The following is a 118,490-nucleotide window of genomic DNA, read 5'->3' as shown; positions in this document are numbered from 1 at the left end:
TATTGTCTTACGTTCTCCAACAGGATCAAAATGGCATCACCATGTTAGAGTCAAGATACAGTGCTGGGAAGGTTCTTCTACACAGGTTATGTGAACATTTGGGGTGGATGCTCCCCAGCATCTTCAATGATGAGGACACTCCATGCTGGGCAATCTTGTGCTTCTTGGGGAAGAAAGTCATTTCAATCAACCCCTTAACAAGGGATTGTCTAGCAGGGCAAGAGGAGAATCCTTCTGAGTCATCCTGTCTCCCCATCTTCCTCTTAAATAGATTTCCTTGTAAACCTCTGGGGTTTAGAGGTTTGGCACTTCTTGCTATCCCAGTAGCATTATTGGAACGGCTGTGACTGGGGTCTTCCCTGAGATCTGAGGATAAATTCAGCACAAGAAAGGCAGCTCCAAGGCTGCGAGGACTTCAGCACAAAGTTGCACCATACTTGAGGCAAACATTCAGGATTCTTACATGTGGTGAGTTGTTATCCTCTCTGGCATGTTTTCCTAATTCTAATTTCCCTTGGATACCGAATATATTCATGCATCCCCATGAGAGAGTGTTCTGGTAGTTTGGAGGAATGTTTTGTACCAACTCTTCTTAGTACTTACCTGTTCCTAAAAGTCAATTGAGTCCATCTGGGTAACCGATATTAACCGATAATCAATGGGGGAAGTCTGTTGGTTTGGGGTTTGTTGAACTATAATCCCAGAAAACCACTCCCCAGCCATTGGAAGCCTCTTAAACTTTGACGAGAGAAGTAGAAACCACTATCTGGGGACTGTCGTGGTGTGTGGGCATTGGGACAGGGAGTCTCAAAACACAAGCTGTTGAAGATATGGGAGCTGATTAGATCCCCAAGGATAGGTGAAAAAATAGAAGAAAAAAGTCATAAAAAGCATAAAACAGGGGACATTGTCAAAAGCTGCAGAGAACACCAAAGAAATAAAGACTAAGAAAGATTTTGAAATCAGGAGATTGTTGGTAATCTTGGAGAGAGCAGTCAACTGAGTTGTGAGTTTGAAAGTCAGATTGTATGGGACTGAGAAATGAATGGAAGGAAAGGACGTGGTAAATATATCTCATGACATTGTTCTTTAGCCAAAATTCATGTCCAAATGGAAATACTGAAAACATTTAGTTTTTTTTAATAAGTCTTTAATATAGTAGTTGCATAGTACTTTACAAAGACATCAAATACCAAAGGGTGACTGATTAAAAAAATAATTTTGTGGAATGAAGACTGAGATTTTTTTTCCTTTGGTTACCCATTTATTGGTTTGCAGGAAAAAATTTCTCAGAGGTGATCTTTTATAGCTCTGGGATCTTTCATGTGGAAAATGTACTTACATTTAGGTTATTTATATAGTGATGATAGATATGATTCATGTCATTTAACTGGAAAAAAAACTTGGAACAAAATATGGAGAATAATGTTTCAAGTCATCTTTGTTTTATTTTGTTTTCCTCTGAGAAATTAAAGTTCATATAGATGGATAAAACCGAAAAAGATTTCTTAAGGGAAGAAAGATTGTCCTTTTTAGTGCCACATTAAACAAAGGAAATTATGTTTTGGCTCCAAGTAATGAAAAAAATTGTGACTGCTGAATGCCCCTTGGAGATAGCTGAAATTTACCTGTAATCTAAATATTTAAAAATAAATAGCGAAATGTTCTCTCTACTATAACCGCAGAGGGGCAAACAATTTAGAAGAAATTATAAGAAAAAATAAATTAGTGTGATTACTTAAAGCAAAAGTGTTCTGTACAATAATAAGAATCTATTTTTATCTAGAATAAAAAAGGAAAGACATGGACCAGGAAAACTATATAATAAACATTTTTATAAGACTCTGATAAACAAAATCTAAAAGGAATTGATACAAATTTATTCCACAATAAATAATTGGTCAAAAAATATAAATAGGTCTCAAAAGAAATATAAATGATCAATATCCACTCGGATAAAATATTTGAACTCTCTTAAAAATCAGAAAAATGTATTTAAAACATAGCTTTTCCACTGACTGAAACACAGCATCAAAAGATAGGAGATTTTGTTGCTGCAAAAATATGGTACAGATTGAATAAAAACAAAGAATAGAGAGAACAATGCAGTTATTCCTTTGCTTTCTTTTTCTTCTGGCCCAAATTAATTTACAAGACAAATCAGGGAGATTTGGGGGGAATTTCTAATCCTAAATCATTTAGCTGTCTGATATTCAGGACTATGATGTCAGCTCCAAATACAATATATGATGAAAGAGAAAAGTCTTAATTTAGACCGCGGGCACTCTATCCTTGCTTTTGTTGTGTAAGTGGTCTGGCTATGATTAGAATTGTCTTTGTGACCCTGTCAAGGAAATGCTTCTAGTCATTACACTCTGTAGATTGGAGCTGCCCCAAGAGGCACCTAAATCACAAGAACTGCAATCTAATCCAAATACCAGAGATTGAACTGTCTTCGGTCTTGCCATGAAAACACCTCGAGCTTTGAGGCTTTATTGTGTTGTTGTACAAGGCAACCTGTGTACTAATTTATTATGGTTATAAAACAATTATCAAAACACACACCAAAAAAAAAAAAAAAAAGGAAGGAAAGAAGGAAGGAAGGAAAGAAGGAAGGAAGGAAAGAAGGAAGGAAGGAAAGAAGGAAGGAAGGAAAGAAAGAAGGAAGGAAAGAAGGAAAGAAGGAAGGAAAGAAGGAAAGAAGGAAGGAAAGAAGGAAAGAAGGAAAAGAAAATTGGTCAGCTAAGCGGTATAACGGTTAGAGCCCCAATCCAGAATCAGGAGAAGCGAGTTCAAATTTGGCCTCAGACACTTGATACTGTGTGACACTAGGTAAAGTTACTTAATCCCAATTATTTTGTCTAAAATACACACACACACACACACAGAGAGACAGAGAGAGAGAGAGAGAGAGAGAGAGAGAGAGAGAGAGAAACACTTCAAAATTATGTGGTTGCCTGATATTAAGGACTAAGATCTCAACTTCAAATACAGTAGAGAAAAGACTTAATTCAGATGAAATTATAAGAGAAAATATATTATTGTGATTGCTTGAAATAAAAGTGCTCTGTACAATAACAAGTAAAATGTAGAATAAAATCATTCAAAGTGAGGACACTCTAAACCTTGCTCTTGTTGTGTAAGTCTTCTGGCTATGATTAGAGTTGTCTTTGTGACTCTCTCAGGGAAATGTTTGTAATCATTACACTGCAGATTGGAGCTGAGATAACCCGAGGCGGCCCTGAAGAGATGATGCTAAGAGGCTGGAAGTAGGAAACATGTCTCAGAAGAAATCATGAGAGTCGTTGTGTGATGGGCTCTATAGCTGTGAAAGAGGAAAAGATAGGAAACAGGAGGGTTGTGATGGATGGAAAGCGGCTCCCAGATGGGGAGCCCCAGAGCCATGATACTTAAAGGGAAATGCAGACACACAAAATGATTTTCAAATACAGGCTCATCAGAGAGTTTAGAAAAAGCAGTGCGATGATATCACTAGGAAACACTGATGGTTCTGCAAAATTGAAGGTGTGAATTTTCCCTCCACAAGGGTACCCTCAAGCAGGATGGTTATGTGTATCTACTCTTTCTGCTGATGGGATGTAGATTTGTGGGATAGTGTTCATTGGCTCTATGGGGCTAATGTTCTAATGTTTCTTTCCTTACAATTTCATTATGTCTTTACTTTGAACTAATTAAAAAGGGTCCTTCAATGAACTTACAAACCTATATATCTTTGATTTATATATACTTGATATGCAGTTGTCTTTCTGTATATTTGATCTAATCTAGCTCTTTTTTTTCATGTTTGTTCTTTTTATTACCATATGTACTTCTGTCACTACTCAGAGATCGATGTTAAGTTCCAAAGATGTGACTCCCTTATCTTTGATGGAACAAATAGCTTCTTGTAATAGTTTCTGTGAATCTTTTCCATTGTTTTCTTTGTAGTTCTTTTTCCATCTTCATCCTTGAATGAGCTTTTGATGATTTTGTGTATTTAGATATCTTGTCAAGCTTCCTTAATACTGATTTGGATTTCCATTTGCCTTTCTGTACTTCATTGGATGATACTATTCAAATTATCTTATTTAAGATTTTGCAGACAAATTTACATTCTAAAACAGTAGTTTTGGTAGCTATCTCTCTGGCAAGTAAATCCACTGTATATTGATGAAGGCACTTGATGGGCTCTTTTGGTCTCTGTTGTAGTATTTAATCAACATAGCTGAACTTCTGAAATTATTACAGTGACTATCAATGTCAGTTATATTATTAACCATCTTTTTCCTTTCAATAACATGTTTACATAATTCAGAATTAAATCTATTCAATCTTTTTCTTATTGCTATCCTTTCCTCTTGTTTATTATAAACACTGATCTCAGCCCTGATGAGTCAGTGGTTGGACTGTGCATCTGACTAAGGAATAATTCCCATTTCCATACTAAATATTTTCTTGTCTGCTAATGTAGGAAATTTCATTCTCTGTGGTGGTGTTTGGTGCCTGCTATGGCCATCATGTACCAATCATTTTTTAAAGAGCCATCATGATATAAAGACTTGAAGCTTTGGCATAATCTAGCAGTATTTTGCATTGTTCTTTTTTTCTTCTTCTTCTTCTGCACAATATTTTCCCATTCTCCCCACCCTCACCTTTTTTGATCTTTGCATTGACGTCATCAAGGATCAGAATATGAGTGTTGATTTGATTTGGATTTTTTTTCCAAGCTCTTCATTCAATTTCTCTACCACTTTGTCCCCAGCAACTGATATTGTTGTATAGATTGCAAGTATTTGTTTGGTAGATTTATTGCAAAAACTTACCATTAATATTGTAAAACATGACAACCAAACATCCTATGAAATATTTCTTATAGCTTTTGGGTATGTGATAAAACTCATTTTGCTAGTTTTCCTTTCTTTGCCTCTCAAAGGAGTACCTATGAGCCATCTTTCCATGTAGCTGCAAGTTCCCCTTATGATTTCATTTATAGCAAGAACATCAAGACCGATCTGAATCATTTTGTCTAGAAGTATATTCACTCCTTGGATCAAGATCTCACATTTCAACCATTCTCTGAATTTAAAATTTATAGGAGATGAATGTAATGGCATATTAATGGACCATCATAATTATGGAGAATACAAAAATAAAGGAGGAAAATTATATGAAGCAATGCCATGAGAAGAAAGCTAAAAAAAAATATGCAGATGGTGACATAAACCTGCAAAAATACACAAAAAGCTCAGAAGATGATTTGCCATTACCTTGTTAAAAGTACAGTATCTATTATTTAAAATAGAAAGTTTATGCTTCAGGGGCAATCATTATTCAGATATTCAAATGCTCTTGTAGTGGGGGTCCTGCCTATCCCAAAGGATTTTTTCCTAGCTATTCCAAAAAGTTCAAGAATAGCAATGGAGAAATCAAGCTGTATTCACTAGTTATTTCCTTTCACTTGCCATAGAAACATCCTGTCTTCTTTCACATAGATTTACTTCTTTATTTCATACAAATTGCCTTTTTGCACTTAGCACAGCACCTGGCACATAGTAGGTACTTAATAAATATTGATTTATTAGTTGTAATGTGTTGCAATCACCAACTCTGAAGTTCAGGATAGGGCAGGTGAAGGATCATTTTTAGAAATGAACATGATGCAAAAACAAGAAGTATCAACAAAATTTTTTGTACTGATCTGTGTGACAAAATAGTTCACTGGTTTTAAGCTTAGATGATCGGTTACACAAACATAGCAACTAAATTGGATTTCTATTATTGCAAAAATTGTAATTAATGTTGGTTGCTATAGGCAACCTACTTAAGCCCTTAATCATTCAGGATTTGAGCAGTCAGTTTTAATCTTGCAAAAATAAGTATAGATTCTTTCCCCCCACATTTCTATAATTTTGTTTTCTAAGTTTTATCTAGATCTCTTTTCACAGTAAACTTATGAATTAGGTGATCATTTTCCACATTTAATAATTGAGGAAATGAAAGTCAGAGATGGAAAAATGATTCAATCAATGGTACACAGTTAGTAAAATTTGAGCATGGACGATTTCTAGGTTTTAAATAGATTGACAAAATGTGTGATACTCCAATGGGTATGAAAGTATAGACTTGTGGTCTACACAAATAGAAAGGGATCCCTGCAAGACAGAAATTCACTTAGAAAACCACAAGTGAACATTATCTACATTGTACTGTGTTTTTACATATTTTGTTAAATATTTTCTAATTATAATTTAATTTGGTTCTGGCCATACTCAATTTTGTGGACTTCAGCTTGATATTTCTGGTATGGATCATATTCTCATAAGATCACAGACCTTTCTTCCCTCTTCCTCCCCTCCCTCTCTTTCCTCCCCTCCCTCTCTTTCCTCCCCTTTCTCCTTTTCCCCCTCTGTCTTCCCTCCAACTTTTTAAATAGGCTGTCACACCAGTGGGTTTGCTAGGGGCCTTTCTACCTGCAAGCTTGAATTTCTCCATGTACCATGGGAACCCAGCCCCTTACCCAAACTCAACCTTTTTAAAAGATGGCAAAGGTCAATCTAGTCTAGCAGATGAACCGAAATTAGGAATGTGACATTGCTATTCACAGCTGAGTGGATGCCCCCACCCGTGAGGTGGAGTCCATTCTCTCAGGTCTCTCCTCGGCATGCAAGGTTCTAGTCACTTAGTATGTTGTGCTCTTATGGCTATAAATATTATAAAATGAAATGGAGAAGAAATAGACTCTTCTTGAGACAACTGTACCAGGCGGATCTTTGGTGAGACTTGGGCAATCCTGAATGTGTATTTCAGACAGCTCAAAGAGAAAGGGAGTAGGGGTGGGAGAAAGGCCTTCACTCCCTTGCCTCAGGCAAGAAATGGTGGGGGGAAGAGAAAAAAAATTCCTCTGGTTTTCCAGACTGATGGCAAATAAGTGCTATGGGGACTGTTTGTAAGAGCTCAGTGAATTTGGGCAATCCTGACTGTCCAGGTTGGATCCTCCCCCATTCCCAGCTGCTACCAGATCCCAGAGTTGTGTGTTTGTAATTTATCCCAACGCTGCTTCTGTCTCAGCCCCCAGAACTGCCATCTCAATCCTGAAAGTCCCAATCAGATGAGAGAAGAGAAAGGGGTGGGGGGGAGGGTTGGGGGAAGGAACCAGAACAAGTGTACAGAGAGCATCCTTTTATCCTGCTATGCTGGCTCTGGTCCTGTTACATAAAGAGGATTAGCACCATCCCAGGGAGGGGGGAGGGGGAGTCCTTTCTCCCTGGCCAAATCTCAGACTTTGCTCAGCCAGCCTATCTGTGAATCATTTCCTCTGGCTCAGAGGGGGGAAAAAACAACTCACAGGCAAGACCAGAGGGGAAATTCTCATCTCCATCAAGAGGCCGAGTCTTCCACCTAAGACCATTCCCATTTTTGTCTCTGACTCGGGCCAGGATCTCTGTCCTTTTGCCTTGGCCACATCTGGACTGGACCCTTCCATGGCCATCACTGAGCTGACATGGCCCCTAGTGCCCTCCTGCTCTTACTGCCATGCAAACACCCTTCCCCACCTCTTCCTTCCCTTCTTCAGACTCCGGAAGGATTGAGACTTCCCTCCTCTTCCTGTCCCTGGATGATTCTTTGGCATCCAAATAGTCTCCTAGAATGTATATACATTTTATGGGAAATCAAGCTTTGGGGGGAGATGGAGATCTAATGAATGAAAAAGCATGCCTTAAGAGCTTACTATGTGTCAGACACTGTGCATACAAACTCAGAGGTGAGAAAGTCCCTTTCTAAAGGAACTTAACATTTCAAGAGGGAGAAAGGATATATAGAAGTGGTGGGAAGAGGAGGCAATGTGTAGAGTCATAGGAATGAGGAGGGCAGTAAATTGATACCCTCTTCCCAAGCACAATTGTGTCGGGGTAGGATTGACCTGATTACTTCTCCCTTATGGAGAAGTGGAAAAGGATGGTTGGATGAGTAACAATAAATAACTAGATAGGAACCAAAAGATGACCCATCGATGGAGAGTTTTTAGGGACCTCGGAGTTTATCCAATTCACTATCATCCTCTTATTTTGGCCGATGAGGAAATAAGGTCCAGAGTATTTGACTCCCCAAATGTTGCTCAGAATATTAGTGTTGGAGATAGGAGAAAATTCTCTGTACTGTACCATGATGCCTCTTGACATGAATTCTGGCCTGGGGCTGCCTAGATGCAGTGGGCTAGTTGAGTTTGAACTGATGTCACTCACCAATGAAAACAGCATGGAGAAATACTGCTCTCCAGACTTGTCTTCCCGTTCACTTCATTTACATAGCTTTTTTTTCACTAGGCAAAAATATAGGTATACTTCAAGAATTTGTGCATGCTCATTCTAGGTTTTGTTAACAAAACACAAAAAAAATAAGGTGTCACCATAATTTACCTTTCCACTGACCAAACTGACCCTTTAGACTAAGAGTTGACCATATTTAGGAAGCAATAGGGCATGTTTTTATCTGTTCACTCCTTTGCAAAGGGGAGAGTAGTGGACACCTGCTTTCCCAAGAAGCTTGCCCTTGTAGATTGATGTAGCTTGATCCCCTGTCAAACCTAAAGCTGAAATTCCTGGAGGAGTATACCCTGTTCAGCCTCAGGCTCCAACCATCAAGCAAAGGGCAGTACTTTTAAAAAAAATTTCTTAAAAACAATTTTTTTTAACATTGGTAGCATTTCTTTTGACATTGCTACTTTTAGCGCTATTCTCAGCCTCATCTTCCCTATTATTTTATAACCTCTTTTTTTGTGTGGGAGCAATCTTGATGGGATTTCTGTCTCCTTGTTCTCTGGACTTTTCCAACTCCCTACCCGCAAGCTTTTGGCCCTAGAGATGCTACCATCATGTGGTCCTCTTTTCTGTTTGGTAAGTCTCAGCTTAGATTTCCATTTCATTAGGTGTCTGATCCATGCTCACTTCATTGAGGATCCCCTCATTTGTGGAACTTCCTATGTCTTCTCCAGCAGTCTTGTCCACAAACAAATACTCTTCCCCTCTCCCCTTTCCCATTCCCTTCCGGCTCCCTTTTATGTGATATTGTCTTCCATTAGGATGTAAGCTTCTTGAGGGAAGGGTTGTATTTTTTGTTTGTTTTTTGTTTTTTTGCTTGTCTTCCCAGCACTTAGCACAATGAGCACACTTAGCACTTAGCACTTAGCAAGGAATATGTACTTAGTAAATACTTTATTTGCCTATCTCCATTCATTTGTAATTTGTTTCCAAGTAGTTCAGTCTGAGCATTGTAGGCAATGGGCTGGTAATAAGAGTTTTGAAGGTAGAAAACCATTGCAGGGTTGAGGTGAGAGGTAGCAAGACTTGAATTAAGATGGTGATTTGAGAATAAAAAAGGAGAGATGCAAGAGACATTATAAAAGGACATACTTAGGGCAGCTAGATGGCTCAGTGGATAGAACACCTGCCTTGGAATCAGGAGGACTTGAGTTCAAATTTGACCTCAGATACTTAGCATTTAGCTGTCCGACTTAACATTTAGTTAGTTGTCTGACCCTGGGCAAGTTACTTAACTCCAATTACCTCTCGAAAGGGGAAAAAAAGAGGCATACTCTTTTCCTTTCAGATAAAGAGGAGTGAGAGAATAAGAATTCCTTTTTAAGATTTTCAAAGCAATTTTTCCCCAACAACCCAATGAGGAGAGTTGTATTAATACCTAGTATGTCCATTTTGCAGATGAAGAAACTGAGGCTCAGAGGTTAGATGACTTTCCATGATCCCACAGCTAGTCAATGCCAAAGTGGGGAAGGGGGTTCAAATTCAGATTTCTTCTGACCATAAGACCAGTATTAGTCTCTCCTTCACTGTAATAGGGGTAGTAATGGGATTTGTGATGTCATAGCCACTACTGGCATGAGCCTGGGGGTGGGATGAATGTTGCTGGCTTAGTTGCTCTAAAAAGGGGAGCATATCACTTTCCACTCATCCTATTAAATTTCATCTTATTAGATTCAGTCTATTCAACCTATCACAATCTTCGTTGTATTCTGTTTCGGTTATCTACTGAATTAGCTATCCCTCCCACTTTCCATAATATCATCTGCAAATTTGATAAGCAAGCCATCTGTGCCTCCATCCAAGTCATTAATTAAAACGTGGACTAGAACAGGTCCAGGACAGAACTCTACAGAACAACACTAGTGATATCCTCCTAGGCAGAGTGAATTCTCTTTGGGGTCAATTCCAGCAGATTTTTTGGTTTAGTTTTTATTTATTTATTTTGTTTTTAATACTATTTCATATCCTTCCCTGCTTTTCAATCTAGCAAGCTAAGAGGAAAATGAAAAAGAGGATCTGGGTTCAAATTCTGTTCTTGAAGCTTATTACCTGTTTGATTTTGGACATCATCTCATTTCCCAAAACGTTTGTCCATCTGCAAAACCAGCATGTTAGATTAAATGACCTTTTAAATGCCTTCTATACTATTCTGTATATAAATAATACATTTGTATTACAAATAATACAAATACAAATAATAATATTTCTCTAATTCTTATAGAATGTTCAGTGGCCCACATCCACAATCTCTGACTTCCACAAGGATGAGAGAAGTTCATTTTCTCATCCCTTCTTTTTTATTAAAGCTTTTTATTTTCAGAACATCATATGTATGGATAATTTTTCAACAGTAATTCTTGCAAAACTTTGTGTCCCAAATTCCCCACCTTTGCCTTACCCCCCCCCAGATGGCAAGTAACCTAATATATATAAAACATATTAAAAATATATGTTAAATCCAATATATGCATACATATTTACACAGTTATCTTGCTGCACTCATCCCTTCTTTAGTGCCAAAGTTTGATAGGATGATCTCAATCCTTTCCCCTTTTTTGCTTACTGTTGGTTTTCCCCCCCCACTTATATTATTGTTATAGTTATTGCATAAATTGTTTTCCTGGTTTTGTTCCTATTTACTCTGCATCAATTCATGTAAATCTTCCTGTGATTCTGTGAATTAATCATTTTTACCATTTCTTATGGTGCAGGAATATTCACTCCATAACATTCAGATATTGAAATTTGTTTAGTCATTTCCCAATCAACAGGCATCTACTGGATTTCTACTTCTTTGCCATCATGAAAAGTTTCTATGGCTATTTTGGGGTATTTATTTAGGACCTTTCTTTGTGTCTTCTACTTCCTTATGGATATAAGTGCAAAAGGGAACATTTTTAAACAGTTTTTTTTGTGGCTGGGTCTTGTGCAGCTCTTCACGCCCCCAAAGACTGTACTGACCATGAGGTTTCCTTGGCAAAGATATTGGAGTGCAAACAAAACTAAGGCAAACCAGATTAGAAGGGAAGCAACAAACTGGGAAAACATTTTTACAGTTACAAGTTCTGATAAAGGCCTCATTTCCCAAAATATATAGAGAATTGACTCTAATTTATAGGAAATCGAGCCATTCTCCAATTGATAAATGGTCAAAAGATATGAATAATTTTCAGATGATGAAATTGAAATTATTTCCACTCATATGAAAGAGTGCTCCAAATCACTAATGATCAGAGAAATGCAAATTAAGACAACTCTGAGATCCCACTACACACCTGGCAGATTGGCTAAGATGACAGGAAAAAATAATGATGAATGTTGGAGGGGATGCGGGGAAAACTGGGACACTGGTGCATTGTTGGTGGAGTTGTGAACGAATCCAGCCATTCTGGAGAGCAATCTGGAATTATGTCCAAAAAGGTATCAAACTGTGCATACCCTTTGATCCAGCAGTGTTACTACTGGGCTTATATCCCAAAGAGATCTTAAAGAAGGGAAGGGGACCTGTATAGTGCACGAATGTTTGTGGCAGCCCTCTTTGTAGTGGCTAAAAGCTGGAAAATGAATTGGAGAATGGCTGAATAAATTGTGGTATATGAATGTTATGGCATATTATTGTTCTGTAAGAAATGACCAGCAGGATGATTTCAGAAAGGCCTGGAGAGACTTACACGAACTGATGCTGAGTGAAATGAGCAGGACCAGGAGATCCTTATATACCTCAACAACGATACTGAATGAGGATGGATTCTGATGGAAGTGGATTTCTTCAACAAAGACAAGATCTAACTCAGTTCTAGCTGATCAATGATGGACAGAAGCAGCTACACCCAGAGAAGGAACACTAGGAAATGAATGTAAACTGTTTACATTTTTTTCTTCCCCGGGTTATTTTTACCTTCTGAATCCAATTCATCCTGTGCAACAAAAGAACTGTTCAGTTCTGCACACAGATACTGTATCTAGGATACACTGTAACCTATTTAACATGTATAGGATTGCTTGCCACCTGGGGGAGGGGAAAAGTCGAAACAGAAGTGAGTGCAAGGGATAATGTTGTAAAAAATTACCCAGGCATATGTTCTATCAATAAAAAGTTATAATAATAAGAATAAAAAGATATTGGAGTGATTTGCTATTTTCTTCCCCAGTGGATTAAGGGTCACAAAGCTAATGTGTGATTGAATTTCAACTCGGATTTAGTGCTCTACCCAGTGAGCCACCCAGCTGCCTTTAATCAGTGCGAACTCTAAATGAGAAATTACATCCAGTCTTGTGGCTCTAAAATGTTTTTCCCCCGAGGCTATTGGGGTTAAGTGACTTGCCCAGGGACACACAGCTGGGAAGGATTAAGCATCTGAGGCCAGATATGAATTCTGGTTCTGATTTCAGGATCGGGTCTCTATTCACTAGGGCATCTAGATGGCCCAGCTAATGTCTGAAAGATCTGTGATTTCCTCAGTTTCCTTACAGTTATGAAGATCGTCAGAGACATAGCTAGGATCAACTCAGTGGTGCTGGTGCCCAGGTAGGGGATGAAGGTGTATTGGGGGTGGGGCGAGCAAAGGCACCTGGAGATGGAGCTATGAGAAATAAGATGGAGGAACTAAAGGAGGAAGAGGCTGGGAAGGAGATGATGTGGACTAGTTATGGAGGAGGAGATGAAGTGGATGTCCATAGATCTAGGCAGCATGGGGTAAATGTTAAAGGAGAATTGAGCTGGTGGTGGAAGGGTATGAAAATGGCCTTGGGAACAAAGGATGTTCCAACTCTGCCTCTTCCTGACCCTCTGTTGGGAAGAGGCTGTGAGAAAAGTAATCGGCATTTAAGGGGATGCAAAGAGATTCATCTGAGAGACTTGGATTTTAGTGAGTGCCAAAAGATGTAAGAAATCAGAGCGGGCAACATTGGGATCGGAGTCAAAAAGATGGGGCTTTGAAATCATTTCCAATGGAGCAGTAATGAACTGAACCAGCTACACCCAGTGAAAGAACTCTGGGAGGTGACTAAGAACCACTACATAGAATTCCCAATCCCTCTATTTTGGTCTGCCTGCATTTTTGATTTCCTTCACAGGCTAATTCTACATAATTTCAAAGTCTAATTCTTCTTGTGCAACAAAATAACTGTTTGGACATGTATACATACATTGTAGTTAACATATACTTTAACATATTTAATATGTATTGGTCTACCTGCCATCTGAGGGAATAGGTGGGGGGAAGGAGGGAAAAAATTGAAACAAAAGGTTTGGCAATTGTCAATGCTGAAAAATTACCCATGATATATCTTGTAAATAAAAAGCTATAATAAGAAAAATAAATGAAGGAAAAAAATGGGGCTTTGAATCCTGTTTCAATCCTCGATGGCCCTGTAAGCCTGGGCAAGTCTTTTAATCTCTCTGAGCCTCAGTTTCTCTATTGGTAAAAAAAATATATATATCTGTAAAATAAAAAAAATATAAAATAAATAAGTGACAATATGTCACAAGACTGTTTTGAGGATCAAATAAGCTAACCTAGGTAAAATGCTTTACAAACATTAAGGTGTTATGTAAACACAGACACTTATAATCTAAGTGAGAGATGGACTCATTAGAGATCACCTAATTTAAATCCTTTATTTTAGAAAGGAAACTGAGACCCCAGAGGGAGAGCCAGCAGTATGCAATCAGTTCTCCTGATGTGAACTACGGAACATTTCAGGACCTTCTAAATATGATTAAAGATCACTCCAAAGAACATGGCCTAACTCTTCAGTCTGGGTAACCACTTCACTCAGTTTGCCTCAGTTTCCTCATCAGTTAAATGAGCTGGAGAAAAATGTCAAACCACTCCTATATCTCTGCCAAGAAAAGCCCCAATGGGATCACCAAGAGTAAAAACAGGACCGACTTGGCTGCCATGATTCACAGGGATGCAAGGCACAGGTGGAAGCTCTGTTTAACAAACTCCCCAATCAGCCCTCTGCAATCTGACTCCAATCTGTCTGATTCCACATTTCTCTCCTTCAGGCAGTCTACAATCTAGGCAAATCCGAATACTCTGTTTACTGAATTCAACATTCCAGCCTGGGCCTCCAAGCAAAAGCCTGCTTGGCAGACCTGGAATGCTTTCCCCCTTCAGTTGAGCCTTTCAAAAGCTTTTTATCTGCCTCTAGGGCTCAGCTCAGGTCCTCCCCTTCTAGGAAGCTAGAAGTAATCCCTCTGCATTTAAAGCTTCCGCCCTCTTCAAATTACTTCTATTTACTAACCTGAGTAGTGTTTTATCTCCCCTTCCCTCCCCTCCCCACCCCACAGGGCTTCTAGTAGAAAAGAAGCTACTGGCGAGCAAGGGAGCTTTTATTTTGCCCTTTGTCCCAGGCCGTACCTGGCTGTAGCCTTAACCTGAATTTTGGGGGCAAAGTATTTGTTGAGTTATGGAACATAAATGAAGAGTGGATGACATCAGCATGAGGTCATGTCTCTTGAGTGGAGCTCAGCTAGTTGGGAGACTGGCTGGTGGGGTTAAGGATTAGCAGGAGGGGAAATGCCAGCCAGACCGTAAATCACTGAAGCGTTGGCTCTGAGTCGAGGCAGGGGAAAGTCATAGATGTGCAAAGCAGTGTTCTGAACACTTTGATTGGCTCTTTTTTTTTTTTTCTTTTCCTAGGGGTTATATTTCTAAGTGAGATGTCTCTGGATCAAAAGATAAAGTAGATGAGGTGTTCAGCAGAAAGGCTGGGAGAGATGTGAGAGGTCTGAGGAGAGAAAAGGTTCCAAACACCTTTTATGGGGAATTGGATGTAGAACTTCTCATCAGAATCGGATTTAAAAGAATTATTTTGCATCGGGGGGGGGGGGGGGCTCAGATGAGAACTATTAGTTAAATTATAAAACCAAGGAGAAAACAAGAGCAGCAAAATCACAGAATTTCAATGTGGGATGGGACTTTAAAGATCATGTGGCCTAATTTCGACCTAAAAGGAATTGCAATTCTAACATCCCCAAGCAAATAGTCAGCTTCTGCTCAAAGACCTTCAAAAAAGAGGATTCCAAAATCCTCCCCCCAAAAAAGCATCTCTTTTCATTTTAAGATAGCTCTTGTTTTGCAAACTTAGACTCTGAAAATGTAATGCATCTGCCTTCTGAGCCCTCCTTCTAATCTAATTCTTCTTCGTCCACACGATAGCCCTTTTTATACATGAACAAACCTGCTGTATTGCTCCCCAAGTCTTCCCTTCCCTAGCTAGACATTCCCACTTTTTTTTAATACATCCTCATATGGATGCGGACTCATGGCCTTTCACCACTCTGGTTGCCTTTGCTATCCAGCATATACCTTTTTCTTTTTCAGAGACCAAAGAGGGATTTTTCTTCTTTTCTTCATTGGTATTGGCTAAATTAGAATTAAGTATAATTCATAGATCAACATTTTAGATATCATCAAATACCTTTCTTAAGGTGTGATTCTCAGGATTAAATACAATAGTCCAAATGATGTCTGAAAAAGGAAGAGGTCCATCTCAGAGTTATCTAATCTAGCATCTCCCCCACCCACCCATTTTACAGATAAGTAATCTGAAGTCCAAAGAAACTAAAGAAATACTTATAGTATATTCCACTTTGAACCATTAATAGTTTTTTTTTTTTTTTTAAACTCTGGCTATCCAATGAGCTTTGATTCTATCTAACTGTATGTTCTAATCCACATCTCTCCATTTTCACCACCAGAAGGATATGAGATGCTTTATTAAGCTTAGCTAATATTTAGATAAGCTTTATCTATGGTTGTCATCTCATTTACTATTTTAATAACTCATAAAAATGAACTAAAGTTAATCTGGGATGACCTGGTTTTGATGAATCCCCATTGCCTCTATAGAACTATAGTTTTCATTTCTAAGTGTTCATCAACCATCATTTTAATGATTCCTGAGAAATAAAATCAAGCTCACTGGCCTTTTTTCCTCTTCCCTTTTTTGGAAATCATGATATTTATCAATGCCCATCTTGTGGTACCATCCCTTCTTTCCTGAATCTACCAAATATAAATGGGTACAATTCGGCAGTCACATTGGCCAATTCTCTCAGTATCTAAGGATATAGTTCATCTAGGTCAGGTAACTTTGACTCATCAAGAACAGCCAGATGCTCTCCTTCCATTTCCTTTCTGGAGTAACAACTCAACGTTAGTCTTTTTTATTTCGTCTTTTCCCATGAGAAGTCTTCAATCCAGCCTCTGAAATATCCTGGCTGAGGAAAGTCAGTCAATTTCCCAGTGCCCCAGGCAACCTTCTAAAGACTATATGATGCTGAGAAGATGCCAATCTCTGTGGGTGTTCTCTATTCCAATGAAATCACAGCTCCAATGCCAAAAAAAAAATCTCCAATACAAAGGGCATTCTATTTGGCAGAGGAGACAGAAGTAAAATAAGAATGAAGCTTTCTGTCAGTTATCAAATCATTCACCCCAAGCAAAGGTTTCTGATCCTCTTTTATTTCGGTATAGGGGTAAGAGGGAGGGAAGGAAGAGAGAGAGAAAATGAGAATATGAGAGAGAGGGAGAGAGAAGGAGAGAAAGAGAATGAGGGAGAGAGAGGGAAAGGCAGAGAGAGGAGGAGGAAGGAATATGAGAATGAGGGGGGAGGGTATATGAGAATGAATATGAGAGAAATATGAAAATGAGAATCCTTAGCTTCCTTTGGCCAACTTTAGTTCATTATGGGTTTTAATGTGCTAAACATTATTTTAAAAGAATTATTCATCCTGTTACTTGGCTTTGTGTCTTCCTTTTATACTTTTTCCAGGTTTCTTAACTTCCCAAATAGTCCTCTACCTTTGGGATCAATAAGCTTTACCATATCTCTGTGTAGATTTTTCAGATATGGCCAATACACTCCTTGTTCATCCTCTTGGAGGACGATAGTGAAAGCCCAGAATATGTGCCACCTTTGAAAGTTTATTCATTCTACAATATTGCTAATCTAATTGTAAATCAACCAATGAGCATTTGTTCAGTACTTCTCCATGCCAAGCAGTGCATGATAAACTGAGTAGGACTGGTGGGACATAGGACATAATCTCTGCTCTCAAGCTCATGATAAAGTTGTCAAGTTATAACAAATAAGGTGACACAAATAACTTCTGGATCTCAGTTTCTTTATATGTAAAGAACTCAGTTTTCTGTTCTCTAACCCTCTCAGTGATTTCTTCAGCTCTCGTGGGTTCGATGATTATTTTTATGTAGGCGATTCTCACAGTGGTCAGAATTTGAGAATTGGATGGGACCTTAGTGGCCAACCAGTCCAAATATAAACAAAAGGCACCCTCACTAGAAGATTCAGACAAATGACTGTTAATCTCCTGGAAGACTTCCCAAGAAGGGGTCCATTCCACTCTGGGTCAGCTCTTATTAGGACATTTTCTCCCCTGACATCAAAACTCAATTGACTTCTCTGTAACTTCCATTCAATCCTTGTTCTCTCTTGGATCAAAGAATAATCCATCTTTCTTCTCTATGATAGCCTTTCAAATTCTTGAAGAAGCCCTTAAGTCTCCTCTTCTTCAGGTCAGGTCTTATCTAGGTTTCACCTCTCTTAATTTCTCATGACACAGACTCATCCTTCATCACCCTTCCTGCCCTCCTCTGGACACCATGTGCCTTACCAATGTCTTTATCCCCAAATCCATTCCCTTTCCTAACTTCCCAGTTGCTCTCCAAGGCACTGCCATGCCAGTCATATAGTTTGCCCTCTGAGCCATACCCAACAATGAACTCTCCAATCTCACTTATTCTACATGGAGTAGACTTTCTCCTCTCTCCTTCCACTTAACCTCCACCATCTTACTCTCGGTCCTCATCACTTATCACCAGGACTACTGGAATAGCTTTCTAAATGGTCTCAGTTTGTTTCCCTGATCCATTTTCAAAACTACTGTCAGATTATTCTCTATGAAGTATAAACTGTAGTAAGTCACTCCCCCTGCTCAGAAGGCTCCAGTAACTCTGTTGTCTTTAATAAGACAGAAAGTTACAAATGTTTGGTTGGTATTTAAATGTAACTTCACAATGTAACTCTAGCTTTATTTCACATCATTTCTTCCTCACTATTCTAGCCAAATTGGCTAATTTGCTGTTTCCTGGACATGACATACCAGCTCATCCCAATGAGCTTGAATGGGAGGGGGCAGGGGGGTAAGGAATAGGGAAAGCTCTGCCTTTTCATCTTTACTCCTTAGAATTCCTAGTTTCTTTCAAAGTCTGGGTCCTGTCACTTTCTATAGGAAGTGTTTCCTGATTTACCCCAGTTGTTACTGTTGTCTTGCTTCTCAAATTTTCTTATATTTAATCAATAAGACAAACATAAGCATTAAGGGCTTACTAAGTGCCATCATCGTTTACAGACTTCTTGTTCTTCCTGACCCAGCAGAATATAAGGTCTTTGTGGAAAGGTTTTTTTTTTTGTCTTTGTAAGCCCACTCCTATCACCTAGTACCTTACAGAGACTTGGTGCTGGACAAATGATAATTGAACTGAATTTAAAAGAGTACCTATAAGTCCTTCCTTCTCTGAGTAATGTGAGTCTGGGGGACTAAGAAAAAGAGGCTTCTAAAGGAGAGGGTTATTCCAATTATGGTATTCTCGAGGGGAAAGCCTGGTTTCAATTAAAGAGGCTGAAAGAGCATTCAAGGCAGAGAGTGAGGATGAAAGGAAGTCTGTCAGAATAACTTCTGTGGGGGAGAATCCAAAGGGCACCATGGAATGGGCTGAGAGAAGTGGGCAGGCTAAAGTAGGCCTGGGGAGGAGGTTTGATCTGCAAAGGGGTGAGGGACAGGGCCACAGTAGGGCTAAGCAACTCATTTTAAGACAGCCAGACTTCTGTTCTTCAAGGCCTAGCTCAAATGTTATCTCTGGAAGGATGCCTTCTCTATCCCTCAAACAGAAGTAATCTTTCTTTCCTCAAAACTCCCCTATTCCTTTGTCTCTCGTTCTTAGAGCATTTATTCTGGTGAACTTTGCTTTTTAATTATGCCTTTTGTCTTTTCCACCATACCGTGAGCTTCTGGAGGACAGGAAATGTGTCATAAGTGACCTGTATCCCCTATCACACTTAGCAAAGTGTTTTGTTCATTGAATGAATGTTTTAGAGATAATATTGGTGCTGGATCTACTTCCCAGGAAACTCTCTCCCCTCACCCTCATTAGGGGTTGCTGAGTTTCCCCATCCACTGAGAAAGTAGGTAACTTTTGCAGCGTAGAGTGGCTGTTTTTCAGAGCTAAATAAATCTCTGCAGCTTCTCAAACACCAGACTGGCTCTTGGCCATCTTGTCCTTTGTTTTTTATTCTCATCCTGCTTGTTTCTTGTTGGTCTGTGTCTTCTCCTTTCTTCCAGCCACTTAAAAAGCTGCACTTATCTTTGAGCTTGATTAGGGTTTTTTTTTGCTACAAGGTCTTACAAAAGCAGAGATGGGTGATATCCTTCTTGTCTGTAACTCATTAGCTCAGGGATTTGGAGAATGCGCTCTAAGAAAGCCAGTTTCCTGGACAGTTTAAGTTTCACCTTTTCCAAAGTCATAGACTATACCTCTAAAATTGACTGACCACTTGTCTCTTTTGGCATGGTGAAAGAAAAAAATAGTACAAAAACCAATCTTATTACTGGAACAATTCAAAGAGTTTGTCTTATTGATGTTGGAGCTTTGCCTAGAAAGGATAGCATTTTTATTCCATACTTGATTTGTTTTCTCCATTTCTTAAATCTTCAAATGCTATCCATGTTATTTTTGTTATTCAGTCATTTCAGATGCTCCATAACTCTAATTGGGGCTTCATTGACAAAGATACTAGACTGGTTTGCCATTTCCTTTTTCCAGTTCATTTGACAGATGAGGAAACTGAAGCAGTTACTTAACTTGCCCAAGGTCATCCAGCTAATAAATGTCTAAGGCTAGATTGGAACTCTGGGAAAATTAGTCTATTCACTGACTCTCTCCACAGTACCATCTAGTTGATCAAATCCAATATATTCATCCCAAGTCACAAACTTTTTGATTATTCACCCCTGTAATGATATCTGTGTGCACTTTTATTTGTGCATCTAACTATATTTTGTATTTACTTTTCTGTATATGTGTTGTTTCCCCAGCATAGAATGTGAAAGCCCAATATCCCTCGTGTATAGGGCAATCCCTGGCACATAGGAGGGGGCTCAGTGAATGCTTGCAGAATGAATGATAATCAAATACAGGTGCTTAATATGCCACAATTTGTTTTCCTCACTAGAAAAAAAAAAACATTTTTAGATAAAAGCACATCTATGAATATATATGCAGATCCATTGCAGATTGAAAGTTTAAGAGGAAGCCTAATACATCCAGGAGAGTGAATATTAAATGTTTTATTATTAAGAACTATTTTTTAAATTTTCTTTACAATACCAGCTTAACAGTTGTCTAAGTGTACTCTTCTAAATTTTGTGCAACATTTGCTATCGTTATCAACCTAAAGGCATTCTGTATTCTGTATTTTTAATTTTATCTTTCTGCAAATTGACTTTTCAATTCTAATTATCTGAAGATTTTTGTCTCAGCTACCTCTAGAAATCTGAAAGGTTCCTACTGATCTTTGCAGAAAGACAGCCGCCCTAAAGTTCTGTAAAAGGGTACAATTATCTCTCTGTGACACGACATTAGCACCATTTCGTGTCTAATGCACAGGCCTACCCTTGTTTCATTTTATTACTCTCCAAGAAGCCCTGCTTTCTCCTATCAGCGGCAACAAGCATTTAAACAACAGACAGTATCTTTCTTTGGTCTGAGAGCAGGCATGGAAATTACCTCCAAAGATGTTAAGAACTTTTGAGTAGTGAAAACAGTTTAAGACTGAATGGTCTGTTACCAAAAAAGCAAGCAAACAAAAACAACCACGCTCTGGGAATTAAATCCACGGGGCACCACCTACCCTAGACAAGCCAGACAATCAAGTATTTATGAAGGGTCTGTCTGCTAAGTGCCAGGCACTGTGCTGGGCACAGGGGGGAAAAAAGATAAAAATGAAAGTTTCTATTTTTCGCTGCTCCCATTCTCATCTTCTTGATAGTGTTTATAAGTAAATATGATACTGGCAATATGTGAGCAAGCTTTCCTTTTAGAAATTTACAGTTTAAAATAATGGACGTCGTTTATCTAATACTGAAGAGAATCCTTGATTCATTGTACATTTTGATTAATTACCGTATGAAATTCGTAGCTTTTAAGTATCATTTTAAGACCAGCAGAAACAGTCCAAACAATATCTCGAATTCATATAATTATCAACTCGAGTTTGCAGCCACCTCCTTAAGGTAAAGGGGAGGGGAGGAGAGGCATCACTCGATACATTTTACGGATCGAGAAACTGAGGGAAATTGAGATGTTCATGGTGTAACAAAGTGCGTATTAAGGATGAAGCTCAAGCTTTCTAGGGTTTAAAGCTTTACAAATGTTGCGTCATGGAAGACAGTTACATGGAAGATATTGTTACATCACTTCTGTGTAGATGCAGATGCTCAAGTCTGTGCAACAAAAATACACCTCTTAAAACTTGAAGCTTTTTTGGAGGGCTTGGGGGCGGGGGTCGGCTCCCCTAAGGAGGGGCTGAAGCTCAGCAGGTCTGGGTGGTTATTCGGCCACCAGAACCTGAATCGTTCAGCAGATTTTTGCTGCCCCGCCGGACTGCCCTTCTTTCCGTCCGACCCTTCTTTGAGCCCTGTCTGAGATCGGGCAGAGCGGGGCGCACACACACAAACAACAGAACAAGCCCGGCTCAGGGCTGCCCGGTCCTCCCCGGGATCTGCTTGCAGGGCCCCGGCTCAGGGCCGCCCCGTCCTCCCCGGGATCTGCTTGCAGGGCCCCGGCTCAGGGCCGCCCGGTCCTCCCCGGGATCTGCGAGCCCGGCTCGGGCTGGCTAACAGCATCCAAGCTGCACTTCGTTTCTTTTTTAAACTTCTTTGTGGTCGGACGGGCGTGGGCACCCAGGGCCCGGGAGGCCCCGCAGCTCCGCGGCCGCGGGAGCCGCTCTTTTGTGTCGGCAATCTGGGCTGGGGGTACGTGGGGAGTGGGGCGCCCGTGCAAGGGTCTCAGGCCCGGCCCGAGCCGAGTCTGGGGTTCCCCTCCCCCTTCTCCTCTTTCCCCCCCCCCCCCCCCTCGTGCAGCCGAGCAGGCCCCAGGTGCAGCTGCAGCAGCGGCAGCCGCAGCCATGTTCGTCCTCAGCTCCTCCTGCTCCGCTCCTCCATTGACAGCCCTAGTCCGGGCGGGCCAGCGCCGCTCGCTCTCGCCCCGTCCCCGAGTTCGGGGCTCGCCCTCCCGGTGCACCCTGGGAGTCGTAGTCCAGCCTCGCCGCCCTCGGCCTGGTGGGCAAGGCCCGGAAGACTACGACTCCCGCGGGGCGGCGCGGAGGGCGCGCATGCGCAGCGGGCTCTCTAGGAACAAAAAAAAAAAAAAAAAAACGAGCTGAGGAGGAGGAGGAGAGCGGACAACAGGGGCCACAGACCGCCGCGGGCCCCCACCTCGCGCGCCCCCTCTCCGGCCGCCGCCCGCCCGCCGCGCTCTGCTTCTCCGTCTTTCGGGCGTTCAGGCCAGCCGTGCGCGGAGCGTGGGCCCTGCCGGGGGCGGCCATGCGGCGGTGACAGGAGCGCGGCGGCGACGGCGACAGCGACGGCCCCAGCCCCAGCCCCAGGCGCAGGCAGGACCGGCCAGCCCGCGAGCGAGACCGGACGCCCCCGCCCCCGGCTTGGCCTGATCGGCGCCCCGCACCCACCCCCGCATCTTCCCTCCGCGCCTCGGGGCTCCCCGGCGCCGCCGCCGTCCCCGCCGTCCCCGCTGCCGCTGCCGCTGCCGCTGCCGCTGCTGCTGCTGCTGCCGCGGCCGCTGCTGCATCGGGTGAGTTCGAGGCCCGCTCGGCCCGGCCCGGCCCAGCCTGGCCTATCCCGGGGCTGCCTTCCCCTCCTCCTCCGCTGCTGCGGGGCAGACACGGGGGGAGGACGGTTTAACGGAGGGGATGGTTATTATGGGGGGGTGGCCGCCGGTTCTCTTTCTCTCCCCCCCACTCTCCGCCTCGGGCCCCGGGCCCCGGGGTGGGGGCGGGGGCGGGGGGGTTGCGAGGGGCGACGGTTGGACGCGCGAGCCGCGGCGGCGCGCGCGTGGTAGTGGGGGCGCGCGAGGAGCACGGGGGTTGGGGGCGGGGAAGGCTAAAGAGGGCCCTGCGCGCGCGCGCCGGGCGGAGCGGAGGTAGGGAGAGGGGTGTGGGGCGGGTGTCCTTGCCTCTCACCCTGCCCTGATTGGCTGGGCCGGCAGGGGTCGCGCGCTCTCGGCTCGGGCCGGGGCCGAGCTGGGGTCGCGCGCCGGCTGGGCCCTGTCCTGGGACTCGAGCGCAGGCTCGGCGGCGGCGCGCCCGGATTGGCCGGTGGGGCCGGGGGGAGGGGTTTCTGCCGCCGCCGCCGCCTTCGCCGGGCTAGGTGAAGGTGTCAGCCCCGCCCCACCCCGCCGTGGCTCCGCCTCCGTCCCGCTCGCTTCCCCTCCCCCTGCCAGGTGGGGCCTGCCGAGGCCATTGTCCTCCGCAGTTCCGAGGCCGGTGACAGTGCCGGGCGAGAGAGCGGTCCTCCAAGGGCCTTGAGACGTTTTCTCCCCTGTGTAATGTGGGACCGTCTGGGCGCTGTCGCGGCGGGGAGCCGTGAATGGTGCGAATTCGAACTCAGATCTTGAGTTGGTCCGGCCTTGTCCCGGCCCGGACGGCTCTCCTCGGTCAGGGGCCCGTGTCCCGGATTCCCTTAATGGAGGGGTTCCTCCTCGTCCCCTCGGGAGCCCCGAGGCTGTGCGGGACCCCGGCCCGAGCCTGTGCGAGGAGAGGAGTTGGGAGGGGGGCTCCCGCCTGGGGCCGTCAGAAGCCCCGCCTCTTTTGTAGATTTCTGAGGCTTCCCCTCCCTCTCCCCGGGTTGGCCCCTTTCTACACTGTCTCTCCCTGCGGAGCCGGGGGGCGCGGAGATAAGAGGGGACGGGTCCGGGAACCTTGGAACCTAACCCTCGGAAGGGGGTTCTTAGTGAGTCCGGGGAGGAAGAGGGATTAAGGACAGGGAGTTTCTCGTTTTCTTCCTGTAGGAAAAGTCCTTTAATCTTTTTGATAAGTTTGAAGGGATTTCCATTCACTCCTGGATGCTGTTTTGGTAGTGATTAAGATGGGTGGGGGCGATGGCAGGATGTGATAAACTTTCAATTCTGTGGTTTCACCCAACGGAGGTGTCCTCCGGAGCCTGCTCCACAGCCCGGGGGCTATTGATGAACCCGAGCTGAGGTGATTATCCGACACTTAGCTTTTCCTGCTAATGATTGGTAATTATTGATAGCACAGCCTGTGCTAACTGGTGTAGATAGGCCTTCGGATTAGAGGCTTCCGAGTACTTATTAATTTCCTACCTTCATTTGATTATGCCCTAACATTTTGCTTTTTTATGTGGTGTGCCATAAAAAACCAAATGTCCTTTATTTGATCATGATTATCTGTAAAAACTACAACACGCTCTTGGTCTGTTGCTGCTTTGGAGAATAAAACAAAAAAGAAGGGGTTTTTGGTGGTTTTGTTTGTTTTGCTAGTGTTCTTTATACGTACCTAAATGGGAAGTGAAATGCTCTGGTTGGTGCTGGTTTCCCTCGTTTCTCTCTTACTCCCTCGAGTTCTCTCTTAGCCTTCGGGATTTTCACTCTTGCCTTGGCTTCCCTTCTCTCCTCCTCCTCCACACACTCCCCCCCACCCCCTCCCCCTTTGTCTTTACAATCTGGTCTTTAATTCCTGGCCCGCCCTTGTTTCCTCTCTCTAGCTTTTAATCATTGTTGGTCCTTCTTGCCTATTCTTGCCTACTGACCAGGCATAGCTAAAAGCACGATAGAAGGCCAGGAGTTTGGGACTATTTCTCTGTTACAAAGAGAGCATAAAGGGGTGGATGAAACATGTCAGTAGTTCTTTAAGGAGATAATTAATACAACTGGCTTGGGAACTACTTGAATGGAGGCCCTCTGTCATCCCTCTGTGTATGCTCTCCTGTGGTGCTGGTCCACCCCTTTCTAGCCGCCTCATTCCAAGCCCTTCTTGACTTGGTTTCCCCTAGATCTTGTGCAGAGAATTTTATAGATATTTTAGAAAAACACTTCTTTCTTCAAGCAATCACTGGAAATAACCTGTGTGATGGAAAGGGGAAAGTCTGGGGCTCAGCATCCTTATTTTCCCTATGTGATCTTGGGCAAGTGATTTCATTCAGGGTCATTATTTACTCATCTGTAAAGGAGGGGCAAGGCTATATTACTTTCAGCTCTTCAAATTTGGCTTCCCTTAAGATGCCAAGTGAACTAACATAGTAATGCCTAATTAAAATGAATTCCAACTTTAGGGTTAGTAGAAATATGTCATGATGCCAAGGGGTTCTCCAAACAGTTGCCAGAAAAAGCTGTCTTCAAGCACAATCTGACCTTCCCCTCTTCTGCTCAATAATCTTCACTGGTTGGTTCCCTATTCCTTTTAGGAGTAAATTCCAACTTGTTTGGGATTTAAAGCTTTGCCACCTGCTGTTCTCGACTGAAGTTTTTACCACCCTTGACACATTTCATTTTCCAACCAGATTGACCTACTTGATGTTCTTCTAACCAGGCATTCATTTTCCTTGTCTTGGAAAAGATACCTGCCCCCCAGAAATGCCCCTGCCCCTACTTTGATTCCCAGGTACCGCCACCTCAGGGCTTGCTTTCTTGTTGAACAGTCTCATTGAACAACTGCTTGCTAGTCAGGTGAAACTCCTTGTGGGTAAGTTCAACAATTCTACAAGTACTGGGCTATTGTCCCCTAGGCAGAGTGTTCTAGTGGATGGAGCACTAAACTCGGATTCAAGATTGGCTCAAACCCGAGTAGACACTAGCTATGTGATCCTGGGCAAGATGCTACCTCTCTTTCCTCACCTGTAAAATGGAGCCACAAGAACTAAGTGTCCTCTGAGGTCACTTCCAGGTTTAAGTCTTTGATCCTAAGTGAACACAAAGTAGTTAGGCAAGAAGGATTATGTGTCCTGGGCAAAGATAGAGAGATTGTCAAGACCAGCATGGAGGCCAGTTGGACTAGAATGGATCATCAGCTAGATTGGGAAGGATTTTTTGTGCCCAACGGAGGAGTTTGTATCTGCCCCAGAAAGAGCAGAGAAAGACACTTGGACGGGAGGCGAGGCACTGAGTCAGAGCTGGCATCTTGGGTAGTGACTGGGGACCCAAGGGCAGTAGGTCCGGGTGCTGTACACATAGGAAGGCCCCACTCCATGCTGTGCCTGTGGGGGGAGGTTCTGAGGGCAGAACTGACAGGGCTGTCAACCATTCAGACAGGTGAGAAATAAGGCTTGGCAGCAGCGTAGGGAAGCTGCAGACTGGAGACAGGGCCCATGGTGCACTTACCTGGTGGGTTCTGTGGGCCATAGAGTTGGAAGCATCCCATGGCACAAGGGAGAGGCTAGGCCTGGTGGGGCAGAGGTCTGGGATCACTTGTGCAGGGACCGTAATTGAACCTGTATGTGTATATACACCTACTATGCAGGGCCTGTGTGTAACAGAAGTACCTACTTTTGGTAATTAAATCTACTTAAGAAAAACAAAACAAAAACTAGTTTCCTTCAGAGCCTGGAGATTGAACTGCAAGTTCTGAAGACTTAACTATTGAACTGGTGCCAACAAACAGAGCCCCGTTTTATGCAATTCAAACTGTGAAGCAGAAGATATAAATTTAGACATTTGTCGGTCCTTATGCTGTTGGAGAGCAGCTAGGTGGCCCAGTGGAGAAAATGAAGGGCCTGAAGTCTGGAAGTCTCATCTTCCTGGTTTCAAAAACAGCTTCAGACAGCTTACTAGCTGTGTGACCCTGGGCAAGTCACTTTACCCCATTTGTCCCAGTTTCCTCATCTGAAAAATAAACCAGCCAAGGAAATGCCCAACTGTGCCTGTGTCTTGGCCAAGAAAGCCCCAAATGGAGTTGGAAAGAATCAGACGAGACTGAATGGCGGCTACTCTCCTGAAAGTCACTGGAGTTGGGGGATTGGCAAGAATCTAACTTCTGCTCTTAGTTGATAATTACACAATGAATTAGCAAATAGGAACAACTTCTAAATCCCATAGGGGAAAACACCTGCATTCCCCTTATTTCCTCCTTTGGATTGCTGTAGCTCTGGCTTGGGAATGGGAGGGGATTTGAACACCTTTTGAAAGGACTGTCTGAGGTGGGGGATGGCGGCTTGGGCAAGGTCTGTCTGAATGGGAGAGGCCTGTCTAGGGCAGTTGGCAGCTTCGGAGGTTTGGAGGCTTTGTGTTCTCCTGGCAAGGACCCGGAGCACGTGGGATTTGGGGCCTTGGGGGAATCACTACAGGTCTGACTCGATTTATTCACCTGCCTTGTTAGAAGTGAGACTGGATAAGGAACTTCTCAAATTTTAGGATCCTACAAAATGTGTCTTGCATTTCTATCCGCTTTTGATTCTTTCCATTCCCGTGACAAGGATAGTGCTTTTCTCATGTTTAATAGAAGTAGTTAACTTTGCCAGGCTCGTTCTTTAGGTCAGTTTGTTAAATAAATAGCCTTTGCTAATAGGCCACCCCTCCTTCTGTACTGATCTCTTCCCCCAGTTGGGGCCCAGGCAGGCTCTGGCCTTTGCATTTCCCAGGCCTGCCTTCTGGCCCTAAATGTAGACATATCCTGATTGTCAGACACAATGGGCAAATGAGCTAAGAGAGTAAGAAACATCCCTCTCATTTACACTCCCGTAGACAAGTTAAGGTTTTGTGGTGTGGTGGTGTTATGTCCTAACTAGAAAAACACCCCATAGTAATAGCATAGGATTTAGACATCTTCTTGTCCAAAACTCTCCTTTTACAGAGGAAGAAACTGAGGTGCAAGGAAGTAAAGTGATTTACTTTAGATCATTCAGGACAGTGAGTAGAGCAGAAGCAGAATTTGAATCCGGGTTCCCACCTGACTTCAGATCTGTTTCACTTCCTTCTGTACCATAGCTTGTTCACTGACCGCAGCAAAAGTAAGTTACCCAGTCATAAATGGTAGCAGCTTTGGGGAAGCTGATTTTAGGAATGATTGAATTGTGGCTTGGGGGGGCGGGGCTGGGCACAGGATAATTTGCACCACGAGCTTATGACTTGCAAGTCTTAGAACAGTGGCATATTCTTGACTATGAAGATAGGGAAGATGCTGAAATAAATGAAGATCCCAATTTGGGAGGTCTATTGGTTAGTATCTTTTTGAATTATTGGTGGTACTAGTTCAAAACCACAGGTATAGATAAATTATTTTAATCATTGCTAAGGAATGGAAACAGCAGACCCCTTTATGTCAGCTTAGAAACAATCTTAAAAAAATTATTCATATAAACAAATACAAAAAGACACTTCTGTGTATACAATGTAACACAGAAGATTCAGTTTGAAATCAGGAAGCTCCATTTCACAGGCAGCTTTTTTGAAAAACTATATAAATACTATATCATTTTCAAAACTATCCTACTTTTCTGTGCTTCCTTCTGAGTTTTCTTTTATTCTCTAATGTGCTGATTTTTCTTGACAAATATAAAGTCAGTCTTTTAGTCTGTAAAAATTTATATAAATTCACTTTAAATCTGTGATGATTTTGTTTAGATCACTAAGGAAAGTGATTTTTCCATTACCATGGCATATTATTATTTTATGGAATTTATACATTGACATTTCAGAGGTGGATAAGTTTCATTTTCACATAGTAGGCAAGTCAGTATTAAATAATAGTAAATACCTAGTGGTGTGTTTATCAAGTGCTTTCATAAGTAGTTTGTTTTCATAGGGTGATGTAGTGTTACAAGGTACTTTATTGGTCCTCACAGAGTCATCATGACTGTTAGAACCAGGGTTGGGCTCAGATATGGGGGTAAGTGACAAGTATCTTTTGACTTTAAATCCAATGTTCATTTCACTCAGATTACTAAATTCTAATCTTTATTGAAGGCATTACTGAATTTCAAAAGGTATAATAAACAGTTCTTTTCAAAACTCTGATTCTTTTATTTTGTTTGGGGATATTGTCATCTATTCTGTTTTTCCAAAATAATGGAAGCAGGAGACCTCGTGAAAACAGGCAGAATCTGGGCGGATGCCTGCATGTTCTGTTTGTTGTCACCAAGTCCTTGCTACAGTGACTCTGGATAAATAAAAGGTAATCAAATTGTCTTTCAGTGTTCTAGTAAGACTATTCAATAACCAGTGAATCATCTGCAGAGTAACAGTAGCTCATGGTTAGTGTATTATCATAGCTCAGCCTGGCAAAACTAGTTAGTGTAAGAAGCCAGAGCTTGGGGCTGCTCTCCTCTGCCCCAGGTCTCTCAGGAACCTGCTTCAGGACCTTGGCATCCAACGAGAAAAGTCCTCAGTCACTTGGCTAAGTCTGATTCTTGATTTGGCATGAATTTCTTGGATGGTTTCTCTTTATTCAGGAGAAATTTTGGTTGCATGCTTATATTATAGCTCGCTCTTCTTTAACAGTTAAGCATTAACCTGATCATGTTTCGAAAATGAGTTAATGGCCTACTAAGTCCTATTTATAAACCTGCCCCCCTAAAGTCATTGATTTTTATCCTCCTTGATTAAACTTGTGATTTTTGAAATAATTGATTTTAATTTTTCATCCTTAGTATTATTGCAATGTCTGAATCTTTTAAAAATTAAGAAAAGATAAGTTGATAAGTGAAAAAGATTTGAATAATAGCCTAACTTTAAAAAGAAAAGCTCTGTTCTCATTGCAGTTATCTACTGAAATCTGTGTCCTTTGTTTTACATCCACTATCAGACTTGCCCTCCTGCTGTGCCATATTTACAGGATGCTACTTCTAAGCTGAGAGAAACATCAGCACAATTTAGTTCACTCAGGAGATAGTTGAACTGTCAGAACAAATTTGAATGAAAATGTTACTCATTTCTGTTTATAGTCTATGTAGCAGCTTTGACTACTGATCTCTGCAATTTTCCTTAGAAGTAAAAGCTTTGGGTTTTATTGCCCACTGGATGGGGCTGGCTGGTAAAAGCCCATGTCTGGGACTGGGAAGGACTCTGGGATTAGGCTTGCCCTGGAAGGTTCCATCGGGGTAATCTGGGGCAGAGACAGGGTTTTTTTTTAACCCCCTGTGAGGAGAGGGGGAAGGAAGAGATGAACTAAGGATCCTTCCAGTTGTTTTGTGAGAACAAGGACAGTGATAGAGTGAAGGAGGTCAGACAGCTGGGCGCACCGGGCAGGCCTTGGGGCAGCCCTGTCATAGGGCAGTCCCTAAGCCATGGATGAGCAGACTGGTTTGTAGTTAGGGTCTCCTGGTAAGAGAGAGGTGGAAGAATTAAATCCGGGCCTCTGCTAACTCCAGCACCTTTCTGGTGCACAAGCCTTAGGGTTGGAGGAAAGACCTGGGCTCAGCTGGCCTTCTCTACCCTTGGAGCCACGGAAATGGGAGTCTTGTCTGGACATTGGGCGGCCCCTTAATTGGGCCTCACTTCTCTCACCTGTAAGGGAAGAGACTGGCTTGGGGATATCTGAGGCCTTTCTTTCATCCTACCAGCTCTTAGGAACCATTGATCTCAACCTCTTCAGATCTCCCTAAACCCCTTATCAGGGTCTTCCTTTGTCCTTCCCTTGAGCCAGGTTGAGGTGTCAGGAGTCTGGACTTTAGTTTGTCCATTTGTGTATACCTCGTTTGCATTGCAGCCATTAGACTGGCTTAGCAAAGGTTTGTTAAAATAGTGCAAAAAGGAACAATTTGGAAAGATTAAAGAATGATTGGTCCTTGTGCCAGAGGGCCCATGAGATAGAAGGCTGTTCACCCCTTCACAAGGACGATAAATATTCAGAATTGAGACATTTTTAGACACAGCTAGTAACAACAGTAGCTTTGCTTGGCTACTAAGATTTGTTACAAGGGTTTTCCTTCCCCCCCCCCCCCTTGGTGGGGTGAAGAAATAAAAAGGATTTTAATGAAGAGTTTTTTTTTAAAGTTTGAATTTTTGGGTAAAGTTTTCTTTTAATTTAATCAAGTGACAACTTGATTATACCCCTCTAATGCAGTTAATGTTTTTCTTTTAGTTATTTGTGTACCATCACACTCCCCGGAGTCCTTGGGGGCAGAAATTGGAACATAGCTCCCCCTGGGTCTGCCATTGTATTCTGTAAACTATAAGTGCTTAATAAAATTTTTATTAATTTGAATAAAGTAATTCCCAATTCCTTGTACTTTGTCTCTGAGTTTCTCTTAATTCTGTTTTTGGCACTCTTATTGTTTTAAAAATAGAGGATAAAGGTATTTGAGTTTAGCTATTAGGAACCTTTCTGGGTTTCCTCCTGTTTGTAGCACATTTCCCAAGGTTAGCCAGGGTCATTGCTGCCTTCTGTCTCCTGGGTCCCTGTAAAGACCTGAATTCAACTTTAGCCAGCAGAGCAAGCCTGCGACCCTGAGAGCCTCTTTGGTTTCTATGTTGGGGGATGCAGAAGAGGCTGGATACCCTTTATTCTGCCTCTCTGGAAAGACCCTCCACTGACTGAAACCAGAGCAGACCTCAAAGCCCCCAGGGAGCTGCCAGGAAGAGCTTCCTGAATCTTTGCTTTGGGCCTTCTGCCTCCTCTGCTCGCTCACCCACCCTCTGGAGTCTGGGAAGATTTTGGATGGCCACCTGGGGCCTTCCAGGACTGGAGCTGTGCCATGGCCTTGTTTCTTTGAGTGGATTCTCCATTCTCTGTTCAGTCCAATTGGAGAGCCTACAGGTGCTGCCACCCTGGCCCCTGCCTCCTTGTCATCCCCTGCTTCCCTAGCTGCTTCCTCTCTAAGTCCTGCTGAGAAGCCTTCCCTGCTTGCATACCACAGGCACAAATTTAGTTCTGTAAATAGTAGGTGCCTATTATGTGCAGATCTGCCTATTAGATTCTAGGCTTACTTTAGATAATTTATATTCAACTATGGTAACGTAAAAACAGCTGAAGGTAAACTATAAAGCAACTTAATTTGAGAGGGCAGAGAGAACATGAAATGGACACTAAGGTAGTGGTATGGGATCAGGGAAGACTGGCTCTTGAGATGAGTCTTGAAGAAAGAGAAGGCTTATGGGAGAGGGAGAGATAGAGAGAATGGCAGGGGAGGCAGCTAGTGCAAGGGTACGGAGAGTGGGAATGAAAGGTTTAGTTGGGAACGGCTAAGAGACCAGCTTAGGATAAACATTTTAAACACTGTATCGTGTATTCACAATTATATAGGGAAATACATGGAGAAAAGACCAGTGTTCTTGGACACGTTCAACTTTGTTTTGTATACAATGTACATCTTTGTGGAGTGTGGGGGCCAAAATAGTCAAATGTGAAAAAAAAAAAAAAAGTCTAGTTGGATTTTTCGGTGGTGGTTAGATTTGTTTTGCTGCTGGTTAAAGACATCCCCCATATACACACACAAAAATGGGAGGTGCTTTGTGAGTATGCTTAAGAGCATTGAGAGCATTAGGAAGTCATGCTTCATGGTAATACTAAAAGTGCATGCTCATAAGTCTTCATGATAATTTGGAAATGTGCTCGTTAAGCCCTCTCCCCACCCCCAGAAGTGGGAATTTTTTCCTGTTGAGTACACTTTTCATTAGGCTACTGGGATTTGTGTTGAGATTTGGAATCTAGGGACAGCTAGATGGAGTCCAAGTCTGGCCTCAGTCACTTGTCACTTAACACTTCCTAGCTGTGTGATCATGACCAAGTCACTTAACCCTAATTGCCTCACAAAAGAAAAAAAAAACATGAAAAAAAAGGGGGGGGGGGATTTGGAATCTAGATTACTGTTGATCTTCATTAATTTGCATATTCTCATTGGATATGAAAAGAAATTGTAGATATCAGGAAACTAAATACTAGAAGATTTTTTTTTTAAATGCTCTTAAAATCTGAGACACTTATCCCACTGTTAACTATAGACTTAGGTTGCCATCCAGATGTACTAATGGACCTGTGATAAGCAAGGGCTATTTTAAAGGATTTTGTGGTGCCCAGTCAGCCTTGTTCTTTTATGTTCCCCAGAACTATTTCTAACACAAACCCAAATATCTTCTTTGTGACATGAATCTTTAAAGGAAGCTGGTTTTATTCATGGGAAATGATGGCTCTATTTATGATTATAAATAAGTAGACTTTAACAAACCATGGTTAGGAGATTGGTTCTGTTCCTTGTGACATTCCCAGTTTGTCCAGTTCCTCACTTCTCATTCTTTGAGCAAATCCCCCTTGACTGAAATATTAGAAAGAATATCTTTTTTTAAAAATCCAGTTCACTTTTGACTTCCTTGCTTGCCCCACATGATTTATGGGTCCCTTTTCTTTTCCTATATTCATTCTAGTGTTCTCAGCAGATCTCAGGGATTCCCTTGTTTTCTCCAGATGACTCCTGAATCTCTAGATTGACGTATCAGAATCTTCTCACTTTCCTGAAGTTCAGTCCAGTGGTGCCATCTTGATAATTCCAGTAAAACATCTGATAAGCATCTCAAGTTTGATGTGTATGAAATGAAACTCATCATTTCCCCCCAAATCCATCGTCTAATTTTGTTGAAGGGACTATCAGCTTTCCTTTTCCTGATGCTTCTCACAAACTCGTCACCCCCAATTACCGAGCACTTTTCTTGTAACGAGGAAGAGCAGCCTAGCAGAACCGCTTGTACACAGTTATGTGCTACCAGGAAGGAGAGTGGTTTGGGGGAAGGAGACTTTCCCAGGACTTGGGAGTCCTCCCACATCATCTGTCCTCCTCTTGGGCTGGAGTCTGCTGCTTTGAGGCTCTGCTTGGAAACTTCCCCTTGGATATAGCAAGGCCAAGGCCAGGGCATACCCAGCCTGGTCAGAGAGTCTAGAAGACAATGGACTAGGCTTCCCTGCCTCGGAATCTCCCACGAGCTGGAGCCTCCCAGCCTTTGCAGACTGGCTCCGTGTTCCTTCCTTTCCCATACTCAGTGTTCTTGGCAGACGAGCTTAGCTCTCCGGCTGCTGACATCTGTGCGCACCTCAGAGCGTCCATCCTGCTTTCTGTCTGTCCCTTATAATCTCTGGCTCTGTTCAGGCCTGTTTTGGGAACACCTTTAATGGAGAACTTTCCTGCTGTTGCTCCTGAAGTCGCTCCATGGATACCTCTTGGTGTTCAGGCTGGCTCCCCCCCAGGTTGGCAGGACTGTGGGGCTTTGTCTCTCCAGCCTTTGGCTGGCTGGTAGCAAGACTCTACTAGAGTGTTACCAAGATGTAAAAGAGCCAGTGGATCCTCTCATTTTATATAATGAGTGTAAAAAGAGGCCATGTCAGTTGACTGAGGTTATACCAGTCACGTTTCAGACTCAATTTCTTTAATTCCAAAAACTCCTCTGTACTACATAATTGTAGCATTAATTAAAACATTTTGAAACTAAGCATGTCAGGATTTTTTGTTGAGTCATTTTTTAGTTGTGTCTGACTCTTCACGACCCCATTTGGGGTTTTCTTGGCAGAGATTCTGGAGTGGTTTGCCATACCTTCTCCAGCTTAGTTGACATAAGGAAACTAAGGCAGACAGTGAACTAGGATCACGCAGCTAGTCAGTATCTGAGACCAGATTTGAACTCAGATTTTTGTGACTCCAGATCTGTCTATCTACAGCCCCAATAATGTCAGCATTAGCCACTAAGAAATGACCATTACTTTTTGTGATGGTAACTCATTAGGGGAAAAAAAACTTTTTTTAGAATTTCTTCACGTTATAATTATACTTAATTGAGCAATTGTTTGAATGGCTATCATATAAAACTTTGTTCTAGGGACTGAAAAGGTGATCTGCTTCAATCCATCAGAATTTGATTTTCTGCTTTTGGAAGAGCCTCCAGAAAAGCAGTCACACCTCCAGCCACTCCATTCTTCTCAGGAACTGTTTTCTTGAGTTGCTGTGGGCAGCTTTCTGGTGATAATAATAAGCCTAAAATGATCCTTTCTGTCAGCTCAGGCGTCAAGTTTGGGCTGCAGGGGCCTAGCCTTTGCTGACCTGGGGACACCGCAGCCTCACCCTGGACTTTAACCCAGACTTAAAGGGCGCACGAAAGATTGAGCGTGCATTGCTTCTAGAGTTTATAATTGAGGATCCTGAGATAAAAAGTTCCAGGAAGAGCCGTTTTGCTGACAAAGCCGTATGAGTGTAATAACATGGGAAAAATTGGGGGAGATGTAGTGAGGATGAATAAATGTTGTTCATGGGGAATTAGCCTTCTAGAAAGGGGGCACTAGATGTGGACGGGAAGCTTGCTAGCCACTAGCAATGCAGAGACGAATGTAGAGTCATAATCGTTCCTGCCCCAACAGGAAGGATGGCAGTAGTCTGTTGGAGAGATAAGGAGGTGTAGAGAAGGAATCTATCAGAGAGGTTGAGTCACCAGGCCGTGGGAACTGATTGAATATGGAGATGAGGGAGAAATGGGCGGTACTGGGAAGGAGGGGTTGGAGTATGTTGAGGTGGAGGTGTCTATGGGATGTGGAGTGGGAAATGCCCAGTGGCCAGAGGTTGGCTGGCACAGTGCCAGAGCTTTGAGCTGGACATCCAGGTCTGGGCCTCCCAGTAGTGATTGAGCTCTAAGGAGTTGCCATTGCTACTGACTGAGTATCCAGAAGAAGAAAAAAGGACCTAGCAGGTAGCTTTTAAAATGTTTTCCAACATTCATTTTTTTTTTTCCCTTAAAGATGAATTCCAATTTTTTTTCCCTCCTTTTTTATCTCCCCATGCTGGCAAGCAATCTGATGTAGGTTATATGTGTATATTCTGAATGTTCATGGATTTTCATATGAAATCATTTTATGTTGGGGGGAAAAAATCAGAACAAAAGGGGAAAACCACAAAAAGGAAAAAACGATGACAATAGTATGCTTCAGTCTGCATTCGTTCTCCACAGTTCTCTCTCTGGATGAAGATGGCATTTTCCATCCCAAGTTTATTGGAATTATTGAATCACTGTATCAATGAGAAGAACCAAAGAGTTGATCATCACATAATCTTGTTGTTCCGTACGTTATTTTCCTGGTTCTGCTCACGTCACTCGGTATCAGTCCAGTTTCTAAGCTTTTCTGAAATCCGCCTGCTTAGCATTTCATTTAGAACAATGGCATTCCATAACGGTCATATATCACAACTTGTACAGCCATTCCCCATCCGATGGGCATCCCCTCAATTTCCAGTTCTTTGTCATTGCAAAAAGCTACTACAAACATGTGGGCCCTTTTCTTTGGGACACAGACCCAGCAGTCTGGATGCAAAGGGATGGTAGTTCAGGAAGCAGCCTTGAGGGACACCTTGAGCCACATTTCACATTTTTGTGCGACTTGGATGTTAGTGGCTAACCCACATGTAAAGGTCCTGTTCGGTTCTGGTGGGACTAGGGGGTTTTAGATTTGATAAATCACTTCTTTGCAGAGTTCTTCCTTGTCCCACTGCCCACAGACCAGAATGGAAAGGACTTGTCCTGACCCCAGAACTTAGTCTGCTTCTGTTTGTTTACATACTCTTCCCCTCATCATAAATTTAGATCATAAACTTAAAAGGGCCTGGGAAAGCCATCTAGTCAGACTATGATTTTACATTGGAGGAAACTGAGCCCAAGGTCACATAAAGGGAGTACAAAGGCAGGATTCAAACCTGTGGCCTTTAACACTTTTAAGCCCCAAACTGGACCACATCCAGTCACTGGCCTGGGAATGGTGTCTCCAATGTCTCCCCATTTGGAATCCTAACCCTTTTTAAAGCCTAAACATACAATATAAGTAGGAGTTAAATATTGTTGATTTGAGATAGACAGGATTTATCTATCCTAAATCTGAATTCCTTATCACTAATTTTTTTTCAGAAAAGGGAAGCCAGAGTTCGTTACATGAAGGAAATTTGAAGTTTTGACTTTTAGAAAGGCTTTCCTTGAAAACAAGTACAGGTTTTGATTGTATATTGAAAACTACGGCTACTTGAGAAAACTGGAAGGCTCTCAGTCTGCAGAAGACTCTTGTGTGGCCTGAGCTGCAGGACTTGGAGGCCTTTGAATGAGGTTGCAGAGCATTATTCAATTCCCTTCACTCCCCAGTGGCCAGAAGGGGCTCTTCTATTTTGCAGGAGGTGAATAGTCCCAGGTTTTACTGAATTTGTTGTCCCTTAAATTCAGCCATTGTGAAGACCCTCCCAAGCATCACAGAAGGGGGTTTGTGTTCCCTTCAGTGCTTGTCACTGCTGCTTTTCAACATAATACATTCATTAAGACAAATGTGCTTTTAAAACTTTTTTTTTAACTGACCCTCTTTTTATTTTATTTTATTTTATTTTTTTTATTTAATAGCCTTTTTTTTACATGATATATACATGGGTAATTTTACAGCATTAACAATTGCCAAACCTCTTGTTCCAATTTTTCACCTCTTACCCCCCCCACCCCCTCCCCTAGATGGCAGGATGACCAGTAGATGTTAAATATATTAAAATATAAATTAGATACACAATAAGTATACCCGACCAAAACGTTATTTTGCTGTAGAAAAAGAATCAGACTCTGAAATATTGTACAATTAGCTTGTGAAGGAAATCAAAAATGCAGGTGTGCATAAATATAGGGATTGGGAATTCAATGTAATGGTTTTTAGTCATCTCCCAGAGTACTGACCCTCTTTTTAAAAATAGAATGTGTTGTTTTGGTTGTGGTTGATATGGGAATGATTCACTAAAGTTTTGGGGGTAAAGTAATCTCTTCTGACCAGTATTTTGCAAATCAGGACTCTTTAGAATGTATTAGGAGTGATGAACAATTTTCTTTTCATAAAGTTTGACCAACATTTGCCACTACAGCCACTTTGCATAATTACATAAATTTGATAGATTTTTTCCCCCATCAATAAGTTAATTAAAAAGTCAAGAGAAGTCTCCTAAAAGACCCTTACTGACTTACTAGGTAATACCTAGGGTGCCTCTTCTACCTGCAGGGCTTAGAACATTGTGACTTGCTTGGGCTTAACTGGCTAGAATATGCCAGTCAAGGCTGAGGTTCAGGCTTTCCAACCTGCCAAGTGGGCTCTCTCCTAGACCACCGAGGGGTCAGTCCTGGGACAGTGGCTTGAGAGATAGAGGGACCAAAGGTGGGCGTTCTAGTCACTATTTGCCTTGCTTCTCAGAGAGGCAGTTAATAGTTGGAAATATAAATTGTAGTCTTGTCTCTGCTATTCATTGTATGTTTCTTGGCAAATCACAGAAACTCTCTGCTGCCCCCTTTTACTTATTTTTGTTGAAAATACTCATCTCTGTGGCAGCTAGGTGGCGCAGTAGATGGAGCACCAGCCCTGAAGTCAGGAGGACCCGAGTTCAAATTTGACCTCAGCCATTCAACACCTCCTAGCTGTGTGACCCTGGGCAAATCACTTACCCTCAGTTGCTGAAACAAAACAAACCAAAAATCAGCAAATGAGGACGCCATGTGTTGATTTAATGTGCATGACTCTTGAGGGGCTTGGCAAACCCAGTACTTTCCAGGACCCTGGTTTTTGGATGAAAAGTCCTGATACTTTACTGCCGACTCACAGGGTCCCCTAATTTCTAGCCACCAGGGCCCTGTAACCTTAAAGGTGTGCCTGTCAGGGACAAGAAGGACTCTCGGGGCCCTGGCCCTTATGGGATGGGATGCCCCAGGTCCCTGGGGGGCATAGCTGCATCCCAGAGACTTTTCACTCGACCCTCTTCCTTTGTTAATCATTACCACCCTAAGGTGGTGTGGCTCTAGTTTGGGAAGCCGGGACCCCCCTCTGTCCGCTTTTATGGACTGCAGAGATGCACTACCCACCCTTGTTTCTAACCATTGGCCGCCTTGGCTGCCAGAGCTGCCCCCCTGCCAGCCGGAAGACACAGAGGCTCTCCCTGTCCCTGCTCGCTGGGGCCTCAGCTGGCCTTGGCTTGGCTCGGGAAGTTTTAGCGCTGTCAATGGTTTGGTTTTTTTTTTTTTTTTTTTTTTTTTGACCCAGTTGTTTATTCTGTATAGTGTGGTGCCACAGCAGTGCTGTAAAATATTTTCAAGGGTGAAAATTACAATAGGAAAGGAAAAACAACGAATTCCCCAAATTTCATATTAAATGAATTGAATCTTATGCACGGATATCAAATTCAGCCGAACTCCTGCTGGGTCTCATTTATATGGGGAAATGAATGATAAAATAAGAAACTATAGAGTAACATTTTGTGCCAACCCGGGGGATGGGGGGAGAGTGAAATATCAGACTGAGAAGCTCTGCAAAAATCCCGGGGAGGAGAGACGGAATACAGCCAAAAGCATCCTCTGGCCAATTGGATAAAATCACATCAGGGCAGCAGGCCTGGCTCCAGTTTGGGAAATTCTAAGCGAGGGGAAACATTCCCAGATGTTAAAGAGCAGAAACACCTCCTAAGTGATTTTTAAAAAGGAAATTGTTTACTAGAAATTTATGGTCAATTAAAAAATAAATGGATTCTGATTTAATTTTTGCTGTAGTCAACTGATAGGAGCAACGGTTTTCTAATATAAATGTGAGTTTGAAGCAACCAACTATCAGGCTTGAGTTATGCTTGAAAGTGAACATCGGAATACATTGAGCACCTTCTAAGGAAATGTAAAGACTGAATCAAATGAATAGAAGTAGAAATACTTGTTTCTTCATTTCACATTTTATTTAGAAATGTTCAACATAGTCTTGTGAGATTTAATATGGAATAATTATTGAAATAGAAATATAAGTAATTATGAATGTTATCATAGGAAATGTGTCATTTTAGACTGACCTGTATTTTCTTAGTATGTGTGAGCTAGGCCAGGTGAGGGTGCTATGAGCTCATTGGCATTGCTGGTCCAGGTTTCATCCTTATGGATGTACCAGATAGCATCCGACATCAGGCCCTGCTGGGATTCTTCTCCATTAAAAGGTGCCTGATTTCCAGGATCCCTTCTAACTTAAATGTTATAGGCTGCTATGGAAAACTGGAGATTAAAAATGGAACACAGCAAAACTTAAGTTTGAGAAGTGCTTGTGTTAGAGGAAAAAACAATCAGAAAATTTGTGACCTTTTTGGAAGTTATAAGGTGGTGCTTTGGAGGTTAGGTTTATTGAATGGAGTGAATTTTATATTTGAACAGCATTTCGTTATAAAATCATATGCCCTATGGGAAAATTTCTCAGTCTGAAATTGGGCATTTCATTCGGAGCTCATGGGGCCAAATGGCCTTCATTACTTTGGGACCTTTCTTGGGTTCAGTTCTTCTCTTACTCCCAACCCCAGTGAACTTTCCTTGGGCCACAGGATTTTCTTAAGCCCTTGGGGAATCCCCTGACTTGCCTTTCTCAGAAACTTGTCTCCTGCGTTGGGTTCTGCTGAACCACATGCATATTTTCTTGAGCTGGATGGCATGTCAGATTTGGTCTCCGTGGATGGAGGGCCTGCCATTTAAATCATGATTAAAAAAAACCCAAACCCCTGAAATTAAACTTAACATCAAGGCTCCAGTTACGGAGATAATGCAATGATACCTCTGTCATAAGAATGTTTTTGCAAACTGATACTTGGGATTTCAAGAAGTCATTTTGATGTAGATTGTCTACCTCCATACTGAGGCCTGAGAAACCAAAAAAATGAGCAAAACACCCTTGTTCCCCTCCTGGAGCCCCCCCTCCTGGTGGGAAGTAGGCCTGCAGGGCTTTAAGGAGAGGCACAAAGACTGGCCATCTGAGGGTGCAGAATGAGACTAAGGGAAACTCCCGGGCGTGGAGGCAACATCTAGTTCTCAGTGAGTGATGGGGAGTTCTTAACCTGGATCTGTGACCTTAAAAAACATCATTGGTTTCTTTGGTAATGTAACACAAATTTTATTCTGTGTGTTTGAAGCATTCTGAGGAAGGACCCAATGGTTTTTGTGAGACTCAGAGACTCGGTCAGAGAGGAAAAGGGGGGAGCTGATATGAGAATCCTTAGCATACAGGAAGTGAGGGGGAACAGCCGGCCGGACTGTCCAGGATGTCCAGTGCCAGTGTGGTAGAGGCGGAGAGAAGGTCTCGGATCATGGGGCACATAGGAGGCAGGGAGCTTATTGGCTAAAGTCCAGATGAATGGCCACGTGGGCCATGGCAGGGGAGAGGATGGGAGAGAGATATGGAGGTGGGATCAGTTCTCTTTTACAATTACAATCTCATATTCTTAACCATGATGCCTTAGATATTGTTTTGGTTTAAGTCATATTGTAAATTGCTCCCCAAGAAGAGACTTGAAGGAACGGAAAGAACATGTTACCTCTGGTTGGTTTTTGTTTGAAATTGTTTTTTAATTTTTTGATTAGATAAAGCATTTTTAAGATACTTACTCAGCACAGGCACTGTGCTAAGCACTGGGGATACAAATACAAAGCAATAACAAAAAAGGCAAGCCCTGTCCTTAAGTGGCTTAGAGTCTGGTTTGATTTTTAACCAAGACAAAAATCACTTACATTTATCTAGGAGGAACATATGTGCTTATTTTTTGGAGGTATCGAAGTTAAAATTAGTCAGTTTTGTGAAAAACGCTCTGAGTTTTTTGGGATAATAGCTGTCATTATTGAGAATATTTTTAGTGAATGAAAAGCAAAATTTGAATCCATTTGAATTTTGTTTCTTTTTGAATCATTTTTTTCAGTCCTGTCTGATGACCCTTTTGGGGTTTTCTTGGCAAAGATAAAACAATTTGAGAAATGAGAAAACTGAGGCAGACAGAGTAAAGTGATTGTGTCAGGGTCACCTAGTTGACTGACTGAGACCTCATTCAAATTCAGGAAGAGGAAGTCGACCTAGGCTTGGCACTCTACAATGCCATCTAGCGCCGCCCCCCCCCCCCCAGTGACTCCCATGACATCAATGAACAAGGGCTAGGTGCCCTGTGTGTCAGAGGGAACCAATGAAACCGTGCCCTCCCTCAGGGACTGTCTGCTGTTTGGACATTGCCAGAGTGCCAGCTGTGGAACTGGCCTAGGACAGGAGGCGCCCCAGGATATCTCCGTGCTTTAGCAGTCAGATTGGCAGTTGTGGAAACGGAGTGAGGTGGGGGGGAAGTGGGGAGAGCATCCCCACTATTAATGGTGAGGGCCCATGTGAAGAAAGTGCAGGACCTGGAGGGCTGAAGGGAAGAGAGAAGAGGCAGAGGGGTGGGAAGATGGCAGCCTGTTCCCTGCAGGCCAGGGTGAGACCGCTGGAAATACCCCTCCCCCAGAAGGTGTCCACACAAAGGGGATCCCAGGTGAAGCCACGGCCTCTGCCCTCAGAAAGGAAGCAGAATGGGAGCCGGTGTCCCAGGGATCGGGCGGTTTGAGGAGTTTCCAATCATAGGGCCTCTTGCTTGGTCTTGCTGCCCCTCCCCGCGGTTCTTGCCTGTTGACAAGCTCCAGGGTGCTTTTATTTGATGGGAATCTTTTCTTCTTTCGTCCCGCTCCACAACCCATTTTCCCTCACCTTGTGCCCTCTGGGCCCTCTCCCCTTCCCTTCATTTGCCCCTCCTTTCTGACTACATGGTCTCCCTTCTCTGGGTCCTCTTCCCTGACCCACCTGAGTGGCTCTCCTTCAAGCCTCACAGCATCCTTAAGAAGTCTTCTTCATGCTTCACTGAAAAAACAAGAGGGTATTCACGGGGACTTCCCTGGGCTGTCTACTGGGAGCCCAGAGCTTAGAATGCTTGGTCCAGTGGCATCAGGAGACCTGAGTTCAAATCCAGTCTCACACATGTAATAGCTGTATGACCCTGAGGGGCCAGCCATTTAATATTTCTGCTTCAGTTTTCTCAACTGTAAAATAGGGATAATAATACCTGTCTTCCTTTGTGAGAATCCCATGACATTTTATGCCAGGTATAAAGCACTTAATAAACGTGTAATCCAATGACTTGATCTTTGCTATTGCGGTGGAATCATGCTTTGTGAAACAAAATGCTTCTTAAGGTTGCTCTACGATAATGTAGTGTTACATATAGTCATATCTAATAAAATTAGGTAGATTTTCATATATAAGTTTTAAGTTTCTATGAGTATTTAGTTATTTGTTCATAGGGATAAAAAAATTACAACCAAACTAAGTTACTTCCCCTCTCAAGGCCTCAGATTTTTTTTATATGTGAAGTCAGAGAGTGGGATTGGAAAACCTTTTCTTTCTGAGTTTTAATCCATTAGAAATTGGGTAAATTTATAAAAAAAATTGGTTTGCAGAATGGTAATGCTGGGTTTGAGATCCATCTGGATTTCTTACTCTCTGTTGAATTTTCCTTAGTGCTGGCCACAGTGACTTCAGATGTTGTTCATGTATACGCTTGGGGATGGTTTTTTTGTTTTTGTTTTTGTTTTGTTTTTAATTCTTGGATAGATGAGGGAAGGGAGAAATTGGGGCTTCTGTTGAGCTCAGAATATGCTCTACCCCACTCTCAGTTGACTGTGGGAAGGAATGTGGAACAAAATGTCCCCTAAATTAGGACTAAAAAAACAGTAAAGAGCAAGGGGTGGGTTGTCCTTCCTTAAAAGGAAAGTAAAATAGGTCTTGGGACATTGCCTCTCAATCCAGGAAACAATAACCAGATATGCACAGAGCTCCCTTTGGTTCTCTGACTTGTGACAGTTTCCTGTCTGACTTTGGGACAAGTGATGTCTTCTCCCAGGGTTCCACTTTCCTTATGTATAAAATGATGATTTCTAATATGGCGCCTACCTCTGCCATTGTAATTCAACTTTCTCATTCATTTCCCCATTTTGTTTCCATTTCAGGAATTATGGCGCAAGTTGCAATGTCTACAGTATCAGTTGATGACGAAGAATCTTCAGAGAGCAGAATGGTGGTCACATTTCTCATGTCAGCCCTTGAGTCAATGGTAAGATGGAACTAATGTTACCTGTATATTGGAATGTTCTCTCCTTGACACATTGATTAGATTCAATTTTTGTGAAATTCAATAGTGCAACTGTTTGATGGCCCACTTGAGTTTCGTTGTTGGATCATTGTAATTTTATTGTTTCTCAAAGAGTGCAGAGATCTTGTTTTTTTTTTTTTAAACTTGTACATTCATTTACTTTCTAGAATTTAGTATTCATTTTGTTATTACTGTGAGTGTTGTTATTACTTGAGAGTTTTTCCTAAACCCTAATTAATGAATTCACGTTTGTGTTTTAACTTTGATCTTGTATTTAAAGTTCTTTTTGAATCTAAATTGGTCTATTATGGAACTGTAGTATTTCTTTATCTATTTTTTTCATGATTTTGACATAATTATGTGTTGTAATAGTTAAATTTATGCATATTTCTCAGGCTCATGTGAAAAAATAACCCACTCCTCAATCACATTGGGTAATTATAGTTCTTGACAAGTTGAAAACACATTACCACTTCTTTTCTACCTTCTATATCTCACACATTATGATAGGATAGTAAACAATCTGATTGCCACATCTTACAGACTTATAAATAATAGTTGATCCAGAATAAAAAAGAATTAGGTTTAATCATTTGTACTAATATGTTCACAAACTAACATGAGTGATCCCCAAATTATATGACTTTAAAATATTACAAAACAGTCTGATTTCATATTCTCCTTAATTCATCTGGTTTCTTTTTCTAGATTTTATAGCTGAATACATCTCAAGCTAAATTCTCAGCAACAACAAAAAAAGGCTTTAAAAAATTCATAACAGCATTTTCTTGAAGATGCTGCTTATTTATATTTTGTCAGTATAACATGAACCTTATTTGTGGATAACTTTAATCAAAACAGAGCTATTTGGCAATTATGTAGAAGTGAAGATAAGTTTTACAAAAACATCTTGTTCACAAAGTTATTGTAGATGTTACAAGCCTTGGGTCATAAGACACTGGATGGAGGAGTCTTTCTTTGAGTATTCTTGTCTTTCTCTTAGGACCTTGGAAAAGTTACCCTTTTTGTACTCAGTCTGCATCCCCTCAGGTCCTCAAATTAAGGACAATATCATTATTCCTATTTCAGTCATATAGGAGACCAGGAGGCTAAATCAGGTATCCTTTGAACTCCTTTGGTTGCTTTTTCATTTAGATGCCTGATGTAGAATGTTCAACTGAAGCCAAGGTTTCAGATTCATCTGTACCTAGATTTGGAGCTGGAAATAATCTATGACCTCAGATTTGCCTCCTAATTGAACTGTCCTCTAAAATGCTGTTTTTTCCTGAATGTGGACCTAGTGAGAATATGGCTGCATTATTACTATGCCATTACTGGGGTAGTATTTTAACACTCCCGATAGCTAGTTAGTAACTTTAAAGTTTGCCTTGTGAGGATGACTTAAGGGTAATGACAAGGAGATATATGTAAGTACATTGTTGCCTTCATTTGAGATCATGATTCTTAGCCATGGCTTAGTTAACTCTAAAGTGTCTCATCCAGGTATGCACGAAAAAAAAAATTCATTATATGTTAAAGTCACTTTTTAAGTTATTCTCTTCCATTTTCAAAAAATTAACATGTTCCAGTAGTGGTTTGGATATTAAATTAAGATGTCTCAATCCAAATTTAAAATTGCTTTTGTAGGCGATAAAAGCAGAGGGGGGAAAGTAGCCACTATTTCTTGAACATATAAAATTCTTCTTATTGTTGGAACCAGGGAATCATGTAGTTATTTTGTGATTCAGTAATTATATGTGTTTGTGTATATGTGTGATTTTTATCTGATGACATTTTTTGTTTTTCTTTTAGTGTAAAGAACTTGCCAAATCGAAGGCAGAGGTAGCCTGCATTGCTGTGTATGAGACAGATGTGTTTGTTGTGGGTACTGAACGAGGACGGGCTTTTGTCAACACCAGGAAGGATTTTCAAAAGGATTTTGTAAAATACTGTAAGTGCCTATAAAATGTCTCTTATACATCATGAATTGTGGATTTCAGCATTCATCCTTTAAAAGCATTTCTGTACTGCACTTCATCTCAGGAGAGAGTACTATGATGGCTAATGACTAAAATTCTGGGTGTAGGGAGACTGTTGACCATGTAACAGTCTACAGAAAGGGGTTATATGACTTTAGGGCTTTGGATTTCCTAAGATCCCCTTTCTTCCCCTTCCCTCCATGCTGGCTTAACATATGAAAAGCCTGAAGGTAAGCAGAAGTATCTAAACCTAAGTTTTATAATATGCCATACGGTAATGATAACTATGACTTGTTACTGTAGTTTCCCCTCTTTCTGTGTAAATTCTATTAAAGGAGAGCTATGTATCAGGTACTGACTGAGAGTTCTATGGAAACAAGGTAGAGAACAAAAAAATTGTGCTGGAGATAATCCAGTATGACAAATAGCCTATCTCTGGTACTTGGCTGGGATCTCTTTCATTATCAGGGAGGAGAATCCAAGGTGAGACCTCCTGTTAAATAATAAAGACAGTAGCTTCTTGATGACTTAAGATTAGCAGATGAAGCAGGATGATTTCAGAGAGGGCTGGAGAGACTTACATAAACCGTTACTAAGTGAAATAAGCAGAACGGGGAGAACATTGTACACAGCAACAACAAAATTATACAATGATCAACTCTGATGGATGGGGCTCTTCTCATCAATGAAATGATTCAGGCCAGTTCCAGTGATCTTGTGATGAAGAGAGCCATCTGCACTCAGAGAGAGGACCCTGGAAACTGATGTGGATCACAACATTAGCATTTTCACTCTTTTTGTTGTTTGCTTGCATTTTGTTTTCTCTCTTATTTTTTTCCTTTTTGATCTGATTTTTTTTGGTAGTATGATAATTGTAGAAATATGTATAGAAGAATTGCACATGTTTAACATATATTTGATTACTTGCCATCTGGGAGAGGGGGTTGTGGCAAGGAGAAGAAAAATCTGGAACATAAGATTCTGCAAGGGTCAATATTGAAAAATTATCCATGCATATGTTCGGGGAAAAAAAAGCTTTAATAAAATAATTTTTTAAATTAGCAGATCATTAATACTTGTGGCTAATTGGATAGCTAGCCCTAGAATCCTTTTTTATTAAATTTTGTTTTTTGCTGAGGCAATTGGGGTTAAGTGACTTGTTGAGGGTCACACAGCTAGGAAGTGTTAAGTGTCTGAGGCCTGATATGAATTTAGATCCTCCTGACCATATTTTTTTTTAAAAACTTAACAGATCATTAATACTTGTGGCTAATTGGATAGCTAGCCCTAGAATCCTTTTTTTTTTTTTTTTTTAATTTTGTTTTTTGCTGAGGCAATTGGGGTTTAGTGACTTGTCGAGGGTCACACAGCTAGGAAGTGTTAAGTATCTGAGGCCTGATATAAATTTAGATCCTCCTGACCCTAGAATCCTTTTTTACCGAATTTAACAAGAATTCTAGTAGCATATTAAATGCATTTCATGTCAGTACTAGTAAGTCTATGATATGATGGGATCTGGCAGATACTTTTGCCTGATGGTTTTTATATATACATTTTTAGTGTTGACTTCATTATGTGTCATTTCCATCTAAACCCACACAGCGAAGATTTTTCCTCTTGGCATCTGTATTTACATCATTTTCTTCTTCTACTGGGTAGTTATGTATTTTTCCACCCATTAGAATTGGGAAAGAAACACTGAGACAGCTGTTCTTATTTGCAGATTTGACTCTTGATCTATTTGTTGGCATTTATAGTTTTTTCCACTTACTAGTAATTAGATTTCATAGAGAAATACTCCAGAATATATGTTGTCATGGACTATTCAATGCAATTCTTGGGTACATAGATTGTCCATTACTTTGAAAATTATTTTGATGAAGGTGTGTATTATCCTGAAGCTGCTTTCTGTCAGGGTTGATTAAAGTGCAGAATTCTTGAGAAGGCCTATTAGGGCCCAGAATGGATCCTTGAGTTTATGAATTTTAAGATTACTACCATGATATTCATCACCATCTTTTTATTTTAATAATATCTTATTTTTCTAAATACATGCAAAAACAGTTTTCAACATAACCCTTGTAGAACCTTGTATTCCAAAATTTTTCTCCCTCTACTTCCCCCTCCCCAAGACAGCTAACAATCTGATATAAAGATGTGCTTCTAAACATATGTCCATATTTGTCATGGTATGCAAAAATTCAGATCAAGAGGGAAAAAAACACAAGCAAACAAAATAACAACAAAAAGGTGAAAATACTATGCTCTGATCCACACTCAGTCCCCACTGTCCTCCCTCTGCAGATGGCTCTTTCTATCACAAGTCTATTAGAATTGGCCTGAATCACCTCACAGTTGAAAAGAGCCAAGTCCACCAAAATTGATCATCACATAATCTTCTTGTTGTGTACAATGATCTCCTGGTTCAGTTCACTTAGCATCAGTTCCTGTAAGTCTCTCCAGGTCCCTCTGAAATCATCCTGCTGATTCCCTAACTGATGGGCATCCACTGAGTGTCTAATTTCTTGCCACTACAAAGAGGGCTGCCACAAACATTTTTGCATATGTGGGTCCCTTTCCCTCTTTGATGATCTCTTTGGGATACAAGCCCAGTAGAAACACTGCTGTATCAAAGAGAATGCACATTTTGGTAATCCTTTGGGCAGAGTTTCAATTGCTCTCCAGAATGGTTGGATCAGTTAACAATTCCACCAACAATGTATTGATATCCCAGATTTCCCATATCCCCTCCAATATTTATCATTTTTTTCCTGCTATCTTAGCCAATCTGAGAGTTGTGAGGTGGTACCTCAGAGTTGTCTTAATTTACATTTCTCTGATCTGTAGTGATTTAGAGCATTTTTTTTTTAATATCTTCACCATCTTTTAGGTAACTTTTGTTTATTGTTATTAGTTTTGTTTCTTTTCCTTCCTTCCATCTGCTTCCCCAATTTGAGATGATATTGACTGGATTGCTGTGTGTGTGCGTGTGTGCGTGTGTGTGTGTGTGTTCGTGTGTTCATGTTCCTTGGGCTCAAGGAGATTTTCATCCCTCATATGTCATTGCAGGCGTTGCAGAAGGGGAAAAGGCAGCAGAGCTTCACAAGATGAGAGCCACATCCCACCCGAATAGGACGACTGTTGATGCTGTTGAGATCGAAACTCTTAGAAAAACAGTGGAGGACTATTTCTGCTTTTGCTATGGTAAACACTGAGTAGCTTTTCTGATGGTGACCGTTTTTGAGCAACCCCACAATTCCTCACAACACAGTAAGCCCTTGGCACAGACAGTTTTACTTAGCAGGCAACTATTTTAAGATGCTTTGTGTTTTTAACTATTAAGTTTATCTTGTAAACTTTGTGAAGAAAACCATTTTAAGAGATTGATTTGCAGGCGCTGGATTAAACAGTCTTAAGGAAGAACGGATTTTGTATCTATGCCATCGTGGAAGATCTGGGCCTTCTCTTGTCTGTAAACAATCACATTTCTGAATCTTACCTTTGTGGCTGTTTGGGGTCTTATGTTGCTAGGCAGAAGCACCTCTTAGAGGTATCTGTTGTTTGCTTGAAGGGTGAAACCGCATCCAGACTTGGCCAAGCCAGCCACGTGGCCCGAGAAGCCCCCAACAAGGCAGGCAAGTGGCTAGCGCAGGCTCAGTGTTTGGAGGAGAGTACTTTTGGGTTACACGGCCCCACGTCTGCTGTGACTGAATGCTAAGCCTGCTTCTGGGAGTGGGATTTCAGCTCTAGATCAGGCTCTGGAGCATGTTAGGAATTTAATTCTTCAGCTGGAGGGCGCGTTTACCAGTAGTTTTTTGGGTACAAGAAAGATGGCTTCCCAGTACCTAACCCTTGGGAGTGTGTCTGTTTTGGCATGCCTTTGTTTCCTGGCAGGCCCGCCGGAGGTCCGGCCTCTGCTGTCACTCAGTGGCCTGGCCCTCCCCTTGGGGACAGCGAGGTTCCCACTGCTGCCCTCGTCTTTGATCCCAAGGTGGTTCGTGTCGAATGGTCCGACTTTCAGCTTTTGTTTGGGAATGGGGGGCATCTTCCTGATTTCTGTGTATTCTTTTTTATTCACATCTATTGCAAATATTTACCTTATTCTGGTAGGTTTTTATGGTCTTTGTCCCTTTTTATCCCCCTAGGAAAAGCTTTAGGCAAATCCACAGTGGTACCTGTTCCATATGAAAAGATGCTGAGGGACCAGTCAGCTGTTGTGGTGCAGGGACTTCCTGAGGGAGTAGCCTTCAAACACCCAGAGAATTACGATGTCACCACACTGAAATGGATTTTGGAGAACAAGGCAGGGATTTCTTTCATCATTAAGAGGTAAGACCGCCCCGTTGCTTCCTTCAGCGGTCTGCCATGGGGCTTCCTCTAAGAGTTCTTTCTTGTAGCTTATTGTCGTTGGTAATGATGTTCAGTTTATAAGGTGGCAGTATTTAACCATGTGGATAATATTGGTGATGTTTTTCTTTCTTTTCATGCAGACCTTTCCTGGAGCCAAAGAAGCAGCTGGGTAAGTGGTCCCTTATTCTGAAAGATTGTCAGTCGGGGTACCGAGTCAGCTCCATGCTTTTCTCCTCAGTTTCTGGCTTTTAAAAAGATGTTTGTAAATCTCTGTTGCTGGGACCCACTGTTTGCTGAGGAAAGAATAGGGCCTGGAAGATCTGGAAAGTTGAGGCCTCCTGGCAGCTTGGGCAGACTTGACATTCTCCAGGGAGTTGCTTGTCCCTCATTTTTCCACAGATAAAATAAGACTAGTAACCCTCCCCCACTTCTTAGAGCGGTTGGGAGGGGAGGGGAGATTATATGTGGAAGAGCTTGGGACTCTTGAGATTTCAAGGCATTATTTTAAGTAAGCTTTTTTCTACTTAGGTCTGAAGCTCTAACGATTGGTGATCAGATTACTTTTAAACTGATGTCATAAAGGAGCTTAAGAAAGGCCGAGTAAGAAATCTGTGAGGAAAGGCATCTGTAAGGGAGAGGAAACAGAATAACCTTTCGTTTTTTGTTCCTCACAATGACGAAAGGCATTTTATCCTGGCAAAGTAATCTCTTGCTGCAGTGTCTTATGGGGGAGGGAGGTTTCACTCTTACTTATTCTCACCCTTGGAATTCAGAGTGAAAACTGAGAGGAGGCTGCGCACACTTGTCGCCAGGCTAGTTGGGCTAGTTGTGATGGGAGGGGTTACTCTCCCATTCTCCATTGTTTTAAATCCCTTCTATTTGTTATAACATTAGCAGCCACATCCAGGAATGTGATCAGCATCTGTCCCTTAATGAGAACCGAGTTGAGCTTTATGACTTTGCAAGGATATATTCTTAAAATATCTTCGGTTCATTGGAAACCCCACTTCCCTTTAGAGGCAAGGGCTGGGGATGCAGGGATAGTTAGAGCCAGGTGATTCAAAATGTTAGGGATGATTACAATTTCATTTGCTAACTTTGCTTCTATCATTTATCTACAAAATGCTCACATTTAATAATTATCAAGTGCTTTGGGAAATTTTAAATCAATTTTATGGCTATAAGACAGTATAACCCCTTTTGTTTCTCTTCCAGGTGGTCGTGCATCTGACTCAGAACGATCGAGAATATCATCCCCAGGTGGAAGGTAAGGATTATTAAATGGAGCTTGAGCCAGTGGAAAAGTGTTTTTTTTTTTTTTTTTTTGTTTGTTTTGGAATAACAGTATTAAAAAGGCAATTTAGATTTATAGATTTTTTAACATTTTGGGGAAATTTTTAACATTTTTCATAGAAAATATTTATCTAACAAACGCTCTCAAGTTAATATTTAATTTCAGACTTGGCAATGCGCACTATTATGACCAATCCAGTGTAGGTAGTCCCCAGGTGCCAATAAAGTTGCTTTTCATTATTCATTCACTCGTTTTTACTCTTATCTCTTTTTCTTTTAGCTGTCCTATAAAAGTGAAAACTGAGCCAACTGAAGATTCTGGTATGTATGATTAATTAGGATTTTTCAAAAGTAAAATCTAAAACAAAATACTTTCACAACTCTTCATTTAGAGGAAAAGCTGTGCTTTTTATGCACTCATTTGGTAGTAAGAAGAACCATGATATGATGTCACAGCATTGCATGTATGAAGGTTAAGGTTGGCAGATGCTTTGCATGCATTACCTGCTTGGATTTTGTTCGAACAGTTCTGAGGGGTGGGACCTGTTCTTGGTCCCTTTTTTATAGATGAGGGGGCTGTGGCCAAGGGAGGTTCAGAGCTTGGCAGCCTCTCACTGCTCTCAAGTGGCTGAGGAAGGAGGAAGGCCCGTCACTGTCCATTTTGCCACCCAGCTGCCTCACCAGTGATCCTGGATTAACTCTTAGCATCTGTGTTAAAAATGCATCTTGTTCTATCCCTTTTCCACTCCTCGCTTTCAGTCAGGAAGTTTTAGTGGGAAATAAACTTGGAAAGGGGGATCTCCCCATCATGCACAGACCAGCCCAAAGATCCAAGGAGCATAACTTAAAAGTCATCAGACATTAAACACAATTCGTACATGGGTACAGAACTGGGGGAACCGCCGAGGTGTTGCTATCGTGGTTCTGGTCCCAGGAGGCACAAAATCCAGGCCTCCACAGTCGCAGACAGACCACAGGACATCCACCAGGAGCCGATACCTTGCAAGTTTTACTAATGACTTTGAGATAATAGCATTGGTCTGTTCCTCCCAAAGCACCATGAAAAAGAGACTTAGATGGGGGCCCCCTGCCCTGTTCCCTCTCCCTGGAGCCCGTGCTGCCCATTCCTCCACCCACGCCCCATGCTGCTTTTTGCTGGGGGACCACTTGCGCCATTTGTCTGGTGCCCTAGCAAATGGATCCCTGCCCGGCCTCCTACTGCCACTTGTAACCTTTCCTGGTGAGTGCCCAGCGGAGCTGACATGCTGCCTCTGTAATTTTATAAGGGAATGATCCGCTCCTGTCCTTGCTGGTCCAGCTCCTATCTGGCATCACTTAACTTTGTTAAGGAAAAGGTGGGTCAGGAAAATTTGACCCCCGTGGCTAGCAAGTCCGCCTGAACAAGAAAGTCCGTCTGAACAAGAAGGCTCTTTTTAACCTGCCAGTGGGCGAAGACCTTAAGGTGTTAGGGAAGCCTCTCCCTTCTCAGGAGAGCCCTCTTCTCTTGTAGTCCCAGGAGTTAACTGGAAGTCGCCCTTCGGGCCGGAGAACCCCCCAAGCCCAGGGTCACAGAGTAATTCAAGAGGCATTTTTGAGCCCTGGTCTTCTCATTCTGAGCCCGGTGTGTTCTCTGTCTTTTCCTGCTGCCTCTGGTTCTCCTCCTCTTCCTGGCAGCGGCCCTTCTTCAGATACTGGAAGACAAGTATGTTTTCTCCCCAAGTTTTTCCTGGTCCTGTTACCCACAATTACTTCTGATCCCCAAGAGCCTCGAGAGCTTTCCCTAGGCAGGTGGAGAGGGCTCAGAACTGGGCACAGTAGTTGTTGCACTTTGGACCAGGACCAACTGGGACTAGTCTGTCTCCTTATTCCTGGCCACCGTAGCTCATTCAGTGCATCCGAGGTGGTGCCGCCTGACCTGGGAGCCACCAGGCCCCAAAGCTCTGGCAGATGAGCTGCTTTGTGCGCAAGCTTCCTTCCTCCATGTTGTATTTCAGGAGCTTGGCTTTAAGTCCGTGTGAGACCTTACATTGTTCCCTGTGAGTCAGCTTCTGGAAACCTGACTGCCATTTAGTGTCATAGCTTGCCTCTCCAGGCCTTTGTCATTGGCAGATTTGTTGAGAACACTTTAGGTTCTTTTATCCAGTTTAAGTTAAATGGCAGAAGACCAAGCACAGGCTGCTGGGACTTTTCCGAGCCCCTGCTGAGTCAAAATGTAAACATTTAAGATTACTCTTTACCATCCAAGTAGTTGGAAGTTCATAGCATTTATGATATGTGTGGGAAACTTGGTCAAATGTTTTGCACTGGATTTAGGTACAGGACCTCCTCTTCCACCCCAACTCTGTCCTTTGTTAGCTCACTTGCTCTCCTTTCTGTTTACTCACCTATAAAGAGGGGTTTGCATTAGAGCAAGGGTGGGCAAACTAGAGCCCGAGGGGCAAAATGCAGCCGCCTCCTGCTGAGAACTGAGAATGGCTTTTATGTGGGTCATTTACTCCCTGGACAAGATGACTGTTCAGTCCACGGTCCTGCGTCGCCACCAGCCACGAAGCCAACACTAAGAGAAGAAGAAATTGCACAGAGCTGTTCTTGCAGAATCGGCCTGCAGTCAGCAGTCTGGGTAGGGCAGAGGTCAGACTGAAGATCAAATTGAGGCAGCAGATAAACGTGAGAAGTCCAGAAGGCCAGAGACACTCTGTAATTACAGAAGAGAGGCAGAGTTCAGCTCGACCTAAGGAAAAACCAGAAACGGACTGATTCTGGATGGGGAGGCAGTCTCCTCTCCCTAGAGCTTTCTAAGCAGAAGTTCAGTGACCTCTTCCCCTTTCCCAGAGGTGGATGTTACTGAAGGCATTCTTTGTCCAATTGGGGTTGGAATAGAAGGTTTCTGTAGCTCCTGCAGCTCCGGGACTCTGATCATCTCGAACCTGAGCTGTTCTGTGAAGCTCCTGACGAAGAATGGCGAGTGGAAAAATGAGACGAGTCTGAAAAGCCACATTTCCTAAGAGACTGTGCTATAAGATGGCCAAGGCAAGCCTCCCAAATAACCTGCTGCGCATTGGCAAAACCCGTGGGAAGGTGAAAAACCTATAAGGTCTGAACGTGTGAGGTCCATACCAGCCGGACCATGCCAGGGGCATTTGTGGGGGAAGCCAGGAGGAGGGGGTAGCATACACCACGTGCACCAGTTTGTGACAACGTTCTGCTTTTCAAGGGTAACACAAGTTGCCAGAAGGTGCTCCGGGATCAAATCTAAAGGGGGATCAGAGGCCAAGGTGCTTTGAAAAAGAAGATCTGCGATTGGCATTTAAAAAACGGCACAGAGCAAGAGCTTGGCTCTCACCAATGCAGACGGTTCTTTACTGACAGCTCCAGAACATGAGGAGGTGGCGGGGAGCTGGTGGGCTCAGGTCTGCACCTTCACAAAAGGGGACAGGAGACAGAAGTCTCTTCATAACCTTCTCCTGAAGCAAGGATCTTTTGCTTGGCTTCCATGGTTTGTGGATGGGAAACAAATTACACTGCCATTTTTATTATTTATTGTCTAGCAGAAATTAAGCATTTCTTTTAAGTATTTTAATATATTTTTCTTATATCAGAATCATATAAGACATAAATAACATGTCAGTGAAAAGAACATCCTTCGAAGAGGAAGTGCAGTTTATTTTCCTAGAGTCTTGAAAGATGGGTAAAAATCTCAAAAAATCCCTTTGTGTAATATTTTCCTGAAGCATCTATTTATGGATTGCTTGAATTGAGCTCTAGAATATAAGAGTTCAAAGGTTAACTCTGGGAAAGGAATTTAACTTACATGCTTCAATGTCCTTATCTATATAATGAGGGACTTAGGAATTTTGTGAATTTGCCTTTTATTTTTGTAATAACTATTTTATGTACAGTCCTATGTCTCGTTTATGTATTTAAAAATATCATTCTGACAACAGTTCCACTAATTTCACCAAATTGCCCAAAAGTCCAAGAACCCTGCTAGAGGATATCAATCCTTCTCAGCTCATCCTGTGAACTCCACAGAAATTAGAGCAGTGGGTCTTAGTGGTTCACATTCATTTTTTTAAAAAGCTTCTTGTCCTCAGTAACATGCAGATAGTTGGTCACAAATGCTTCATCAGACCGAACCTTTGGCCATCCTTGCAATGAGCTGCCATTGCCTTCTGGACCTGAGAGGGAAGGATATTTATTGGCAAGTGAGGTCAGGCTCATGGCATCTCAAAAGCTTTAGCCCCCCATTCTTGTTCAGGCTCTTATTGTTCTTTGCTGATGGCTATACGTCCTAGAATATATGAATTAAAATGACAACCCAAAGGGAAATGAAAAGATAGGAGACCTCATTCCCATCCTTCATGGGCACACCAGACCCACCTTGAGGACCCTCCCTGATACCTGTTGCACCAGGAGAAGGGGGGCATGTGGCTGTTTGTGGGGAGCCCCCAAAGGGGCTATGGAAAAACCAGGAAGCGTGCTGCCCTAAGTACCTTAGAATTGCTAGTTTTCAGAGAGGTGAGGGCTGACCTCTTGCTCAAACTGTGAATCCAACAAAGGGACTTCCCTTGTGAAGGACAAGCTATCTCTGGGATTGTTGCCTGGCGGTCATGATCTCAGTGGAAGCGTGCATTTATCTGGCCGCCACTGATCTGGTTTCCTTCCCACTCTGCAGAACATGCGCTAGTTTTCCCACCTCCATCCCAGGCCCATTTTTCTCCACATCCTCCACATGCCTGCAGTGGCCCGCCTCTTCCCATCTGCCTTTTCCTTTTTGTCCTTTACAAATCACGTTCCTCCCAAAACCTCCCAAAGGAAGAAATGTAGAGCAGCACCAGCCTCATTTCTTTGATTGAACATCTTAGTGTGGAACATGAATACCTCTTGAGTTCTGCTCTTTGTGTGTCCTGCTGCTCCTGCAGGTGGTTAGCTTTGTTTCTCTGCTTAGGACTCTTTGAGAGCAGAGGTTCTTGCACATTAATAAATAAATTAATTAAAATCAATTAATAAATCAATTAAACAGATATAAACCATATTCAAATGTATTTTTTGTCCACCTTTGAAACAGCATTCTCTGAACAAATTGAGTTGATTTCTATTTAATAATACCATTGAATACTAAATAAAAGTTTCTGGGAAAGACAATGCAGTACCTGTACCCATTAGGTACTTGTTAATAAAAGACTATTGTTTGATTTACAGGAATCCAATGACTCAACAGTATTATGGAGAGTATTTTAGAAGTCAGCTTTATAATATTTTTAAATGTATAGAGATATTTACCCATATCCACAGTCCCACCCCACCCTCCTCATTTTAGCCTTGTAGATTATTGCTAAATTAAGATAATTTGCTTTTTTATGGAACAGTATGATTTTTTTTTTTAAACAAAATATTTGAACTTTAAATGTCAAAGCTCCTAGTGTTTTCTCACTAGCTGGGAATCTAGATTATGTCATGGTTTCTTTTAATAATTTCCACCACATTTTTAAATAGCTAACTCCTACTTAAGGGTTCTCTCTTAAACATTTGATTAAGTTTGAGCAAAATTTGTGTCCCCTTTATTGTTATCCTAGACCATTTTAACAAGGCTTCTTACAGTAGGGATGCACCCAGGCTGCCTTATGGTTTTACAGGTTTGTCAGCCCTGTAATCTTAGTTGGACCTTTCTCCTTCACATCATTTCTTCTGCTGCAAACATGTATGTATTTATTGTACAAAGATGTGAGAGACCTACTAAGTGCTTGAGCCCAGGGAGGGATGCGGCACTGATGACCAAGTTTTCAGTAGGGTCGGAGAATTCATGGGGTTAGGAATTTCAGTAAGTTCTAGTAAGTTTTACTTTAATGCAGGGGTCCTCAAACTATAGCCTGCGGGCCAGATGCAGCAGCTGAGACCGATTATCCCCCTCACCCAGGGCTATTTAGTTTCTTTATTTAAAGGCCCACAAAACAAAGGTTTTGTTTTTATTGTAGTCCCGCCCTCAACAGTCTGAGGGACAGTGAACTGCCCCCCTATTTAAAAAGTTTGAGGACCCCTGCTTTAATGAGAGAAATAAATTCTGCACCGGTCTTTGCAATTAATTCCATTTTGTATTTTGGGTGCATGTTGGGAGTCCTTGGGGTTCCTGGAACTTTTTGGAACTTCAAAGGAGGATTAAAGATCCAGAAAACAGTAGACCCTTTTGGGGGGCAGGTTTGGGTCGGGGTCTGGGGGAGACCAGGTAGTCTAGGAACACTGATCTAGTAGCACTGGGCCAGCCCCACTAGGCCAGTGACTGGACACCTCCATAGCGCTTCCATCATGATGGTCTTGCAGACCATGACTGGGAATTCTGGTTGGGATTCCTGGATCCATCTTCACTCACCACCACAGGGCAGCTGAGTGGTTTCAAAGAGAAACTTTTTCCTCTGGAGTTTGGGGCCAGGTGGGAGCCAGGAAACAGCTCCTGGCTGGACAAGAGGCGACATTTTAGGCCAGGCTGCCCCAAGACCTGGAAAGCTCAGCTGAATGCCGAATAATAAACAGAGGTCAGGAAGTAAGTGATGACTAGCCCCAGCACCCCACTATTCCAGGTTGCTTTTGAGGATGGTGAGTCCTTAATTGGTCGTGTGGGGACGAGGGCCTTTTGGGGGGGCACTTGGTGCCATCTGGTGCTCAGTCCTGGAGCACATGGGCAGAGAGAGGCCGGCCCAGGGAGGACGGCAGGCATTTAAAAAGGAAGTGGATTTTCTGGCAGCCCCAGCCCCTCCTCCTTCGGGCCTTAGGCAGTGTGGGAGACTTGTGGTCCTTGGGAGCCTCAGGCAGTTTCTTTCACTTGGGTGTCCTGCCCCTTGGGGTGGGGGGCAGGTGAAAGCTGGGTGGGGAAGGCGAACCCTTGGGTGGAGATGGAGCTACTGCCTCCTGGGAGGAGGGTCTCCAGTGGGGCTGCAGGGTCTGGGGGAAGGGATGGAGGCCAGAATTGACCCACCCAGATTGTGTAAGGTCTGACTAGCCTGCCAGACTAGCCCCTCTCCCATCCCATCCCACCCCTCTCTCGGAGGTGCCTCCCTGGAGAGCCTGGGGTCTGCAAAGAGGGACTCGGGCGCTCAGAGGATGGGCCGGGCTGGGGCACAAGGCGAGGGGACATCCTCCAAACCATCCCTCCTTTAGAACCCGGACCTTCAAGGCCCTATATAGGAAGAACCAGGGGAAAAAAGTCTTTAAAATTTCCCGAGAAGCTTGCTGGGGAAAGAGGGCAGGAGAGACCTGAGGGGGAGGGGAGGAAGCACAGGCTGCGGCCTTGTCTTGGGGACCCCAAACACTAAGGGCACTAGCCTGAGGGGGGCCCCCTGTGCTGGGGCTGGGATGGGATCCTGGGAAGCTGGAGCACAGCTGCCCCGGGGCTCTAAGGGAGGGGGCAGGCTGTGGGCCTCCAGCCCAGGAAGCTGGCTTCTGGGTGAGGAAGGTGGGAGTGGGAGGGGGTGGGAGGAGGGAAGGCTGGGTTGAGAGTCTCCATTGGCCCGCTGACCTGAGCTAACGGATGGGGAGGGGCCCCAGACTGGAAGCTTCTGGAGGGTAAGCTTCCTGCTGGCTGGGAGGAGGAGGAGGAAGTCTAGCCGGCCTCGGGGCCTGTCTCTGCTGAGGAAGCTTGCTTGCACAGGCGGCTGGAGCCGGGCCTCTCGGAGCTTTTCTCTGCTTAAGGAAAAAGTATCTGAAAACGGGCGGGCCCTGAAGGAGCTTCTCCCCTTTTTGTCTCCTCCTGAACCAAACTGGAGACTTGTAAGGCTGCAGCTTATCAAGAACAAATCCCAACCTGCAGGGAAGGGTGTGACCCTTTCATGGCCTGCTTTTTGTCAGTTAAGCTGGTCTTGGGTCTGGAAATGGTGGAAAAGTAGCATCTTCCCTCGTTGCGGAGGCTGCTGGGAAAATTGGTAATGCTTTTGGTTTTGTTTTTAAAGGCATTTCTTTGGAAATGGCAGCTGTGACGGTGAAAGAGGAATCGGAAGACCCCGACTATTACCAGTACAATGTGCAAGGTAAAGCCCCCCGGAAGCTGGGGCCGCTGAAGGGGTCACTACCCTCCTGGTGGAAATCAGGGAAAAGCTGGGGGGGTAAAGTAGGGACTTGGAGGAAGAGAAGGCTCAGGGAAGGGAGGCACAGGAGGATTCCTGTCTGACCCTTGCCCGGGTGCCCATCAGTTTGAGGTTAAAATAGTGCATTTTGTCTACTCTCAGGGGCCAAGTCTGGGGCCTTTGTTTCTCCTTAAAGTGCCTTTCTAGCATGGCCCAAAGACATTTTCACTGTCCTTTCATCTGCTGTAACTTGCATCATCTACAGATCTAAGTCACAGATAAGAAGTTAGTTCAAAGCCCCAGTTTTTGTTATGTTTTACTTTCTCCTTTCGTGAATCGGGAAGAAATTGATTAGAAATGAGTAGACCGTTGATCTGTTTATCTGAGGGCATTTATTGTTGTGGATATTACTTGGCAGAGAGCCTTGTGTTTTTAAAAAATTTTTCTTTAAAAGGGTGTTGTATTATGAGATGATTTGGGTGGGGGGTGGTTTTTCTGCCCAAGATCTCCCAGTTGATTGTGTGCTATAAGCTGTTTATGTTTCAGGAGCGACCCTTGGAATGACTTGTCTTGGTAACCATTTAAATAAAATTAACATTTCTCTGCATTAAAATTGTTTGTGTCCCTCTAATAACATTTGCCCGTGAATAACTTTGGATATGAGAGAACAGAGTTTTTGGAAGCCAGGGATGAGCCTTTTTCTTTGCACCCCCAGTGGCTGCCTTAATCAAATGCTTGTTGAGTCAGTGAACTTGTTAAAAACGTTGCTGCAACCTCAGAAATTCGTTGCTTATTAACATTTTTTGAAGTTCATGAGCTCAGTTTGTACTTGGTGCATGTTATTAATTGTTGTGCTGCATTTACTGTTCAAACTTGGTTATTTGTTGTTCCTATTCTGAATTTCAGAGACAGGCTGTTCTAAATTTTATGAACTGGTTCGGTTTTTTTAAATCATCTTGTAGCTCAGTTTGGATTTTCCCACAGTTGCAATTATATGAAGGGAGGTTAGCTCACAAGAGTCTGATTTAATCAGTAATGTAGCTGAAATATATGATAAGTAGCAGAAGAGAACGTTATGGTATTAATAGTTACAAAAATAGACAATTTTGTTTGTTTTTATCAGTTCTGGTAGGAGAAAAAAAAAAGCAACTTTATTTCAGAGAAACTTGGGGGTTCCAAAGAGTATTCAGAGTTCTCTGGAGGTTGCTGCTTTTCTTTACCATGTCCAATCTTACTTAATTTTCCCTTTTTTGGAGTGAGGGCTCTAACAAATGGAATAGGAGCATTTCCCCTCCTAAAATAATCAAGGAAGAGGATGTTTGGTTTATTCCACCTCTTGCAGTATCTCAATCTGTGAAAAAAGGAAAAGAGTTATGTGATAGAAATGTTTTGGAAGTTGTTTGATAATTTGGGGAGTGAAAATTCTTACCTTTCTTTAATAATCCTGCACAGCAGACAGGAAGAACTTTCTGTTCTTTAATTAACTAGAAGCCCAGGAAAGCCTGGACAGGAGCCATCTTTCATACTGTGCTGGCTGAGTTTTGCTTTGTACTGGCCCTCTATGATTTTTTTTTTTTTAAGCATTCTGGTTGAAGGTGTAAGGTTGATTTTGGGTCATAATTATCTGTGTTATTGTGGAGAAGTAAGTAAAATAATGTGCTGTGATTCTGCCAGGTTTAAGAAGTTGAGCCTGGGTCATAATTATCAGTGTTGTGCTGTGGTCTTAGGGAAAATGTGCTTGTCAGCCTAGGTTCCTAGGTTCAGCTGGAGCTTCCAAGAGGAGTCTCTAGTTAGGCACATGGAGTGTGCTGGGTTGTATGTAGATGATTTAATGAACTGGAGCCAGTCTCACTTAATCTTTTAAAAAACTTGAAGCTAGTTAGAAAGAAGTATCCCCAGGTGAAAATTGCTTGCTGGGAAGGTTTTCCCTAAATAAATTTACAATTGTATTTACATGCTAATATACCATTGTTTATAGTTTAGGTGCTTCATTTATACTTTTTAATGAATTCCTTTCTTTTGAAAATGCTAACCCTTTGCAGGTATGCATGCATAAATATGTCTTTCTGTACTGTGTTCTTGATTGTACTGTAATTCTGTCCGGTTCTTATTTTGTGTGTTCATAAAACAAGTTTCATAATCATAATATGCATTCTTTGTATCAATCATCATAGAATTTAAGTAGGAAAGCTTTAGAAATGAGAAAGACCTGAGCAAAAAAGTAGAGATTATTACTTAGAACATCAACAACTACAATAGGTAAGTAATAAATACCCTGTGGAATCGCAAAAGGCACTGGAAATTTAGTTGCTACCATATACTCACAAAGACCGAGAGGGTAGGTAGTGGGAGAACTAATGACTTCCTCCCTCTGCCCCAAACTCCGGACCATGTTGGACCCCATCACCTAAATTTTATTGGCCTTTTGTTTTTGTCAACAACTATTACTGATATAAATTTCTCCTTTTCATACACACACGTAGTCATCATTGCCAAGGTGAGATAAATTCTCCCTATTGCCAAAGAAAATAGTTAAGTAAAAACCCAAATGACCATGGATGGGACAGACTCTTGCACATTCTCCATCCTTTCTCTATCCTCTTTACTGCAAGGAACAAGGGGCTTTCTCATCTCTTCCCCAGGGCCCTTATTGGTCATTAAGTAACCCAGGGTGTTCTGATGAGAGCTTCTGCCTCTTACTCGTGGTGATTGTCCACATGACCTGACCCCCTTGTGAGCGCTCGTCCTGTGTGTTCTCCAGCACAAGCCCTCCCTGTTTCTCTGAATTCCCTGGTTCTTAACAGCATACAATAGTCATTTCCTTGATAGACCACCATTTGCTCAGCTTTTCCTCGATCACTGAGGACCCATTTTGTGGGCAGGTTGTTGCTGGGAAGGTCTGGGCTCTTGATATCTTTGACCTCCTTAGATTATAGGCCCATTAAACGCCTGGCTTATCATTTTTATCTCCTCCGTCAGAATTCTGGGGCCAGTTTCTCTCCTGCCAATGTTGGCTCCTGACTTCTTTATCTCTGTGTTCTTCCTGTGAGGGAGAACAGGCATTTTTTCATTTTTTTTCATTGATTTGGAGCAGTCTTAGACACAATCGTTCAGTCACTATCTTTTGAAACTGTTCTTCCCTCATTCTTTGATCAGATTGGATCTTTTGATCTCCTCTAGCCTGGAAGTTCTGCGGTCACTCAAAGCCCGGTCCTGGGAGAAGCTGCTTGGCTCTCGGAGGGCTCCCCCACTCTGGTGTGGAGCTCCCCCACGGCCTGGCTCCCTCCCGCCTTGTATCCCGCGTGTCCAGAGTGACTTTGGTCTTGCATTGGTGTTAGTCATCCGAACACATCTTCTTTGATCTTCTTGTAGAAAGAACACTGGATCTGGAGTCAGCTGGTATATCCAAGGCTAGTTATCCAGTCGTTCCTACTACTTCCTTATTGAAAACACTCTTTCAGTGTTCCCTTCCGTCCCTAACCCCAGCAGTCCTGATATGACCATGGAGAATCCCAGCCTCAAAATTACGCTTTCTGGTATGCCGGTAATGTGGTTGTGGCCCCCTAACTTCTAACTGGAAAGGTGTGATCTTCACTAAAAAATTGTATCTCTACCTGGTTAAAAATTTATCTGATTCTGATTTTGGATTGAAGTTTGAGTATACATAATAATGAAGCAAATACATCTTTTTTTGTTCCTTAGGGTGTTATTGATTTTTAAAAATATCTGGCTTTGTGAGATTATTGCTTCTTGTAATGCCTTTTTCCTCATAAATCAAAGCAGGATTTAAAAAATTTTATACTATAGTTTTTATATATTATTACTCCTTTTGACTTGGATTACATAGCCAACTCTCTCTGCTTTATTAGCAAAAATTATTTAAAAATTCTTCCCTCTTCCTCAACCTTTATGCCCAGTCAGTTACCACATCTTCTTGGTGGCCTAGGTCTGAATAGACCTGGGATCCTTACCTTTCCTCTTCTTCATTGCCTTAGATTGCTTTCTTATTTCAGGATCTAACTCATATCCCTCCTTCCAAAATCTTTTCCTAGATTCCTTCTACTCCATCCTTTTTTAGGAATTTCCTTTTCCCTATTTGTGGATGGGCTTTTCCTCCCAATAGAATGTCAGCTCTATAGAGGGCAAAGTCTGGTCTGCTCTTTACAATACCTTACATGGAGTAGATGTTTGCTAAGTTATTGTGGAATGAACTGTTTTCAGAAAGGCAAAGCAATAGTGGGTGTAAGCATAGTACTGGGAAGCTAGTATATCTCTGGATAGAGGTTCCATAAACTCAGATGGGAAGGGAAGGAAACAAATTACACTTTTATTATCACCAATCTTTGATTTCTTTGAAAGCTTATGTATTTTTTGTTATGGCTTTAAAATATTTTGAGAAGGAATTTATTTCCTAACTACCAAAAAGGGTCTCTGACACAAAGTAAGGCTGACTCCTGATTTGTGAACTGTTGGTTTTGTTAAATCATTATACCTTTGTGGTTAAGAAGAATATTGGCTGTGAATATAGAAATTTTCTTTTTGGCCTTCTAAAAGTCTCGCTATGATTTTACTAAGATATATTTAATCTTGAAAGTAAGTTTGATCCCAGTATTTAAATGTACTTTATATGTAGCAATAAGTTAATAATGTCTTTTTCACACATTTAGTAATGTCATGGCATTTCCCATTCTATACCAGACAGGAAAGCATACAGTGGGAGGCCTAAGTACATATGGTGCAGTACTTAAGATCTTCATACATTTCAGACAAAGCTCTGTGAGCAAAATCAGAGTTGCTCCTTTCAGTAGATGAAGGCACTGGGGTCTCGGGAGAGAAATCTTAAACTGTTCCCTCCATAAGTGGCTCCCTCATACAAATTCTTTCTACGACTCCTTTGCATTTTACCTGGGACTCTGCCTTCCTGCCTTCCTGCCTTCCTGCCCTCCCTTTGGTGAGGGAAGGGATAATCCATAGGAAGCTCCTAGCCCCCCAGATCAATAACCTTAAACCAGAGGTATTCAGCCCACTGTAGGAGGCAGGATCAAAGCAGATCACAGCAACCATGGCTGAAAATCCTGTTTCCACTAGCACTCCGTAAAGCGCGAGCTGTGCTTTGCCAGTGGGCCTTCGCAAAAGAGGGAGAGGCCAGGAATCTGTAATGGTGACCTCCTTTAATGGAGCATTTGGGGGCACCTGAAGCATTTTACAAACAACTAAGGTTGGAGCTGTCTCCCTGTTTCCAAAAAGACTCGGCCCTCCCACAGTTCCTTGCTTGGCCTGGAAACAGTGCACTATATTATAGCCTTCTATGCCCTTTGTCCTCCAAGTCCCCATTCCTGTTGGCCTCTGAGGAGAGACCCTGAACTTTTTCTTCACTAAGCTGAGACACCAGAAGTTCTTTACCAGGATCTGGGATTTATTTTTGGGGGGTTTTCTTGGGTGGTTTGCCATTTCCTTCTGGAGATTATTTTATAATTGAGGAGGAACTGAGGCAAACAAGGTAAAGTGACTTGAGCAGGTCACGGTGAGGAGGCACCTGAGGCGAGATTTGGATTCTTGGAAGAAGAATCTTTCTGACTTCAGGCTCTGTTCTCTGTAGCTCCACTGTTGCACCGAACTTGGGCACCAAAAAATGGATGCTTTCAGACAAAGGAGGAACTTGGGGGTTTGTTCTTTTTCTCTCTTTTCAGCCTCTGCCAGAAATCACTGTGAAAGTAAGAGGAAGCTGCAGAGAACTAGGAGCTGGCTTGTTTTTTCATCTGGTTCACGACCCAGATGTCAGCATGCAGTTGCCAAATTTTTTCTAGTAGTGACCTTCTAAATACATATTTTATAATTGGACACAATCACAAAACGAGACAAAGTTCAGTGATCTTCAAATTTAAAACAAGCTTAGCGTAATATAGTCAAGAGAAATTTTCTCTAATATAAATCACTTAAACAAGGACAAGAATTGGGACCAGTTTTGAAAATCTGTGGCTAAGGACAAAGTGCCAGGAGCTATGTGCTTAAGGTGGAGATTGTCTTTTGTCCAGGATCACACAGCTAGTCAGTGTCTGAGTCTGAATTTGAACTCAGCTCTAACTGATTCTAGGCCCTGAGCCCACTTAGCTGCCACTGAAAATGTATCTTGATTGCAAAAGAATCTTTAATTCAATTAATATCAATTTTAAAATTATTTTAGCACATTCTTTTAAAAAAGTTTTATTGCCAGATTTTGTTTTTATGTTGCCTTTGTTTCTTGTTATGCATCTTTTTTCTTCACTCCAAACATCATATCTTTTAACAACGAATAAAAGAAAAAAATGAAAAAAGCCCAACCACTCCCACTACTCATCTGCAGAGTTCCAAACACATAAGCTTCCACTTGTCCAAAAAGTTGGGAGGGGCATTTTCATGCCATTATGTCATCTTCAGTGTTAAGAACTTTTATTCTCTCCATTTCACTTGCTGGGGCATCATGCTTCGCTTTGCATCAATTGAGATGTCTTCACATGCTTCCATATTCTTGTTGTCTCTTATGGTGCATTCTCCCCAAAGTGGTCAAGTCCCTGGAAACCCTCCCTGGTTAACAATATTTTGTGCTGGTGAAAGTGGGGAAAGAGAATAAGTAGTGGGGGCTGGCACCCAGTTTTGCTTATGTTGGAGCTTTGTATCCACCTTTGGATAAACATTTTTTTTATATGAATTAGACTAAAAGCAAATCTTGACTATTAATGGAAACCAAATGAGATAACTTAAGTCATTAAATAAACACTTTCTGAGTCTTGTCTTCATAGTCTACATTGCCCTTCTCAGTGGGTTGTTTTCCCCAGATGAATTTCAAATAGAAAAGATCTGGGATAATCAGAGTCTTCCTCCATTTGAAGCAGTTGTTGCTTGATAACATTTGTTTTTAAGTTGCTTCTTCCCCTTCCCCCAAGCTTTATTAAATATCTTAGCTTGTTTGGTAGCATGGCTCTGGTGACATCTATGGATTCTTCAGAATAATGGTTTTAAATATCTGGAGGAGGAAATGTTCCATGTCGGAGATTAATAAAAGTATAGATTTTTTTTCCCCATTTAAGTTCACAGACTTCTTTGTAATTTGTCTATGGTCTGTGGCCACCAGCCAAGAACCCCTGCTTTCAGTAAAGTCTTTTGGGACCTTATTTATAAAACTGAGAAGATTGGACTAACTGGACTCTTCTAGTTCTAACTGTAACCCTAAGGTCACAGGAGGAGAAGACCTTGTTCTGTGACAGCCACTAATTGAAGGACCATGATCAAGTCATTTAACCTTGCATGAAGTTAGAGTTGTTGCTGGAGAGGGGTTCCACCATGGTAGTTCTCCACACTCTTAACTAACATTCTACCTGTCTCCTCACTGAAAAACAAACAAACAAAAAAAGTGCCTTTTAAAAGCCAGGGCTTTTAGTTTATTATAACTTTTTATTTTATTTTTTGCTGAGGTGCAATTGGGGTTGTCACTTACCCAGGGGCACACAGTTAGGAGTGTATTAAGTGTCTGAGACCAGTTTTGAACTCAGATCCTCCTGACTTCAGGGCTGGTGCTCTATCCACTACACCAACTAGCTGCTCTTTATTATAACTTTTATAGGTGCTTTAAACAAGTGGAATGCTGAGAATTTTATATATTTTGTGAAGGGTCCTTTAAATTTAAAAGGTATTTTCTGAGAAGGTGGCACTTGAAAGGAAATTGGTCCATTGCGTTACAAAAAAGGTATAGTTTTTAGAAAAGGAAACATTAATGTTATTGTTGGTTTGACATATTTTGATTCACTTGGGATTTTTCACTTAACATTATCAACATTTCAATCTGCTTAGGGCCGTTTAAGATTTTGATGGAATAAATCAGTGTTGTGTTTGACTTTATTGCTTCCTGTTATCTGCATGAGAAAAAAAATGTTTTGCTTTAATCAACTTGGGCCTTATTTAAACTAACTCTATCTAGTTGAATCCTTTTATGTATCATTTCCATTCACACCATATGTCTCCTTGTCATTCATTGTCACAATGTGTGGACTTAGAAATTCTCTTAACTGTTTCTGTGGATGAATTTGGCTGAATGTACTTGTTCCATTAATATAACTCAATGGACTGACATCATTCATGCATCCATTTGTTTTTCTTTTGTTTTGCCTTTTATCTTCATGAGAAGGCTATTGTGTCACATAAAAAACATGCATTTGTTGACTTACATGATCCAGAAGAGACTTTTTGGGATTACAGTTTAAGTTATTATCTTTGTATTCCAAAGCAGGCCCTTCTGAAACTGGTGGTGTTGATGAAAAACTCCCCCTTTCGAAGCCTTTTCAAGGTATATATTTTTCTCTTCTGTTTCTCAAAGAGAACAGTGTTACTATTTTAATGTTCAATTTCTACATTGCATAAACTGTGCTATAATATTACCATTTGAATTTTTACAATTTCTTTAATTGAAAAGGAAAAATTGAACTTATTTTGATCTCTATTAACTCTACTGATAAAGATTGTCTATACTGAGGAAGTGTCTTAGAACTTTTTTCAGGTATATAGAAATAAACTTGAATGGGACCAGTACATTTTCAACGTATTATCCTAATTTTTCATAGGGTAAAACCTCGTGAGTCTTTCTGGATAAAGGGCCACACTTTTTGAATGTACATATCTGTATCTTATATTCTACATTGGTGTGGATGGAACTCTGGTACTTGTATTGTTAGAAGTGTCAATATTGATATTGTAATGTTTCAAATCAGCTAGAAATCATTATCTTGATTGTTACGTTTCCATATAATCAGATATTTTGTCATTTTCAAGTGTTTGATTTTTGACTCTTATAGGAGAGCCCTGTTTTCACAGGAGCCAAGAGTAGACTTTTGTTTCTTAATTTATTTCCTCACAATAATTCGGTGAGGGTAAGCAAGGAAAGAGTTGACATGTGAATTTTTTTTTTCTCCTTTCCCTTTATAAAGCCCATTCTGCTCTTCTTAACTTTACCATTCGTTACTATCCCCATCCCCCAAAACCTAGTATCTCACAAGCTAACTTGTCAGATTTCAAACAAACTTGAATCTAGTGGGTGTGTTTATTTCCCATCTCTCCCCTCTGCATCAGGAGTTGGAAAGAGCTAATACATGTTTGGGGAGTTCTCATTGAAATCACTTGTGGATCACATGAGATGTGAAGAAATGAACAGATTTGGAGCATGATGTTAGAGGGTTAATTGCAAGTGTTCTAAAATACAGAGGGGAAGTAGACTGCTCTTTCCCAATTTATATCTATAGCCAGAGATACAGATATATACATGTGTAGGTATATACATGTGTGTCTACATATTCCCACCTATCTAACGGACATACGTACACAGTCCATGTATAGAAGCGTGTCTGGCTAGGGCTGTAGCTCTGAGAATGAAACAAGAACAGGAAGCAGAGGTGAGGGCGTTGGACTAAATGACCCGGGGCCATATGGTGCCTTTTTGGGCAGACGTGACTGATGGCTCTGCACAGCCAAGGGGATAGACCAAGATGGTGACTCAAAGGGTTTTTCCTTATATTTATTCACTCCTTCTTTGATTTCCCCTGTTGGATCACTGAGATCATTTGTTCCTGATGGCAAGAGTCCTGATTTCAGCCTTGAACAAGACATTGCTTTCATTTCTGTGATTTACACTTAAGGTACATGAGGGTTCTGTGTATATTTGTTCAGACCATGTCACTGATGAAAGTGTTGGGTAGCAATTGCAATGGGTAGCAATGTCCTCTGTGACCTTGAGAGTAAGAATATACCAGGCAAGGTTTGCACCTCTAAAGGAAAACATGGCAACCCTAAACTTTACCATCTGGGATTCACTCTGAGCAAAGGAAGAAGATGTTTGTTTTTCTTCTTTTTTGACAGATGCTGAATATTTGTTTCTTAGGAATATAAATGTGATAGTTTTAAAGTATAGCATTGATTCATAATTAATTGGCTATAGTTTTAGTTATCAAAAAGTAAAATAATTTATCTTTATAATTCACAAACCAGAAGCAATTTTTTCCCTATTTGGGGTGGGGGGGGTAGGGAATGAGTGACCAAAAAAAAAAAAAGTTAATAAAAATTTTTCACAATAGCAATAAAAAGGGAAATTTTAATTTTGAAATACAAACCAGATGATGCTTGTTCCACATGTAAGTTGCATGCAGGTTCTGAGTCATTTGCATTGCAATTATAACTGCATTTTTAGGGTATGAAGTGGTTTTTTTTTTTTTTTTTAATCCCTTTATTATAGAGTGTTTACTTTCATTTTAGGAAGCCATCACTCTACGGAGGGCAATGAAGGAACAGAGATGGAATTACCAGTGGAAGGTTAGAAAAATGAGAAGCTTTTTTTTTTTAATTGTGTTTTTTTTTTTTTTTAATTTTTTTTTTTTTTTGTTTTTGCCTGATGATTTGCCTGAGACTTCCTTGCCTTCAGATGTCAGAAATTTGACTCTAAAGGTAGCTTTCCAGCCTGACTGCTCAGCAACAGGCTGAACTCTAGTTCTAGCATCTCTGGTGACTGTGGTACAGGTCACATAACTAATCTGTCAATATTCTGATCTTAAATGGGGACAGAATATAGGACCACTTAAGCAAGTTGGGAATGAAAAGCTTAATGAATGGTAAGTAGAAATTTGTTGCTGATTCTAATGTTTCTGTTGTTGTCCCTGCTCACCTACCTCATCTTCCAGTTATAATGGGACATACCAAAACCAGAACTTTTTATATCTGATAGGCTTGGATTTAAAAATTCTTGGAAAAAAGAAGTTTAAATGAAAGAACCCTTTCCCCCATATTTCAGCCTTTTGCATCATGTTTAGCTCTTCCTGTAATCGTAGAATGATTTCTGAGTGTAAATGACAAAATGATTAAAGGAGATTTCCCAACCTTTAAGAACATATCATAGAGACATAAAAGTCCTCTGTCAGATAAACAATTGAGAAGTCTACCACTTTGAGAACAGTTCAATTACTCACTTTTTTCTCTTGGCCCTCTAGTTGGTTTGATTTCTTGAGCTTACAACGTAGTGATGAGCCTTTTCCAAGGTTGCTGATAGTCTCTTTCATGTTATGTTTTAATTTTTTGGTCAAGAGAGTTTCTTCTTGGACATCTGTAGGTCCTCTCCCTCCCGAGGCGGCGTCCAGGCTCGTTCTCAGCTGCTGGCAGACGTCTCCGACTCACTGCAATTTTTCTTAAGCATTTTCTCACCAGAAAACGGGGCCTCTGAGGTCACTCATTTTTGGACAAAGAGGCCAGTTTTGCGCTGACATCCTCACCTTTTTTTTACTTGCTTGTTTTTTCTTTTCTCTTTCTTCCAACACTCCTCAACCCTCTGGGGGAAAGTGCCCAACTCCTTGGCAGGGGGAACCCACTTGGAAGAGGCGCCTTCTTCAAGTAGTTTGAGGCTCTTCCTGTTGACGTGCTTTCATGTTAACGAGAAGGACATGGCCAAGTGAGATCATGGGAGGGGAAGTTAAGTTCTTAAATATATGAAAGTATCTAGACTTTGACCCTGAGGGAAACTGCGCCAGTGTAGACCCAGAGGGGGAAACATACAGGTCAGATACCATTATAATCAACTTAAAGTGGGGGACCGAAGTTATTTCATTGTGTTGGAATGTTGTCATTCACTGTCATTTATAGGCTTTCTGGAAAGGTTCTCTCTCATTATGCATAGGCAGGATTTCATTATAATGGAATTTGACTTGTATTTAGTTCTATTCGGAGAAGTGCAGTTGTATACATCTGAATTTTAACTAGCCATGCTCTGGAATATCCACAGGGTCCTTAAACATTTTGCTTGATGCTATTTATTTTACTGTCATTTATTTAAGCCTTTTTTTTCCCCCTAGAGGCACTTACATGTATTTGTCATAATTCTTCTTTCTTGACATTATAATGTGTTGCCATAAAAAATTGTTGAATAACATTAAATCACTCTTATTTTATGAAAGAAAGACAAGAGGGAAAATAACAGTCACAAGGTAGAAAGATTTGTTTTTATAGCCCTAGTATTCATGTGATGACAATGGGAAAATACTTATGATTATATCCTTCCTATATAAACAATAATAAAAATTTGCTGACTTAATGAAAGCATCTCTTCATTTATTAGAATCTGAAAATCTCTGCTTCCCGTCTACCCCCATTATTCCTCTAAAAAGCCTCATGAACAAATCTTTTTGTTTAGCTTTATGAGTAGTGTGCACAAAATACATGAAAATGTCAGGAAAGGCTGCTGTTTGAATTATCAAGTCTGGAAAATGTTGGGAAATGTGGAGAATGCTTAATAATGAATGTCATTTTAGAATTTTATTTTTTTCAAGATTCTACCCAGCATGCCCCTTCAGAAACAAGTGAGGACCCTGAAGTTGAGGTGACTATTGAAGGTTAGTTGTCTAAAAGCCTTAATTCAACAATTTGACTCTAGCCATAGAAGACCTGTCACGTTCACATTGTGAAATATGCATCTCATTCTTTTTAGAGGATGTTTGGAAAAGATTAACTCTGTAAGTGTGTATGTGTGATTAAGCACAGGCTGCCATAAGTGCACTCCAATGCTGTGGGATTTTCATATCTACGCCATGCAAATTGGCATTGGCCCACAGGTTGGACCTAAAAGAAACCATCCCTTGAACAAGCCAAAATCCTAACCACAATCCAAAACACGACTAGGTTATACTTCACCAAATCATTCCATCTCTTAATGTAGAGTAAAAAGGGAGAAATCCGAGATCTTTTTCTTAGAAGAAATTTTGGTTGTTCATTAAGTGATTGCATGCAACCTTTGCAAATACTGCAGCAGACTCAAAATCTCTATGGATTTTCTCGAAATTTTCTTGCCCCCTCAAGTATTTGTAAATTAATGAGGAGAGAGAGAGATGTATACGTATATCTCTTTGAAACTCCATTTTGTAATATTTTCCTTAGTCTACTTCATAAGATGAATCCCCATGTTTGTTCTTTTAAAGCAATATTATTCATAGCTGTAGCTCAGAGAAGTTTTCAAAAACCTTAGTGTACCCTTTAAAAGATTTGTGATTTAAAAAAAAGTTAGTCACTTTGAGTGCATCATTTTCTGGCACAGATGATTATCTTTGTGTAATTTGGTAAATGGTCTCTAAGGGTTCCTGGAGCCAAATTGACGGAGGTTGAGGCTGTGACAACAGTTGTGCTGTCCCCATGGCTGGGCTTGTGCATGTACATGCGCTTTGATGACTGGGCAGAGAGAGCCTTTTGAGGAAAAAGTGCCCAACTCAGGGGGCCTGCAGAAACCCAGTGTGGTCTTTGTGTTCTCAGCTGAGGAGGCTCGGCATTCCAGAAGGATGGATCGGATTGGCAGGGGCTTGCCCTAGACCAGGCTCCAGTGCATGAGTTTGAAGTGACCAGTGAGCCGCTTTGTCCCCAAATGACATTGTTTCCCTCGGTGTCTCCTTTTCCCTCCTAACCCCCACTGTTCCTAGTCTCAGAATAATTCCCTGTTCAGCTTTGTGTTCTGCATGCTTCTAACATTCTGTGAAACTGCACTTAATCTAGACAGATTCAAGGAGACCAGTCTGAATGAAAGTTTTAGCCAGCCATCATTAAAAACAATCTTTTTACTTTGGAACTTGTCCAGATGGGGGTCTTTGCTTTAACAAGTAGTTAAGAAAAATGTACAATTAACAGATTATATTATCAGAGAACCTTAGATATATTCTTCTTTATGGTACACAATGACAGGCTCTCTTGCCTTTCAAAATGCCCTCCCTGCTCCCCAGAATTAAGAAGGTTTCCTCTCAGGGTCAGCTCCTTGGAGTTAGCTCTGATCCACTTTTTGCCACATCCAAGACTAAGTGGAGAAAACAGTTGGTAGCTACCTTAGAGAGAAAGACCTTCCTTCCTCAGAAGTTCAGTACCCCAGGGGATCTCAGATCCAGCTCTAGTCTCCTCCCCACCACAACCACCCCTCAAAGATTGTTTGTCATTAGCTTTTTGGTTCATAATTAAAAAGACAAATTTTAAGCATTGGTAAGCAGTTACTGACAAATACCTATATTTAAGAGCAAGTTTTAATATTGTTGTTCTTAGGGCAGCTAGGTGGCCCAGTGAATTGAACACTGTTAATTGAAAGGATCTGAGTTCAAATTTAGCCTCAGATACTTAGTAGCATGTGACCCTAGGCCAGTCTCCCCTGCCCAAAAAATCCCAAAAGACATTCCTTTTTTTAAAAAAAAGTCATTCTGGCGCGTTGCCGTGTCCAAAATATTTATCACTTAGTGACCAGCCAACAGTTAGGGAGCCTCCAGCTAATATTTGGTTTGATCTTTAACAACAAATACCTTTGTTTACTGGAATCTGAAGCTGAGAGGGTGTTCCATTATCAGGGAGATCCCTCTAGAACGCTGAACTCAGGGTTTGGGGAAGAGTCAAGAAGGAGAGTCCTGAAAATAAAAGAGGGGAAGAGAAATCACCTATTATGTAGAGCCTGTTCTTGTGGGACAGCAGCTGTTAAAGACTATGAGGAAAGGACCCTGTGGGCAGGCACCGAAGGTGGGGATGACCTCGTCCTGTGTGCACAAGCTGTGACTATCAGCCCAAGGCTTAGGGCTGTTCCCAGAGTATGGGCTACAATAACTACAACTCTGGACACCTTCTTTCTTGTTATATCAATCTCTTACCCTTTTCACTCTTCTAAATGTCAAAAATTTTAAATTATGACAAACTAAATCTATTGCCAACTTTTTAACAGTATTTTATTTTTCCAAATACATGCAAAGATAGTTTTCAGCATTCACCTTTACAAAACCTTGCGTTTCAAAATTTTTCTCCCTCTCTTCCTCTCTCCCCCTCATTCCAAGATAGCAAGCAAACTGATAGAGGTTAAGCATGTGTGTTTTTAGTTTTTAAAGATGATAAAGGGCATGTCAAAATTGCTGAACTATTCCTAGAAATGGCACATATTTTGATTTATTAGCTTAAACTCCACAAACTGATTTAGTATTTTTAAAAAAGAAAGAACTGAAAATAAATCTTAATTACATTCTCTCCTTTTCATTTTTGATTGATCTTTTTTTAAAATGGGGCTGAATAATAGAGTGTATTTTAGTTTATTGTTTTAATAATCTGAGGCATCGGTAAGCCTTCTGGGTTTAATGGTGGTAAAGGCACAACTCCATTGACCTAATTCCTTCACTCTGTGGAGACTGACCTGAGAGGAGGCAGACATGTCAAGGAGATTCCTGTCACCGCTTTCAATGGAAGCTGTGACCTCAGCTTTTTGAAGTAAGAGAACAGCTGGCTTTTTGGGATGCCATCCAGTCCACAGAAGGACTGCAAACTCTTACTTGGGGAAAGGATGAGGTCCTCCAGAAAGGAATTTGTTTCTTGAGCTAACTTAATCTCTTCAATGCTCTTAGAACTTGCTGAAACCTTACTTGTGACTTGTGCCTTCTTGTGTATTACGTGTGTTCAGAATGGAACTTAATATTTGGCACCAGCTATTAGCGAGTTCTTAGATTGTGGCAGTGCTATTGTTTCTGTAAGTAGTTGATTGTGTTTTGTTTTGTTTTTTAAACTGATGGCTGCCATCTTCCTGGGCTATCATGTGTTGTTATACTGATGTTATAAATGCATATATTGGTATAAAAGACCTAAAACATGTTTGAATTTGTTCTTATTTCCAAGTTTAGATAGAAGACAAAAGCAAAAACTTTGCTGATTCCATTCATATACTTAAAGATTGAAACAGTGTATGTGGGTGCCCGTATGTGTGTATGATCTGTATGATAATAGTCTGACTAATGTCACGAGTTGAGTTTGTTGTCCCATGAGATCAGCTCAGTATGTGAGCCACGTAGGAGCTGGTCGTCTCTGCATATTCCATATGGGGTGTGCGTGCCCGGACACGCACGCGCCTTCATGTTCCATACCCTGACGTGACTTCTCAGCTTCTGTGTTTGTTGTTGTCTGCCTTTCCCTGTAGATGAGGAGAGCCTGGATCTCATCCCTGGAGGTGCACCTCCCTAGAAGCCGGCCACAAACGGCTCCTGGTCATCCTCATCGGGCCTGGCTGGGTCTTTGGTGACAGGGTGTCCATCTCCAGAGAACTGGCCGCGGGAGCTAGCTGAATCCTGAATTAGCTGGTCATGAGTGGGCGAGAACACTTCTGTTGTTTACTCAGTCTCACGTGCAGTTAGCATCAGTTTGACCCAAGTGACAGCTCAGAATTTCACTGATCTTTAAATATGACCTGTTCCAAGGCCCAGTGCCGGCCTTGAGTTGGCGTTGGCCAGCCAGACCAAGTTGCTGACCTAAGCAAAATGGTTCTGGACACTTGCCATCAAATACAGCTGATGTTAGCATGAGATATTGTTTAGACAAAGTCTGCCCTAGCTCTAGACATAGGATATTTGGTTCTTTAAAATCTTAGAATGTTTTAAAGCCCGTTACATTTTAGAAAGAAATCCTAGTCTAATAGCTTATTAATTTCATAAGTTCAACATTAAAAAAAAAAAAACCCTTTTGGGAGATTTCACCAATTTTATTTAGAAACTTCATCAGATACATTTAATGTTGATGTCAACAATATACTGTCTTTATGCAAAGCCACTCTCAGTAAAATGTGTCCGTTGTTTTATTTTTCCATTAGTGGGGACAGATGTGTGCTGAAGTCTTGACTTGTCTCCCTGATGACCTCTGACACCAGTCCTGCAGTGATCGGTCAGCCTTTCTAGAGTACATTTGCCTAAAATGGGGGGGAAAGTGACTGCACTCTTCAGTCACCTTGTCATAAGCATCTCAAAATTGAGTCTGCCAGTTGCTTTTAAGCATGTCAGAGCTGTGCAGTCATACTGAAGGGCACACTTTCTCAAATTAGCTAGAAAGAAGCCTCTCATTTGGTTAAAACTTGAAGAGGAGGGTGTCGTGTCACATTCATTGGAGCTAGTGATAGTTGGAGTCCTATTGTTCCTATTCTGAATAGTGGAAGTGTGCAAAAAGGAATTGAGTTTGGGTGTGGTTTCCATCCATATGTATTCCTTCACCTACGGCAGACAGGATAAGCGAACAGGATGCATGTGATAGCATATTTGCTGTATTTATGATATGGCAGCCCTCATCCTGAAAGGTTTTTGTGGTAGCTCATAGTTAGGATGGATATAATTTTGTTGTTAGTTGCTGAGAATTCTGTGTTTGTCATTTCTACAGCTGCTGAACAATCAAGGAAAGATGCAGCCAGTTGGTTTTTTTTAAAATGAGAATTTCAGAGGATTTCAGTCTTTGAGAGCAATTACAGTAGAAAAAAAAAAGCTTCCATTTTTTTTTTTTGAAAGATGCAGGAAAACTATGAATGAACAAGCTAATATTGACTGATTTTTTTTGTAATGATTACAATGTCAAGTATGTTTCGCTACCATATGTTACATTTTGCATTTCATTTTAATTATAACTTGATGTTTCTATGTCACACATAGTATTGAGATGATCTTGAAGAATTTATATGAATAACATGATGGGAAGGAAGAAAACATCTTTTATTCTACTAATATGAGTGAAATGTGACAGAAGTTTTATTATGGAGAGAAATGGACTCAAAGGCAGAACAGACATGTTTGTTTGGAATCACAGTCTAGATTCTTTCCTGGCTGTGATCCAGTTATAGATTTATTGGAGTAATCTTGAAATTAGGAAAGTTGTTTCTTGGGATAATTTTATTTCTATCCTTCCAGTTGCTTTTTAAGGAAGGTAATTGGAACTAAAGATGTTTAGTAAGTGTCAGTGGAGACTCTTCTGTATGAACTGATGGCCCTACCTTGTTCCTGGTAGGTCTGTGCCCCTGTCTTAAATTATAAAGTAAACTCAATGACACTTAAAATCAGCAATCACTCATCAGAATTTTTTCCCTTCACATTTGGTGAAATCGAATTGGAGAAGAAGTCTGGAGATTCAGGTTAATTCCCAGGTCTCATGTGATTACAGTTGTGGCTGCAGCCCTGCTTTTGGTTGGCCTCAAGTATGATGCTCTCTGTAATGAGTGACTTAGACTTAGCAGAGGTTTCTTTCACTCTCATCTCCAAATTTCTATGACATTATGAAGGGCTTTTTAGGAAGCTTTGATTAAAACAAGCTAAGAAAATAAGATTTAAGAATTATTTTACCTCAGAATGATAGTTATCAGTTTTTGAGGGGCCTGAGAATATGAAGTTGTTCTTTTGACTGTTTACAAAAAATAAGTAGAAAATTTAAGTTAAAAGTACGCTAAAAATCTGTTTAGAACAACTAGAAGGGTCTGTTTTAATTTGTCTCTTAACATTCATTTGTGAATATGGGTAAATGTAACAAAATGCGTGGCTGAAAACTTGGAGTTTGGAGCATATTTTCATATTGTTCTTGTCTCTTACCTTTTTGAAAGTAACAAATTCATCTGAGGAATAATTTGTAGTGACCGAACCCATGGTTTTCATTACTCAAGAGTTAAAGATAGTATATTTTTGGCTTAGAAGAATTTGTGGCAATTTGCAGTTTTTCTTTCTCATTTCAAAATATGCTGTTCCCAAACCTGAGATGTAGCACAGATGTCATTAAAAACAACCCTCCTCCCCCCCCCAAAAAAAAAATAAAAACACCTGAATCTGATTATTGTAAAGGTCAGGCAGGCCTTTGGTACATTATTAGAAAGCTTATACAAGAGTGAAATCAGCAGCTTCTGACTTTCTGAAAGGGTTGTGAAATTGTCTTAAGTCCCCCATGGGGTAAGAACAGACCCTCTTGATAAGCTCCTGTTCTTGAACAATTCCTGCTTTGACATGCTAATGTGCATTCTAAGGGGAAAACTGGGATTGTACCTACTACCAAATCAAGGGAATTGTGGCCTTTTACATTTTAATATAGACAGCTCACTTTGGACTAATGCTTACAGCTCAAGTGAAGATTCAATTGCTCTTTGATTGGAGAGTAGTTTTTAGTGAACAGAGAGCTGTTCAAGGAGTCAAGAACGCCTGGCCTCAGTGCCCATCTTTGACATAACTCTAGCTCTTGGACCAGGGGCCAGTCATTTCTACTCTTTCTGTCCCCCTTCTCCCAGCTGTCCAAGAAGATAATTATAGATGAATCGCCTGTCCATATAAGAGTCATATAATCAACATTCAGGGTTTTTTAAGCAGTTGTTATGTACCTGGCCTTGTGCTAAACACTTTAGAAATACAAAGAAAGTTAAAAACAGTTCTTCCTCTCCAGGAGCTCCCAGTCTAATGGGAGAGATGCCATGTCAACAACTGTGTGTACAAAGAAGATATAAACTAAGAAATTGGAGGAAATCAACTGAGGAAAGGAACTAGCATTAAGGAAGTTGGGAAATACCTTGATTTTTGAAACCAGGAGAAGGAGAGAGGAGGGGGCAAAGGATTCCAAGTACAGCAGAAAATGCTTTAAACACCCAGTAGAGGATTTTTAGATTTGATTTTGGAAGCAAATAGTAAACTGCTAGAGTTTATTGAAAGGGGAATGGGAGAGAATGTGGGATCAGAAGTGCTTTAGATCACTTTCCTGGGTGATGGAGCTTGGATTGGGCTTGGAAAAACTGGATGCTGGGGTTTCATTTCCTGCTAGTACCACAGTCCAGGTTGAGGTGGTGAAGACCTGTGCCAGGCTGGCAGCAATGTCAGAAGATGAACAGATGTGAGAGATGTAGACTCTTAACAACAGATTGAATAGGAGTCTGGGGAAGTGAGAGAGAATGATGGCGAGGTTGTAAGTTTGGGTAACTGGGAAGGATGATGATGCTCCATCACCGTGGAGGGAAAGATAATGTTCAGTTTTGGACTTGTTGAGTTTCCAGGATTTGTTCATTTGTTCATTGAGCATTTGGAGATGTGTAACTGGGAATGAGGTTGGGTTGGAAAAGTAGATTGAGAATCATCAGCATAGAGGTGACAATTAAATCCATGGGAGCTGATGAAACCCAGAAAAACCGAAGGGGAGAAGAGAGACTAGGCCAGAGCTTTTGGGGGACTCCCAGGATTAGTGGGTGGAACATATCTCCTAGCCCTAAACACCCCGAATGTCATTTGGCATTTCATTATCACATTCCTTTAGACCTTCTTCCCATTCTAGCATGTGTGAACTTTGGGTCTCTTGTCCTTTTCCAAGAAAATGTCTGTTACTCTTATACAATCTTGTCTGAGGTCATCCTTGAATGTTTGTTTTCAATACAATCTGTCTGCTTTAGCTCATATTCCTCCCGAGGGTATTTTAAATGAGATAAAGTATGTCACTGCGGGGTAGACTTGGGGACAGCTCTCAGTAGAAGGGATGGTTGTTCTCATGCCCTGCTTTTTCTCTGGCTTTACTCAGTGGCCAGTAAACAGTGTCCTTTTCAGAGAAGTTGAAAGGAACCCTCACCAAGTTCTTCCTCTGCTCCTTCCCCACAGAGCAATTTCTTGACCTCAAATTGGGGCAAATTTAAACCTGAATGGAGAGTTCTGTGGTGACCTTGGCTGTCCTGCCACTGTCATTTCATTGTCCTCCTGTCCTTTGTGTTTCTTAAGAGTCCACCATTTTGGGAGTTCTAAACCCTCTGCAGACCATTTTATATCTTTTAATTCTCTCCAAGCCCTGTTCCTATCAAGTTACTTTAGATTTATAAACATTTAGATTGTTACCATAAATTATAATTTTTTTTTAACAGTTTAGAAGTGAGAGGAATTTTTAGATTAGGTAAAAAGACCCTTTTAAATGTTGAGATGAATTGTGATTTTAAAATTTGTCTCATTGATTTTTAAGAAATATCTGGCTAATTTATGATTCCTGTGAACTTTTCTTTTACCCACCAAACTGGGAATTTACAAAAAATTCTTTTGTTCATCTGAGACTGCTGAGGGGCAAGGGAGTAGGGTGGAATGTGTGTAATTCCTTTCTGTGGGAGTGTGGTAGTTGCCTGGGGAAGAGGAAGGTACCCAGTTGGGGAGGCTGAGGGAGGCCAGAGGAAGAGTGAAGGGTGGATGGGGAGACAACCCTGCCCGCAGGTCACAGGTGACCTACCCCTGGAAGGGTAACTGTACTATCTGATGGCAATCATTTCCTTTGGGAAATTACTACTTAGAAACTCTTGCTGTGATGTTCATCTTTTATTTAATCTTTCAAGTTGGAAACGTTTATTGAGAAAGAAACCTGAAGGGGAAAGGACTTAGTGCGGCCTGCCTTTGGGCAGCCATTTGGAATGGCTATCCAGAGATCCTGAGATTAGATTTATTTTATTTGGGTCCCAGGGGGCAGGAGTTGGAAGTTGGTGGGTCTGTTTAGGCTTAATATAAGAAAAAGAGCTCTCCAAAAAATGAATATACTACCTTTAGAGAGATGGAGAGCTTTCCCCATCTCCGAAGGTACCAATGAGAGTCGTCTTAATTTGTTTGTGGAGGATATTTTTGTCCTGGTACTGGTGGAGCAAAGTTGCCCAGAACACCTTTCTAACTTCTTTTACATCTGTTCTGTTTAGTCCATATTCATCACTTCCTTGGTCAATTAAATATCGCTATAGTCTAGTTAACAGATTTGGTTCTATTTGTCTGCAAAAGTTAAAATTTGGTTTTGTAGTTATGTTTTATGTACAAGCACATAGAACTGTTGTCAAATCACTTTATATACCTGCTGTGGCCAAGTATAAAGGCCTTTCCCCAACTCCACCCACAAAAGGGGACCTTTTTGAAGTAAACTTGGGAACCGTAGACCTCACAGTGCAAAAGGATCCCTGAGGCCTGGATGAGGAACTGTGCCAGGGGTTCATAAAATTGTGAACCCCATCTCAGTAGGACAGGAACTGGAGCCTTCTAAAGGACAAGGGCTTAGCTCCAGCTATTTAAACATTGAAGTAGAGCATTCGTTGGCATGATAGGAAAACATTTGTGGTTTTTAAAATAAGAAAAAAGTGATGGTGAAATAGTAAAATAGTTGCTGATATTCACTAGATAAGATTACTTGTTAAAGTTACTCTACTCTGCAAAAGTTATGAAATCGGTCATTCTCCCAGAAGGTTTCTTTTATGGTCTGCCTCTTCAGAAAATTCATCTGTTCAGAAAACAGTAACTCCAATAATAATTAGTACATCAGAGCTCCATTTGATGACTAAAAAATACTGATGTTAGCTTTAGTTGCTCATCATTGTCATCCCGTGTTTTTGTTAGCCTTTTTGGGGCCTGCTGTCAGGAAACTAGATTTGACCATGTGCGGACTATTTGAAAGTTCATAATCCCAATGCAGGAGAATTGGAGACTTGGGGGTGGGGGGACTTTTAAAAATTCCTATGAAATATAAAAAGTAAAAATGCAATTAAAACTGCATTGAAACACCTTCAAAAGTAGCATGTTTTCTCATGGATTGATAGTTTTTAAGGTGTGGACCCCTTTTTATTATCCTTGGATTTCTAATTTTCTGGACACTTCCAGCAATGACTATTCCCTTTTCCTTTTAAGATGATGACTATTCACCACCTAGTAAGAAACCAAAGAACACTGAGCCAGTCAATGAGGCGGCCAATGCTGGAAAAAGAAAAGTGAGGGAATTCAATTTCGGTAAGTTTTACATTAAAACTATGATGTAATTTTCCTTTTAATTTCTTGACCTTTATTTGGGCTGTGGGGGGAAAAGCGAATTTAGCATATGTAGAATTCTCTGAACCACCCACTCAAAATAAGTTATTGCTGCAGAGTAATCTTTGGGATTCCTTCACAGTAGAGGCAGGAGAAGGTCCCCATGTGTTGGAGCACACTTGCTGGCAACAAAAGCTTTGTAAGCATTTGGGGATCTCCAAAGGGCAGTTGCCAACCTGGTAAAAATTAGGTCTCAAAAATCTAAGGTAGAAATGAGTGTAGGCATTTGTACATCTGACCTTGGGATTGAAGGCTGAGGAGCCTCTTGCTCTTGGTCAGTGTCAGTGATGGCCACCAGAGCTGGCCCCTTCTCCTCGAGCTTGAGGAGACCACTGTGAAGAAGCCTGAGAGGGCCAATAGCACCTTCTCCTTTTGGATGAAACCCCACTCCTTTAATGTGGCCTGGAGCTGTGGTGTTTTACCAGAATGGTTTGGCTTTTGTCCTGTTCCATTCGAATGGTAATCTTTGGACAATTATTAGGCATACATAGCCCCAAAGTAGTAGCCTTTGCATAAATCTTTGAAGTGAAATGTGTTTTAAGAAAAGATTCTCCAAGTAATGTTGAAAATTCAGTATTCTTCTTGGCCTAAATCTGCTCTTATTAAAAAGCACATTTTACATATAAATTGTAAGCGTTTTCTTGTTAGTTCTTTACCAGTCTTTATTAGGATTACTGCTCTAGATTACTTGAATTTAGCTTAAATTTAGTAGTGAAGGAAAGAAAAGCATTATGGAGTTGTAAAAATACAGCCATTCTCGAGTCTGTTGGTTTCTCCTAGTTAGCATCAACTGTTAAATTTGTTTATTTTGCATCGTAAGGCCCATGATGGTGGCCAAAAAATGTCATGGCTCCTTCTGGGTATGTTACATGCAGCTAAATCTTTTTGAAGTTACTGTTCTAAATGAAGTCAATCGTCCCATTCAACTTAAAAACAATTTCTGCTTTTTGTGTCTCTAATTTTTAAATAACAAATGCTTTGCTTCTTGATAATTGGCATTCCTGTTGAAGTGACTGAAGGGAAAGCATTCATGTACTTAGCATAGCATGTTTTTGCATTTTTAAAAACTATCTTGGCATTTTCACAAGTTTAGGAAGAATATTTTAAATATTTCCTGTTACTTTTCTTACTGGAAATTGTTATGTATTAGCCAAGTAGGCCATACCATCTTTTTATTTTTAAATACATTAACACAGGAAGAAACACATGGTTTAATTACGAAGAAAACCGGCCTGGAAGTTTAGAAATTGGAATCTAATTCTAATTGCCACATGAAAGTAGATATTTGAAATATTGTACAAATGCCAGTCCTTTCTGTGTGCATTTTTCACTTATAGAAAAATAGGAGAAGCCATATGAAAATGCTGCAGAAATCTGTAGGCTGAGGAGGAGTCATTTTCATCATATATTCACTTTGTTGAATGATTTCTTGAGGATTAGCACACAGGCTCCCCTTCCATCTGAAGGAGATGAGATGGCATCTTAACCTCCTAGACTTGGTTAGGTGTTCATTTTGTTCTGATGGAGCGTTTCTCTATTTTCAGAGAAATGGAATGCTCGAATTACTGATCTACGAAAACAAGTTGAAGAATTGTTTGAAAGAAAATATGGTATGTTGAATTCAAAGCTTCTTAAACTGTAGTCACTTAACTGAATCTTGAAATTAAGATTTTATTGTCAGTAAATGTTGCTTTGTAGACCTATTTCATATACCTGTATTCCTGGGATTGTGTAAAAAGAATGGGAAAAGTTTAAGAGGGTCTGAGCCACCCTGACTGATTTTTATGTAGGCTCTGTAATTTGTCTGGCAGCCCTGGGCCATTGCTTTTTACCTTGCGCTGGGACCACTCTCACCCAGGGCTGAAAACAGAGTTAGGATGGGTCTTTATTACAGTGGAGTCACTGGCAAATGGGCTGCTTTCCCGTGTTAGCTATAAGACTGGTGAAGATGAGGAAAGCTCATATGAGAGAATCTTTGAAGGAAGAAGGGATGCAAACATCTTACTGGCTTTTTATGCCAGAAAGAGCAATTTGGGTCTTCTTCAGACCTAAGAAACAGTTGATCTGCCACAAAGAATTTTGCTGTCTTCCTCAGCTGGTGGTTTCCACAGCCAGTCTTCTTTATTTTAGCATTTTCTAATCAGAGAAATATTTCTTTTGCATTTGACTGTTGACTATAAATGCTATCTAAAAGTAAAATACTATTAATAGATTAATTTCAGCTTGAAAATCTGCTTACTATTATTTGTATAATTTTTTTTTGTATTTTACATACATACATAATTAATTATACAATTATTTGTATATTCACAGGCCTCATAATAAAATGGAATGTTAGTGCTTGAATGTCTGAAATGAAATTCTGAATTAATGAATAGCTAAATCATTTCTTCAACAATGCTCCCAATCTTTATTTTTCCCAGTTGCTTACAGGATGTTGGCTATTGCTTTTGTCCCACTAAGAAAAAATAAGGAAAAATCTAAAAATTAAAATGAATGTTTATACTTAACATGTTAGCTTCATGTGTAATGGCATTTTAAATACATCTGTTTAAACAATACATTTGTTTTAAATACATCTGGTAAAAACACCATTTACTTGGTGCTTTATTTTCAGCAAAAAACTTTGACTTTATCTGCTTGACTCCAGAACACCAGTTATTTTTGCATAAAAGCTACCAAAACTGATAATTTGGCATTAAATAGGCTCAGCCTGCCTATCTTCTCCCAATAATGATTGATTTTCAAAAGGCTTGTGTCTTCCTTCTTAATGATTTTAGACAGCTGTGCATTTATACTGACCCGAATCTCTTTTTCTCTAAAGCTCAAGCTATAAAAGCCAAAGGCCCGGTGGCCATCCCTTACCCCCTCTTCCAGTCCCATGTTGAGGACTTGTATGTGGAAGGCCTGCCTGAAGGAATTCCTTTTCGAAGACCATCTACTTACGGAATTCCTCGTCTGGAGAGGATATTGCTTGCAAAAGAAAGGATTCGGTTTGTGATTAAAAAGTAAGAATTGTCTGGAATCGTATATTTCTTTTTAATCAGTAACATGTTATAGTTGACTATTGAAGTCATTGCTGAAAAAATTTAAATCTGTATTTTAGAAGGGCCTGAATTCAAATCCCAGCCCTTTTGCCTATTTAGAGCTTTCTCCTCAGTTTATCAGCAAAATAGGGATTAAACTATTTGTACACTTCACATCATTGAGTCGTCTCTCGAACCTGATGGTAATGCATATAAAGGGCTTTCTTAATCAATCTCTTGTACAAAGGAATCCAGTCCTTGCTTAGGTGTTGCTTGGGACAAAGATGGATCTGTGTGTTTTTCTTGCCTAAAAGGCTGATTTTGTACATTAATGATGGAGACATAGCTCTTGTCTGCTCCATTTTTTTTTTCCTTAAACCATTTTGAACCTCATCAGTTCCTATTAGTATTTCATGTTTTGTTCTTCACCATCTTTAAGATTTGTCAAGCTATGTCAAGCTGTGGTGCTTAAGGGTGATCTCTAATGGAAATGATTAAAGCTCTGATAGAATTTTCTTTTCTTTTTTTAAAATAATGTTTTTTATTTGTTTTGTTTAATAATAGCCTTTTTTTTTTTTTTTTAATAGCCTTTTATTTACAGCATGGGTAACTTTACAGCATTAACAATTGCCAAACCTCTTGTTCCAATTTTTCACCTCTTCCCCCCCCCACCCCCTCCCCTAGATGGCAGGATGACCAGTAGATGTTAAATATATTAAAATATAACTTAGATACACAATAAGTATACATGACCAAAACGTTATTTTGCTGTACAAAAAGAATCAGACTCTGAAATATTGTACAATTAGCTTGTGAAGGAAATCAAAAATGCATATGGGCATCAATATAGGGATTGGGAATTCAATGTAAGGGTTTTTAGTCATCTCTCAGAGTTCTTTTTCTGGGCATAGCTGGTTCAGTTCATTACTGCTCCATTAGAAATGATTTGGTTGATCTCGTTGCTGAGGATGGCCAGGTCCATCAGAACTGGTCATCATATAGTATTGTTGTTGAAGTATATAATGATCTCCTGGTCCTGAATAGTCTTTTATTTTCAAAAAACATGTAAAGATAGTTCTCATCCTTATAAAACTTTGGGTTCTAAATTTTTCCTTCCCTCTCCCCCTGTACCCCTCAAATGGCAAGTAATCCAATATAGGTTAAATGTCAGTTCTATACATATTTCCACATTTATCATGCTGCACAAGAAAAACCAGATCTGAAGGGGGGGGAAGCAAGCAAGCAAACAACAAAAAAGGTGGAAAATGCCATCTTTTGATCTACATTCAGTCCCCACAGTCCTCTCTCTGGATGGAGACCGCTCTCTCCATTACAAGACCATTGGCCTGAATCATCTCTTTCTTATAAAGAGCCAAGACCATCTATCTGGTGGAATTTTTCTATAAAATCTCATCTTCAGTTCACATAAGTAATGTGGCATACAAGTCTGTCTTTAGTTAATCCAAATTCTGGCCTGAATAGAATAGATTGATTTGGTACAAACTGATTTTAAGGGGTATTTTGTGAAAATAAATAAGGCTAAAAAGTAGATAGAATATGACTGTTAAAAATATTGCTGAAGGGCAGTTAGATAGAACAGTGGATAGCACACTCACCCTGGATTAATATATAGCCATGTATAGGAGAAACCTTTTCTTACCTAGTCCCTCCACCTCCCCAAGAGTGTCTTAAATTATGAGAGGAGGGAGACATTTTAAAATCCTGATACTTCACTGATAACTTATGCCTTTAAATATAGCCTTGGCTTGTGAAGTTCTCTGTGCTGTGATCTGGACAGCTTATAAAAAAGAAGTGATGATGAGACTTAATAATTTACGATTTGGATTCTTTTTTTTTTTTCCTGCAGTCTTGCCTAAATACTAGGCATCCAGACTTGTTTTTTCCATCACTATCTGTTTTGACAATTGAATAGTTATCAATTTTGTGAATTTCCCTTGTTCATTAGTTATTTCCTTTTACCTTTCAGACATGAACTTCTCAATTCAACACGAGAAGACTTACAGCTAGAAAAACCAACTTCAGGAGGTCTGAGTTTAATATTTTTTAAGCTAAATTAAAAAGTATTTTTGAGCCTTGATTTTCATGAATTAATGAATAGTCAATACTTGGAACACTTTTATTCTTGTCCTAATCTGGATACATCAAATATAGTAGTCTCTCATGTCTTGCATTTCCAACCAAATTTAGATAGAGAAGTTTTGAGCATTTATTAAACTCTTCCTATGTCAGGTCTGGACAAAGCACTGGGTATACCAAAAATAGGAAATGAGACAGTGTCTCCTCAAGTTGGAGCTTATGTTCTAATGGGAGAAGACAGCAGACACACACATAGAGGGTGAGATAGAAGGGGTGGGTGGGATTCAGGGCAGCTGCTTGTTGGAAAGTGAAGCAGGAGGAAAGGAAAATGGCCTGGTTAGTTCTGGTGACAGTGACAAGAAGGTGCCTCCAGCAGGGTTGGCCCTAGTGCTGTGAAGTGAGTTTGGGGTGAGCAGTGAGTGGCCACCCAAATGCAGAAGAATGATGGTTCCCGTGAAGAAGAGGGGAACAAGAGGCAAGGCTTTCTTTGAGCCTTGAGAGCCGTGAGCAGTGGGTAAGGGAGGTGGCCAGCAGAGCATCCCTGCCTCCTCCTCATCCTGCCAGTACTTCTGCCTGTTGGAAACTGCACTCAAGGAGTTGATTTTTTTCCAAAGGTGGTTGCTGAGCTGGTTAATTCAATGACTAATAAGATTAACTACTTGGGAACTGAGTCCTTTGAAAGGGTCTCAGCTTGATCCCTTCCATCTCTAGGATCTAGGCAATGCCAGTTCCTAGCTTGTCCTGGTTGAGTTGCTTTAGCATCTGCTTATTCCAGAATAAAATGGATGTTCTGTGTCTGGAAGCCACATGTTAGGGAGTAGAGTACAGGACACAAGTCAGAAATTTCTGTCCCATTCCCCGGTCTATATGACCTGGGACAAATCTGATCACTGCTCTGAGCCTCTGGTTTTTTACCTATAAATGTGAGTAATGATGTTATCTTTGGGGAAGTAGGGGTGAATTTCCAGTGAGATGCCATGTAGGAGCAATACCTGTCACCTGTGAAATGCTGTGGACACCTCAGCCACTTTTATTAAGAAGGAGGTTGTTTATTATTGTTGTTATTGGTTTCTTAGGAAGGTAAAAATTGACAAAAGTGGAAAGGAATCAGTTAATGAGTGAGCAGAGTGAAGTCATTTGGAGTAGCCCTTTTCTTCAGCTTAACGAATTAATTAAGAACCCCCTTCCCCCTCTCCCTTGAAAGAGCTTTTCCTGGTTGCTTCAGCAAGACAGTGCCTGTCAAGGGAATATGTTCATTTTGGGGAAAATAAGCAACCCTGGAGTTGTTTGCTCTCCGATGTTTCATGAGCATTGGGTTCTAACCTATATAGTTAATTGGAAGGACTTTTCCAGGAGTATTAAATGATCATTTTTGTGGGTTGTATCACTTTGGTGGGTTTTTTGTGGTTGTTGTGAAGTGTCATTTTCTAAAGAATATTTACTCTAAGAGCATCATATAACCTAGGATAAATTGTTGTGGCCTGAGATACCTTAAAAATGATGCCTCCAATGTATAGAGTTTCTGTCATTTTTAAAAACAAACAATTCCATAATTGTCTTTTTATCCTTGTTACTGTTGTAGTGAAAGAAGAATGGTACGCCAGAATCACCAAATTAAGAAAGATGGTAGATCAGCTGTTCTGCAAAAAATTTGGTAAGCACGCAGCTGTGGGTTAGATTCTGTCCTCAAGGAATTTCAGAGGAAGGGTTAGAGATCTCGTGAAACCCTACCTCCCCCCCCCCCCCAAAAAAAAAAAAGAGAGAGAGAAATCTATCCATCTCTGTCACTGTTAATTTAGTTTCTTTGCCTTAATGCTTTGAAGAAGCACTAGTTAGTGCAGTAGACAGAACAATATAATGTCTGAATTTTTTTGAAACTTGAAAATCATGTTCAGATTAAATCGACAAACTGAGAAAGTTTAGGGAATTAAACAGTGGCTTTTCCTGTATCTGTACTCCATCAGATTTAGGAGTTGGTCAAGTTCCTGCCATATGCTAAACATTAGGAATATAATGAAAGACAAAAAGGAATCAGTAGATAGAGCACCAGTCCTGATATCAGGAGATTCTGAGTTTAAATCTGACCTCAAACACTGAATACTTCCTGGCTGTGTGACCCTGGGCAACTCACTTAACCCCAATTGCCTCAGCAAAAAGAGAATCCTTCTCTTCAGAATTTTTTTGCTTCTAATCTAGTCTAGCTGGGGAAGGGGAAGAAGGACACAACATAAAACCCACTATGTACTGACAAGGCATAGACATGACAGTGGATAATTAACAGGGGCCTCAGGGAAGGCTTCTTGTCCCGGGTTGGATGAAGCCACAGAGATCAGTGGTGACAGTGGAAAAGGGAGAGCTTTTGGGGCCCGGGGACAAAAAGTCCAGTAACACCTTCTCCCTTGCAGTATGTCTCTGGGTGCCGTATGTTCATAGCTGCAGGGTCTGCATGGTGACTACCGTGATCATTAGACTTAGCTTCCAAATTGACTTATTTTTCATTGTGAGAATATTCTGCTTGTTGCTAAAGGGGTTTTGTGACAGATGCTCTTGATTTTCTCTGTTTGTGCAGCTGAGGCCTTGGGAAGCACTGAAGCCAAGGCTGTGCCTTACCAGAAGTTTGAGGCGCATCCTAATGATCTGTACGTGGAAGGGCTCCCGGAAAACATTCCTTTTAGAAGCCCATCCTGGTATGGGATCCCCAGACTGGAAAAAATCATTCAAGTGGGCAACAGAATTAAGTTTGTAATCAAACGGTAAGTTAATCCTGGGGTGCAAAAAAAAAAAAAAAGGTTTATTTTGTGGGTCTGGGGGGGGGTGTTGGTTTATTTGTGTTTGTGGCCCCAATCCCTGCTGCTCCCACATCCCATCCCCAGCCTCTGTCATCTGCCATCCCTTTGAGTTTTAAACTTTGGGAGTTTGAGTGGCTGCTGGTCCTAGCTCTTTTCCAACTCCATTGTGACCCATGGGACGATGATGTGGTTGCAGATGTGTCGGAGGAGGGGAGCTGAGGCTGGGGCAAGGGGGCTGGGAGTCCCTTCAGCTCCCCTGTGAGCCCTTCCTGGCTGTGTCACTGCAGGGCATTCAAATGAGATTGAGAGAATTTCAAGAAACTCTCAATAAAATGATAAAAATTCTCAAATATTAAACCCTTCACATAACTGAGTTCTTTAGAAAGACAAATCATTTGAAAAATGAGCCCTGTGAGTTAGAGGATCAGCCCTGGAGACAGCAGGACCTGAGTTCAAAGACACTTAGTAGCTGTGGGATCTTGGACAACCCCTAACTCCCTTCAATCCCCTTCCCCCCCAAAAAGAGAGATCATCAAAGGAATAAATCTTGTCAGGTGTCCAGGTCCTGGTAGTTGTTGGAGGCTCTAAGATAGATACTAAGTTGTTGCCTATAGGGTCAGGTACATACAGGTTGGCATAAGTTTAATATCCAAGTATAAGATAGGAGGGGATACAATTTGTGAAAATGGGATTGGAGGGAACCCCTTAGCTAGGGGTTAGGGGTGTTCAAAGAAGGCTGCATGGGACTTCTCCTTGAAAGACGGATGAGTAATTTTGGTCTGAATGAAAGAACAGGACCTTTGACATCAGAAGACCTGGGTCAGCCTTGGGCAGATCACGAAGTTAGGATTAGGTAGGAGTTAGGGGTTAGGTAGTGGGATGGGCCTCCTGCGCTGGCAGCTATGGATACATTTATCAAATGAGTGGACTGAGCTAGGTGATCTTCACAGCGCCTTGGAGCTATCTCAGTGGAGATGGAGAGGTTCATTCCAAGACTGGCCTCAGCTGGGGCTTCTAGAGTTTCTGTTTGTAATACTTAGGCCATTTCCATTGATGTATAATCTGTTGGCTTGAGGTGCCCCCAACTCTTGCCCTTTCTCAGGCCTTTGGGTGTTAGATTTAAAAGGGAAATTTAAGCTAAATTTCAAATGATCTATTTTATTAGCATTGTGATCCCTATAGTCAGTAATTAATATGTAGTTGCATTAAGAGGTTTTACAATGAAGCTGTATTCCTTGAAATTCATTCTTGTTTTTCACAAATAATTTACTGATATGTCTAAAATTACAGACCAGAGCTGCTGACTCACAGCACACCGGAAATAACTCAGCCTCGAACTAATACTCCAGGTAAGACCATTTACGAGTGTTGTATTTGTATGTTCGCCTAAGTTATTTACTTTCTCCCTCCTTTCAGTTTTGTTCTTAGTTTGATTTTCAGATATCTTTGGATCAAAGCATATGATCAGAAATTATTTTAGGCACAGAAAATAGTTCTCATCAAACCTTTTAAAATCCATGTGTGTTTGGTTTAAAAATAACAATAAGCAGAAAAAATCATTAACTAGTTTTTTGTTTTGCTTTTTTAGTGAAAGAAGATTGGAATGTGCGAATTACTAAACTACGAAAGCAGGTGGAAGAGATTTTTAATTTGAAATTTGGTACGTAAGCAAATATGAGAACCCCTCCCATTTTCAGTCAAGGTTCAGATTCTCATTTTCTTTCTTTTTTTCTTTTTTTTTTTTTTTTTCTTACTCAATAGTATTTTGTTTTTCCAAATACCTGATTACATAGTTTTCAACATTCACTTTGGTAAGATTTTTGTTTCAGAATTTTCTCCTTCCTCCCCCTTCCCCACGACAGCAAGTAGTGTGATATAGGTTAAATATGTGCAATTCTTTTACATGTATTTCCAGTTTTATCATGTTGTGCAAGTAAAAAATCAAATTCTGACTCAACAAAACAAATTCATTTGATGTTTCTGCTTTTGCTTGGGTTTGGTCTGCAGTATGCAAGCAGAAAGACATCTCCAAAGGAATAACAGGGCGCGAAGTGAATTTTTGCTAGCTTGGATATGTTTGGGGAGGGGAAGATAAAAGAAGTAACATGTATTTCAGTCATCTTTATGATTAGAGTTTTGTGTGAAGAAAAAATGGAGGCAAAATGGTCCCATATATCTGTCTTATTAAATAGAACATAAGGAATTTTGGAGGAACATTTGTAAATACAAGAAAACGGGAGGAAAGCTTGAACTAAAAAATTGCATATTGTTCTCTTCCACGATTTGTAGCTCAAGCTCTTGGACTTACTGAGGCCGTCAAGGTCCCGTATCCAGTCTTTGAATCCAATCCTGAGTTCCTCTACGTGGAAGGCTTGCCAGAAGGAATCCCCTTCCGAAGTCCCACCTGGTTTGGAATTCCGCGGCTCGAAAGGATTGTCCGTGGAAGTAACAAGATCAAGTTTGTGGTTAAAAAGTAAGTGCCCGACAGCCTGCTCTGCCAAGCGCGCTGCGTCCAGGCCCAGACTGCCGCCGTAGCCGCTGAAAGGTCTGCCTTGTGACTGGGGCCTTTTCCATCGCTCTTGACATCCAGCCTCTGTTCAGGTGTCTCGTTGGAGCATGAGGTCACCTTCTTGTCTCCCAAGAATTATTTATTTAATCAAGAAAGTTTAACAGATTTCTCAGGAATACATTGGAATTGATGAGTGAAAGATATGCTCCAAATCCAGACCTTTATTATTACTACAATTGCCGTTATCCTCAGTAGCCTTTGATGGTTTAATGACTGACTGAATGATTCCCAGAGAGAGCTTGCTTACCCTGGGTCTCTGAATTTTAAGGGTGAAAGAAAGCTGTTTGGTGGAATTCTGGGGAAGTTGTAGCCTTCCTTCACTTCAGCAGCGATCGGCATTGAACTTGATAGCTCTGGGCCTGGCTAGAAGAAAATGTGTGTTGTATATGCTTTGTAGGCGGCCTGAGCACATGAAGCTAATTCTAGGAGTATTTTCATGGATCCTGTTACAAGTAATAAGGCCAAAAACTCATTATGTTGGGGAAAAATGAATTACAACGTATAAAGCACTGAAGAGTTTTCATTTACAGTACTTTTTGGTCATTTCTGAAACCTCGGGTGTATGGAGAGAAGTGGGGGAATCCTTCCCCCCCTGCTTTTCCCTGAGGAGGGGGCCTGCACATGGGCTTTTAGAAGGTCCACCCTCAGTGATGTGAGCACGTTCTGGGGAGAGCCCTGGGAGCCAGGTGCTGGTGGGAGTGTGGGCGGGGGGTCCCCCTTCTTGGCTACCAGTTGGCTGTGTGTGAATGGAGGTAGGTCCCTAACGTTGTCCTGTGCTCCAGACTGGGGCCTCGTGACATGGGCCCTGGTGGCGTGGGCTTGGGTTGGGATGGCAGAGGTGACCTTGTCTTGTTGTCTGTCATTTGTAGGCCAGAGCTGGTTCTTTCCTATTTACCTCCTGGAATGGCCAGTAAAGTCAACACTAAAGGTAAGGGAGCGCCTCTCCTTGGTTCCAAGGCCTTCTTAGGGATTGGGGCCCTGACCAATGACTGCACCAGGCGCTTTTCTCTCTTAACCTTGGGTTGAAGCCTTGTTTGCAGCAGCCTGCCCCTTCTGTGTCCCTGGGGTGGGGGTGGGGGTGGGTCACAAGCTGCCCCCTCCGCATCCCTATGGGGTCACAAGCTGCCCCCTCCACGTCCCTGGGGGGGTCACAAACCGCCCCCTCCGTGTTCCTGGGGGGATCACAAACTGCCTCCTCTGTGTCCCTGGGGGGGGGGTGTCACAAACTGCCTCCTCCCCATCCCTGGGGGGGGGTGGGGGGTGTCACAAGCTGCCTTCTGCACATCCCTGGGGGTCACATCCTGCTCATTGTCTGCTTCCTCCACTTTACAGCCTTGCAGAGCTCCAAGAGAGCAAGGAGCCCTGGCAGCAACTCCAAGGTGCCGGAGATCGAGGTGACCGTGGAAGGTGAGGACGTGCTGCTGGCCGGCCTTTCTGGGCTGTGTCTGATTAGCAAGAGCCCTGGGGGTTTCCTAGAGATAGGGGATGGGGCAGGGGTTTGAGCCCATATCTCCTGCAAGGCGGGGGCATGGCTGAGCCCAGCTCGCCTGGCCTAGAGGGCTCAGGGCAATGTTAGGAGCAAAGCAGAGGCAGAGTGGCTGCCCCCCGGTGCTGGGCTCCCCTCCTCTGGGGGCAAGGCCTGCTGACCACTGGGGGGTAGTGTAATCTCTCTGAGAGCGGTGATCTTTCCCTAAATTGTATACCTAGCAAGTTGAGCTTTGAGGAGCTCTCGGAGGAAGCCAGTTCAAGAGTGACTGGACTGTGCCAATTTAGGCTGAAAGGAAGCGTTGCTGGAGCTCTGGGCTGTAGACACGGTCCCAGCATATTGGTGAAGTGCTCCCCGCCACCTGGCAGGGCTCCCGAGAGCGGAGCCTTGGGACCCTGCTTTTAGATGGTGATCACAGTTCAGTTGGAAATGCAAGGAGCTGAGGAGAGAAAGGGGGAGACCTGGGGTTTGGGCTGAAGTGGGCCAGCGTGTACGGGGCTATTTTCAGAGAACTCTACCCATGTTGATTCAGTGATTTTTTTTTTTTTTCCTAGTGGGAATTGGGAAAGAAAACCAGATAAAGGCTTAGAAAAAAGAGCTTGAAATAGTTGGACAATGTTAGTTACTTAGCTTAGGCAAAAACAAGAAAGTTGAATGAGTATTGATGAGTGTAGATGAGCAAAAAAAAGAAATGTTTGTTTAAATTTAAGTTGAGAAGATTTGTTTGCCAAGAAAATTCATTTCTCCCCTGCCCCCCCCCCCTTTGTCCCTCTTCCCCCACAGCCTGACCTTCCCCTGTCTTTGGATACTTCCCCAAGGTGCGCAGTCCTTGGCTGCCCACCGGGATCCCACCTTTAGCCTCTTCCATCCTAACGCATCCAACTGCCCTTTACTGGACTGGACCTCAGAGTGTCCAGGAATCGTCTCATCTTTCTATTTTGCAGAAACCCTGAATCCCTGTTCCCTGCGCGTTTAGCATTTGAGGCCAGTAGCTGACCCTAGAGGTCTTTAAAGGCAGCAGGAGCGGGTGTGAAGAGAGGTGGGAGGTGATGGCTGGCCAGGGGAGAAGCTCCTCTGTGCTGGGATTGTGCTAGCCCTGGGGAGACAGGCTGGGGAAAGGGCAAGTTCCTGCCTGCCCTCTGGGACCTTGCAGTCTAATGGGGAAGAACCAAGCAGAGCCAGGGAAGGAAGGAAGTCAGCCAGAAAATTCTGGGGCCCTCCGAAATAAAGGGATGGATGGGAAAAAAATAGATAGGAAAGGGTGCTGAGAGGACTGGAGCCACTTGGGCCCATTTGCCTTGTCAAAGAGTCCCCTTGTTCATGGGAGGGAGTCCTGGGTGACATCAGCTAAGTGGTGTGAGTCGAGGGGAGGAGGGCCACGAGCCCACGTTGGGAGTATTTGCTGGTAGGAGGGGCCTCTGGTACTCCCATTTTACAGATGAGAAAACTGAGGCAGACAGAGGACAAGATTTGCCCAGGGCCACATAGCTAGGGAGTCTCTTTGTTGAAGGACAAGGCAAGGGCCTTCTCTTCAAGGGGGCTGTGGGACACTGGAGGACAGCCTGTGGTAGCAAAGGCTCCAGTGAGAGAAATGCAATATTTAAATGTATTATTACTGTGCTATTAAGGTTCATGATGTATGTTAGTCCTCGGTCTCTCACAGAATTCCTTAGTATCGTATTCCTTTGGTGAATCATCTTTATACATCTCTAGGTCCTAATAATAAGCCACAAACTACAGGTGTTCGAACTCCGACTCAGACCAATGGTTCCAATACTCCCTTCAAGCCTCGAGGGAGAGAATTTTCATTTGGTAAGCTTTTTTCTGTTATTTCTCTGGAGTTCATAATTTTAAATTCTGAAATGAAAGGAAATCTGAATAAGAATGTTTTGCATCACTTAATTGGGCCTGTGTCTTTAGAAAAATTCTGTTTGACCTAAGTTCACGCCACATACTTCTTGGACTAGACGGTCTTCTCATGTTTGTTCAAACTAAGGTTGTAAAGGTTGTTAATGTTTTGTTTTTGTTTTTGTTTTACACACACAAAATAAAAGATATCATGATAGCCTTTTCCTTGAGAGGTTTGAGATGTTTGCTTTTGTTGCTATTGCCCTTGAAAGCAGAAAAGTCTCCAGATTGTATCACGCAGAGATTTTTTAGAAATGCTAAATGTCCTTGGAAGATATTGTCATTCTCTTGGATGCTTTTGACTCTTTTGCCCGTGGTCAGAGAAGCTGCCATGTTAACAATGCTGTTCTCTTTACTTCTCACAGAGGCCTGGAATGCTAAAATTACAGACCTCAAACAGAAGGTGGAAAATCTCTTTAATGAAAAGTGTGGTAAGTATGTTTTCAAGCCAAGTAAGCTTTTCCTGGCTTTTGAGTATTTCAGAAAAGCAGCTCCCATCCTTAGTAGAGTGTCCTAGAATGTCCTAAGGTGTTACTACCTCCGTAGAGTAGCCACCCAAAGAAGCCCTTCACTCAGTGACCCCAGAACATCTAGAGGGCCCCATACTCTGACCCAATGTCCTGGGCTCCGTGTGGCGAAGCTTGGCTCAAATTCCTGTTGTCTTTCAGGGGAGGCTCTTGGCCTGAAGCACCCTGTGAAGGTGCCGTTTGCGCTGTTTGAATCTTTCCCCGAAGACTTTTACGTCGAAGGCCTACCGGAGGGCGTGCCGTTTCGACGACCATCAACTTTCGGCATTCCAAGACTGGAGAAGATTCTCAGAAATAAAGCCAAGATCAAGTTCATCATTAAAAAGTATGGGCGTGAGGCTGGTCCTGCCCCTTCTCCTGGTTGTGCTCTGGCATACAGCCTGCTTTCGAAAATATTGGGTCAGATGCTAGAGGTTGGGCTTAGACAGTGGGAAATGATGGTTTGAGATTCTAAATACCCCGTAAGTTGTTCCTCCCCATAGTGACGGGTGTGGACTCCTCCCGTAGGCCTTGCCCCTTGTTTGGGTATCTGCTTGCTTGGGAAGACTAATTTGGGTAAACATCTCTTCGGTCCTTAAACGATTTAGACTCCAGATTGGGTAGTCAGTTCTGTTTTAATTGTGCCCCTTTTCAAGAATTCTTGCTGAACATTTGAAGGTACATTAACATTAGAGGAGAGAGATCCTAATGCTTATTAGTTTAACTGATTTGTTGGTTGTGTGATCGAGGAAAGAGGACTTGGAAAGAATTGAAAATTTTAACTACTAAATTTCAGGTTTCACTTAGGCATAATATCCCTGGTCTTTCACTACTAGAGATAATTGAGTTGTATGACCAGCAGGAAAGATTTATTCACTTATGTCATGTGTGTTTTGAGTCTTTGGAACATAGAATTCCTTGGGTTAAAATTTGCTGTTGTTTGGGTAATTTCAGTGTCATGTTACTAATGAAAATTGCCTCTTACCTCCATCTCTAGGCCTGAGATGTTTGAAACTGCCATTAAAGAAAGCACTTCCAAAAGCCCTCCAAGTAAGTATAATCCAAGGAAAGACATTTGATGAGTTTGTTATCAATCCAGGTTACAGAGATTGTGATTAAAAGTCCTTTTTGGATGGATCTGTGATCTCAGTGATCAGGGAACTCCCTCCCCTGATGCAGATCACGCTTCGTTGGGGTCTGCCCATTCCATGCAATCCTTGCCCCGAGGATGGTCTGACCCCCCTTCTGGGGCCTTCCTCTGCCTCTTTTGACCTCGTGAGCATATGGATAAAACACACAGGCTGTTCCCTATTCTTTGCTCCAGCCATATGAGCAGCCCCTCCTGCCTCTGAGTCTTGGGTTTCTTTGTTGACATCCTGTATGCCCCCTCTCCATCATAATGCCTTGTTTGGGGTGTCCTGCAGCCTGCTCACGCCTCCCGGGGGCCTCTCGTTGCCTTGAAGGGATCCTCAGCTCCACTTCTTGGGAGACCGTAATGTTCTCTACACGACATGTAGCCACGCCACAGAATATGGGTATTAAAATCACAGGCCTTTGTTTCAAGGAGAAGTATGGCTGCATTAAAACAGCTGCAGTTTTCCAAAGGCAATCCCGCCTGCTCTCCTGTCACTCGGTTCTCAGTCCAGCTTGATGTCCATTTGTGGTGTCTGCCAATATATATGTCCATATATATCTGTGTTCCTAAAATAGAGAGGTATGAGATGAGCTCTAACAGTTCTCCACTCAGCTGCATAATATAGTTTAGATAATCGTCAATTCTTCATCCACTTGGTTTTTCTTATGTGGATGGTTAGGCCAAATTCTTTCGAGTGATTCTGGATCTCATTTAGGAGGCTCTGCAGTGTTCTCGGGCTTGATGAAATCTCCACAATGTCACCCACAAAAAGGACCAATCTGGAGGACTTCACCATCTATAGGGAATCCCTCTTTGACTTCGGACCCTGCGCTGGATCTCCTCCATAACTCTGGTGAACACCTTTGGCGAGCATACATCTCCCTCTTTCATGCTTCACTTGAGAAAAGGATCAGGGGGTCAAACAGGGTTTTCTCTGTTATCCTTTAAAGAATCTTGACTAATTTTGACACGGGAGTCACCTTGTTGGAGGAGAGCTTTTAAGGTGCCATTTTGCTCTACTCGGACAAATGCTTTTTTAGACAGTAAATAGCCCAGTGGGATTTTTAATATTCTCTACCTCTTTTTAGCCTATTGTGTCATGGTAGGTCTGCTGTAGGATACTGTTTGCAAAATTCTGATTATTCCCTTTTTAATTCTCTCTTCAGGCACACCCTTGCTATGTATGTTTGTGCATAGATTATCAGTCTCATAGTCATTATATATAGTTGGGGGGGGGAGTAGATAAAAAGGTTGTCTTTTGGGCTTTTTCCCCATACCTTTAGTGAATCTTCTCCACCTTCAGATATTTCCAGAAGGGATCCTTCAGAATGATGTGGCTTCCAGCCAGGAGCCCCTTTGTGTATTTGGCCTAATCCAGCGGCTTCTCTCTTTCCTTCCTTTGGTGCCATTTATGCATCCTCTAAAACCACATCCAGAATGGTGGTATAACAGTCCAAACATGGTGACTTTGCTCTCCCTTGTTTGTTATACAGAAATCTTTGCAGCCATTTTCTGTCTTTGGTCTCTTTTTTTGTCCTCTTTCCACTTTCATCCTGAAATGCCCTTAAAATGGCTTTGCTTATTTGTTTGGTCTCTTCCCAGTCTTTTTTTTTTTTTTTTTTCCCCTAAACTGGTTTTTCCCTCTCCTGCTTCTCACTGTTTTATGAGTATCTATTGCTCATGATCTTTGATACTTTCCTTCTGTGTAAGGTTTTATAATCAAGTCCACATGCAAAAACAGTGTCACCTTTGGCTGCTCCTATTTCTCGGCTGCCATTTGAAGTGTGGGATTTTGTAAGGTTCACTTGGTCTGCCTTGTTAAGAGCAGTAGATTTATATTGGATAAGCTTGTGGGCACAGTTGTAATAATATCGTTGGCATTCCTACCATTCCTGTTTTTGTATCGTGTCAGTAACTTGCTTGAATGCATCAGCTTGGAGTTGTTTAATTCCTTTTTCTCCTTTTTTAATTCTTTTCACTCTGTATTTTTATCTTTATTATAACAGTGGTGATTATGTGGATGGCTAATTAAGGAAAAACTCCCACAGTAGTAATAAGTCATATCCTGTCATAAAAAAAAAAAAAAAAAAAAGATTCAGAAGTGTCCATGTACCTCCTGGTTCTTTCCTGATGAGCACATGTGAGGGGTCTGTCTGGTCCACCCTCCTTGGCCTCTCATGCTCCATTTCTGCTCCACAGTTTTCACTGCTCTCACCTGGTCTGCTTTTGCCATTTGTGTGAATGTCACTAGTAGCGTCCTTAGCAATTTCATTTGGAGGTGCTTATCAGGTTCTTTACCCTGTGGGGTACACAGGTAGCCATTTTGTTTTCTGTGGACTTCTTTAAAAAAAAAAAAAATCAGCATGAGCTTAGGAGCGCCGAGGACAGTGGGAAAGGAGTCAGGGCTCCACAAAGGGATGATTCCCCTTGCCTTGGGGCTCTGGATCAGGCTGATTTCCTCTGTTCTTTCCCCGGAGAGCCTGTGAGCCATCCTTTTTCTGCAGCTTTCTTCTGTGTTTTGGTTTATCAGGAAAATGGCATCGAAGACTTAGGTTGAGTTCCTCTAGTGTGGTCCGTTGTCATCGCTGGGCACAGATCTCCCATTCAGGGTGCCAACCGTCACGTTAAATCGTTGCAGTTTTAAAGCGCCAGAGGCCTTATCAACCCCTCCCTCTTTCTGCTGCTTTCAGCATTTTTACTGCAGAAGCCTGAGGGAAGAGGCTGCACAGGACCGAGGGACCTTTTAGATCTTGTTTGTTTCATGGATTGCCATGGGGCTGGCCTTCTGAGGATGAGTGGGCTTTTCCGGGTGTCACTTATGTGGTCTTTGGAAAAGGGGCAGAGTCTGCTTGGACCAGGACTTGAGTTGTGGCAGTGGGGCAGAAGCTGCCAGAACTTAATACGGCTTTCTGGAGGTTCAATCTTTGATAAAATGAGATGGAATCAAAATGAGAAATCCTCATTCTCTAGAATTGGGAAGTGTCGTTTTCATCTGCTCCTTCAGTAAGTACTTCCATGCACACTGATCTTCTTGGTCAGGTGAGAGACAAAAAAGGAAGGCCCCTTTTCCTTCTCTGCCATCCTAAGTGGTCTGGACAGGGAGAGCTGGCCCGAGGAGGGGAGCTTGGGGTGAAGGTGCCCGTCCCTGCCCTGGTCTAACGCAAAGTCTCTCTTTTAAGGAAAAATGAATTCAGCCAATGTCACCACCACAGCTGCAGGGGTGGAAGACCTCAACATCATCCAGGTGACAATTCCAGGTATGATGGCTTGGGCAGGGGTTAGCTCCTTCTGAGACTCATTTATGCTGTTAGGTCTCCCGCGGTTGGGGGCAGCGCTGCAGCCTCTTCCTACAGGGCTTTCCAAGCAGCCTGTTCAGCATTACTTATGCTTCATGCCCAGCTGGACTCGCCACTAGTGGAGTCCTGGAGCAGGGTAGTCTGTGACGTAGAGAGCGAATCGGAACGTCTCACCCTGACCCGAACTCTTTCTGTGAAGAAGTGTGCATTAATGACTTTGAATTTTCCTTTAAAATCTTTCTAGATGATGAGAGTGAAAGACTATCAAAAGTGGAAAAGGCCCGGCAGCTGCGGGAACAAGTGAACGATCTCTTTAGCCGCAAATTCGGTGAGTCTTTGCTGGATCAGGTTGGTGAGGGTCCCCGTGGGATTGATCTAATGGGCCCAAGGCTCCTGGGTCTTCCCTAATCCAGGCTGCTCTGGGGGAACAGATGAAGGGAGGGGCTGGTGACTCTTTCCTTCCAAAAGCATTGATTTACAAACAGCTCATTTAATCCTAGCAGTAACCCTGGGAGGCAGTTGCAGCCCTTGTCTCCATTTTGTAGTTGAGGGGAATGAAGCAGACTTTCAGGGCCACTTGATGTTGGATTTGACCTCCAGGCCCATGTCCTCTCCACTGCACCAGCAAGACCCTCTCTTTAGTCACCAAAGCTTTGGTTTCTCTCATCTCTCAATGGTGATGACAATGACTCCAGATTATAGTGAGGTTCACTCTGTAATATCTTAGTTAATTGTCTTTGGCATATAAATATACAACTATATGAAATAGAGGGTCTTGTTTCAGTGACATGTCATGGTCTTTAAAAATCTGACTGAAAATTGAAGGTGATTTCTTGATGGAAAAAAACTGGATAAATTTATTTTGAGATTGTAAAAGCTTTCTGTGTGCTCTGTCCCAGGTGAAGCAATTGGCATGGGCTTTCCTGTGAAAGTTCCATACAGGAAGATAACCATCAATCCTGGCTGTGTGGTTGTCGATGGGATGCCCCCTGGGGTTGCCTTCAAAGCCCCCAGCTACCTGGAAATCAGCTCCATGAGAAGGATCCTAGATTCAGCAGAATTTATCAAATTCACTGTCATTAGGTAAGTTTCTTAGAGACTCTGATAACTGTCCTAAGGAGGATCCACAGGGAGTGGTGAGTTCTGCCAGCAAAGCTTTCTGCTTCTGGGAAGTTGAGGGAAGCTGAGCCCTTGGAAGGCATAGGGCATCCTCGCCAAGCACAGAAGCAGACCCTGTCATCGCAATTGAAGTTAACTGTTTGTGCTCCCCTCATTGCAGAGCCTGAGGCAGATAGAAAATGCAGATTAGGTTCGGCTCCTTCACATGGAACTTCTAGTCCAGGGAAATAGATAGCAGATAAGAGACTTTCCCACAAAGCAGCCCCTGCTGTGGCGGAGGAAAGGACTCCTGGGAGAAGGTGCCTGGGAGTGTCCAGGAGGACCTAAGGAGAACGGGGCTTTGCTAGAGAGGCAAGGGTCTATGGAGCAGGGAGCATTTGAGAGGAGGATAATCCTGAAGGTCCAATGGGACCAGCTGAGCCTTTGAAGAGTGATGGACCAGCAAATAATTTGTTGTTCAATTGTGTCCGACTTCCTGACCCCATTTGGGGTTTTCTTGGCATGATACCGGAATGGTTTGCCAGTTCCCTCTCTGGCTCATTTTACAGAGGAGTAAACTGAGGCAGACAGAAGGGGTTTGCCCAGGGTCACCCAACTGGTAAGTGGGGCCAGATTTGAACCAGCTGTCCTCGCCAGTACAGGGTTATAGTAACTAACCTAGGATTAGTGGGGCATCAACTGGAAATCTGGATTATGGGGAAGAGTCCCGAGCCCCTTGTATCTGTTCTGAGCAGAATGGGAGATGGGGTGGGCGAGGGTTTATGGCAAAATGCTGCTGCCAGGGCTGGCTGTAAACCCCCCCCAACCCCTATGGCCACAGCTTCTTCGATGGCTCCAGATCTTAGGACACGTTCTGGTCTGCTGGCCTCAGAATTGGCGCGCTCTGTGCCATCCTGTGCCTTTTCCTACCCCGACTCTCCTGAACACCATCAGTGTTGGCCCAGCCTCTGACCCATTGCAGACCCACTGGCAGGAATATAAGGGGCTATGGGCCTTGACCCCACCCACCGACCCCTTTCTCTACTTCTACCTGTTGTACCTGGGAACCTGACGGAGCCACTTGCTTTAGATTGTTCATGAGTGTCTTGGGTAATTATCAACTCGCAAAGTCCTTCCTTGACTTAAGTGTCTAAAGAAAGAAGAATGGAAAATGACTAGAATCACAGATTTGAATGTTGGAAGGAGCATCACTGGCCATGGTCTAATGTCTGAAAAGAACTTTATTTTACAATCTGCCCCCAAAGTGGATTTTAAGATTCTGATTGGTGATCTCCATGAGATGGGTCCCATATTCTGTTTGGGGGCGGCTCTCATTATGACCAGTTTTTTCCTGACTTCCCCTCTACATCCCCAATATTCCTAGTCCGGCCTTAGGCCTTTTCTCACTTCCACATGAATAGTCCTTGACATATGGACTATCATTCCCTGGGATTGAGCCCGGCAAAATCTGTTTGAATCTTGATTCCTTTGTCCAGCTGCTTCCATCTTTGTGTTTTATTCCCCCCAGCACATCCTGACCCCTCCTAGGCTGTCCAAACCTATGGCTGCATTGCCTCCGTCTGGCCTGCCCCTGGGAAGCACACATGTTATCCTACTGTTTCCCTTAGATCTGTAGTAACCTGGCTTTTGTCCTTAAAATGGCTCTCAGAGTAAGGTCTGGAGCTGGCATTTCTGATTGTTGGGCCTGCTTTGGGCACTAACTTCCCTACTAATCTCTGATGTCAGCCCCCAGGTTTGAGGTACTCCCTGTGGGCGCCAGAAATAAACGATGGTTGTGCTCATGGGACGTAAGCGATCGGGGGCTGACACTGACTTTGGATTGGGATCAGTAGTTGGGAGGGGGTGGTATCAGGGCAGTGATGGCGCTACTTGAGTAAATGGAGTTGGGATATGGTCAAGCCTGCAGGGAAGAAACCTAAAGCACCGTGCCTCTCTCTTTCAGACCTTTTCCAGGACTTGTCATTAATAACCGTGAGTATTTCATGAGATCCTAGGAAGGACCCTAATGAGGTTGGCATTGGGGCTTCAGCGGATCGTTGTGGGGGACACTTCCCTTGGGTCATGGTTCCTCTGACTCTGCCCTAGGATGTTGAAAGCCCTAGCCCCCAAACAGTTCTTCCTCCTCTGTACGGTGTGTGTGTTCCGATTGCTTGGGTTTTACTGGTAAGACCAGTCTGATAGCTTTGACCATCACTGCTAAGTTTAGGCAAAGACCCTAGAGAAAACACAGAAATTCATCTTGGGTGGCTGGGGCAAGGGAATGAAGGGCGGGGCTCAGCCGTCCCCACCCATCTGCACTGCAGTGCCAGCTCCTTGTTTCAGATGCTCATTTAATAGTCTAATTGATTAGACAACCCCACATGGAAAATACCGGGCCCTGTCTTACCAGTCTGGAATGCTGCAGTATGATTAGGATTAATACAGTAACTCATAAAAACTTGTAAGCTAATGGACAGCTGTGGCTTATTTGTTAGACATTGTGCCTGTTCTGAATCCGTGGCTGGTTGTTACTTAGGAAACGTTTAGTCGGCTGTCTTCACATTAAACGTCTCGGTACCTCTAATGATCCCAGTAGACTTTAGAGCCTTTGAGCAGCTGTGTGGGGACAGGGGCCCCATTTCCATTTTGGCTCGTTGAATGCCTGCATAAATGTCACGCCTCTGCCGGAGAGGGTCAAAAGTGAGACTAGATAGGAGCAGCTTTTGTGCCCTGAAGATGATTGCTCTTTTAAACTCATCCAGCCGTGTCACTTATTTTCTCAGAGTTGGTTGATCAAACCGAATCAGAAGGCCCAGTAATACAAGGTATGTGCAACAACATAAGCCATTATCCCTGCCAAGACTGTCTAAAATCCAGCTGCTCCCCCCTCCCTCCCCCAGCCGAGAGTGTCAGTTTGCTTCTTAAAATCAGCTCCCAAAGTTTGGGGTGTTAGTCTGGGTGTCCAGGAGAGACTTTTTCAGATGCTTGTGTGCTAGTGAACTGGCCTTTTAAAGTTGTAGCAGTTGCAGCATGGGGGTCCCCAGCCAGAAACTTCTTGCTGCATAATGTTGGGGAGATGCGGTGGGAAGGGGACAGGACTGAATGGGGTGCACTGATGACCTTCAGGATTGTGTCCGTTTCTGCTACCTTAAGTGTGAGGCGCGTGTTTTTTAGTGTCCATTAGGAGAGGCAGTGTCTGGGCTACCTGCAGATTGGGACCAAGTGTTGGAAACAAACCAATTGGTCACACTTTCCCCATGGTCCCCATTGCTTTCTCAGTGGTGACCAATGCAGTGAGGTTTCCATGTCGGGCTTGGGGTTCTGCTTGGTTGTCATATGGTACATTATGATGCTGAGAAGTTCTCATGAAGGAGAGAGGGGTGCTCTGTTCTGCCTGTTTTTAGATATGATTGCATCTTTGTAAAGGCACTACAACAGTCTCTGTATCATGCATGACTTCTTATCCAATAGCTATTGTAAAATCACCTTTAAAGACATTAGGGAAAAAATTGTGTTTCTTTTTTCCATGTAGAATCAGCTGATCCAGCCCAATTGGAGGTTCCTGTGACAGAAGGTATTCAGGCTTATAAGGAAGGGAATTCGTGCTCTCTGTTAATTAGGAAAAGAGGATTAGGTGTTGTCTTTGGGGGGAGAGATATTTAAGTAGAACCAAATGACTGTTTTGTTCTCTTGTTTCTGCATGAAGATTATTTGTTGATTTGCACTAATTACATTTTATAAAATTTTCTAAGATTCCTGGAAGGTTGTGTAATTTTCATTTGGACCCTTTTATTTTTTAGAAATTTTAGGGATCCTAAATGAGATAAAGTCAAAAAACTCTGGCACAAGTTGGACAGTGAATTTCTATATCCAGAACATTTTTTTCTATAAATAAATAAATATTCAAAGCAAGATAAGTTGATTGTATTGCCACAGAAACGCAGTTATTTCCTTGATGATGATAAGACTTTTGAGCATATTGACATTTTTTATGTTATATCTTGAGATTAAGTGCTTATTGTGTTGGGTGGGTTGATTTATTATGCTCTTTTCCTGACATTATTCAAGTAACTATGGTTTTTTTTCTTTTAGTAGATATAAAGGAAACGGAAGGAAGTTCTCAGATCAAACAGGAACCAGATCCAACGTGGTAGACCTCTTCATTCCTAGGGTAAATGACTTGTTATATATGGGATGAAAAAGCCCTTGGCCGGGGGTGCTCTCAGAGGGCGTGTTCACAGTCCTTTGGAGGCCGGTCCCGTTCAGCTGGAGCCTCACTTAGAACGTGCCTGAAACACAGACATGTGGCTTTATAATGTCTGTGTGTGGCTGGACCCGGGGCAGGGTTAACTGCTTCCCCTTGTAGGGGAGATGGAAGGAAGGGAGAGGTAGGCCTAGGTAGGTCCAATGGCTGAGCCAAAGCACCACTAATGCATTTCTGGGGTGAAGGGAATAATTGTGGCTTTTCCAATAAATGATTGGGGAGTCATAGTGGACTCTGCTCGGATTCCGCTAAGTTGGCGAATGCTCACAGAAATGTAACCGCATCCTCTCCCCTTCCCAAATAAAAGGTCAACGACTCCACAAGATGATAGGTCATATTCAGAGTTAGGATGGCCTGGGTCCACCCTCCCCATCAGTGCTGGCTAGGAACACAGGAGGCCGGTGTGTTTTATCCTGTAGTTTCAGTTATTTGGGGGGATGGTTCTTGGAAGTAGTGGGTCTTGGCGTAATTAATAAAAAGTAATTTAGGGATTTAGCTGGCATTTGCCGAGCATCTAGCTGTGTCTTGGACCGATTTAAGCTTGAAATGGCTGTGATAAACAAGACAGTCACAGGCTCGCTTCAAACTGTCATCTTGATGAAGGTGAAATTCCTGAAATTAAGTTAATAGATTTTTTTTTATTCCCTCTCTAGCTTAAAAGTATCAGTGGTTGAGAAGAGCTTGCCGGAACTGTTACAGCCGAAGCTGTGTAATATAATTGTATAACAGAATTACCTTCTATACAAACCTTTTTTTCTACTTTTAGATAGAAATGTCTACTTTTTCAGCAGTTCTGTGAATTGAATTAAAGAGCAGAGTGACTGTAGATTTGGAATGGCTGGTTTACTTTGGAATCTATTCTAAGGATTTTGCAGCAGTGCTGGAAAAAGGACCGGAAGAATCTCATCGGTTTTTTTTTTTGTTTGTTTGTTTGTTTGTTTTTTGTTTTCGTTTTTTTTTGTTGTTTTTTTTTTTGTTGTTGTTTTTTTTTTGTTTTTTTTACGTAATCAGCACAGACTTGAGAAATGGTGTCGTTTTCCAGCCACGGGAAGATCTCTCCAGCTGGATCCATCTCCGCTTTGCAGTGAAGAAAACGCCTTCCGACGATCGTTCAGTTCTTTAGTTTTTCTATTTGAAAAATCATTTCACTGATCTTTGGTTCCCATTTCTCCTTTAACGGCTGAGTGGACAATAGTATATGTATATTTGACTGGACTTTTTCCTACGCTATCTATCACGGTTCATGTTTTTCATAAATAAAGCCATCTGGTTCACCTGACAGTTAGTGAGAGGTCAGTATCTCAGTGTGTGGATAACAATGAGCCCTCTTCCCATTTTACTTATTTTTGTCCAAATAAAGAGTGCATGATGTATCCGAATAGTAGCACAGTTAAATCAGGTATGGAAATTTGGGCAAGCTAAGTTAAGCGCCGGAGCCTCCCTGGAGCCTGACCTGCTACGGCTGGGATGGAGTAGCGTGGGGGGAGGGCTGTTCAGCTTGGTGGGGTCTCGCCCTCGGGAGCCCCACGAGAACCAGCTCACCCGCCGCCATGCTGTCTTCTCCCCAAGGTTGCCGCCGAAGCAGCCTTCCAGAGGGGCTTCAGTGTCATGTCTAAGAGGTTTAGAAGCTAATTACGCATCCTCTGATACCTTCCCCACACTTTGTAGGAGAAACTTTAAATGTGTTGAAATTTCACAAACAAAATTGTATGATACCAGCTCTATGAAAAGCTAGAAAATGTGATGGTTTAGAGTTTTCATTAGCTTTGCCACAATATTCACAATGGAAAATTATATGACATGGTAGCAGAATAGACCTTTTAATGTGTTGCTTATATTTTACCTCAAATTAAATTGTAGATATAGGGTAATAAATAAAATTCATCCATGCCTTTCACACACTAACTCGTTTTTTTCCAAAGTGTGTTCATGATTCTCTGGGGATCTGCGGCGGGGCCGGGGCACAGACACCGCTGGGTGGGCAGGTGAGGATGTTCTGGGGGAGGGGGAAGAGCAGGGGTGGGGGCGGGTATGGTCAGCTGTCCCCCATCTAGGGTGTGTGTGCGTGGGAGGGGGGGTGTGAGGGTCACTTCCTGTGGCACCCAGCCTTGTCCACCTCTGGGGTCAGCGGCTGGGGGGGCGGCTAAAGAGAAAAGGCAGCAACCTTTGCCAGATAAAGTAGGAGAAACCCCCCTCGCCCCGGGAGCAGAGAAGCTGAGGGTTGTCCCCTTGGGGGGTGGGGGAAGCTCTCGTGGAGCCTCGATCACAGCTGGTGAGGAACCAGGCCATAGCCAGAGAGACGGGGAGACCCCGGATTATTGCCCGCCCTTCGGGCAGCGCTAGGATGATGGGGTTAGGACCCGTGTCACTTGTCCCCCAGCTGTTAGACGGGCACTCCGGGGAGGGAGGGGGGAGCGAGCCAGGAAGCCCCGGGGGTTCCCACCCCCACCCCCCCGGTTGCACGGCAGACGGTGCTGGAAGTGGCCGGAGCTCACCGCGGCCTGCGCTGGGGACTTTCTGTGGGGGGGCATTTAGGGGGAGGGGAGAAACGGGCCGGGGGGGAGGGGCAAAGAGACCCCAACCTCAGGAGCCCCGGCCCCTGGCCCAGGAAATGCGGGGAGTGGGGGCCAGCCTGGGAGCGCCGCCGTCCGCAGGACCTTGTGCTCTGGGTGCCCCCCGACCACTGCCACGGCCGCGCGCGGAGCTGCGGGAAGCAGGGGCGCCAAAGCCGGGACTCCTGGCGGAAGGCCCGGGTCACAAAGGGCCGAGAACTCTCCGGGGGGGGGGGGGTCCTGGAAGAGCCCCACGTGTGCGTCCGCCCGCTGCTTGCAGACGGAGGCCGGGGGGGCGGGGCCGGGGGGGACCCCGAGTCAGGGGCGGAGGGACGGGCGGAGGCCAAGGGCGGCGGGAGGGAAAAGGCCACGTGAGCGGGCGCGGCGCGTGTGACCGGGACGCGGAGAGAGGGCCCACGCCGGGTCTGGGGGAGGGAGGCGCGCGCGGGGCCCACGGGTCGGGACAGAGCGAGGAGGGCCCCCCGGAGTGGGGATAATTCTGGAGACGTGCGTCACACCAAACTCTCCCAGGCAAGCACCGAGCCGGGCTAAGTGACGGGGAAAGGCGGGAGAACGAAGGCGCTGGAGTCCGCGGAGGCTTCTGGGAGGAGGCGGGGAGGGCTGGGTGCCGGCGGCGGCTCCTGAGGGCGGGAGGCTCTGCGAGCGGAAGAACGGGCCAGGTCCGAGGGCCCGGGACGAGGTGACCGGGAGAAAGGCCTCGGCGGCGAGAAGGAAAGCCGGGCGGGGGCGCTTTGGGGCGCGCGGGCCAGCCCGGCTCCAGTGCCCCCGGACTTCCCCTTTGAGATGGGCAGTGGGCAGGCGGGCGGCGCCGGTCTGGAGGCCCGAGCAAAGGCTGAGGCTGATAAAGAGTCCCCAGCATGGAGAAGGTGCCCGGGACCGAGCCTCGAGGACCTCCGCGGGTAGCGGGCGTGCAACAGTCAGGCGGGGGGAGGAGGGCTGGCCGGAGGAACAAGAAGGAAGGGGATAGAGAGTCTCCGGGCTTGGAGAAAGGGGCAGCCCGGACTATCTGCTAACCGTGTCCTCCTGAGCAAGTCCCTCGATCTGTCTGCCTTGTTCCCCTCCTGTGAAATGATGGCAGCAGCTACTTCCCAGGGTTACTGTGAGAATCACGCCAGGTGACTTTTGCAAGCCTTTAGCGTGTACCCGGCACATGGTACATTCTTAATAAATACTATTTCCTTTCTTCCTTCTTTACTAAACCCAAAGACCCCAGTCACGGGGGGAAGATTGAGTATTGGGCAAAAGTTTCTGGAAGAACTAGAAAGTTATCCAGCAGAAATTAAATTTAGATCAACATCTGACACCATACACCATAATAGACTCCAAATGGATACACAATGTAAATGCAAAACAAAAAAAAGTGGAAGTTCGTAAGTGTGTGTGTGTGTGTGTGTGTGTGTGTGTCGGGGCCTCCTTCCTTTAGCTGTCTGGTAAAGCTTAGGGTTCTCTTTTCAGAAAAAAAACAAAAACAAGAACAAAAAACTTTTTTTTTTGGTAAAGAAAATTAACAATTGGGACAGCTGGGTGGCACAGTGGAGAGAGCAACCGCCCTGAAATCAGATGTGATCTCAGACACTTAACACTTCCTAACTGTGTCCCTGAACAAGTCCCGTAAACCCAATTGCCTTAATCAAAAAGAACGAAAGAAAAAGAAGATTAATAATTAAAGGAAATGCTCATTTTTAGTTGGAAGTCAATGAAAATGAAGCTGTAATCGGTTTTCCCATATAAGTTCATGAACACTCTAACATTTATCTATGAATCTTTTAAGGCTTTGTAGGTTTCAGATTAAGAAATCCTGAATTTAAAGAAGAGAGAAGATATCTTTTGCAAGTATAGATGATAGGGATTTCTTACCAAGAAAAGAGAGAGTGTGTGTGTGTGTGTGTGTGAGAGAGAGAGAGAGAGAGAATTTATGATGATCAGAAGAAAAAAAGGACAATTGATTTCATTAAGTAGAAAAGCTTTTGAACAAACAAAATCAATGAAATTAACATTCAAAGAGCAACAACTGATAGGGAAAAAAAATCTTTGCAAATTCCATATCTGATAAGAAATCTATATTTAAGATATATAGGGAACTGGTACAAATATATAAGAACAAGAACCATTCCCAATAGGTCAATGGACAAAGGACATAAACAGGAAATTGTAAAGAGAAGAAACTGAAGCTATCAATAGTCATGAAAAAAAAATGTTCTAAGAGGTTTGGCAATTGTTAATGCTGTAAAGTTACCCATGTATATATCCTGTAAATTAAAGGCTATTAAATAAAAAAAAAGAAAAAAAATGTTCTACTAATAATTGGGAAATGCAAATTAAAAAGAACTCTGAGATTCTATCTCATACCTGTCATATTGGCAAAGATTATGAAAATAAAAACAATTGTTGGCACAGATAGGAGAAGACAGAAAGAATTCATTGTTGATAGAGCTGTGAATAGGTCCAGCCATTCTGGAAAGCTAGTTGGAGCTATAGTCAAGTTCCTTAAACTGTGATTAACCTTTGAGCCAGCTAAAATACCCCTAAGAGATTAAAAAAAAGAAGAAAAGGAACCATATTTACAAGAACGTTCATAATAGTTCTTTTTGTTGTAAGAAAGACATGGAAACGAAGGCGAGGGCTCCATGAGAGAACGTCTGAACAAAATGTGATATATGAATGTAACCGTGTTATAAAAAATATTGAAAAGGATTAATTCAAAGAAAATGAAGAGGTCCTTACAAGTCTGATTCAGAATGAAGTTATACAGTGACTGCAACAGTAGAAAGAAAAATGGCGGAGAAATTTAAGAATTCCCATGAATGGAATGGCCGACCATGACTCTGTAAGACTGATCATGAAACATGCTTCCCACCTTTTGACCGAGAGATGACGGTTTATCCGTTGCTCTGTCTAATTGTCCTGTGGATAGCTGGACGGACCTTTGGGACATGATCTATTATGGGTTTTAAGCATTAAGCTCTGCAGTATTCCAGGGTCTGATACCATCCGTACACCAGGATTGACCCATAAATGGAAACAATCTCCAGAGAATGGAAGGCCTCAGAGAGGAGCAAGGACCAAGGGATTATGGGTCAGAGCCGGCTGGGCTTGAGACCAGAGCCTTTCTCCACCAAGCCCAGCAGAAGTTTCCCTCCCTCTTCACCCAAGGACTTTTGAGTCTGAAATAGAAATCTGTGGTTTCCGGACTTATGTCACCGTTTCTATGAGGGGCCGAAAAGTCAGGAGAAATAAACAGTCTGCCAGATGTTAATCATCAGCCTACGGCCTTAAGCCTGACCAGCCCATAGGTCTGAGCGGTCTTACCTACTCCTGGGGATTTTCCAGGCTTTGTTTGGGGTGCCACAATACATCCTCAGGGCCTGAAGTCATCAAGTTGGGCCAGAGGGAAGCTGACAACAATTGCTCGCTGGGCTATTCGTGGTCTTGTGGGACGGCTAAATGGTTATAACTCGTGGGCTTTAAATGCTACCTTGCTCACCCTGTATTCCACTCTGTCCCTTCTTTGTGGTCTGGGGGTCACGTTAGGTTCCTGGCCAGAGGAACACGGACAAAGTGGAAAGAGCAAGAGATTGGGAGTCAGAGGACCTGGGGTTCCAATCTCATTTCTTTCATTTCTTCCATGTGCGATCACTAAACCTCCCTGGGCCTCAGTTTCCCCCTCTGTCAAACGAGAGAGTTGGACTGACTGACCTCTGAAGTTGCTGCCATTGTAGGATTTTTTGGTACAAATTATGGCTGAAGCTGGAAAGGCTCCATTGAGAACATCAGGACTATGTGTGTCTAATGTTTAGAGACCGACATAGGTTAATTCAACAAATTCATCACTCAGTTGACCCAAGAATGATGAATTATCTACTAAAGTCCATTCAACTTAATTCAAGACACTTATTAAACATCCATTATGTTCCAGGTTCTGACAATTTCTAGAGAGATCGGCCAAGGTCCCCCTCGATTTTTCCCGTCGATTCCCCAGTCGTTTCATCTGGCTTTGTCCTCTGAGGACCTCCAGGCTTTGAATTCTGGAGCCATAGTCACATCAGCGCGACTTTTGCTCCTGGAGTGAGAGTGTCAGCATCTTGTTTCTTTGTGGCTTCCCTCAGCATCCCTATAATTTTCCAAATCAAAGCACCCTCCCTTACACCCACCCCTAGCCCCCACCCCCCAATGCTGATACATGTGTTTGAGCTCACATACCCCTCCCACTAGAATAGAAGCTCCTTGAGACCAGGACTGTCTGTACGTTTATAGCTTTATTTTCAGCATACGGCACCTTAATGAATGGTTTTTCCATCCTTGATTCAGTTGTTCAGTCTGTCCTGGGGAGGGATCCTTGCTGACCAAATCACTTTTGCTAAGAGTCTGCTGAGAAGCATAAAGGGAGGTCCCTTTTGTCCCCTTCCTGTCACAGCGTCAACGGCGTGGTCTTAGATCCATAACTAGAACTTTTGGCATTTGGGGAAGGTGGGGAAAGGAGGAGGTGGGAGGTGGCACCCAGGGTGTGGCAGTAGGGAAAGCCAGACTTCAGGAGGAGGGCATTAGTGAGACGAGACCCCCATGGTTTTCCCACGGCACATTTCCAGCATTAGCCACCTTGGTGTTTAGTCATTCAGTCATTTCTGACTCTTCATCACTCTGTGGATCATAGCAGCCAATGATGTCCATGGAGCTGTCTGCCTAATTTTTTCATCTGTATAATGGGTATTATTATACCCATTGCAAATCTACTCTTATTATTATTATACCCATTGCAAAAATCTGTTTGGCAAATCTTGGAGCTCTCTGTGTTTTGCCTCTGATGATGAGGAGGGTAAGGAGACTAGTGAGAAGGATCCCTTCTGTTAAGCAATGTCTCTGTTTAAAATATGAGAGACATTATGGATGAGACCACAGAACCAAAAAGATATTTTACACATTGATCTGTAGACATTTAGAAACTAGAAGTCGGCTGGGAGACGACTGGGGATTCTCAGAATCACCAAACAACATACCCATTGTGATCATCCGATCTTCATTTGAACCTCCCTGGGCCTCAGTTTCCCCATTTGTTGTGCTAAATGACCTCAAAGTTTCCTTCTAGATTTAAATCTCTGCTCTTATCATCCTATCACCTTTAATGAGGGAAAAACCATAATCTCCCAAGGCAGCCTGTTCCATTTGGGGATAATTCTAATTATAACATGTTTTTCCCCAAAATCAAACCTAAATTGGTCTCTTTGAAACCATTGAACTATCTTTCCTCTGGGGACAATTGGAACAAATGTACTCCATCTACCATCTGACAACTTTTTAGATCCTCACAGAAAGCTACCCACCAAGCATCCTGGTCTTTGTCATCTATCATTTTTTTTGTTTGTTTGTTTTGATGATGCAAGTCATGCACATGCAGTAAAATGGTGTGGGGTAGGGGAGAGTTTATTAAAGTAAGATGGGGTAAGCTAGAATTTATTATCAAGGAAAAAGTTCTTGGGAACAGCTCCAGGAAGGATGCCATCAAGGAGATATATAGCCAAGAAAGGAGGACCAGTCATAGAAGAAATAAGGCACACTCTTCACGGGTGCCTCACACTGGGGCATGAGTATATGGATCCTCGATCAAAAATGTAGGGGAAGGGCCCACCTAGCAGATGAGGCGGGCCTCCATGGAGTATCTACAGAACCCTATGGATGAGAGTCGTACAGGAGGAGAAAATGAAAACGAGCTCCAATGTGTTCCCCTGGAAGGAGAGCCCCCACTAGTGGATTTACATAAAAGAAAGAACCTATCAAAATCCGTGGGGATCCTGCCTCTGAAACACAATTTTCTATCTCTCTCAGCTTTGGGTCACTTGGAAATTTGACAAATACTCCTTCTATGTCTTTTTCCTATTTATTGATTTAAAAAAATGTTGAACAGCATAAGGTCAAAGGCTGATCCCTGTGGCAGTCCAGTAGGAATTTCCTTCCAAATTGGCATGGAACCTTCAAGCATTGTTTGGCAGATCCAAACTCTCTACTAGATGTTTTCTTTTTTTCCCTTCACAGTTAATTTTTAAAAAATTATTTATTGAAGTTTTTTTATTTTCAAAACATATGCAAGAATAATTTTAAATTGAAAAACCTTGTGTTCCAATTTTCCCCTATCCCCCAACCCCTTTCCCTAGATAGCATATGTTAAACATGGTAAAAATATGTTAAATCCAAAATAGGCATACATATTTATACAATTATCTTGCTACATGAGAAAAATCAGATCAAAAAGTAAAAAAGAAAATAAAATTCAAGCAAACAACAAAAAGAATAAAAATGCTATGTTGTGATTCACACTCAGTTCCCATAATCCTCTCTCTGGGTATAGATGTCCTCTTCATCACAAGATCATTGGGAACTGGCATCAATCATCTCATTGTTGGAAAGAATCACATCCATCAGAATTAATCATTGTATAATATTGATGTTGTCATGTACAATGATCTTCTGGTTCTGCTCATTTCACTTCACATTGGTTTATGTCTCTGTAGGCCTTCCTCTCTCTCTTTTTTTTTTGCTGAGGCAATTAGGGTTAAGTGACTTGTCCAGGATCACACAGCTAGGAAATATTAAGTGTCTGAGAGCAGATTTGAACTCAGGTCCTCCTGATTTCAGGGCTGGTGCTCTATCCACTGCATCATCTAGCTGCCCCCTGATCATTTTTTATAGAACAATACTATTCCATAACATTCATATACCATAACTTATTCATCCATTTTCCAGCTGATGGGCATCCACTTAGTTTCCAATTTCTTGCCACTACAAAAAGGGCTGCCATAAACATTTTTGCCATGTGGGTCCCTTTCCTTCTTTAAGATCTCTTTGGGATATAAGCCCAGTAGAAACACTGCTGGATCAAAGGGGATGCACAGTTTGATAACTTTTTGAGTATAGTTCCAAATTGCTCTCCAGAATGGTTGGATCCATTCACAGTTTCACCAACAATGTATCAGTGTCCCAGTTTTCCCATATTTCCTCCAACATTCCTCATTTTCTTTTCCTGTCAGCTTAGCCAATCTGAGAGATGTGTAGTGGTATCTCAGAGTTGTCTTAATTTGCATTTCTCTGAAAATTGTCTGTTCACATCCTTTGACCATTTATCATTTGAAGAATGGCTTGAATTCTTATACTTTTTTTTTTTTTTTGGCAGAGGCAATTGGGGTTAAGTGATTTGCCTAAGGTCACACAAAATCCTTATAAATTCTTATAAATAAAATAAATAATAAATAATAATAAAATAAATAAATAAAATTCTTATAAATTCTTATAAATCTTATAAATAAGATAAGATGTGTACAACTGACCAGGGAAAGGTATTTTATTTTGGAAAGTTAAAGAATGGTAAATTGGGTCATAGGGAAGTAGATTGACACACCCAGTCCAGGAACAGTGGCAGAACTGATTTGATCATAGTTTATGATTCTGGAACTGAAGTAGGGAAAGGAGGAGGAAGGAAAACATACACAGTCAGTTCTCTATATATTTTAGAAATGAGGCCTTTTTCAGAACCCTTGAATGTAAAAATGTTTTCCCAGTTTATTGCTTCCTTTCTAATCTTGTCTGCATTAGTTTTGTTTGTACAAAACCTTTTTGATTTAATATAATCGAAATCATCTATTTGATGTTCAATAATGATCTTTCATTCTCCTTTGGTCACAAATTCCTTCCTTCTCCACAGATCTGAGAGATAAACTATCCTATGTTCTTTGAATATCCTTATAATATCATTCTTTATGCCTAAATCATGAACCCATTTTGACCTTATCTTGGTATAAGGTGTTGGGGTGGGTTCACGCCGACTTTCTGCCATACTGGTTTCCAGTTTTCCCAGAAGATTTTGTCAATTAGTTAATTCTTATCCCAGAAGCTGAGACATCAAACACTAGATTACTATAGTCATTGATTATTGTGTCCTGTGAACCTAACCTGTTCCACTGGTCAACTATCTGTTTCTTAGCCAGTACCAAATGGTTTTGATGACCGCTGAAATTTATAAAACAGTTTTAGATCTGGCACAGCTAGACCACCTTCATTAGCATTTTTCCATTAATTCCCTTGAAATTTTTGACTTTTCTTCTAGAGAAAAGTAAAAGTAAGATTTTTACTATTTTTTCTTCTACTGGATATTTTCTAGTCCATGTTTCTTTATCTTAGATTAGTATGAAAGACTTTGCCAAATGTGTTGCTGAAATCAAAGCATAGTTTATTTACAGAATATCCCCTGACCAACTAGTCTGATTACCCTTTGGGGGGGGGGGGCGGGCGGGGAAGGAATGAGATTAGTTTGGCGTCACCTGGCACCGATCACTCTGGATTTCAGTTTGGAACTCTACATGAAAAGTGACTGAACTGTTCATACCCATTAATTCAGCAATCCCAATACTGGGCATATATGCCCCCAAAGAAGTTAAAGACAGAAACAAAATATAAAGCATATCAAAATATTCATAGTCCCATTCTGTGTGTTAGCAAAGAGCTGACAATAAAATGGGTGCTCATCCATGATGAAATGGCTAAAAGAACAAGATTATAGGAATGTAAGGGAGTATTATTGTGAAAAAAGCATGGAAAAAGCATTTATTAAGTGCTTACTGTGTGCCAAGCTCAATGCTAAATCCTGGGGATAACAAATACAAAAGCAAAGATAGTCCCTGATGTCAATGAGCTTACGTTCTAATGATCGAATTAACACAATGGGGGGGGGGCATTTTGTAGATCATATTTCTAATATATTAGTCAATATACATAGGGAAGTGGTAACTAGAGAAAGATATTTTATTTTGGAAAGTTAGAGAATGGTAAATTGGGTCATAGGGAAGTAGATTGACACACCCAATCCAGGAACAGTGACAGAATTGATTTGATCATAGTCTATGATTCCATTACCGGTGTAGGGAAAGGGGGAGGAAAGTTAAAGCCTCAGAGCAGTTAGCAAGGGTATGAAAAAGATGAATGGAAAATTCAGAGAAATAAGGGAAGATAAGATGTGTACAACTGACTAGGGAAAGGTATTTTATTTTGGAAAGTTAAAGAATGGTAAATTGGGCCATAGGGAAGTAGATTGACACACCCAGTCCAGGAACAGTGACAGAATTGAGTTGATCATAGTTTATGATTCTGGAACTG

At 42.2% G+C, this 118,490-nt stretch overlaps 1 protein-coding gene across 19 annotated transcripts; it reads left to right on the top strand.

Moving 5' to 3' along the window:
• The first annotated feature begins 23,176 nt into the window (after window positions 1–23,176).
• Window positions 23,177–108,684, top strand: GTF2I (general transcription factor IIi). 19 transcript variants are annotated; one of them, XM_031967916.1, is made up of 36 exons: window positions 23,177–23,218; window positions 44,159–44,262; window positions 46,114–46,252; window positions 49,350–49,484; window positions 50,426–50,609; window positions 50,771–50,799; window positions 51,846–51,897; window positions 52,204–52,244; window positions 59,864–59,941; window positions 68,238–68,297; window positions 70,253–70,309; window positions 72,310–72,372; window positions 82,429–82,527; window positions 84,150–84,215; window positions 85,430–85,613; window positions 87,619–87,677; window positions 89,311–89,382; window positions 90,298–90,481; window positions 91,808–91,866; window positions 92,106–92,177; window positions 92,807–92,990; window positions 93,956–94,014; window positions 94,419–94,493; window positions 96,286–96,384; window positions 96,846–96,911; window positions 97,149–97,332; window positions 97,984–98,036; window positions 98,837–98,974; window positions 101,301–101,378; window positions 101,662–101,745; window positions 102,317–102,500; window positions 104,479–104,507; window positions 105,299–105,340; window positions 106,048–106,089; window positions 106,611–106,686; window positions 107,791–108,684. In XM_031967916.1, exons 2-35 carry the CDS (start codon window positions 44,164–44,166, stop codon window positions 106,667–106,669), a joined length of 3,108 nt encoding a protein of 1,035 aa, XP_031823776.1. In that variant the 5' UTR covers window positions 23,177–23,218; window positions 44,159–44,163; the 3' UTR covers window positions 106,670–106,686; window positions 107,791–108,684. The 19 variants fall into 19 exon arrangements, with proteins under 19 accessions (XP_031823776.1, XP_031823772.1, XP_031823771.1 ...); XM_031967912.1 differs by having other exon boundaries at window positions 106,608–106,686; window positions 107,796–108,684; XM_031967911.1 differs by having other exon boundaries at window positions 106,608–106,686.
• The last annotated feature ends 9,806 nt before the right edge of the window (window positions 108,685–118,490 follow it).

The sequence above is a fragment of the Sarcophilus harrisii genome, chromosome 4, assembly GCF_902635505.1.
Source record: "Sarcophilus harrisii chromosome 4, mSarHar1.11, whole genome shotgun sequence".
In the NCBI taxonomy this organism is placed as follows: Eukaryota; Metazoa; Chordata; class Mammalia; order Dasyuromorphia; family Dasyuridae; genus Sarcophilus; species Sarcophilus harrisii.
Note: the sequence above shows the minus strand (reverse complement) of the source record. Positions and strands in the feature narration are given on the sequence as shown.

Coding starts and splice junctions, on each gene's coding strand:
- GTF2I (XM_031967912.1), top strand. CDS start 44,164: ATGGCGCAAGTTGCAATGTCTACAGTATCAGTTGATGACGAAGAATCT. Junction 49,485..50,425: donor CTATTTCTGCTTTTGCTATG/GTAAACACTGAG, acceptor TTATCCCCCTAG/GAAAAGCTTTAGGCAAATCC. Junction 106,090..106,607: donor GGAGGTTCCTGTGACAGAAG/GTATTCAGGCTT, acceptor TTTTTCTTTTAG/TAGATATAAAGGAAACGGAA.